Below are 142,762 nucleotides of genomic sequence, written 5' to 3' on the forward strand. Positions count from 1 at the left end.
TGACAAATATGTGTAAACCATGTTATTGAAAGATGATCTGATATTTATCATCACATTCATCATAAACTAGTAGTTATAATTAGGGTTGGAAAATATGTAAGACTTACCGACAGGAGTCTATGACCTAGTATAAGTCCGTGCTAGAACAATACAAACTTTTTATTAAATAGACAAGACTAAAACATTTTTAAAATCTATTTAATTTTCTTTCTTTAAAAAAACTTTAATTAAAAATATAAATTTTAAGCCGCAAAAACCTTTTAAGCTTATTAAGACGAGCTACATAAGTTTTTTTTTTTGTACTTTTTTAATAGCAAAATATATATAAATATAAAAATGGAACAATACAAAATATACCAGGAGGTCGCCTGGAGACGGCCTGCTAAAATACCCGTAGGGTAACACCCTACCCCCACAGGTGAGGATAGAGAAACACTCCGAAGGCACCACCAAAAACTACAACAACAAAGAAAAAAGGAAACCACCCACGAAGCACCTCCAAAGGGAGACACCACACACCAAACGAAAACCTGCACGGAAAAAAGAACAAAAAGAGAAACCCAGGACGCCAGGCCGGACAGGTAAAGGCAGCGAACCCCCACTCAACCCCGGGAAAACCACCACCTCAACACCTTACCGTTGGCAACACAAGACGGGCTGCACCTCCCACTCATAGAAAGAGCAGGAACTAGCAAGGTACTTAGCCAGGAACCACTTCCAAGCTAAGAGTTTCACTCTATCCATCACAGGTTCCTCTCGAAGAGCACCACCAAAAAAAATAAGATCACTATGAGAAGTCTAGATGGTTCAAATAACAGCATGCCAAACAAGAAGCAGACTTAACATATCTCTCTTCCCACCACCTAAGCCCGTTGCTGGGCAAGACCTAGGGGGATAACGAACTCCCACCCCAACCACCTAGACACCTGATACCACACAGAAAGGACTGAGGGACACGAAAGGAATAGGTGCACCGACGACTCAGACGGAGCACCACAAAATACACATCCAACCCCCGCGCGTCCGGGAGCGCGACACCGCGGCTAACGAGGTTGGACCTGGTAGGAATCCTATCCAGGATAAGCTGCCAAGAGAAGACAACAACTTTGGAAGGGGTACAAGACTTCCAAACCCGGGAAACTGCCTGCAAGATGGCACCCTCAGGTGCACCTAAACCCGGCAGACCATTTAAAAGTTGAGAATAGGCTGATTTCACCGAGTACCGACCATCAAGACTAACTGTCCAAGACCACCCATCCTCCCTATCTGAACGGGAGTGCCTGGTCACCATCACAAGCATATCATTAAGCAACTATGTCTCCTTAACGAACAGAGGCCTATTCGACCTAAGATCCCAAATCCACTCGCTCCCTACCTAAGCACCTAAATCCCCCACTATATCCCCCGTTTGAATAGAGAGCTGGAAAAGCCGCCTAAACCTGACTTTAAGGAGGACCTTCCCACACCAAAGATCATGCCAGAAAAATGGTCGAAAGACCATTCCTGATCACCCTAGCCACCCCTCCGAGAACCAGTCCACCGTAGCTTCCTTATCTCCCCAAGAGGGAAATATTCGACCACCACGAGGACGCCCCACGAAGCTCGGAGGGCCTACCACCAAGATGAGGAGAAGGATGGCAGCCACATAGCGGATATAAATGATCTTTTTCCAAATACCACCGTCCCCTAAAAGAAACCGCCACCGCCACTTAGCTAAGAGGGCAATATTTGTGTTAAAATATTTATTTAATTTAATAATCATATTCTTTTCAATTAATTTTTTTGCATATTTAAATTTATTTTAAAGTGTAATTAAAATAGATTGCTACATAAAGCCATACACTATAAAAATTATGTTAAATATTATAATAAAATTAATCTCATCCATCTATTAGCTTGTTAGTCTATAAGAAACACATGGGTATGGAATATAGATTATTACTTCTTTTTTTTTTTTTTTTAAATTGTTTTATTTTCTTTCAAACAATGATGCACTGCAAGTATAAACTAACTAGATCTAATAGGGATGGGAATAGACCAGGTCGGCCTACGGCCTAGCTTACGAAATGTCAGGTTAGGCCAGACTTTTTTTTTTTTAAATAGAGAAGGTCTAGGCTTTTTTTAAGCCTATTTAGCTTAAAAGGCCGGGCCACAGGCCTCTCAAAAAGCCTCTTAAACCTATTAGGTCGACCTATTTAAGTAATATGAATAATATTATTTATGATTATATTATATTTTTTACTTTTAATTAAAATATAAATTTGTAAACTTTTTCAATAATTTAAGCTTTATTAGTATACATTAATTTTTTGCATATATAAATGTATTATTATAAACTAGAATAGAAATATGATACAATATATAGTCGAATTCCCTAAAACCTCGTGTTGATCATGTAAAGAGAGTTTAATTTAATTGAACTATTAGTTTGTTAGTCCATTTAAATTTAGATCACATTACTTATTTAAAGATGTTCATAAAATATAAGCTTTTAAACAGGCTAACAGGCTGTATCCGGCTTTCAGAAGGCCAGGCTCAGGCCTAATAAATAGGCTTATGATAGGCCGTAAGCCAAACTTAAGCTTTAAGAAAATATGATAGGTCAGGCTTAGGCCTTGCAAAGCCTAGCTCGGGCTAGCCTATTCTCATCCCTTGATCTCAGTACCCCGATGATTGGTACATATAACTATATGAGTGATGCTTGTACTATTTCGTCGTATCGAATTTCCCATTAGCAATCTTTTTCCTATCCTCTTTTTGACATTCTAACTAGCTACATTACATGGAATTGTTTAAGCAAATAATGTTAGACATTTTTTTTGTATAGTTTATTCTATTCAAGTCATTTTCTTGATCAGGAAAGAAATTGAAGTAAGGAATGAATAGGACAACCATCCTATGATAACAATATAAGGGACCATACCCCATACAAAGCACCCTTTAATTTATTTTATATTGTATATATGCATCAATAAGGGTTCAGTATCATAAGGTGTCAGTGACCCTTTCTTTGGATTACAATGATGTGATACTTGGGACTATATAATATATATGGTTGCTTAAAAATCAACAGAATCCAAATCTACATATATAGGGGACAATAGTACGGATTTTTTTTCAATTTATTGGCTCAATTATAAGTATGTCCATTGTTATGATAAAAACTTTGGGTTAAATATTCAATGACCTGATTATGACTCAAATTAGTAGATTTCATAATCAATAGTTAATTGTTTAATCCAATACTATAATATCATGTCATGCATCTCAATTGTTTCTCTAGCTAGGGATTATCATATGATATCCAAAGTAGTTGAATTCTATGTCACAATCATCATGATGATAACCTCCACCTTATTTTGATTCTTGGATTCTATAATGGTTTTTACTTTTGTGAATCATATGCTTATAGACATGCATTCAATTATGTAGCATAAGTGATTGCTTAATTCAAACGGAGGAATTTCAACCTTCCAAACTTCTTTCCCTATAGCAATTTGTGCTGTAGCACGGGTATCTCGATTAGTGATTCTAAAAAAAAAAATCATATATATAATTCTTGCATTTCTTTTGCCCTTGATTACCCATATTTCATGTTATTTTTTTGTGTCACATGAAAAATTAATGTGAATTCAAATCAAGGACTTTATATATGTAAGAAATTAGAAAATGGGTCAACTTTTTCAAATCTTCTATGTCGACAAAATAAAATAATTCTATACCTTTAGCTTTTTCAATTAAATTAATGAAGAAAAAAGAAAGAAAAGAACCACATGCACATCTTGCTCAGCTCAGTTACTCAATAAAGATTCTTCATCATTTTTGTACATTCAAGTACATATTGAAAACTATATAACCTTCTGACACATGAATATTCATATTCATAAGTAATAACATACTCACCCTTTTGCCCTAGTTTTTACATGTGTCCTTGTGAAATCCAATGTGCATGCTAATACTATAGATAAGTAAAAAAATACCAATTTGTTAATGTATAGTTGTTGAGAATAAGAACAAAAAGTTCTAATAAATTTTTGTGAAATAACCCTAATGAAACATAAACTATGAAATAAATATTATTGACATTGATCTATAGGAGAATGACAGCTTGTGATTACAAAAAGGCCATTCATAGAACTAACTCTATATAGTATATATTAATAGCACCTACCACAGTACCACTGTCTTATTTTTTTTCTTTGTGGATAGTTGAAGCTACATGAATTGAATGTCCCTAACATAAAAAAAATTTAGTCCTATTAACATCATACATGCCTTAAATCTGTCACTGCTCATTCTTACACAATAATAGTCAGTGATTGTGATTGAGAGCTAGCTTTATATGAGATGTTAAAATTACCCTTTGTTTTGTATATTTTAATATAATTAATTAATATGATTATTCCTTTGTCTTTCCATTCAAATGATGGGATTACCTCACTCTATACTTGAAAGGGTTATTACTATTTTTTTTTTCGTTCTTTACATTCTTTGTCCAATATACTTGTTAATAATATTTTAAGAAATTGTTGAATTTACTCTATGGTTATTATTCCATTTTATTTTTGTGCATTTGATTTAATGATCCTTTAGCTGTCATCAAAGATTGTTGAGAAAAAAAATAGAAAATATTTTGAAATAAGGAGACCTCTTTTTTGGTAAGAAAACGTGAGAAACAAATTAATTAAATTATATAATAAAAAATAAATATACACAATAAGCAAAATAATTAGTGGCAAACAATTACTTTTTTATTAGTAGAAAAAAGTAATTACGTCTAGAAGATTTAATTCAACTGACAAATATCAAAATTGAAAAGCCGGACATTGTGACCCAGATTTAAACCCGGGACCTCACAATTGTGTGTGCGTTTAAATTTCAGTGGCAAACCACTCATCTAAAACTAAAAAAAATAAAAATTAGGCTTAAATATGTCTTTCGTCCCTACAAATATAGGCCATTTGAATTTTCTTCTCTGAAGTTACTAATCCTTCCAATCTGCCCCTGCAAATATTAATCATTTGACTTTTGGTCCTAATTAGGTTTTTTTGCTGAGGTGAGTTGTCATTAGCGACGTGGTGCCCATGTGACAAGTGATGATTGGGCGAGGTGATTTGCTTAAATAGGTCTTTCATCCATGCAAATATAGGTCATTTGAATTTTCGTCTCTGAAGTTACTAATCAGATGTAATTAGGACCAAAAGTCAAATGGTTAATATTTGCAGGAACATATTGGAAGGATTAGTAACTTCAGGAACGAAAATTCAAATGACTTATATTTGCAGGGACGAAAAATATATTTAAGCATAAAAATTACAATTTGATATTTTTGAGCAAATTAATTCAATTTTATTATTATATATGTATGATGCATAAAAGCAAAATGGGACCACTTATTTTGAGGGGTCATAATTCACATACCCATCATACATGCACTTGAATGGGACCCATTGCTTTTCTAGTCCTTCCCTTTTCTTTTTAGCTGTTAGTCTTTTTACAATATGCTATAAATTTACAAATTGATAGTAATAATAAGGTAAATTAAATTGAAGACATATATACATGTAAAGTATTTCTAGAAAAATAGTTTGGACAAATATATTTTTGAAAGCATTAAAGTTGGTGTTATGGTAGTTGGTTCTGTTTTCCTTGGCAATTTAATTGCTTTATCTTCAAACTCGGGCATCCAACCACAAAAAATACACAAATAAATTGAAATTAATTAAATTTGGAAATTATGAAAACGACAACAAGATATTTAATGTGTAATGAGCAATAGGATTCCTCCACCCTCTCATTGTTCATCATCATCATCTTTTTTTTCTTTTCTTTAATATTAAACAAACAATTAAATAATTAATTATTAAACTTTGTAGAAGAAGACGTTTCCTCGTTTTTCAGCTGCTTGTGACTTCTTACACACCTCAATTACATTTTATTTTTATTTTAAAACTCGATATACAATCCAAATTCAGACTAATTCGAAGGAACTAATCCTATCGTTCATTTACGGAGGTTCCATTTATAAATTTGACCATCAAAATTGACATCAGAGGAAAGAACCTCGGACCTTGAAAAAGGCATGCTCTAAGATTTCAAACCAACCACTAGACCAATCTCAAACGGGTTACATTTTCATATTTTACATATATAAATATAAATATAAATATGTATAATATATATTTCTTAGCATAGGCTAGTTTTTTCTTCATATCTTTCTCTCTCTTTCTCTTTCTCTTTCTTTTTTTCTTCTCCCTCTCCCCCCCAAAAAAATAGTGTCTTGTTGATCATAAGGGGGTTGCTTGGTTGCATCAAATGATTTGAAAAGAGAGTCAAATCAAATCAAAAGAAGTTTTATCTATCTATCTTTCTATCAATCTATCTCATGTTTTGATCTATTCACAGGTACTTCTCCCCAAAAAAGGCTATAGAAAGATAAGAAGAAGATAATAACATGTACATGAATGTGTTCACTTTCGCAAAATTTCAACACATACCCAGAATTTCAATTATGAAAAAGTTTAATTTTTTGTCCATAAATGATTGGATAATATGAGATGAAGAAAGATAGTCATCAACTTTTTTTAACTCTTTTTATTCAACTTTCAGTTGCAAGTGGAAGGAAGAGAGTGATAGAATTCCAAACATAGATCATATATATATATAAGAGGTTGGTTTAATTAAGTTAATTTAATTTGATGTATATGTATCTTATAGTGATGTTTACTTCTCTTGATGTAATTTAGCTATAACTGTAAAACATATATTGTTTTGGTAGGTGAAAGTTTATGTGCATGTGTGTCTGTGTCTCTGTCCAAAAACAAAATATTTCTATTTCTCATAGGTTTTGTGTCATTGTTATTGAAAATTCTGTGCAGAGATGAGATAAAGAAAGCACGTGTACAACACTTCAATTTACATCACAATCTGCAGGTACTATATCTAGTTATCTACAATATATGTATAATTCATTAATTTCATGAAAAATTCACTAACATAGAAAAAGAAATTTCTTCTTACTCTTTCTTTCAATCTCTTTGTACTTCTCTTCTCTTCCTTTTTCTGTACTAAAAGAAAAAAAAATCCACTATCTTTGTAAAAAGCTTCCATGTGTATCTCATCATTCCTTTCCTTTTTAAGTCCTTATATAATCCACTATGTGATTAAAAGAATTTGCACAAAGAAGTAACTTATTTCATCTATACCTTAATTTGGAAAATTCAAATTAATAAAAAAATTTTGTTAAGAAAACAATTTGATCTTGATCTAGTTTGTAAATTAGCTTCAATTATTGAGATTTTGATTGAAGATTGATCCACAAATAACACACCAACCAGATTCACAAAGCTAAAAGGTACAAGTACAACAACTATGTTGATTAATTAATTTAGATATGTTTTATTTTATGATGTTATTTATTTTTTTTATTTTTTTTTATGTTATCTAAGATGTCAAATTGTGAATTTGAAATTCAATCAAACATTAACAATAACTTGTGCTATGTTTATATATATATTTTTTTTGCTAATGACTAATGCTATTTTTTTTTTCAGAGAGTGAAGTAACAAAAAAAATTTGATGGCAACATATTTTCATAATAATTCAGAAATCCAAGGTGGTTCTGACGGCCTTCAAACACTCATTTTCATGAACCCATCAGGTTACATCAATTACTCCGACGCGCCGCAACCGCCGCCACACGCCGGTAACCTTGTTTTTCTCAATTCAGCCGCCAATCACCCCGGCAACACTTCCCTCCACCACCAACAACAACAGAGTCTATCTCACGCGCCACCACAGTTTGTCGGGGTCCCGCTCTCGGCAGAACAACAATCAGTACATGCCCATCATGACGTTTCCGCTTTGCATGGCTTCCCACCGCGCATGCAGTACAACATGTGGAACCCCGCCGACCCTAATTCAGCGGCGCGTGAAGCCACACGCGCTACTCAGGGACTGTCATTAAGCTTACATGCTCAAGGGTCGGGCGAGGACACGCGTGTTCCCGTTGGTGGGTCGGGTTCCTCTGCTTCGAACGGTGTTTCGGGGATACAGAGTGTGTTATTGAGTTCTAAGTATTTGAAAGCTACACAAGAGTTACTTGATGAAGTTGTTAATGTTAATGGTGGGATTAAGGTTGAAAATGTTAAGAAGAGTTTTGAGAAAAATAAGGTTGTTGGAGAATCTTCAACTGCGGTTAGTGGAGAAGGTGGTTCTGTTGGTGGTGATGGAAATGGAAAACGTAGCACTGAGTTATCAACTACAGAGAGACAAGAAATTCAGATGAAGAAAGCTAAGTTAATTAACATGCTTGATGAGGTAACTTTTGAGTTAATTCAATTTATTTATGGTTAATTTTTGAGTTAATTTAAGTTACTCTGTTTATCTAATATTGTTTTTTTGACAAACTCTGTTCACCAAATTTAGTTTCTATCAAATTTGTTCTTTCAAGTAATTGAGACTGTTGGTAAGTGGTAATTAATAGCATAAACTAGTCTAATTAACAAGTTTTAGTGTGAGAGAGTTAAAAGTGATTTTGAAAATTTGAAATTAATTTTATGATTGAGGTTTCTAACCAGAATTGAATTTTTTTTAGAATGATTTTCATGTGAAAAAGGATTTATAGCATTCGACTTCAAATGCAGTTTTTAACTCAATTTATTTATTTTTTAAGTGAAAGTATTTAAATATGAATTATTTTACATGTAATTTTTTTTTTAATTAAAACAATTTTTGCCACCGTCGAATCAAACCATGAATTAACCTTTACTAAATCCATGAACAATTACCAATCCTAGAATGAATCACAACTCATAACTCAAAACTATTTTTCTCTCTTTCACTTATATAATTTTTCTTAATATGTATGAAATGAGCAAAGACTCCGTTAATATGGTACAAAAGGATCAATAAACAATTAATTGTTAGTGTAAACAATATTAAATTTAATACTAAAAATGAAAAAAGAGGTAGCATATTTAAATATTTTATGTAGTAGCATTAATTACCTATTGGTTTCTAATTAAATAATTAATGTGGTTTTTTTTTGGATTGTTTTGGTTTGAAGGTGGAACAAAGATACAGACAATATCACAACCAAATGCAGATGGTGATTTCCTCATTTGAACAAGTTGCAGGAATTGGTTCAGCAAGAACCTACACTGCCCTAGCACTACAAACAATCTCCAAGCAATTTCGATGTTTAAAAGATGCAATTACCGGCCAAATTAGAGCTGCAAATAAAAGCTTAGGAGAAGATGATAGCTTTGGTGGCAAAATTGAAGGGTCCAGGCTCAAATATGTTGATCATCATTTAAGACAACAAAGAGCTATTCAACAATTGGGAATGATTCATCATAATGCTTGGAGACCTCAAAGAGGATTGCCCGAAAGATCTGTTTCTGTTCTTCGTGCTTGGCTTTTCGAACATTTTCTCCATCCGTAAGTACTCGCTATACTTTTTATGACACTATTAGAAAAGGTTAAACGTAAATTAACATTTTAGTTTCTGAAATTGTAAGAGTCGGTCATTTTAGTCCTACGATTCAATTTATATAGTAATTTTTTAAAATTTAGTACACAGTTTTCAAGATTTTATGTTTATCTCGATGCAAAAAAGAGATCATTGAAGTCAATATATTCAGGTCTTTTATTGGTTTTGTGCTGAAACAATATGAGTTTGATTTCAGTTATCCCAAGGATTCAGACAAACACATGCTTGCAAAGCAAACAGGACTTACTAGGAGCCAGGTAACCTCCTTACTTCTTCATTAAGCGTCGTTTTTCCTTTAATAACGAGTGCGAGCATCACATTCTCTGACTCGCTATTTTCAACACGCTTATTGACCATGCTAACAATATGTACAGGTTTCAAATTGGTTCATAAATGCTCGAGTTCGTCTTTGGAAACCAATGGTGGAAGAAATGTACATGGAAGAGATGAAGGATCAAGAGCTGAATGGTTCCGAGGACAACAAATCAAGCAAAAATACCGATGAAGATCCTTCGATGAAAACACCAACTCCACAAGAAAGAGTTCCAACCTCGGAAACAGAATCCAAAAGTTTCAATTCCAAACAAGACATTCCTATGGTTTCAGTTTCAACACCATCAACTTCACCTATTGGTGTGAATGTTAGAAACAATTCAGGATTCAGCTTCACAGAACTTGATGGAATAACACAAGCAAGTCCGAAGCGAACAAGGAACCACGAAATTCTTCAATCACCAAATCATGTGAAGTCCAATGAAACAACAGCTAATAATGAACAAATTTCAATGAAATTTGGTGATGATAGACAAAGTAGAGATGGTTATTGTTTCATGGGAAACCAAACTAATTTCATTGCTGGTTTCGGTCAATATCCAATGGAGGAAATCGGAAGATTTGATGCGGAACAATTTGCACCAAGGTTTTCAGGTAATAATAATGGTGTTTCACTCACTCTTGGTTTGCCTCATTGTGACACATTATCAGGAACACATCAAAGTTTTATGCCAAACCAAAACATTCAACTAGGAAGAAGATTGGACATTAGTGAAACTAATGAGTTTGGTGACTCTTCAGCTGCATTTGAGAGTATCAACATGCAGAATCCAAAGAGGTTTGCCGCACAATTGTTGCCGGATTTTGTGGCATAAATAAGACATTGAAGGGAAATAGATGATACAATTGGGGAAACGGAGTCTCTGCGATGATTGCGTCTCGCAATTTTTAATCTTGACTGTTCGATCTAAATCAATGACGGAGAGATTATAATCTGAACTGTCTGATCTCAAATCAATAGTCGATATCATTTCCAACATGTAAATGTGCGCTTCTCTTACTGCAGGGAATCTGGATCCATAGCAATGATTGTGTTTCTCTCTTGAGTTCTTGAAATATATGTTTTTACTTTGGGGAGTAGTGAAGTATTGTAGTGTATAAAGAAAGAAGGAATTGGATTATTCTAGTATAGGTGTATACCCTGCATAGAACCATTTGAGTTCTTAGATAGCATAGGGATTTGAAAGTATATGGTTGAGGTTGTATATTATTTTTGTAAGTTTTGAAGATGGGATGGATAGATGGGTTTATATCATAAAGTTTCAATTGGTAAAGATGACAATATATCTTCGATTGAGAATATATGTTTTATGGTTTGTTGTTGCATATACATTGAAGAATGTGAAAACAATTATTACCACTTTCTTTTATTTTTCTTAGGGTCTTGTTAACGAGTGTCATCGGGGAACTAGTTAACATTTCCCTTTTCCTTATTTCATGGTTATGTCTAAAAGAAATTTTTTTAATCAGCAATTTTTTATTAGAGCAAGTCACATTGAGCACAACCCTAGCAAGTAGGTATACAAATACTTAGGAAACTGAATCTAGTGGCAATCTTGAGAACGGAAAGCTATCCTCTTTCATACTAAGGAGGAATGTTGAAGAACATGTTGTCAAATAAGTGTGAACCGATCAGAACTGGCCAAAACCGATAACTCGTTTTTGGAAACTGGTCGATTTAATGCTTAAACTTTGACCACGCTTTAACTAATTTATTAAAAAAACATATGAGAAGTGGTTTGAACAAGTCTTGAACGCGCCCAAGTAGCAACAGGTCAAAGGAGCACAATAGAGACTCGTGCTAGGGTGGGAGAGCTTGATAGGTCTCCTACCGTGGACGAGGGAAAAATATAATTTTAAACAGTTGAATATTGAAGTTTTATGATTCTTAACATACATCCACAACACTTAATATTTTTCTGGACTATCTTTCTTTCTACTCTTCATCTCGAATCTATGAATTATACCTCTGGAAGGTCATAGCACAATACTGTCAACTTCTCTATGTATCTTTCTGCTCTTTTATAGGGTTCAAGTAGCTAACATGGGCATAAAAGATCGATATATAATCACCACAATAGAATCATTAAACCACATTGTCCCCATGAGCTTAACTCATTTGGTAAGGGACAATGCACAATTTGTGTAGGGGCTGGGGTTCAAACCCCAGACACTCCACTTATTCACCTTAAAAGGTGAATTTCTCTAACCACTAAACTACTTAACAAAAAAAAAAAAATCATTAAACCACATTATGTTTTGAGATAATTACTACTTCATCTTTTTTTTGACAAATTTCATATTTATTACTTTTTTTTACAAGAACTTCGTATTAAAACATCCAAGTTTATAAATATTCTGAGTTACTGTCCTATTTGATTAATTATTCCTATTTAAAACATCCAACGTTATTGCTTCCATTATATTTTTCTTTTTCTTTTTAAAATGGATAATTAGCTTTTGTACATAATGACAGTTACTCTTCACGCTTCTTCAATTGCTCAAAATATCAAGTGTCTTAGCTGCAGTTAAGTATAGATTGATATTTCAGCGGTGGTTAAGTGTCGTTTGACACTTTTTTGATCAGTTCAGTTAATTTTTAAGTTGGTTTAGCTGATTTAAAAAATATCTTGAACATGCCGTTGGATAAAGTGATAATTTTGGAATGCTTAAGAGCAATTTGAGAAGCTTAAAGAGCAATTTGCGTACATAAATATTAGTTATTGTTTTAATGACTTACAATTTGATCAGATATTTGTTCTATCGAAATGCTATTGGGCTTAGTAATAGCTAATTAGGCCAGAGCATGGGCTGTTCGCTTCCCATCTCTTCCAAGAAAATTGCTCTTTAGGCACCGATACATTGCTCTCAGACACTCCAAACTGGCCATAATGTCCCCAACGACAATTAATTATCATTCGTTGTTGAACATCAGTTAATTTTTGTTTATTGTGGAATGGTTATTAATTGTCGTTCTAGACCTACTCATATATCATGTCATGCATGTAGAGCTGTCAAAACGGGCAACCCGGCCCTAACGGGCTTCGGGCTTTATCGGGTCGGGCCAAAAAGCCCGGTTGGAAAACGGGCTGGAAATATACTACCCGAGCCCGGCCCTACACGGGCCGGTCCGTATTAAAAATTACATTTTTTTATATAAAAAGTACTATAAAATACTCCTATAGATTTTTTTATAAATAAATTTTTAATATGTTTAAATAATGTCTAGCACAAAAATAAATTGTAAACATTTTCGTACACTAGTCGTAAACTAAAATGATGAGGAAAACAATTTTAAATAATTAGATACGTTATGGTTATAGATAATTACTTCCCTAAAAAAAAGTTATAGATATTTATATATTTGATCTTTAAAATTATAAATAACGAAATGAGTAAATATAATTTTATATTACATTCATATGTGTTAATTCATTGAATTTTCACTTTTATTTTTTACTTTAATAATCAACTAAATAAGGAATTATTTGAAAAATATATATAATTCATAGGATTTTTTTTGTTATGCAGGCTAACGGGCTACCGATGGCCCGTTCGGGCTAGCCCTAACGGGTACCGGGCTTTTTAAGGCCAGGCTAAAAAGCCCTATTAAAATTCGGGCTTAATATTTAAGGCCCAAACTCTATAATTAATCGGGCCCTACTATTCATTCATCACCTTACTTCCTTATTCCATCCAACCTAACATCACGACGAAACGGTAATTAAAAACCGTTCCGCAGAACAATGTTTAATTGCCGTTCTTAACAAAAAAAAAATTCCTTCAGCTGGTAGTTCATCTAAAAAAAGAACATATAGATTCTTTCTTCTTGATTTAGTGAATAACATTTTTCCATAAGATGTATGTATTATTTCGCAGATGTTGGGTTTAAAAATAACTTCTAAGCCAATGTCACATAATTGACTAATACATAATTTGTTATATTTTAGACCTTTAACATATAACATATTGCACATCTTCTATTTTTGCAGAGTAGGCTTACTAATCATACATTTGCCTTTGATATGTGTCTTGTCATTGTTTCTAAAGGTAACAGATACTACAATCCTCTTCTCAAATGATAAGAAGCACATCTTATCACCAGTCATGTGCTTAGAACATCCATTCTCCAAATACTAAGGTTTTTGCCTTACACTTTGAGAAGATATACCTGCAGGTGGAATCAAAGGTTTCTTAGGTACCATGTTTTTTTTTTTTTTTTGTGTCCTTGTTGGTTAGTCTTCTTAACTCTACTTTTGTTAAGAAAGCACTCATTGTGAGGATGACCAACCTTGCTACATTAAGAACATTTTCTGTTTACTTTAGATAGATTTGTTTTCACTTTTTGAATATGCATAGATGGAATAACAACAGTTTTCCTTATCTTATTGTCAAAAAAACAGTTTTCCTTACCTTGCCTCTTCTTTTAAGAAAGCAGACAAATTCAAGATGTCCAAGCTTATTACAGAATGAGCATTTTGATTTGTCATCAACTCTCTTACTTTCTGGTTCAAAAAAGTTTTCATACAATGATCATTGTCGTGCACGATCAAAAATAAGTATTTTAAAACAAGTAGTACAAGGTAGTTAGTTAACCTTGGTCGTCTCTCGAAGATTTTTGATTTAACAATTGCGCGCCAATAACAAGAACATCAGCTACGAATTCAAAAGTATAAATTGGGGGTTTTTGTTTGCTTCACGGAACAATTTGCAATTTAAGAGAGATTCAGTTATAAAAAGCAATCAATCCATTGGTTTTAGGCATACTACGTTTATTCTTTCTATCATGGGTTCTTGCTAAACATTCATTCACATGTCTAAGGCCTGATTGATTATAAGACTAACTAAACAAGCGATAATTAATTTTATATAAATTCCATTCGATTAAGCATCAGAATTTGTTCAACTAACCATCAAAGTGAACAAGCGTCACTTAGAACACAGTTAATATCAAAACAGAATTTAATCAATCTTATATGCTAAGCGTCATAACCTATATCAATTTCTATTCAAAATGATTTATACAAGCGATAAAGCAAATCAAATAATCTCAATGGTGCAAAACCGAAACTAATTAGTAAGCATCAATAGAATCGAATTTGAGTAAGCATCAAATCGAATTAAAGAGATATGAAATTGATATAGAAAACAATTGACATGTAAACGAAATTAGCATTAGCATCCAAACATCAAGAATTCATAAACGGAGCACCCTTACACCAATGGATCAATTTAGGGTTTAGGCTTCCATCACAATAGGTTTGCACAAAAGTTTGATAATACCGCTGAACGGAAAAAGATGAATGTTTTTGCTGTTTTCAGCTTTATTTATAGATATAAACATTAACATAAAGTTTGAAAAGGAGCTACAGCAATAGTTGGGCCAGAAAACTGCTAATCGGCCCATTTAAGGTAAAAACATTTGACCGTAGTCAGCACAACTGCTTCAGAGAATGGCATTTTTTATCAGGAGGACGTCCAAACTAGGCTTCGTGCTCAACATGAAAGTTGTATATATTTTCCTTAGCTTTCCAACATTTATTTGTATGCCTCAAACTGATAACCGAAGCCAAAGTTATGGCCTGCACAGTGAACAGAGATCAAAACACATTAAAAACGGAAATTAACGCTCAAATTTGACCCAAAACACGAAAACATGCTAAAATTATAATGTTATGCATAAACAAACTCAATATCAAAATGCAATGCTATAAAATATGTGCGAAAATGCACTGATCATACATATGAGTAAGTCCCCACCATTTTTACCCTATTTCTATGTTCAGACAAAATTTCGAAGTATGTTACACTCCCTAGAATTCATGAAAGCATCAAGTCTTTTGTATATAAAAATTAAATAAATCTCAAAACATAAATGAGTAAAAAACTTGAATTAATTTTATCAAACAATAAAATAGATGTTCATCTTAGAACCTAATCAATAGGTGTTTAGTTACTCATTGTAACCAAAGACAAATTACAAAAGAAATAAACAAACTCTAAGAACAAAGGTTAAGGAGAGACTCCTTCATTGACGCTCCTAGCGCTTGCCTTCCTCTTGAACCGCCAAGTTCTGAATGAAAATTTGTGAATGTGAAATCTTGTATTAATAAGCAAGTTTTCAATTGGTTTTGGGTTTAAAACTAGGTTTTTCTCCAAACCCGCTGTGAAAAACAACATTTAACTGTAGTTTCCCGGCCTCACACACACCCCTCTCTTAGGGACATGTGCGTCATGCTTCAGTGACAAAAACAATGTTTTTGTACTCTATTTGAACACCAGGGTGCATGGCAGCACACCCGGGCCGCATGACCTCTCACCTTGGGTGCGTGGCTTCAGATTTTAGTGCGCTTTTGCATTTTTTTCGTCCTTTTATGTGTTTTCTTTCTCCAAAATTGTATTAGGAATTGAGATATAATTTTTCCGAGTTGTAATGTCTCATGGGACCTCTTGAATCTTTATTCCATGTCTTCCCAATTCTTCATGAGGTGTCTTGCTTTGCCGAATTACATGCTTTTCAATAGAATACTTACAAAATACCTAAGAATTGCTTGGTTTAGGGAAGAACTATAATTACATGACTTGATATGAAAACATACAAAATGTCCCTTAAACCATGAGCAACTTCTATAAAACTCCTCTTTATTAAGTCAAATCACTACTAAACTGACCGGATAATATGCTGAAAATAATGTAAGATGACATTTTATGGATACTCATTCTTGTAATGTCCCATCTTGTTGCATCCATAGGACATCACTTGACTCTTGTCAGATTAAGCTTTGGATTTCATCTTTCATGAAAGGAAATCTTCCTGAGTTGATATCTCCTTCTTAGCATAATTTAAATCTTCTTTGAAATGAGATATAGCTCATCTTTAGCTTCTTTTTCACAGAGTTGTTGATCTTTTGAAATCTCAATGATTTCATATTTATTAGAGGCCTCTTTTTGAACTTCAGAAGATTTGAAAGCAATCATCTTGCCTTTCCTGATTGGTTTGTCTTCGTTGAGCAAAACTCCATGAGTTCTTAGTGTTCCAATCATTTCATCCATGTCCATGATTTTTAGATCTTTGGATTGAATTATAGCAATCACCAAAGGTCTTCAAGAATTGGGAAGACTTCTGATAATCTCTTTGATTTTCTCATGTGGTGTGTAAGTCTTTCCAAGTGATCTCAACCCATTTGTAATGGTTGTGAATATTACATATACATCATCAATAGTCTCACCTTCTTCCATCAAAAAGATTTCAAACTTTCTCACTACAATGTCAATTCTTGTTTCTCTGACATGTAGAGTTGCTTCCTGATGAGTTTGTAGTGAATCCCACACCTTCATTGTAGTAGAAAATTCTTCCACTCATTCACTTTCTTCAATATTTAGACCAAATGAAAAGATTAGATAAGTTTTTGCATTCAGATCACTCTTTCTTCTGCTCTTGTCCATGTTTCCTCTGGTTTATCAACTTGAGTTCCATCAGTAACTACTCTCCACATCCTTATATCTTGAGATTTGATGTAGAGATGCATCTTTCCTTTCCAAAAGTTGTAGTTTAGCGCATTGTAGAAATGTGGTCTTAATTGAGAATTTCCTTCTTTACTGAAGCCTGTTGATGGAATTTTTTAATCAACCATATTTACTTCTTCCTGAACCTTTCCTCTAATAAAATCTTGCTTTTGAACTATCAAATAAAGGAGTTAAGGGATAGACAAGATGACACGGATAAATTTATCCTATTTCATCCAACTGGGCTAGTCCAGTCTCCACTGACTTTGAGATTTTTCAATCTGGTGCTTGAGATACCTTATCATAGTATGCCCCTTTTCTCTTCTTTTCTGGTCTACCTGACCATACTATTTTTAGACAGTCTCTTCGGACTTTAAGCTACCACACAATCCTCCTTTATAACCAAAGAGGAATAATGAAGCTTTACAATTGATTACATAAATGTTATTGTGATCTTGATTTTTACAAAGAATCAATTAGATCTCACAATTACGTAGTTCTGTCTATAAGTTCAAACCGATCACACTAGGTGAATCTGAACTTTTAATTTTTTGAGTTCAATATGATCACACAAAGATGAATCTAAATTTTTCAAATACATTGAAAAATATGTTCCAAAGATATAATGCAAGATTGAGTGTATCTGTGATTGATATCTAATGCTTGAGAGTGAATCTCAAGTTGAGAAGATATGACTCTGATCTTTTTCAAGCAATCTTGAGTTTCTGCTTATGATCTTTTTGAGATCTTATTCTAATGCAAAAATATGAGAGATGTTGTGGAAAGACATGTCTTGAATGATGGAGTGCTTATAGAGAGCTTTGTCTTGGTGAAAAAGTAAGGAAATTAGCCATTGGAAAACTATCTGTTTTTTTGTCCTTTAATGGCTTGCCTTGGTGACCAAGAAACTTTTAAAAATAGTTGTTATTCCTTGTGCTTGGACTTTAAGCTTCTAATCTTTGATTATGACCTTTTGGTGCATAACTAGGCATGTTCCTCCCATCAATTATTTTGGTGTTTTCTGAATCTTTGCTTCAAGTGTCGTCATGATCTTGCTTCTGATCTTTTGAATTTCAATCATTTGTATCCCTTGATTGTAACTCCGATATTCCTGATCTCCAACCTCAAGTACAGTTGAATTCCATTCTTTTCTTTAACAAGCTTGATCTTTGACTTATCATATGAGAATCAATGTTGAAACAGCAAAACTGAAATTTCTGCTATCACCATTCTGAAGTGCTTATGAATTGCAATTCTGATCTCCTGATCTACATTATGAAGTGCTTCTGATGTCAACTTTGAAGTTTAATTTTATTGAAGAATTTTGTTCCTTATATTGAAATTGATCAACTTCTGATCTCATATTCCCTTCCTTAGAAAGTTTTTCTTCAAGCATTGACGGATTAGAACCCTTAGAAAGTTATTTTACTTTTAATTACACGCGGATTGGTTCTTCAAGCATTAACGTATTGAAATCTTAAGAGTCAAAATGGAAGAAGATAACACAATAATTATGAGTTTAAAATAACAAGATCAAAACATATGTGCGGCTGCTGGCATAATCAAAAGGAAACCCAACTCAACATATTGATCTGTTCTAGCCTGAATGTTGCAGTACAGGACTTCACAAATTAGTGCCTTCAAAACCAAGTCAGAAGGTTAATCACTCACTCTTTGTCAACATATATTACATTTTATAACAGCTGATGTTGCAGGACATCATCTTTTGTAGGTAATGCAGAAATTGCCCCTCTCCTGGTCACCATGATCGCGCCACATACACTGGCGAAATATAACGCCTTCCGGAGACGTTTCTCATCCTGCCACACAAAATAAACACTCACAACTTTTTTCTAAATCAACAACTAGAATGTGTAAAGATATATGAATTACCTTGAAAATACTCGGGTCAGAAGCTATGTAGTAGAGAATCCCACTAACAAATGCATCACCAGCACCAGTTGTGTCAACAGGTTCAACATTTAAACCTCTAACTTTGCCCTTAAAATCCTGCACAAAAATTTAGTAATCACTATTAGCTGAATGCTGGTCACTCACATGACAAGATAGTACTGTGAAATATTAAACCTCGAAGCAAACCTTGCTTATGTTTTACAACTTACCATTCGTCATTGAGTGTCGAAATTGTTAATTTACATTCGACAAGTCACAGCCAACATTTTATTCCACTCATTCGAATAAAGAGCAAAGAAAATAATGAAATGAGGGATTATAAAACCTATTCAGACAATTAAAATATGAGTTAAATGACTTTGGCAAGCTTACGTTGGTGTAATATCTACAACCCTCTGACCCACTGGTAACAATTAGAAGCTTGAGAGTAGGGTGAAAAAGCTTTTTTATTACATCATCATCATCACAAGGATCACCAGCATCAATCAAAAGAGTGATCTCATCTTTGCTGATCTGCAATACATAAGAAATTAACACTTCAGATAGACTCAGGGAAAGAAAATAGAATGACGTGCAATGGCATTTATAAAGTGTATTGCATAAAGTGAAAAACTAGACAAATAAAATTTACCTTTATGACATCGGCTAGATTCCATATGCTCATTATACCTTTTCGAGCAGCCTCGGCTGATGGCCATAGTTCCAATCTGAATTTCGGATCATACGAGAGAATGCAATCACAGGTTTTAGCAAAACTCAAGGCAGCAAGATAAGACGCCTTGCAATGCTCATCAATCAAACCGATGGAACCATAATGGAATATTTTAGCCTGCAATCGGTATTAAATTAAAATTATACAGACTTAAACCATCGGTCTTTATGGCCACATTTTATAAACAGAGATGGAAATTAAAGGCACCTTCTTGATGAGTTTACGATCAACCTCTGAATACAGAAGCATATTAGCACTAGGATTACTGAAAAGCAAGCACTCGCGCTCCCCATCAGCTCTAAGTAAAACATAATGCAATTGGGTGCTGGCATTAGAATCAACCAGCATGCCAGATGTATCAACATTATTTGCCTTTAAAACATCAACCAACGTATACCCAGATTCATCTGGTCCAACCTAAAACACAGATGGTAATGAGTTAAGCTATCATTTTCTCAGCCAACATAGATTCACATCCCTAAAATTCAGAATACTACTGCAAGAAGTATTATTCCTAGGTACAATCTACAAGTAAATACATGATATCTGTAGGAAAATCTTTTAAACTAATTTAATTTAACAATAAGAAAAGGGAAAAAGGTAGAATGTGGTGGAAATGGGAAGTTATGGTTGGTTAGGTTTTAAAAGATATTCCTCAAAATGCATGAACTTTAACCATTACATTCCCAAGCTCACTTTTCAGTGAGTTTATTTGTTTACCTTGAAACACACACACACATGCCATTCAGAAAAGTGTAATCAATTTCAAATAACCCAACACATTACAGATTTCTTAAATATGAAGATTTGAACAAATCAAACATGGAAGTCCTGTAGACATAGATGCACACCTTGCTCATAAATGCAGATGAACCCCCAACTTAGAGATGCCAACTGCCACGTTTGCAATAGCACCACCAAGATCTCTCCAGCAGCAACCAGACGGTTCGTGAATGCAGATGTAATCTACCAACAGTTCATCAAAACAAACAACCAGTCCACCAGTTTTGCTGCAGCCTTCTGTTATGGGAAAATCAGCCTCCTTATTCCGTAAGTTAACAGCAAAACTACCTTTGTTTTCTAGGAAAGTCTGAGTGTGAAAACTATATGTGTAGGGCTTGGACACTTCATCCTTATTACCAGCTTGGACGTCATCATCAACTAATCCTCCTCCCAATACTATAGTATTTTCAGGAAGCATCCGGAAACATCCTTTGGACACGGTTACATTAGAGAATTTGACCTACAAGTAGCAATAGATCCCTGTAAGTCCAATAAGAATATATATATATATATGTATGTATTCAGATGACATGGAAGAAACCTTTAATCCAAGAGGCGCAGAAGAAGGTTGAATGTCTTCAATAGGCCTGAAGTAGTTCTCTACTCCAAAGACTTTATTAACACCATCGGTCATTGACAACGTCAACATCCTACCTTTCCGTGGAGCAATGAGATTCGTAAATTCATCGACCTGCCAATGCATTTGGGTGTGAATAATAAAAGAAGAATACAATCAATTAACTGAATGGAATGGAACGGGATCGAAATTGAAACCTGCAATATGAAGGGACCATCGAGAGTAGTTATCGATGTAGTTGGGAGCATTAAATCATTACGGTTATGGGTAGGAGGAAGTATACCACTACCACAAGAATTGAGATTGGAAAACAGAAACTTCTGGAAACAGATTTCAGCCTTTTCGAGGTCATTCAAGCCATTTATCGAATCCCCTAGTTGGCGAAGACAATCAACAACTTTTTCTCTCTTCAAATAAAACCCTAGTTTGATAAGCTGTTGGTAAATGGGGCAATCGGAGACGTCCGCGACCGTTTTCGAGGGAACTTTTTGATGTTGCGGCAGAGACTGATCTACGACGGCGGCGGCTGTTTTGCTCCTTCTTTTCCCCTTTCCCATGGTTTTGTTTTGCTTTTTTTTTTCTTTTCAGTTGTAAGCTGTGTGTGTGCATATTTCTTCCAATCTTGACGGTTTTGCTTCTTTTCCCCTTTCCCATGGTTTTGCATCTTTTCCCTATCATCGTTTCTTTTTTTTATTTTAAAAATTGACACAGATTATAGATTTACAATCTATCTATTAAAGGAATATCATGCTGCAAGTTTTCCCTAGAATTCACTATGCAAGGAATACCATTTTGTACTGATGGCATTGAAGCGCGGGAAAACCCCAGGTTTTTCAATTTGGTCTGCCAATTACCGTTTTACCCTTTTGGTGGAAAGCATTGGCCTGTGCACACTGCAGAATTGACAAATTTCATTGCTGAATGCTGAAGGTTTGAAATGCGGGGTCATCATTACAAACCCATGTCATCATTAAGTGCTTATGAAATAAGCTAGAAACAGCTTATGGACATGTCATAAGTTGTTTTTATAAGCTTTTCTCAGACAATTTTTCAAGTGTTTATGCAGGTATTTCTGAATGACAGATACCATATGAGAAGTAAGTTCATCCATTTACAGTTCCCAAATTTATTCAAATATTATTTTTTTCCCCTATCATCGTTTTGCATCTTTTCCCTATCGTCGTTTCTTTCTTTTTTTTTTTTAAAATTGACACAGATTATAGATGGTTTAATACATGCGTTGTCCCTTAACTTATTTTTGAATTTCATTTTGATCCCTTAACTTTAAACCGTCTCAATACATGGCTTTGAAGCTTTTGTCGTAGGCAGGCAAGACCATTGTCGCATGCGCAGCTCGCCGAAAGGGCATCAGCTCCAAATTCCTCCTTTTATTTTCAATTAGGTACTTTCTCCCTCTCTCCCTCCCTTTATCTTCCATTTACTTTTGAAAACCTTAACTTCCTCTTTCAATAGTAATCTGGTCCAATTCATCCATCTAGGACTTTAATCAATACAGGTTTCAATCACATGAATCAATGGTTTGATAAAATCAATTTCGACAATATAGTCTGCTGGTAAAATCAAGTGAATCAAGTGATTGTCTGATAAAATTAACAAATGAAATGAATCATTGGTGGTAAAATCAAGTGATTGAACCGGATTACTTTTAAGTGATTGGACCGCAATCAAATGAATCATTGGTGGTATAAGCTGTTCTAATTTTTTTTCCAGAGCATCTTTCTTTTAAGTCCCTTTTTATTCAGTTTTCAATGATTTTCTTAGTCTAATTAATCATTACTTTTAACATTAAAATTGAAAATAAAATGATTTTTGATGTGAAGAGACAAGCATATTCAATTTAGTGTAAAAGAGTAGTATAACAGTGCTAAATTCCTGAAATATATATGCTTGGTTTCTTATTAATTTCATTTGTTTGTTTTTTTTTGGATCAGGGGTTACAAGAACTTGATGAATTATGTAGTATAATGAAGAATGATTTTATGTCAGGTAATTTTATTGTTGTTCTGGTTTACTATGTGGTTTCCTTGCTCTTTTTTTTTAATATCATATTTGCAATATTTGATGATTTTTATTATATACTTTTGAAGTTTTCTATTGCTTTCCTTATGAATTACTTGAAAGAAGATATGTTGTGGCAGAAGCTTGATTGAATGAAGAACATTTGCGCTGCAAAAAATCGTCGTAGAGAATTCGAGGTAATTTATATGCTAATGCAATCTATATTTTGGATTTTCATATTCAGATGTTTGCGCTTAACTATTCGGAGTTGGTTCAAGGTAATTTTTTGCAGAATCGGAGAGAGTTCAAGGTAATTTTCTTCATAATTTGGAGCTGGATTTTGACATGTGGAGTGGACTAATGTTGTGCAACAGAGGTGTTTCAGATTATAGCTGCTACATAGCAGTGTTTCTTCCACCCCAGCATTTTGTGTTTCTTCCACCCCTATTTTTGTTAAATTATGCATTAGCCTTAGTTAACATAACTCCAAAATATATGCTTATAGAATATTTGTTTCTTTATTTTCATATTCAGATATTCGTATAACTATTATATTTTATGTTGTCTATTTATAATGTTCATTTGAAATGTATGTAGTTTCAAAACTATAGGTAATCCTTACAAAAATAAGTTATGAACCATAGTTGTAATCATTGAATAACTGCTTGGGGGATGTCAATTGCATGCTGAATTTTATGTAGTCTCATTCAAGAATATGCAATAAGGGACTGCAATTCAAAATTTAAAATATTGTGTGCAATTGCAATTGTGTTTTGTAGGCTTATCAGTTCAGGATCGCTTCTGCAAGTTACATAGATTTTGCTTCTCAAGGCTCACCGCACTGTTGGTTGTGTTACTTGGTTGGTAACTGTTCTTCGGAATTGGATTGGAGTTATTAAGAAAAGGTTGATTCGTAGACAAGGCGTGGCTGTTGAAAAATGTAAATTGTTGTTTAGAATCATTACTTTGTTTTTGGTGATTTCTTAGACTGTTTTGGATTTTGAGGTTGTTGCTTACACTCAAGGTTGGCATTTTAGGAATACCAATGTGCAATGAGAAAGAGGTATGTCACTAAAATTCTGCGTTTCATTTTTGCTAAGAGATGATGTCTAAGCTACCAGCAAGTTTCCGTGCAACAGTGTCAGTTAATTTGTTTAAGTCGAACGTAGATTTCGCAGATGTCACAAGAGGATACAAATATTTTCCATGTGCTAAAGCTTGAATTAGCATTGTATGGATGTAGATTATAGATATCATTACTTTAGGTTTCTGTTATACACATAGCTTCTTAGTAATTAAAGAAGATAAATATTATTGTAGCATCGGTCTTTATGGCCACATTTTATAAACAGAGATGGAAATTAAAGGCACCTTCTTGATGAGTTTACAATCAACCTCTGAATACAGAAGCATATTAGCACTAGGATTTCTGAAAAGCGAGCACTTGCGCTCCCCATCAGCTCTAAGTAAAACATAATACAATGTGGTGCTGGCATTAGAATCAACCAGCATGCCAGATGTATCAACATTATTTTCCTTTAAAACATCAACCAACGTATACCCAGATTCATCTGGTCCAACCTAAGTGCTTTTTCTGCTGTCATTAATCGGTTAGGTACAACATTCTTTTTCCCTTATCTCATCTTCCCTGTTGCGTTAAAATTTCTTTAAGATATGTGCACATGTGGATGAAGTTACACTCTGTAGAAAAGAGTTTAAGACTGTTTCAGTTGTTTGCGGTTTAGTTCTCATATACACTAATAAATCTCAGAAAAAGAAAAGAAGATATTACAAACTATTAAGAGGTTGTTTGTGAGATAACTGTACTGTCGTTTTCTTTATATACTGTCTTCCTAAAATTTCCCTTTCTATATATGCATGAGTCGTTACGTGCTGACATAATCAAATTCCTAGGAGACAAGATTGCATCGTAAAATTTTTTGTATCAAGTGTTTGATAGTTGGCCCAAATGTTACTAATTAGTTAGAACAGACGTAGTAAGTTAGAAAAGTAGATGCTCTATCCAATTGAAATTATTACTAGGTTAAGGTTTTTTCACAAGGATTAAGAAAAATAATACTCCGTCCATTATTTATATGACCCACTTGAAAAATTAACGGATACTAAGAAAAGTAGTTGTGTAGCCTTAATTTGTCAAAAATATGTTACTTTTACATAATTACCCTTACAATTATTGAAATCATAAGAGAGAAATAGAATTTATGTTTCCCAATGGTAAAATTAAATTGAGGCATTTTTGTAAAAGAAATCATTAACACATGTAAAATTTTGAAAAGGTCTTTCATTAAGGGGCAAGGAAATCTCAAAAGTTTTATAAAAAAAATAAATAAATAGGAAATTACATCATGAGTAGAACAATTTTACTAAATTGTATTTGCGTATTAGCCATTGTCATAATGCTAATGGAATATAGGGACTTGGAAGTGATGTACATAATATTTATTTGAGGGAAAATTTGGGAGAAGAAGATTAATACTACATTGAAACAATAAAATGCAAGTTATTCTGAAATTTTTTATCTCCTTAAATATTCAATTAATTTGAAATGGAGGGAGTAGTGTATATAAAGAATAGGAGAGAAATGATGAAGGGTCGGATTTAACATAAAATAAGAATTCGGGGAGGAAGAGAACTAGATATTTTGAAATGTATATCTGAGAATTTGAGACTTGAAAGAGTTCCATTGTATCATTGGTGGCCTCTTGTACTGTATCACATTCATACTGATCAGGGGTGTTTTTTCAATGAAAATCCATCTGTTCATCCTATTTTTAGTCCATTTCTATAAGATTGGTAATATATTTTTAATATATATGCAGGTGAGTTTGATGATATTTTGGATAGAAGCAACTCTAAATCTCTCTCGGATTCTTTGGAAGACATAGATATTATGTACAGAGACTATACAAGTTCATCTGCATTGGAATCTAATGAATTGACTCCACAAAAGAAACATGAAACGTTACTGGAGATAGATAATTTGATTCTGAAGACACCAAGTGATTCTACACTTATTACAGACTTGTCATTGACAATCAAGGCAAAGGATAATTTACTGGTAAGCAATCAACTTCCCCCTAACTGTAAACATATATAAAAACTGTAGGACTGTACTTATGCATTTTCATATATAAACAATTCAACAGATAACAGGACCAAGTGGAAGTGGCAAAACATCTTTATTAAGAGTTATGGTTGGTCTATGGAGAACCGGAACCGGAAAGATCATATACTATGTAAAAGGTGGGGAAGATGCTGAGAAATCCATTAGTTCAGATGTGAATACTCCTCGTGATATATCTGAAGATCGTGGAAAATCCATCAGCAGAAAATCTGGAATCTTTTTCCTACCTCAAAAGCCGTACATGGTTTTGGGTACTCTTCGTCAACAATTACTTTATCCAACTTGGGGTGATGATCTCGTTCCAACATTGGATAGTGATAAACAAAAAAGTATGTGATTTCTAGTTCCTTTTCCCCTTGTAACTAAATATATTATTTTTAATTCTGTTGTAGACTCCATACCCTTTTTTTATGATTTGCTCTGCCATGTATGTCGACATCTCATTTGCTTAAATACGATTGTTGAGACTACAGCAATAGAGAAATTTTAGGTCTGACATAGGAGATGAGATGCTCAATGACAAGGAAGCGATGGAAGTTCCGCCTTACTGTGGCATTTGGGTTACCTTCATTGCAGCCTCAAACACCATCATTCTGTTGGGTGCGTGGGGCTAGTTTAGCCTTACAAGTCACACAGCATAGAGATATGGACTAACTAGTGTTTCTAAAGTTTGAGCAGTCCTTACCTTACAAATCAGTTTTGTTGGATTGAGTTAGCTCAAATTAAAAGATTGTATCAGAGCGTATCTTAGATCCGTTGTTGGGTTGCCTGCATTGTCCACGCTCCAGCTCCATTGGATCTGAGTGTGTTGGAAGTTCCGCCTTAATGGTGGTCCGCCATTGCGGCATTTGAGTTGTGTTCACTGCAGCACCCAATGCCACCAGTATGCTGGTTATGAGGGGCTAAGTAGTGCCTATAACGCTTGGACTATTCTCACCTTACTAGTCAGTTTTGTAGGGTTGAGTTAAGCTCAACATAAATTTTAAGAGGAAGTATTTTTTCTTGTAAGAATACCAGAAATTATATCGTAATTTTTGTGGGAGTTTTGACAATTATCAGACATTAGGGGGAAAATAATCTGATAAAAAAGTAGATATGATTATGATAGAAATCAACTGATATAGAAGAAAAAAATAGGGAAAATCCCTTTGATTACAGAATAATATTGCAGAACTTATAGGGTCTGCACCTCCCTATTGCCAAAATGGCCCCTTCCCAGTCAAATCCTCAGATGCCCCTCAATCTTCCCATCCCTCCCCTATTTATTCTTAAAACTTAACCTCCCACTACTGACTTAATTAATTATTAATCATAATATAATAATAAACCATAACTGCATAATTAACTACTATAATTATAATAAAACTGACACAATTCTAATAAGATATCCAACAGATTATTATTGAAGAGGTATTATTGGCTGGGTTCTTTTGAAGATGTAACTAGAATGAGCATTGAAGCAAAGAAAACTATTGATGTATTTTTGGTAAACTCTCTTCCTACACAAAGTTAATCTAATAGTTAACTAAGCCGAAAATCTTCATCAAAGAAAAACACACCTTTTTGAATAACTGTAATTGAGATAAATGAAATGGAGATATATCCATACAGAATCTTGCAAAGATATTCTCTTCTAATTCAGTGTACTGTGTTTATCAGACCTGGGTTAATAAGTTTCAGTTAAGTAACTTAAGTTTAGATAAATCAGGATTACTGTATTTGATTCCTGACAGGAACAAATAAAATCAAGATAATTCTCAGGAGCATTAACCTCAAGGTTGCAACATGTTCTTATCAAGTATTATCCATCATTCCTAAAAATATTGTCTTGCCAAATTATCATTGAAGTTCTGAATTAATCACATAAATAAGTCAAAGAAAAACTATTATGTTATCCGATTAAATAGAAAGTTCATTTACCTGACTGATACCACCGTTGATATTATTAGTATGTTAGCAGGAATGGTGTGTATAATTTCCTGATTGACTGAAAATTGTTGTGCAGATGTGCTTCCTTTCTTGTCGAATTCAGATGATATGAATAGTGAACTTATGAAGCCAAAAACAGACGAGCTGATAAAGATCTTCGAGGATGTCCGTCTTGGCTACATATTACCTCGATTTGGGTTGGATTCAACACATGAATGGTCTAGTGTTCTCTCTCTGGGAGAACAGCAACGTCTTGCATTTGCTCGTCTTTTGCTTTTAAAACCTCAACTAGCTCTACTGGATGAATCGACAAGCGCACTTGATGAACCCAATGAGGTATTCTTGAACTCCAAGTTAATTTGACAGATTTGTAAATGTGATATGAATATGGAAGTTCTTGTTTAGTAATTTTATCATTCATTTACATTCCTTCTATTATAGACACCATAAGGCTATAAAAAAGTTTTACACTGACAATACATATGCACTTAAATTCTTGATTTAATTAAAATGATTTAGAGAGAACTTTTGAGCGTTCTTGTAAAAGGATCCATAAGAGTAAAAACGATTAATTAATATCATAATTATATATCGCTTCATGTGGTAATGATTCGTTTTCTTATGTTTTTTGTGTTACAGGTTTATTTGTACAAAAAGATTGCAGCAGCAGGCATAACATACATTAGTGTTGGCCATCGGTCAACCTTATCCAACTTCCACGACAGAATCCTATGCATATCTACAACCGATTCAAACAATGAACAACCAAATTGGCACATCGAACCCACTAGACGTGAATCCTCTTTAAAAGTTTAGAAATGTATGATTGTTGCAGGGTTTTGGTATTGACATCTATGCTCCAAATTCATTGAACCATAATTTCCCGGAGTACGGATGTCATCATATAGATTTTCCCAGGAAACTTGTTATTGTTATAACCTTTAATTTTTATATACAGATCCATAGAAACACTCATAGAATGCTTTTTATAAATTTAGGCTTGCTGTTCTTTTCACAACAAAATTGAACCGATGTATCTAAAGAGAGATTCGTGTGTTAATTTTGTGCATCCAATTTAAATGCACTAAGCTGTAAATTATTGTCATATTTATTGATAATATGCATTATAGGAGAAATTCTAATATGCACCACATTCATGAGTGGTTTATCGTGGAATAGTACTTGAACAATGTTTAAAACTTCAAACATCACACACTGTCATCTCTTGATAGTAGATGTTAGTGACTTAATTGATACCGGTTTGATTAAGACAACAAAAAACATGTTGCTCATATTTAACCGACTTCAATCAAGTTTAACCGTAAATATGAAAAATAAAAAGACTCCAAGAGTCTGATGTGGTTGTGTCTCCTCCTGCTCTATCTCTACCTGTTGGAATTGGCTTCAAATTTGTGGTCTGGAAGAACAGAGCAATCGTGACACGATTTGGTAATCGTGACACGATTTGAGATGCCGTGAGCCAAGTTTGCAGGATGCAAAATCGTGGCACGATCTTGGGAAATCGTGACACGATCCAGAAACTTGCTGGTTAAGTATCTCTGATAAGGACTGGTCAACCTGGGGACTGTTGCAGATCGTGACACGATCTAGGGAAATCGTGGCACGATTTCTTCAGGGGAGGACTAGTATTTATTGTGTTCTTGTGCTTTTTGAAGACAACCTTAAGAGAGCTTAAGAGAGAAATCTTGGAGATCAAAGAGGGGATCCTATGGGGTGTGTGCCTTTGATGAGAGAGTTTCTTAGGTTGGGAAAAACATTGTAATCACCTTGGGATTTAGGGTTCATAGTGTGAGAGTGGGAAAATACCAAAGGGTAGCTCTAGGGTTTGTTCATGTGTAAAGCTTGATAAGCTAAAGTCTTGTAACCTTTTGTAACACTTTCTCATATTGGATTGGAGAGCTGCTCTCTCCCCCAGATTAGGCCATATTGGCTGAACTGGGTCAACAATCTTGCTCGGTGTTTTGTTCTTTCCTTTTACCGTTTATCTTGTTTATGCTTGTTAGCTCTTTGTGTGGTTTTGCTATACACTAGCTTAGGGCTGTTTGTTGTTGTTTGCTTGGAAGCCATTTGTTCTCATTGATTATCACTATCACTTGCTCCACACATCATTGGTTTATTTCATTGGTGTGAAGGTTCGTTTGTAGAACCGGATTCACAACAATTGGCGCCCACCGTGGGGCATAGGCGTGATTGTTAGTTGGTATCATGGGGTCAAAGTGGGACATCGAGAAGTTCACCGGAAGTAATGATTTCGGGTTGTGGAAGGTTAAGATGCAAGCGGTTTTGACACAACAAAAGTGTGTAGAAGCATTGAAAGGTGAAGCGGCGATGCCGGCAACCTTGACACAAGAGGAGAAGCGTGAGATGGTAGACAAGGCAAAGAGTGTCATTGTCTTATGTCTCGGAGATAAGGTCTTAAGGGATGTCGCGAGGGAAGCTACTGCGGCATCGATGTGGGCAAAGTTGGAGTCATTGTATATGACGAAATCTTTGGCTCATAGGCAACTCTTGAAGCAACAACTCTATTCATTCAAGATGGTGGAGTCTAAATCGATCTCGGAGCAACTAACGGAGTTTAACAAGATTCTTGATGATTTGGCCAACATTGAAGTTAACATGGAAGATGAGGATAAGGCTTTGTTGTTACTTTGTTCATTACCAAAGTCCTTTGAGCATTTCAAGGATACCATCCTTTATGGTAAGGAGGGCACTACTACTTTGGAGGAGGTCCAAGCGGCTTTGAGAACCAAAGAATTGACCAAGTTCAAGGACATGAGGGTTGATGAAGGTAGTGAAGGCTTGAATGTTACAAGAGGGAGGAATGAGCATAGAGGAAAAGGCAAAGGGAAATCAAGATCCAAGTCTAGGTCCAAGGGCTTTGACAAATCAAAGTATAAATGCTTTCTTTGTCACAAGCAAGGTCATTTCAAGAAAGATTGTCCGGATAAGGGGGCGATGGTAGTCCTTCGGTTCAAGTTGCGGAGGCTTCAAATGAAGAAGGTTATGAGAGTGCGGGTGCACTAGTGGTAACAAGTTGGGAACCGGAGAAGAGTTGGGTTTTGGACTCGGGATGCTCTTATCACATGTGTCATAGAAAGGAATATTTTGAGACTTTGATTCTAAAAGAAGGAGGAGTTGTTCGACTCGGAAATAACAAAGCTTGCAAAGTCCAAGGCATGGGCAACGTTCGTCTAAAGATGTTTGATGGTCGTGAATTCCTTTTAAGGGATGTGAGGTTTGTTCCCGAACTTAAGCGTAATTTAATTTCCCTAAGCATGTTTGATAATCTAGGTTATTGCACTAGAATAGAGCATGGGGTTTGTAAAATTTCGCATGGTGCATTAATTACGGTAAAAGGGTCTAGAATGAATGGTTTATACATTTTAGATGGTTCCATAGTAATTGGTAATGCATCGGTAGCTAGTGTTGCATCTCATAATAATTCTGAATTGTGGCATTTGAGATTGGGGCATGTTAGTGAGAGGGGTTTAGTTGAACTAGCTAAACAAGGTTTGCTAGGGAAAGATAAATTGGACAAGCTAGAATTTTGTGAACATTGCATACTAGGCAAACAACATAGGGTGAAGTTTGGAAGTGGCATGCATCATTCTAGTAGACCTTTTGAGTATGTGCATTCGGATCTTTGGGGTCCTTCTAAGACTCCTACTCATGGGGGAGGTTCCTATTTTCTTTCTATCATTGATGATTATTCTAGGAGAGTGTGGGTCTTTGTTTTGAAAAACAAAAGTGATACCTTTGAAAAGTTCAAAGAATGGCACACTCTCATAGAAAATCAAATGGGAACTAAACTAAAAGGTTTAAGAACTGACAATGGCCTGGAGTTTGTTTCAGAGCAGTTTAATGAGTTTTGCAGGTTGAAAGGAATCAAGAGGCATAGAACCGTACCAAGAACACCGCAACAAAATGGTCTTGCGGAACGCATGAATAGGACTCTTTTGGAGCGTGTGAGGTGTATGATCCTAAGAGCTGGGTTACCTAAGAGTTTCTGGGGTGAAGCCGTGACAACGGCTGCTTATGTGATCAATAGATGTCCATCAACGGGAATAGACTTCAAGACACCTATGGAGGTATGGAGTGGGAAACCGGCGGATTACTCCTCTTTGAAGGTTTTCGGAGCTTTGGCATATGCGCATATCAAGCAAGACAAGCTTGAGCCTAGAGCTTTGAAATGTGTCTTCATTGGTTATCCGGAAGGTGTGAAGGGGTACAAGTTGTGGAAATTGAAATCTAGTGGAGGATCAAGAGTCTTGATAAGTAGGGATGTTACCTTTGATGAGACCCGGATGGGGATGAAGTGTAAAGACCTAGAGACTCAAGTACCGGAAACTATGGTGGAGAAAACTCAGTTTGAGGTGGAGCTTCCAAATGAAGAAGAAGAAGATGTAGAAGATGAAGCTTCAACTTCGGATACAAGTGGAACTCAACCGGTAGTGGATCCTGAGTATCTATTGGCAAGAGATAGAGAAAGAAGGACCATTACGGCTCCTAAGAGATTCGCTTATGCGGACTTGGTGTGTTTTGCTCTAAATGCGGCGGAAGATGTGCAAGACTCGGAGCCTAGAAACTTCAAGGAGGCATTTGAGAGCAAAGAGAGCAAGTATTGGTTGAAGGCGGTGAATGAAGAAATGGATTCATTGGAAAGGAACCAAACTTGGAAACTTGTGAAGCTACCTAATCACCAAAGGGTAGTTGGATGCAAGTGGATCTTCAAGAAAAAGGATGGCATTCCGGGTGTTGAAGGTCCAAGGTATAAAGCAAGACTTGTGGCAAAGGGTTTCACTCAAGTGGAGGGGATCGACTACAACGAGATCTTTTCACCGGTGGTGAAGCATTGTTCCATAAGGATACTTATGGCTATTGTGAATCAATTCAATCTTGAGTTGGAACAAATGGATGTGAAGACCGCTTTCTTACATGGTGACCTTGAAGAGACAATCTACATGGAGCAACCGGAAGGTTTTGTGGAGGACAAGTCTAAGGTGTGTCTTTTAAAGAAATCTTTGTATGGGTTGAAGCAAAGCCCTAGGCAATGGTATCGTCGGTTTGATGAGTTTCTTTTGAAGACCGGTTTTGTGAGAAGAGGATATGATTCTTGTGTGTACATGTTGAACAAGAGTGAGAAAGTCATTCTCTATCTTCTTTTATATGTGGATGATATCTTGATGGCGAGCTCTAGCAAGGATGAGATTATGAAGCTCAAGGAGAGGTTAAATGGTGAATTTGAGATGAAAGATCTTGGTCCGGCAAAGAGAGTTCTTGGGATTGATATCGTGAGGAATCGTGACAAAGGCGAACTTTTCTTATCTCAACTTGGTTATTTGAAGAAGGTGGTGGAGCGTTTTAGAATGTCAAACTCTAAAACCGTGAGCACTCCCTTGGGTCACCACACAAAGTTGTCCATACAACAATGTCCTCAATCCGAGGATGAGAAGCAATTGATGGAAGGTACTCCCTATGCAAGTGGGGTTGGAAGCATCATGTATGGAATGGTTTGTAGTAGGCCGGACTTGGCTTATGCGGTTAGCATTGTGAGTCGGTTTATGGCAAATCCGGAAATTGTGCACTGGCAAGCTTTGAAGTGGGTTTTGAGGTATTTGAATGGGTCGTTGAAGGGCGGTTTGAAGTACACAAGGGCAGCTCAAGATGAAGACGCTTTGGAGGGGTATGTTGATGCGGATTATGCGGGCAACGTGGACACTAGAAAATCCTTGTCGGGATTTGTGTTTACTCTTTATGGCACGGCGATTAGTTGGAAGGCAAATCAACAATCCGTGGTGGCATTATCTACAACTCAAGCGGAGTACATCGCACTTGTTGAAGGTGTGAAGGAGGCCATATGGTTGAAAGGGATGATTGGTGAGTTAGGAATTACTCAAGAATGTGTGAAGATACATTGTGATAGTCAAAGTGCCATTCACTTGGCAAATCATCAAGTGTATCATGAAAGGACAAAGCACATTGACATTCGCCTGCACTTTGTCAGAGACATGATTGAAACAAAAGAGATTGTGGTTGAGAAGGTGGCATCGGAGGAGAATCCGGCGGATGTGTTCACCAAGTCATTGCCTCGATCAAGATTCAAGCATTGCTTGGACTTGATCAAGTTTGTCGAAGAGTAATTCCCTTTTGGAGAGAGCAGCATGGTGGTTGATGGTTAAACTGACATCACCACCAAATTAGAAGTCAAGGTGGAGAAATGTTGGAATTGGCTTCAAATTTGTGGTCTGGAAGAACAGAGCAATCGTGACACGATTTGGTAATCGTGACACGATTTGAGATGCCGTGAGCCAAGTTTGTAGGATGCAAAATCGTGGCACGATCTTGGGAAATCGTGACACGATCCAGAAACTTGTTGGTTAAGTATCTCTGATAAGGACTGGTCAACCTAGGGACCGTTGCAGATCGTGACACGATCTAGGGAAATCGTGGCACGATTTCTTCAGGGGAGGACTAGTATTTATTGTGTTCTTGTGCTTTTTGAAGACAACCTTAAGAGAGCTTAAGAGAGAAATCTTGGAGATCAAAGAGGGGATCCTATGGGGTGTGTGCCTTTGATGAGAGAGTTTCTTAGGTTGGGAAAAACATTGTAATCACCTTGGGATTTAGGGTTCATAGTGTGAGAGTGGGAAAATACCAAAGGGTAGCTCTAGGGTTTGTTCATGTGTAAAGCTTGATAAGCTAGAGTCTTGTAACCTTTTGTAACACTTTCTCATATTGGATTGGAGAGCTGCTCTCTCCCCCAGATTAGGCCATATTGGCTGAACTGGGTCAACAATCTTGCTCGGTGTTTTGTTCTTTCCTTTTACCGTTTATCTTGTTTATGTTTGTTAGCTCTTTGTGTGGTTTTGCTATACACTAGCTTAGGGCTGTTTGTTGTTGTTTGCTTGGAAGCCATTTGTTCTCATTGATTATCACTATCGCTTGCTCCACACATCATTGGTTTATTTCATTGGTGTGAAGGTTCGTTTGTAGAACCGGATTCACAACACTACCCAATGCACTTCTTGATGTGGCACAAATGGTTCCTCTCTCTCGGCTCTGAGCTGCATCTGACGCTCCTGCCTAGCAGAGGCAGCCGTCAACACCCTGTTCCCCCTAATGCAGTTGACGTGTCTGTCCATCTCTGAAACATGGATAAAGTCATACAAAAAATAAGCATTTTCCTAACTCTCAACACATTTCGGATTTTAGAATTCAAAATAATGAAGAACATTGTTTTGGATTTTAAACTTGTTCTTAACTTACGTAGAAACACAAACTATTTTTCTACTACCAAAATTCAAGTATAAAGAAGTTGAAAAAGAGCAAAGATTTATTTTGGTCCCAAGAAAATTCTCGAGCCCCAATTTAGTTTCTGAGAAAAAATAAAAATAACTTTAAGTCGCAAAGAAAAATAAATCGAGACAACTTAGTCTCAATCTTCTTTACTCTTTGATTGGTTGATGAAGAAAAGATAAAGAAAATGCATGGAAAATAAAGCTTCGTTGTCATACTATAACATGATAACTCTCATCACGTACTTGTGGTTTATGTCAAAGATTCTCTATAAAATTTGTGATGGTCGTGACTTATTAATGTTCCTTTTTATATAATTTGATTTGATAGGATGATGATGTCAAAAAAAAAAATTATTTCATTGAGTAATATAATGTTTGTCAAATTAATTCACTTTCATTTTATTTCTCACGTTGCTGTTTCGATATGAATGTAGTCATGTACCGTCCAATTACAATTATAATTTTATGAAATTAACTTAAACTATGGTAAGATGATAGAAGAATCAAGATACATAAGGGAGAAAGAAGAATAGAGCGTATTATTACATTATGCTCTTCAATCTTATTTACAAATTACAATGATATATAACTCATTTATATCCAACTCATCAGAAAATTTAGGAGAGGTAGATCCTCTTTAAGGTTAGAGCATACAACAAGCCTCAAGTAGAAAAACCACCAAAGATTTAATTTTCCTGTCAACTTTGTTCAGTTATGCATGTTCAACCAACCCCAATTTGATGAATCATAAGTATCAAACTACAAGTTTATGAGGTAAAAACCTATTTGGATAAATAACTAAATTAAACAATTATAGTATAACCACTTATCTTATGATAAGTGATTATGTATATTCCTTTTAAAACATCTAGTTTCTGCTTTGTTGTGAATGTTGTCATATGTAATTCATATATAATAGAATAATCAAGATACATAAGGTCAGGGGTGGCCCTGAGTATGGGCCAAGGAGATGGCAACCCAGGGCACCATACTTTTAGAGGCAACAAAAATTTATCTGGTCAAATTTTCATTTGACATTATGCAAAAAATCACTTATCATATGAGTTAAAAATGAAAATTTGTCAAATGAAAATTTGAAATTATATATATTTATTATATATATTATTCAAGGCCACAAATTTGATCAAACTTGAGAGTCACAAATTCCCACTTGATTGCTTAATTTCATCACATCGATTAAAGGTTCACCATTACAATTTTTGTTATGATAACGGCAGAAAAAGTAAATCCCAACAGAGTCATCACAAAGTTTGGGAAGCCCTATGAATTGGTTTAATTAGCCGTAAGAGAAAAGAACAAAGAGGAAATTGTATGTGTCTCACTTTAGATGTTTTTTAATTTGATAAATAGGAGCCATTAGATTAATTTAATTTAGTGGTTGAGATTTGGTGTAAGTCTACATCTGATGTCAACGGATTCTAACTCTCTTTTTATATATATTTGGATTAGTTAAGTCTAAGTTTTTTTTTTTTGAAAAGGCTAAACAAATATGTTAAAAATCAACAACCGCTCCTTTAGTACAAGGCGTACCAAAAGAAACTAAAAGATCCAGATATTTACAAGGAAAGACTCAAGCTACCACAAGGTAGCCATGAAATACCAAAATTATGTCACAACCAAAAAACATAACAAAGTTTTTAACCTTCAAGTCGTGCAATCAAAATCGAAGAGAACATAATACAATTTTAACCATCAATAAGCTTGGAGTTTTACCTTTTTCAATAAAGAGATAAGTTGTTCCGTCTTATTATGAAAAAGTCTCCTGTTGACAATTCTTCCAAATAATAGAAAGAACCGATATCCACATTATATTAAAAGCCTAATGAAACTTGTTAAAGAAGCCCCCAAGACTATCAAACTGAAAAAAGTGATCAACTAACGAACCATGAAAAGTCGTCGAAATGCCTAACCAACCAGATGTCAAGAGCCAGAGTTGGCCATAAGTAGCACAAGAAAAGATCAAATGATCCCGATCCTCCACTAAGTTGCACGCAACCAAGTACAAGGTGTCAGGATAATCTAAAATATTTCTCCTAAACAAATTCATCTTTGTTGCTAATCTGTTCAAGAACAAATGCCAGGTAAAAATATTGATCTTAAGCGGCACTTGCTTAAGCCACAACACATGATTAAACCCTTCATTAACAACAACTTCAGTAGTAGTCAAAGTTATAAGCGCTTTTGACCGTGTATCGTTGTGAAGAATGACGCTTCTAAATCCACCTATCAACCACACCAACCTGCAAACAACAAGTTGTTGGAACAAAATATGTTTAACATTAACCTTTGAGAGTTTTGATGATAACAAGGTATTAAAAATTGTCAATTGGATATGCTAATATTTGTTCAAGTGTACAGGACCATTGACAAAAATTGACATCTTAAAAAGGTCTTGGAAGAACAATAGAAAGCAAAGGATGTTGGAACAAAATGTGTTTAACATTAACCCTTAAGAGTTTTGATGATAACAAAGTATTAAAAATTGTTCATTGGATATGCTAATATTTGTTCAAGTGTACAGGACTATAGACAAAATTTGATATCTTAAAAAGGTCTTGGAAGAACAATAGAGAGCAAAGGAATCAACAAAAAGGGAAGCTTAAAGCGTCTGAAGAAAACTGCTCCTGAAGATAAAGCGCTCCTGAAGACAAAGTACTCCTGAAGTGATGACGTCATCAGAAGCAAGTTCATTAGAAGCCAGTTCATCAAAAGCAAGTTTATCAGAAGCTGAGAATCACTAGAAGCTGCGCAGTTCATCAGAAGATGCAACTTAAAGCTTCAAAAGCTGTTTAACGGATTCAAACTCGTCTAAAGATTGCAGAAGACTGGAAAAGTGAAGCAGCGACTATTTTGAAAGGATTTGAAGGCATTGGATGCTTATTCTTCAAAGAGCGTTGACAAAGTACGTTTGTACGAAGTGTACAACCACTACCTCCACTACTCTGTTTTTGTCTCTGCTACAAGACAAGAAAAACAGCTTTGCCTGCAACGATGTTCCTTCACAATGGGAATGCATTTGAAATTGATCCTTCATAGGACAACAACCATATCAGGCAAAGAATCATTGATGATTGATCAAAAGCTTCAAACGACTCTATTTTGAATGTGCTGGCAATTCAACGTCTCTCTCACACCTCTATATAAAGGAGTGAAGACTCAGAGTTTCAAGAGAACAATACCAAGAATTAAAAGTGTCAAAACTCTGCTGAAATTGTTCTGCATTCAAAGTTCTCTTAGAATTTCTTATCCAAACTCATACCTTAGAAATTCTAGAGTCTTTATCTGATTTGTATTGTGAACACCACTGATTGTATATCAAGTGTTCAACTTCAAACAATTTTCTTTGTAATTCTGTTTGAATTCAGAAATCTCTTGCATTTGTGCTTGAGCAATAGAAGTCTCTTGATTGTGTTCAGGAGCATAAGAAGTCTATTGCAGTTGTGCTTGAGCATTTGAAGTCTCTTACTAAGTTTAGTAGTGAGCAATTGTAATCAGATATTACTTTATAGTGAACGCTCCTTGGAAGTGCAAGGGGGACAGGACTGACTTCCGGTTTGTGGAAGGAACCTGTATAAATTGCTTTGTCTCTCTCTCTCTCTCTCTCTCTCTCTCTCTCTCTCTCTCTCTCTGTGTGTGTGTGTTTATCCGCTGCAATTAGTTCTGAACATCACTTCAGAAGTATAACTCTATCTGCTTCTGATCAGTGTTTTCAGTTAGGAGAAAAAGAAAAAATAGCCAACACAATTCAACCCCCTTCTTGTGTTTTTCTCACCTTCAATTGGTATCAGAGCTTGTTCTGTTGTCAAAACACTTAATAGTGTAACAGTAAAAGATCTGAGAAAAACATGTCTGGTGCAGAACCTGAATCAAGCTCGAGCAATGTTGTTCCATATGATTATGGTAGCAACAAGAAGTCTGACTATGAAGGTAGCAAGAAAGTCAGAGAAGCAAAAGCTCTTATGCTTGTTCATCAGTATGAGTTGTTCAAAATGAAAGATGATGAAAGTATTGAGCAAATGTACTCAAGATTTCAAACTCTAGTTTCTGGACTTCAAATACTGAAGAAAAGCTATGTAGCCTCTGATCATGTGAGCAAGATACTCAGAAGCTTACCTGCAAGATGGAGATTAAAAGTGACTGCCATTGAGGAAGCTAAAGATTTAAACACTTTCAGTGTTGAAGATCTTATCAGCTCTCTCAAAGTTCATGAGATAAGTCTTAATGAGCATGAACCTTCCAAAAAGAGTAAATCCATTGCTCTACCATCAAAAGGGAAGTCATCAAAAGTTCTAAAAGTTGCCGAGTCTGAAGAAAAATCACCTGATGGAGATTCTGACGAAGATCCCACTGAGAAGATGGTTATGCTCTCCAACAAGCTTGAGTATCTAGCAAAGAAGAATAGAAACTTTCTGATGAAGAAAGGTGGCTATAAGAACTCCAAGAAAGAAGATCAGAAGGGATGCTTCAACTGTAAGAAGTCTGGACATTTCATTGCTGATTACCCTGATCTTTAGAAGGAGAAATCAAAGGACAAGTCAAAGAAATCAAGCTTCAATACAAGGAAATTCAGAAAGCAGATCAAAAAGAGTTTGATGGCAACCTGAGAAGATTTAGACAATGATTTAGACTCTGAAAAGGAAGATTCTGAAGAAGATGCTAAAGTAGTTGTTGGGTTAGTGGTTACAGTGACTTCAGAAGCAGATTCTGATTCAGAGATTCTGATTCAGACTCTGAAGATGAAAATGAGGTATATTCTAAATTTTCCATAGAAGAATTGATTGAGTCTCTTAAAGAACTTCTTACACATTTTGAATACAGAACCAATGAGTTGAAAGATTTAAAAGAAAAATATGTTGTTTTGATGAAACAACAAGAATCAACTCTATTGGATCTGAAAGCTTCTGAAGAATGACTTAAAGGGTTTGACTTTCATTTGTAGAACTTACGAAGAAAAACTAAAGCATTTTTGTCAAAGCTGCAAAAAAAAGTGTAATGGAAAGTCTTTAAGTGAAGAGGAAATTGCTCAGAGTACATTATATCTGGTATTGACGTAGGCCATTTCGGATAGTATATTTAAGAATACTTTTTTAAAAGAATATTTGAAAGAAAGAAAGAAAAAAAAAAAAAAAAAAACTCTCAGATTGATCCCTTCCACGGATTTCTCAATAGGAATTTCCTTACCCGAAGTACCAAGCTTTTCTGCCGCCGCAACAGGGTTATTGTTAACGAGATTTTGAGGCATTAGTTCCGGTGTCTCCGCCGTAACAGGGTTCGGGTCAGTTTCCAACCCTTTCCATTGTTAGTTAAGGTGCTTTCACCATATTCAAACTTTTTTTTTAGATGTGTAATAATAGTTGCTCAATGTATACATATTTCAAAATAATCTCTTATTATGCACTTAGTTAAAATATTTGGGACATGTGTTTTTTTAATATTAAATTAATTTTTTTTTCTCTGGATCCAGTTTTGTTTCTTTCTTCTCTTGTGCTCAAAAAACATGGGAAATGCATATAACAGAAGACAACGGATCTGAAGCGATTATTCACTTTGCCACTGTCACATTCTCTCCTTCTGCCATGACAATTTGTTCCTCCTCAGATTCATCATCGTCCTCTTCTTCTTCCTCGATTGATTCTTCTTCTTCTTCCAACAACAACTTGAAGACATGGATCATCCATGGCATTTTGTTTGGAGTTTCAATTGCAGCTGTAGCTGGTGCTCGCGCATATTTCAATCGATTCAACAAATTCCGTAGCCGAGTTGTAGGCATTATACCTGCCAGATTTGCTTCATCGAGATTCGAAGGAAAGCCTCTTGTTCATATTCTTGGCAAACCTATGATCCAGGTCCGTCAAAATCATGTTCTGTGATTTCAATTTTTTGTTTTTTTTTGTGATATACTGTATACAGAACGCGGTTTTTGGATTCGTGTGCCTATGAGTCATTCATGATTGAGATAGCATTCCATCATCCTTAATCATACATTATGATACACAGTTATTAGACGTCATTTTTGTCTCTTTCCTAATCCTAGCCACTCTCTAATCAAAATTGTTATAGTCGGTGACACGGCTTTTTCCTTCCGTTCATTGCTACTCACTTGTTTGATTAGGAAACAAAATTGAATGATACAAAGTGACATAAACATTTGGGATCTTAGTTCAATTTCGAATTAGTAAATATACAACCTAGCAACATCAACATTTATCAGTTATGCTATATTTTTAAAATAAAATAAAAAATTGTGGTCCTCACCTCATAAACCGGGTTTTGTAATGGGAAAAACTGGACTCTTGACAAGAGTGTTTTTAATAAAGAGTGACACCACCCCTCACCTTACAAGCCGGTTCTCTGGGGTAGTATTAGGGTCAACCACAAATTCTAAGAATCTTTAAGTTTTTTAGTTGGGTCTAATGAAGCACGGACACTGCTCGAATTAGGCGTGTTCCGGTGTCTGACACCGACACATAATTACACTGAATTATGAGATTTTCTCAAATTATTAGCAGTGTTGGCATGTCGGTGTCTTTGTCATGTCCAATGTCTGTGTCTATATCCGTGCTTCGTAGGGCCTAAATCATCTATACAAAACCAGCTTGTAAGGTGAGGTGAGGGTGTCTCTCTTTATAAACTCATCAAGAGTCCATCTTTGTGGAACTTGAGTTTTTCCCAATAAAAGCAACAATGCCCAACATATTCAATGACAATGATCAAAATGATTGTTTACTAATTTAATTTTGAGTTCATCTTCATAAACAAATGCTTAAGACTCCTAAGTTGATTTTCAAAGATGAGACCATGTTTTGTCATCACATTTGCTTCTTGGTTGCTTTCTAATATTTGAATCCAATATTTGTTACCCTTCCATTGAAAACATGTCATTAATTATTACCAGAAAAAACTCCTCATTAATGACTTAGACAAATTTTTTATTTTTTTTTGTAATCAGCTATACTGTCATCTTGGAGTTAGAGAGAACCGTTACATTATGGAAACCCCTATCCGAAGCAATTTTGATCCCGTGAATGATGGTCCATAAATACTTAACTGGCTAACTGTGAAGCAAACCCGACAACAAAATAACCTTTGACATCTCTAATCATGCCCCTATATGCTGCATGGTGTCCATGATTTGAGGCTGCACCATCACAATTGAAAAGTCACTTCCCTAGGATTTGATGGTTCTCAACGAACCGTCATCTCCCCTTTACTAGTCGTATTATGAATCTTCCATATGCAAAGGTGCTCCCACTTATAATAATAGACTCTACCATCACATTACTCTCTTCTCACAAAAATCTAGCATCTGGTTGCTTCATTGAAGAGTGATTCATTGTGCATTCTCCACACTTGATTCACCATCATCCTAAACACAAAGGAAATGGTAGAAATTGTTGCTTACATCAAAATCAATTTTGCTGCACACAATTTTGTATCCAAACAATATGTTACTGTAGCAACAGATTTTCATGAAATCCATTGAATTGAAATGAAATGATTGTTGGGGGCTTCCGGAATCTCAATCAAACATACACTACTAAATACTTGGTTTTTACATATTTTATAGTTGATTAGAAATAGAAACTTTCAGTATGACTTGTTGACATATTAAACTATTCCCAACACTTTTTCTTGTCAAAAGTTGGTTGTCTCTTATGATAAAACAATGTTGTGTTTTACCTACAATGAGCTGAATTTTGCAGAGAACGTGGGAAAGCGCAAAGCTGGCAGCTTCATTGGATCATCTAGGTAGGTCTATCAGTATGATCTTCCTTCAATCTGGCTTAAATAACTTTAATATATATAAACTTGACTTGGAATAATCTCTGAGCATGACATAGGGATATGTGCCTCTAAATATGAATCTAGGACCACGCACTATTTAATGCACTTGGCTGTAAAATCCTAAATATGATATATGGAGAGTTTTGCTTCAAGAGTAAACCACAGTTTAATATCTGTTTTCAAATTCATGTCCAACATGTGTTGCTTCTGAGGGGCATATTTGAACAGAGCGAAAAAAATTATACACATGCCCGTTAATAACTATAACTGGATGAGTAAACTGCTTGCGTTTCATTTCACTTTATTTGGTTTGGACTGTGGTTCTGTGTGCACGCCGATTGATGTATCATATTTGTTGGAATATTTGCCTATTTACTATTTACCTTTAATTGTTACAGCTACTAGGATTCTACTGTTTTTTCAAGAACAAAATATACAGTTTCACATTTTAGTATTTGCTTAATGGGCGTGTGTATATCTGGCTTGCTTCTTTGAGCTCTAATTGGTAATTTTCTTTGGTTCTAGTTGTGGCAACTGATGATGAAAAGATTGCTGACTGCTGTCGGAAATTCGGTGCAGATGTCATAATGACATCAGAGTCTTGTCGAAATGGTAAGCGTATCAGTAGCATTTTAGCTATTCACTACTTTTCTCCAGCATGTTTTAACACACTATGTTTTGTATATTAGGTACTGAGCGCTGCAATGAAGCCCTACAGAAGCTTGAGAGAAAATATGATATAGTTGTAAACATACAGGGTGACGAGCCACTTCTTGAACCTGAAGTAATTGACGGTGTTGTCAAAGCTTTGCAGGTAAGATTTGATAAAAAAAAAAAAATAATCATTCTTTTCATACCACAAAAAAAAAGTTTACGAGCAAAACATTAATGATTATTTGCTTTAAGTTGTAATTATTATGTGCACTTTCACTCTTAAGTAACAGGTGAATCAACTTTTCTAAATTGCTCATTTGAAATAGCATCAGGTTATGTTAAGAATCTTTTCATCTAAGTGACATAATGTTATGGCCAAAAGGAGTTATTCTCATTCATATCTCAATGTTGTATATTATTCTACTAATACTAATTTATCTTGCTCCTCACAGGCAGCTCCAGATGCAGTGTTCAGCACTGCAGTTACGGCTTTAAAGCCTGAAGATGCACATGATCCAAACAGAGTGAAATGTGTGGTTGATAATCGTGGTTATGCAATCTATTTTTCACGAGGATTAATCCCATTCAATAAGTAAGCTAGAAATAATTAAATCTTCTGAATTTTAGTCTTTGGGTATGTTTGAATGGATGATTTTGGAGGGGAGGGCTTACTTTTCTTTTTTAAATTGAAGACACAAATGTTTTTAAAAATGAATTAAGTCTGATTTAATTATTATATGATCATTTATCACGCTCTTTCAAATTTAAGACATCCAAAATACAGCTCCCATACATAACCTTAATTATTCTGTCAATCACCAGACATCTTGTGAAATTGTTTTCAGTATTTTATTTAAAGTATACATTTGAAAAAGCTGGATAAGTGTCTGCATACTTGCAACAGGTCAGGGAAGGTCAATCAGCAGTTCCCTTATTTGCTTCATCTTGGGATTCAGGTACAAATGTCAAATTCCTTTAATTGGTCGTGATAACAATCATTGCTCGAAGTTTATCTGTTGCTTTGTGTTTTAATAGTTCTTTGTTTACTGATCTGTCAGAGCTATGATACGAAGTTTCTAAAGATATACCCAGATCTTCAACCTACTCCATTGCAACTTGAGGAGGATTTGGAGCAGCTTAAAGTCCTTGAGAATGGCTATAAGATGAAGGTACTCTGAGTTTTTTATACCTCATCAAATCTTTCAGTTTTTTACTTGATTACTTTCAGTTGACCTTATATAATCTCCTTTTCATAGTCAAATCAATATCATTCAAATCCTAGGTTTATCCAAAGCCAATTCATCTTCTGGTTCATTGATAATCAATTAAATGCTTTATAGCTTTTAGCAACTAATGATACCAACCAAAAAATTTATCTTCCTATAGAACTGAACATGTAGTGCCAACTCTGGTGGGTTAGATTTTTTATTATCACTATCATGTTCTGCCGCAGTAATCTTGAAATCCTTCTCAAGTGGAATACTTGTCTAATTATAAAACTTCCAAAAATATTGTTTTGAGGTGTTCTACACAACTGTAATAATAGAGTTATAAATTTTCTTTGAGTGATAGGAATCTGCATGAAAATGTGGGGCGGAAAATCGCAGAAGTTCCCCTTAAATTTGTTTTTATGAATGTCTTAGGATTCCTAAGGCATCTTTGAAGCACGTATACCTCTCCAAAGTGTAGTTGTTGACATGTCTGGCACATTTCAAACACCGACACTTCTTGGGCACATCTTATATTTGTGTCATACATCTCTTAAGGTTGTTCAATTAAAAAAGAAGTTTTGGCTCAGACATCTGCTCTTGGCCGGACATTTCTAACTCCTAACTAGTTGTTTGTAAGGCTCATTATCATTTGACTAATTAGTTGTTATAAAATACATATTTTTTTTGAAGGATTGTTATAAAATACATGATTCTTCTTATATTAGGATTATTTAATATGTATGTCAGTATTGCATTGTAACTGATTCTTCTTAGTATTCTACTCGTTTTTGTCAGGGTCATTTTTTTGAAGAAATTTTTGTCAGGGTCATTATTCTAACCATAACTTTTGTTTTTAGAATGTTAGTAAATTAATCCTAATAGATTTAAAACATTAACTGCGCCGCGGTGTTCATGTTGGATTATGTGTTTCATAGCATAGGATACATTTCATAAAATAGTCTTGTATTGACATTTACACCAAGCTTATTGCTACTATAGACTCATATAGCTGATAACCGAGTTTAAGTAACCTTCTGATGTAGCATGGCCATTCATATCAATGTTGTCTACTTTTGATTTTAACTTGTAAAGACGTGGTGTTGCAGGTAATAAAGGTTGACCATGAGGCCCATGGTGTCGACACCCCGGAAGATGTTGAAAAGATAGAAGCTCTAATGCGTCAGAGGAACTTGTCTTGAACATGTTGTAGCATTGAAACAGTCTAAAAATTAGCAACTATTAACACGAGAAGTCATCGACACGGATGCACCGGATCGAATACGAGTGTTATAATTTGATTTGTAGTGTTACTTTTTTGGGACGGGGAATATAACAAGAATTTCATATACACTAGTATATGCAAGAATGGAAATTTTATTTATACGTATATTGCACATGAATCATTATCATCATTAGAAAAAAATGTAGTGGTCCTTGGATGATATTATGAATCTTGATTATAAGCATGTAGAAAATTCATTTATATTATTTGTACTTTCCTTCTTTAGTCATTTAAAATAAGGACAAAACTTAGCTATGGTACCATAATAACTGTGTTTTGAAATGCAAAGCATGTTTAGTTTTACTTTTTGGTTTGTAACCTTTTAATTTCAATCCCTTCAACATTGTTGTTGGATTGATTTCATAAATTGGGTTCTTTTTGTGTGATATACAGTACATGAAAAAAGTTTACATGATCGGTGTTTATTTCTATACTTAGAATTTCTACTAGTCATAGATCCATTGTTATAGGCGACAAAAGTTTGTAAACAACCAACTTTTGAGATTGCTTATAAAAAATGACATTACATAATTTTAAACTCTTGTTACCACTCCCGACTCGTCGTAATAATATATCCAAAGATAACTCATTTTCTTAAAATCAAATATTTTCAACTTACCCATCATTTATAAATATGTCAACTAACATGTCACGGTTGCTATTACATAATGAAATTTAAATTGTCGTATTTGATTCTTTGCAATTGTAGCGTGGAATTTATCTATCACTCACCTATTTCAAGAGTGTAGTTTTGTTGCAAGTTTATGGACTTTGGTCAGTAGCATCATTCAATTTGCACATTGATACTACTTCCATTTATCACATTTTACAAACAAACTGTGAACAGAAGATGGTCTTTGCAAAGGAAAGGATGTTATTCTTGTTAATATTGTTGATACTATTTGGTTTTGCATGCATCTAGAATTAGAGTTATTTTCTGATGTTTAATCTATTTTTTTGCAATAACCTAGTTTCAATGATTAAGTCATTTGGTACAGCTGCATGTGGAGGAATTTTGTAGTAGTATTGTCGTTGTTTGGCACATGCTTTGGATTGAATCTGATCCTCAAATTGTTGTTACTTCTTTCTGTGGAAATTAAGAACTAGATGGTTTAATTGCTTGCAGAATTTTACTATTACTACTATCCCACATATTTACAAAGAAGAAAAATATTGTGCTGATAAAATAGTTTCTTAGGAAATTCACATAAGTGGTATGCATATGCAATGGTGTCATTCTATTCCTTCCAAGTTCACTAGGGATTCAACCAAATAAAAGGATCTCTATGGATTTTTATTAGTCTTCCTGAATATAGATTTCATTAATCTATGTATGGACTTTCTTGTCGCTATGGTTGTTTTGCAATATACTCTTTTCTCTTTCACCATAAATCTTTTAATAAGGTTTTTAACGAGACAGTTTTAAAAAAAAAAGTTTTTAATGAGGCAGTTAGTGCTCATGCATTCTTTTGTAACATTGGCTCCTAGTTTAGTTTATACATGATTATGAGAGAACTTTACTAAAAATCATAGAAGTTGGTATTTTTGACATGGTAATTTGCATATATGAACGTTACTTTAAATCAAATTGTTCCCAAATTATTTATTCTTTTTCCAGCATGAACGACATGTTGTGAACTCAGATACGCAAACATGACACAAATGTTGTAGTGCACGAACAACTTGTGAACTATACGGCAACATGACACAAATGTTCATGTATTATGCGCAATACACACTTTTAAACATTCACTTTTATTGATTAAAATTTCATATAGGCCCTACCAAATTTATACGGGGCTGACATGATTTGGTGGGATCTGGTAAATTTTAACCAATAAAAGAGTTAAAGAGTGTGTTGCTAGGACATCATGTTGAATTATAAAGTAGCAACTAAATGACTCCATTGGCAGAAGAAATAAGCACAGGAGTTACCCTCGTGGTGAATATATTCATTCAATTTATTTTATATTTGTTTAAATTCAAAGTAATTTATAAAAATGGAGGGTATAAAAACAAATGCGTATTGGAGAAAAATTAAAAAAGTAAGATACAAGTTCTACAATTTACACAGATAAACCACAACGGAAGTTATTTTAGGTTGGAACCAAAGTTCAATTAGTCTACTTCACAGCAAAATATCTTTTTCGACAAAAACAAAACTCAATATCTTCATAAGCTATCCTCTCAACTAAATTTGATAAATCAATATGAAACATCAAATGTTAGCAAAACCTATACTCCTTCAACTAGAGTACGACAAACAATGAACAACGGTGGCACTGAGAAATTATCTCACGTGACTTAGGTTGCCGCATTATAATTATGAAAACGCTTCCTCCAAACACATGCCAAGTAGGATGCTACAAACACTGGGACTTATGGGTTTAACCGTTTCCGAAGTTCCTCAACAAAATTTTCTCTTGGGATGTTTATGTTTACATCATTACCTGACTCGAGGCTTTTCAATTGCACTGTGCCTTCTTTTATTTCCTGCTCACCAACAAGTATCATCCAAGGGATTCTTGATTCTTTTGCATAGTCAAAGTGCTTTGGTCTTCTTTTGTTGACCAAGAATTCTGCTTTAACTCCAGCATCCCACAGTTCACCAGCTAGCTCTCCAGCTAGTGTTACATCATTCCCTAATATGCTCACTAGGACTTCTGTCTTGGTTGGTCGAGCCATCTGACAAAAACAACAGATTATAAAAAGGAAAACTGTTAGTTCATCTGTCTAGGCAATAATATAACAAGGACATTCCCAATTTAATAAGGAAACAACTAAGATCAGTTTTATCATCACTTCAACACCACAACAAAAAGAAGAAAAAAAGAAAATAGGCAAAAGTCAACTGCAAACACCCCTAGTGATTAGATACATCCCCATGGTGATGAATCAAGTCATCAACCAGACAGTATAAGAAACAGCAGGAGTATCTGTCTGATGGAGGATATGGTTTAGGAAATAATTAGTGACACAATTATGTAATGGCAGTTAGGATTGGAAAATAACTTGTGTTAAAATGGGATTCAATGCCCCGAATAATCAAGGAATATTTCTTTGTTTTGACATAAAAAACTACAAAAGTTAGATATCAAGCATTATGATCACCTGGTTCTGATCCTTCTGTTGTTGCTCCATTATGGCAAATACTCTCTCGATTCCCAGACTTACACCAACTGCTGGAACTTGCTTCGAACCAAACATCCCTATCAGGTTATCATATCGACCACCAGCAGCAATTGAACCAACCTGTGTAAAAACCATAAATCAATCACTAAAATATAAGCAGAAGATTTCAATGAAAACTATGTAAATGAAACTGACAGAGGAGGGTATATGCAATGCAAAAACTTGACTGCCATAAGCCAGCCACTCACAAGAATCAAGGATTTCAATTCACTTCATCATACATAATCATATGCTTTCTGAATAAGAAATAATTGCAGAAAAATGATCAGAAAATCGTGTTGAGACCATCCCAATCTACAACAACAACAACTATGTCTTATCGCATTATGAGGGGCCGGTTATATGGATCAAACAACACCGTGATGTTCTATTATATACCATATTTCTATCAAACTCATTAATCTCTAATTTTTATTAATAGTTATCCTAGGCCTTCCTCTACCTCTAGTGATTTGACTACCCTCCATCTACTATTTCAAGTTAATATAAGTGCTGATCACTGAACTTTTTCTACAATATATAGCATGCATTGAACATGCACTGCTTCAACCATACAAAAAGAAATTCTTAGCATCATGTTTCTCGTTTACTGCTCAGATAGAGGAAAGGTGCTAAAGTAGTTTAACCACTATCCTGCATAACATGTTTTGCTACATTAGAAGTTAAAATTTATATGCCACACAACAGAGAAAGGAAAGGCTTTTAGGAATGCAGGTAGGTTATTAAACTTGGACCTCTTCTTTGAACAACCAGTTTGCCAAAGTTTGACTATATCCCATTGAAGTACAAGTCGAGCTATCAAAGAATTGGTAAAAATTGGGCTAAAATATATTTTTCGTCCTTTCTCTTTCACTTAATATCTGTTTGGTTCCTTTTTTAAGATTTCTTAGAATTTCGGATGAGCCTAACTCAACCGGCTTGTAAGGTGAGGATTGCCCCCACTTATAAAGTCATGCTCAGACCTTATGCAATTTGGGACTCTTTAACAAAAAAATACGACAGACTAACTTTACCATCTCTAAATGAACAAGAATGCATAACCAGATTTGTCCGAAAGAGGAAATTAAAGTTTGACTCAAAGATGGTGCAACAAAAGTCTCAACTAAATCCAAATGAAGACCAGTCTTTCATAATAATCTAAAAGTCCCTATAGCATCTGCTGCAACTTTATTGCCATTGCCCACATAGGTGAATCATTCAACATCACTTGGCAGACAACTCCAAGGGAACCCATTCTTTAACACCATGAGGTGTATTTGGAACAATTGTTCTTTCATGTGTTCTTGCAAAAGAAACATGTGGATTCCATTGCTTGTTCCTTTGCCTTCTTGTTTTGCTTAGAGTTTTCCGCAGTCCTTTTCCTTGTATTCTGAGAGCTAGTAGTCGGGTGAGCACTTTCAGACTTTTCCCTCTTCAGCATCTCTTCCTCTTGCAAAGTGAGATATAAGCTCATCAAGGGACCATTGGTTCTTCTGAGTATTGTAACTCACGTTGAATTGCTCAAAGTGTGCAGGGAGAGAGGTCAAAACCAAATGCACAATCAAGACAACACATTTTCACCAGCACATGCAACCCCTTCTTTCACGACTCCATTGGATCCATGGCATCGAGAGTACCGGTTGAGGAAGAACTACAAGCCAACAAGTGCTCGTTACTCATCCCTATATCTTTGTGTTTCAGATTATTGCTAAAGAGACTTTTCGCCATGGATCCAGTTGTTGCAGCTACCGCTCCCAATTTCGCTGACCAAATTAACAATAACCTCGTGCCGAATGGCATGAAATTCAAGTCTTGGAAGTAATTTGTGGAGACAGTTATTGGATGCATGGATATGAATTTATCCGAGGAAAAAACGCTCCACTGCCACTGCTGAGAACCGAAATGAAACAAAATTGGAAAAATGAAACCGATACAATCGTATGTGCCTCATGATTATCAAAATATCCATACCTGAAATGATTAGGGGCTCAATTACAAAGTGAAAGTGCCAAGAAATTCCTTGAAACTGTGGAGTAATTCTTCGCCTTGAGTTTTGAGGTGAGATTGGCCATTTCCATAATATACTCCCTTATGTTCCCTTTACCTTTATAATTCATTGCGCTATGGTTTCAAGGAATTTCTTGGCACTTGTACTCTCAGTAATTGAGACCCTAATCATTTCAGGTATGAACCTTTTGATAATCAGTAATTGAATCGGTCCCATTTTTTCAATTTTGCTTCATTTGGGTTCTAAGCAGTGGCAGTGAGGCATTCTTTGCTCAAGGGATAAATCCAAGTCCATGCATCCAAGAACAATATTAACAGATTCCTTCATAAACTTGAATAGCATCCTAATCAGCATAGGATATTGTTAATCTGAGCAGCAGAGTTGGGAGTGGTAGTATAACAACTGGATCCATGGCTAAAAGTCTTTTGGCAGTAATCTGAAACACAAAGATATAGAGACGAGTAACGAGCACTCGTGGCTTGTGATTCTTCATCAACCGGTACTCCTAATGCTTCGAATACTCTTCAGATGAATATAAGAGACAATATGCTTGTGATTCAGATTATTGCCGAGAGGCATTTTGCCATAGATCCGATGGAGTCGTGAAAAGGAGGGGTTGCATGTGCCGGTGAAAATAAGGAGATGTGTTGATTGTGCACTTGGATTTGACTTCTCTCCCACACTTTGGGCAATTCAAAGTGAGTTACAATACTCAGAAGGACATATGCCCCTCAATGAGCTTATATCTCACTGTGCGCAAGAGGAAGAGAGGCTGAAGAGGGAAAAGACTGAAAGTGTTCACTTGACTACTAGCTCACAAAATGAAAAGGAAAAGGACTGCAGGAAATTCTTCTCAAAACGAGAAGGCAGAGGAACAACCAAAGGAGTCAACATGTTTCATCTGTAAGAAAACAGGACACATGAAGGACTGTTCTAAATACACCCCATGGCATGAAAAGAAAGGGTTGCATGTGAAGTCGTCTACCAAGTGAAGCTGAAAGATTCATCTATGTGGGCAATGGCAATAAAGTTGCAGCAGAGGCTGTAGGGACTTTTAGATTATGATTATTAAAGACTGGTGTTCAATTGGATTTAGACGAGAATTTTGTTGCACCGTCTATTAGATGGAATTTAATTTCTACTAGATTTATTTTGGTCCTTCATCTTTTTTAAATAGGTAAATGTTAGTCATTTTGGCACATGTTCAATATGAAAAGGAAAAAAAATGTTGACTTTCAATGGTTAAATAGGCGGCATAATTATTGTCTCAATTGGCATCCAATATCTCAATTGACATCCAACATGTCACAATTACTGTCTTATAAGACAACTAATCACCCTAAGCCTAATTTTCAATTTGTTGGTTTTGTTGAAGTAGACAACAATATTAAGGCAACTGATAGTTCAAGTATACAAAACCTCAAATAAGCATTGTTAAGTCAGCATTTTTTATATTTCATATTTAACCTGCTGTGAGAAAAAGGCTATGCTTACCCACTTAAAAAAGTTAAATGACCAATATGTAACTTAAAAAAGATAAAGGAAGGACTAAAACAAACATTAGGTATTGTAAAAAAAAAAAACAGATATTAGGAGAACCTATTCCTGAGTGCAAAAATTCTAGGCCAAGCGTTACTCACCGGCCGAACTCTGGATTACCACGGGCCTCCCCTTGGGAACCGAAGGGTTAACACAAAAAAACAATATTCGGTAAAAGATAAAGGACAAAATATATTTTAGCCTTAAAATATTATCGCAGCAACCTTGATCTATCTTGATTATGTGTTTCTCTTGTGGAGGAAGTGATAATCTAATTAATTACTCAATTTTGTTTTTTTTATCAAAGGAATAGATCATTGAGGGTAAGAAGAGCAATGCTATATATCAAGAAAGATTTTATGAAGAAAATTTTAAGAATGACATGGCAGAATAATCACCCTTAGATTTTATCAAGAAATAGTCTTGAAATTAATGTTAGCCAATAAAATCTCAGCCTGGCCGGAAATCATGGGGTGGTGGGTGTTATGTATTTTTTTTTTATGAAAGATTAATAAATGAGACTTAAATCTAAAGGTGATTATTGTGCCATGTCATTCTTGGATCTTTCTTATAAAATCATTCTTGATATCTAGCATTTTCCGGGTAAGAAATACCCCATAGGCTACAGCAGCAAAAGATAAAACACATGCGAGAATTAACAGAACCATCATTTCAAAAACACTCTAATTTCTCTGATTATCCAAACGCAATATACCCATCTACAAAAAGCAAGGGTAAAAACATAGAAACCAACAAAATAATTTTCTAACAAAAGATTAAAAACAATCTTGGTCTGCGCAGATTTAAATATTGCAGCATAAAAACCAAATCATCAAAAAGCAAGTCAGCTCTTACTTAAATTCAACGCAAAATCCATTAAAAATTAAATCCTAATTTAGGAGGTAATCTGTACAGAAAACACATATAACCAAGGATTGGACCTTAAATCACATTTTCTTACCTCCTATTTATCTTGACCGCTCAAACCATTAACAATGTTTAAATTCACAATCTTTCATTCAAGAACTTTCCCAATTAAAGTTAATATCTCCACCTAAAAAATCTAAAGTTTCTGTTGTCTGATATGACTTGAGATTTAAATAGGTCTTTCCATTAATTTAATTAATCTCTTTTCAACCTTATTTTGAGTGTGAAAGCTCCTTTGGTTTAATCCAGCAAAGAACTGTTAATCCTTCATTATATCTTGTATTAGACTAGCATGTTTTAAACCAACTCGTGAAAATGGGTCTAGCTTGTTGCATCTAGAGTTTAACAAGACAGTGAACATCCACTATATTCGGGCAGATATAATGAATTTTTCCTCTCAAAGAATGAAGGAACTTAACAAGAAACATTTCAGAATGAAAAGAACATAAAAGACGCGAGAATTACCTGAGCACCCCCTTTAAAAACAGCTTCAAAAATAACTCCAGTATAATAATCAAGACCCCTGGCAAGACTCAAGTCAAATACAACCTTATCAAGGCGTTTTGATTTATCCAGAGCTCTGAACAAAATTTCCAGGTCATTCAATGCATCAACAGATCCAGCATTTTCTAAGAAAGCACTGCCTTCTTGTTTAAGTTTCGATAACAATGTTAAAGGATGTCCTTTCTCTTTAACAAAAGTTCCAATTCTGTCAGCTGTCTCAGCAGTTAATCCTTTCTCTTCCACCTACAGCATGAAAGTCAGTAAAAACCACATTATTAAAGATAAGAAATCACGGTGTTGCAAAATATAACTTCCAAATATTAACAGTTTAGAGTTAATTTATTGTAATAATGTTACAATGAATTGTGTCGGACATATTCTAAAGGGTTTGTTATGTGCAATATTGCACATGTTAAAGTCACTAAAAGTAGCAACTTTTATTGAGAAACAACAATTATTTATCAAAAAGTTAAATATTTTCCATTAAATGCACAAGTTCCAATGCAAATTTACTATTTTGAACTTCTTAACATGTGCAAATTTGCACATGATAGAAAAACCCTATTCTAAAAGGCAACAACTTTCGTATGTCTCAAAATCATAAGCCAGTGTAATGCAATATACTTGAAAGATTAACACTCAGTCTGATGCATTCAATGAATCCTTTTTCATTTAATCAAGTCCAACATTTGAAAACATACAGGTTATTAGCAAAGTAATGCAATCCAGATTCCAGATATTTGCTCAAAAATGAAGACACGGCAATAGAAAATGTAAATGTGAAGTACGTAACCAGTTACAAGGTGTTTTTGCATCTTCAATAAATCATGCAACTATATTTACCAAAAGAATGCTAAAGCACCAACTTAAATTTCATCCCTAAACCAAACTATTTACCATTGATAAAGGATAAACTATGAGTATTTAGAACATGAGAATAAAAATAAAAGCCTACATCTTCCAAATGTAAAACACAATGAACAGCTTAAGCACAACAAAATTGGTCCGTTCAATTATAATAAAATCAATTACAAAGGGAATAGAAACAAACAACATATGCCCTCACCATTTCTTTTCTTATCTGTTCAAATGATTGTTTGTCTAACTTGTCAATACTTGAGCATATAGTTCTAAACTTCTCAGGAGGTACTCCACATATTTGCATCATGCCATCCAGTAACTTTCTGTGATTCAACTTTACCTGTGAAACAAAAAAGAATTACAACAGAATGATCGAAATGAAACACAAAAATATAATTTGAATACATTATTGGATGTGAAATTTAACCGCTAAATCAGAAAAGTACAGTCAATCACCAGACACATTAAAATGAATGATATTATAAGGTTAAATTATAGCAGATAAGTTTGGATGAGTAAACTAGTCACATTTAACTAGATCATGGGTGCCCGCAAAACTCAATCAGCAGGCACATCCAACTGAATGACATTAAAAGGTTAAATTATAGCAAATAAGCTGGGATGAGTGAACCAGTCACATTTAACAATATCACTGAAAGATCACATCAGCCAGCAGGTAATCTGATAATTGACAAATATGGTATTTCAGGTTCAACTATATTTACCAAAAGAATGCCGACAAATATGGTATTTCAGGTTGAACTTCAAATGTATAATGAAACCTATAAGCCCAGCACATATACTAATACATATTCTGATATTGTGCTATGTTAGAAATCTCTCACTAAAATACATATAGACAGACCATGAAAAATAACGGTTATAGAAATATCAAATCATGAACTCAGTAAAAAGTCTAAATAGTTCTACAAATTCAGAAAACCAATACTTTTTGTAGCAGGGATGTTATAAACATTTACCTCAAAATCCCCAATGTTCAGCTCATCAAGCAATTCAGTCAAAATTCTAACAACCTCAAAATCTGGAGCCATTTTTTCAGCTGGACCAGCAATATCAAAGTCACATTGATAAAATTCACGGTATCTTCCCTTAGATGGGTTGTCCCTTCTGTAGACTTTAGCTATTTGGTATCTTTTCAAAGATGTCAGACCATTCATGGCCACAAACCGAGCAAATGGAACTGTCAAGTCATACCTCAAAGAACAGAGCTCTCCACCCTGTCAAACAAGTTGATTACCAATTAGAATGAGCTGAAATTCAACTTTATCAATGGATTTGGTGCGAATCAATCCCTAATGGCGGTCTGGTTTAAAAATAAGAAATCTAGATTCATGAACATGATCAGAAATATCAGAAGGAAAAATTATACAGAGCAAAAATATTCAAATTTTTCACTTATTTGAATGCTGTGAGTTTTTTTTTCTACCAATATTCTTAAAATCAACTCAACTAGTCAAGAAGTGAATAAGCAATAATACCTGATCAGCAAGATCATAAATCAACTTTGAGTCTTCTCCATATTTTCCCATAAGAGTTTCTCGCAATTCAAAGACAGGTGTATCCAAGGCTGTGGCACCATGCCTCTCAAAAACTTCTTCTATTACTGAAAATGCTTTCTTTCTAATAGTCATTTGTTCTTTAGCGAAATCACGTGTTCCCTGAGATATTTTCATATTGTTAGACTCAAGGTAAGACCACAGTAGTTAATAGCAGATAGCGGCGCGTAGCGGCCAACCCCAAAAATGCTATAGCGGGATAGTGCATAGCTCTATGACCGCTATTTCATAAAAATAAAAACAACAAAAATAAGGAAACAGAGAGAGCAGAATAGAATTTTATAAGAACAAAACAGAGGATTGTTTGTACAAACTACAAACAGAAACAGAGAGAGCAGAATGGAGTTTGGAATCAATAATAACAAAGAAAACTAGAATAAAAAAGTAACAGGACAACAGAGTTTTGAGATTGTTAAACAAAAAAATAACAGGATAACAGAGCAAACACGACAAAGTAAAGTAGAGGAAGATTTACAGCAAAGGTTAAGAAGTTTTACAGAACAGCAGAAAAGCAGAGGACGATTTACAGAAATACCCTTGTTTTTTTTTTTAAACCAAGGACAATTTTGTATTTTCTCTTAAAATGAAATAGCGGTTCTAAACCGCAAAACCACTACGAAGCGTTGCGCCGCTATAGCGCCGCTATCTCACACTGCAACGCTATGGCTTGTTGCGTAGCGCTCCGGCACCGCACCGCGTGGCCGCTATTGACTACTATGGGTAAAACTACCAACAATTGCATCCCAACCACGAACAGAAATTGACATATAAAAAAAAAAAAAATTATCAACAGACAACACATTAAATTAAATGCCTTAAAACACAAATTCAAAAAGGAACACCAGTTCCACATTACATGAGGTAAGAGTTAGAATATATATGATTAACAGTAACGCCTTGTACAAGATTCCTTGAAATATGATTTTAACAATGAAAATCATCACTCGTGTCAAACCAGATCAGATTACAACTTCGTCAAGGTTGTCAAACTAAAGAGTCTACGTAATAATTTGGTAGAGCATATGTAGGCTCGACTCATAAGAGACTACTAATAAAAAAGGGTAACCCGGAGCTCCCGCATACGCAGGGTCTGGGAAGAGGTCCAACCATTTGGTGTATTGTACGCAACCTTACCCTGATTTTTACACAAGAGGTTGTTTCCAGGACTTGAACCCATGACCTTTCAATCACATGACAACAACTTTACTCGTAAGAGACTGCTAATACAGTAATATAAAAAACAACCTATCATAACATTGAAATTCAATTACAATATATATATATATATATATGAGTCAGGATCCATTGACACCAGGTGTCAACGGATTCATTGACACCAAATCTCAACCGTCGATTGTTTTTAATCAAAGGGTGTGAGTTTATTTGTTAAATTAATAGCATGATCTTTTTCTCTCAAGACTTATAGGATTGCATACTCCTTTTTCCCATAGCGGTAACAGACAGCACAGAATTCCTTTTCGCTATCACCGATGGCCGTCTTTTCATACCAAAAGGTGTGATCTTTCTAAATTTAATTTAAAGGGATTCCGATATGATTATTCAAGCCATTTTCTCACAAATTCAATGCAGTTACTATACAATCATGTTTATTCAATTAATCCAATTACAAAAACTCAATTAATCATAGTTTGCATCGGTTTCAATGCATATGTGAAATGGTGGAGAACAATTTTCGGTTAGGAAAGACGAATATCATTACGGTGGCGGCGGCGGTCATCAACTTGAGTTTTTTTTTTGTTATCAAACAAATTAATTTTGTTTTAAAACTGATAAATGTGCTAATCAAAAGTAAAGATACGGTGAATCAATTTAAAAAGTTATTATTAGCCTTTGATTAAAAACAATCAACGGTTAAGATTTGGTGTCAACGAATCCGTTGACACCTGGTGTCAACGGATCCTGACTCTATATATATATATATATATATATAGCACTGACATGATTGTTTTCTACATTCTGACTTTATAACGAGATGCACAAATGCATTGAGTAGATATATAATCAATTAAAATGTTCAAACATGGTTTCTATTTGTCTACAAAAAAAAGTGATAAAGTTAAAGAGAACTATAGCATGTGTAAGTAACACATTTAATCTTATCCCTAAAAGAATCAATAAAATCACCTTAGGAATCTTGGGCAATCTTCTGCTTTCATTGCTTTCGACAACATCCTTTACTTTCAACAAAAATTCATTGAATTCAGGCTTAGCTATATCCAAAAATGATAGAAAATCAGCCACCCAACTCTCCAATTTCCGCAAATTCTCTACATCATTCTTTTTTTCACTCGACAACCTTTCCTTAATCAACGCCAAAATCGAACTAGTTCCTTTCCCCAAGACAGCTTTCTTCTTCTTCTTTTCTACTTTGGTATTCTCTCCATTTTCCCGAACAATTCCAATCTTTTCACTCAAATCAGCAGCCTCAAGTACAGCATAAGCCGTCACAAGTTCCCACGCCACAATTTTCCACACAAGCCCAAACAACACATTGATTTCATGTGCAAAATTATCATAAACCCTACCAGAATACAACTTAAAAGACTCATTAAAACTACTAACCAAACTAGCATCAGTTGGACACTCCTTCCCAAAGATTTCACTGAGACTCGATTTCAAATTATCGCTACCAATAGACAACAAATTACTTTTGGCACGAGCAAAACTACACTCACCCAATTCCCTCAACGCCATCGCCAAAGGAAACAACACATCACACACAGTATGCTCACTCCCAAGCTCCAATTTCCCCAACTTATGTCCCGAATTCAACTCAACCCGCATCCTCGAATGCACCGATTTCGCTTTCTCCCTCATAACCCCATGAACTTTAACAATTTTCACAACCTCAGGAACACTTTCCTTTCCAACAAACTTAGATCCATTAAGCAAAATCCTCATATCACCAGCAACACCAACTTCCTCTTTAGAACTATGTCCATCACCAGAATCCATCAAATTGAAAACCGTCACATCAGCCTTCAATGCCTCACACGAAAACGCTGCCGCCACGTCAGCAAACCCTAACAAACCCGCCGATTGATGATCCAAAACCGCGGAAACAGCAAGCAACGCCGCACACTCGTTGTTCATCAACAACGAGTGTTCACCTTCAGTTACATCAAATTCTTGATCGAATCGAAAAGTGGTTTGATTCGAATTGAGAGATTCTGAAATCGCTAATGCAACGTTTTTGGATGAATTGCAGAGGATGAGTTTGTTGAGAAGAACGATGAGGAAAGCGCGAGTTTCATCTAGGGTTAGGAATTCGGGGATGGTGATATTCTGCTTTGAGGATGGTGGTGAGGTTAATCGATCGAGTGCGGAGGAATCGATTTTGATTTGAGATTTTCCGATGGCGGTGGCGTAGACGGCAGAGGAAGAGAGTGATGAACCCTTGCCGCCGAGTGTTACGGCGGAAAGTTCCATTTTGCGAGAAGATGTGGGAATAGGCAAACCAGGGTTTAGGGTTCAGTTCAGAAATGCAGGGTTCTTTCTTTCGATAAACTGTTGAGTGAATAGGCAAATCTATTCTCTTTATTTGAAAAAAATATTTTCTTGTATGTTATTTTTATTTTTTTGACAAAATTTATTATAAAATTATTAACTTTCATTTATAATCTCCCACAAATTTGTCTCCGGTTAAATTGATCTTTTCATTAGTTTTTTTTGGTCAATTATATTGTGTTTAATTTTAATATTGTTTTAAGGACAAGATAAATTTAGGGACAAGGAATTAAACAAATGTGATGAATTGCGTTGTGTAACAATAAGTCATCAACAACAAAACGAGAACAATGGTGATGGAAATCTAGAGGGAACAAAAGAGTCTATCCCTTAGCCACTATTTTGGAACGCCCCCTGTCAAACAATTTCAAGCCACCACCTCTATCACCATTCGACAAGAAGAGTGACCCGCCAAGACACCTTACAATTTTCAACACCCAGATGGACATCATCGCTGGGGTGGTATATGAATCTACCTTGGTGCTCCATAGTAGGTATCAAGACAAGTCCCGAAAGCCAACAACTTTTGGCTAACAAACATCCCAAATATCCACCATCGAATTATTCAATGTATGACAGGGACAAAACAACACACTCCAGGAGAGTAACTCGCCCATTTCAACGATGCCACCATTAAGGTCGTAAATACTAACCAATAAATGTTTGTGGGGGCATTTCAAAATGGTATGAAGGTTGGACAATTCAACGAATCACTTTTTAAAATATGATATTCTCTTTGTACTAGCATGCAGATGCCACTAATGTGGTTGTCTATTGCTTTTTTCAGACTTTTATTCTTCTTTAAAATATGATATTCTCTTCGTAGATAGTGTATATGTACATTTTTAAAATATGATATTCTTTTAGAGGCAATGGTCCCACCCACATTTTAATAATTTTTTTTTATATACTACAACTAAATAATCTTATTAAAATGTTTAATTTACAAAAAAAAATATAAACTTCTTTATTATGGTACTAGATTAATTGGCTACTAATATTATTGGTTTCATACATTGAAAAATGCCAAAGAGTACTCTAATTAGGACATTGGTTAAAGAGATAAAAATAGAAATATTGCATTAAGAAATGGTAAAAAAATAATCTTTTAAAAGTTAATGTATTATTGAATTGAATGTAAACCTACTTCTTTTGGTTTAAGGTTTACTTGTTAGCAAAACCCTTATACTTTATATTATTTTTAATTCTCTTATATGATCCTTTCCATAACGCATTTTGAATGGAACCGCAATTATATAGCTTTGTAAAATAAAAGGCTACTCTTAAAACCAAAAAAAATAAAAGGCTACTCTTAAAACCAAAAAAAATAAAAGGCTATTTTAAAACAAAAAAAGAGCAAATTAAACCCTAAAATTAAAATAGGGGATACAAATATAATTTAGTCTTTAAATGTATTATCCGTTATATTATCTTGTGACAAAAATCTCGTATTTTTCACACTCGTATACAAATTGTTTTATTTAATCAATTGTCATTTTTTTTTGCATTAATCCTCCGGCTCTTAGGGTGATGTGGTCATTGTGATCCAGAGTTCGATCGGGAGTTAAGTAAAATCAAAGCTACATAAATAATAGAGTTAAATATATTTTGTCTCTATAAAATCACAAGTTCTAGCTCACGTGGCAAAAATTACAGAAATTGTTAGGTCGAACGCCATGATCAAGGTTTGAACATCGACACCTCCACTTGTGCGTGTGAAAGTACACAATAACTTTATCATTTCGTCTATCTACAAAAAAATAATATAGTTATAAATTTCTTTAACAAACAAAAAATATATATTAGTTTAGCGTTTCTTATATACCTTTTCTATTTAAAAAATTATTTTTTAATTAAATTATGCTATTTATACTCGGTCCCCCTAATTTTAAATTCCTGACTCCATCCCTGCACCTCACATTATGTTTGTATAGTTAGATGATATGCAAAGTGTTTTCAATGAGACTATATATGAGTTGCTTTTGAAATCCCTGAGTTTCGCTTTGATGTTCTTGCTTTGTAGCTTCCTTCATTTTAAGGACATGTTCGGATTTTGTTGTTTTTATTTCATTTTTTTGTTGTGTATTTGTACATAGACAAAACACATGAAGAAAATGAGATTTATTTGATTTTATATAGATGAATGAATTTTGTAGATGAATGATTGGATTTTATTTTATATAATGAATGAATTCTGGGTATTCTTGTTTCGAGTTGTTTTATACTACTTTAGAGTTTTAATAAACCTACTATCTCTTAATGGATTTTGATTTTGAGGTGTTTCATTAAGCTCTTTACTTTCGTGATCTATTTGTGCCTATAATTCTTGCAATATTTTCAATTCTGATTCGACACATCTCTGCGTAGATACTTATTTTGTAATATCTTTTCAACTTTGCATCATGAACCATTTCATTCAATTTAATGCAGAAGGTTGGTGTTATTGGATTTCATTTAAATTAAATCAGTTTCTTGACATAGCCCTCTTTAGTTTATTTCTTTAGTTGATTCAAGTAATGGAACATGTATCTTGCAGACTCATTGTTGTCAGAGAAGGTGTCGATTATATGCGTGAATGCTCGTTTGGTCCTACTTCTCCTACTAAGGAGTAGAGAAGTCTAAAATAAGCCGGGCCAAACATAGTCTAGTGTCTTTCTAAGTCAAAACCCTACTTGTAAGTTGTAACTATCTAATATCTTTCTAAGTATATGCCCCCTCATTGTGCAGCTATAAAAGATTCAAGCAGCAAAGAAAGATTCACCACACCAAATAAGTGTTCTCACACCGAAGCACTGTGTGTTGAAAATATACATTCAACTTCTTTCAATTATTATTACTTTTTTAAAATTCAAAGTAACTTCTAAAAATGGAATTATAAAATCAAAAGCGTATTGAATGACAATTAACAAAAAGAAACCTAAGGGGTGTTTGTTTCAAGGTTAAGAATGACATTCCCGGGAATACATAGCTAGGGAATGATTATACCCATGTTTGTTATGAGGTTGAGAAAAAAATATTCCTGGGTATAAAGGTTCCTGGGAATGGAGTAACTTCCCATAACTTCCATTATTCCCATGAATATATTCCCATGTAAAAAGTTTCGCAGACAATAAAATAATGGAACTGTTACATAAGTTGTTCTCTCAACTAAATTTAACAAATGAATATGAAACATCAAATGTTAGCAAAACCTATACTCTTTCAACTCTAAAATACATCGAACATTAAAATACAAAGGGTGTGTTTGTTTCAAGTTTATCAAATTTATTCCTAGGAATAACATTCCTTGGAATATAAAGATGAGAATTTTATTCCAAAGAATTTAGGAAAAATATGTTTGGTTAGCTTTATAATATTCCAAGGAAAAGAAGAACGAATGAAAGAAAATAGGTATAAGTCAGCTGCAAACATCCCCAGTGATTAAATGCATAACCTTGGTGATGAATCAGACAGCATAAGAAACAGCAGGAGTATTTGTCTGATGGAGGAGATGGTTTAGGAAATAACTAGTGACTCAACTATGTAATGGCAGTTAGGATTAGAAAATAACTTGTGTTAAAATGGGATTCAATACCCAGAATAATCAAGGAATATTTCTTTGTATTGACATAAAAAACTACGGAAGTTAGATATCAAGCATTATGATCGCCTGGTTCTGATCCTTCTGTTGTTGCTCCATTATGGCAAATACTCTCTCGATTCCCAGACTTACACCAACTGCTGGACCTTGCTTCGAACCAAACATCCCTATCAGGTTATCATATCGACCACCAGCAGCAATTGAACCAACCTGTGTAAAAAAAACCATATATCCATTGCTTAATATAAGCTGAAGAATTTCAATAAAAACTATGCAAATGAAACAGACAGAGGAGAGGCATCATTGAAGGGTAAGAAATACTCCTACAGAAGCAAAAGATAGAACAGAGATTCGAGAATAAACAGAACCGTCATTTCAAAAACTCCAATTTCTCTGAATATCCGAGCGCAATATACCCCTCTTCAAAAAGCAAGTGTTAAAACATAGAAACCAACAAAATTATTTTCTAACAAAAGATGAAAAACAAATCTTAGTCTGCGCAGATTTAAATACTGCAGCATAAGAACCAAATCATTAAAACCAAGTCAGTTCTTACTTAAACTCACCGCATAATCCATTAAAACTAAATCCTAATTTAGAAGGTAGTCTGTACAGACTCCATATAACCAAGAATTGGACCTTAAATCCCATCTCACACCTCCTATTTATCTTATCCACTCAAACCATTAATAATGTTTAAATCCACAATCTTTCATACAAAAACTTCCCCCATTAAAGTTAATATCTCCGCCTAAAAAATCTAAAGCTTCTGTTGTCTGATATGACTTAAGATTTAAAATGACCTTTCAATTAATTTTACTCGCTTCTTTTCAACCTTATTTTGAGTGAGAAAACTCCTTTTGTTTAACCCAGAAAATAACAGTTAATCCTTCATTACATCTTATGTTTAGACTAGCATGCTTTAAAACAATTTATTAAAATGGGATTAGCTTGTTGCATCTAGAGTTGTACAAGAGTCTTAATATTATTTTCTTAAGAGTCTTGTACATGAGTCTTAATCCAACATTTTGTAACAAGACAGTGAACATCCACTATATCTGGGCTGAAATAATGCATTGTGCCTCTCAAAGGATGAAGGGACTAATGAAGAAACATTTCAGAATGGAGAGAAAAGACACGAGAATTACCTCAACACCCCCTTTGAAAACAGCTTCAAATATAACTCCAGTGTAATAATCAAGACCTCTGGCAAGACTCAAGTCAAAAACCACCTTATCAAGGCGTTTTGATTCATCCAGAGCTTTAAATAAAATTTCCAGGTAATTTAATGCATCAACAGATCCAGCATTTTTCTAAGAAAGCACTGCCTTCTTGTTTAAGCTTCTCTAACAACGTTAAAGGATGTCCTTTCTCTCTAACAAAAGTTCCAATTCTGTCAGCTGTCTCAACAGTTAATCCTTTCTCTTCCACCTACAGCATGAAAGTCAGTAAAAACCACATTACTTAACAGTTTAGAGAAAATATTAATGTGGCAAAGAATTGTAACCAGACATATTCTAAATGGCAACAACTTTCGTATGTCTCAAAATCCTAAGCCAATTTACAGCAATATACTTGCAAGGACATTAAAATTTTGAATGCAATTGTTAGAATGCTCTCTTTCAACAATCATGAAGAATATGTTCTTGCTTGTTTGTGTTGCCGATTTCGTTGCTCACGTCGCTATTCTTCAAACCAGAAAAGATAACGGAAAATTAACGGTGTTAATAGATAAGGGAGGTGTTTGTTTATTTCATAAAAACTTGAGGGAGGTTCGTGTAAGTTTTAAAACTAGAGGGAGTGTCAGTGTCATTTTAATAAACCTCAGGGGAGGTGAATGTAATTTCCCCTAAAAATAATTATAAAGGAAATAGAAAGAAACAACATATGTACGCACCATTTCTTTTCTTATCTGTTCGAATGATTGTTTGTCTAACTTATCAATACTTCGAACATATAGTCCTAAACTTTTCAGGAGGTACTCCACATATTTGCATCATGCCATCGAGTAACTTTCTATGGTTCAACTTTACCTGTGAAAGTAAAAAGAATTACGACAGAAAGATCATAAGGAAACACACATAATATAATTTGAAGACATTAATGAGTACAAAATTTAACCACTAAGTTGGAAAATGTCAATCACCAGATACACTCAAATGAATGATACTATAAGGTTAAATTATAGGAAGCAATCTGGGACGAGTAACCTAGTCACTTTTAACAATATCACGGGCTCCCGTAAAATCAATCAACAGGAACATCCAAATGAATGATATTATTATAAGGTTAAATTATAGCAAAAATGAGTAAACCAGTCACATTTAACAAGATTATTGCAAAGATCACATCAGCAAGCAGGCATATCACTTGAGTCGAGTTGATTAAAATCATTCAGATTTAGCACGCAAAAACTCATTAACCAGCAGGTAGTCCGATAGCAACACATATCTATGACCTGATGCCGACAAAGATGGCATTAAAAGTTGTACTTCAAAATAAATAATGAAACTTATAAGCCTATCATTTATAGTAATGTATATTCTGATATTGTACTATGTCAATAACCGCTCACCAAAGTCCAAACTATGTATAGACAGACCATAAAAGATAATGGTTATAGAAATATCAAATGATGAACTTGGTAAACAGTCCAATTAGTTCTACAAATTCAGAAAACCAATATATTTTGCAGCAGGAGAGTTATAAAAATTTACCTCAAAATCCCCAATTTTCAGCTCATCAAGCAATTAAGTCAAAATTCTAACAACCTCAAAATCTGGAGCCATTGTTGCAGATGAACCAGCAATATCAAAGTCACATTGATAAAATTCACGGTATCTTCCTTTAGATGGGTTGTCCCTTCTGATGCACCTATTCAACAACTGTGCGAATAACCAGCCCTTTTGATGAATGGTTTTTTCATGCTCTTAACAGTGCTCAAATGCATTGGATAGGTATATATCATCAATTAAAATATTCAAACAAAGTTTCTATTTGTCTACGAAAAAGTTAATGAAGTTAAGAGAACTATAACATGCCTAACACAAAATTAATCTCATGCATAAAAGAATAAAAAAAATCACCTTAGGAATCTTGAGCGGGGGGTTTGAACCCCAGACCTTGCATATTTTATGGCCAACTGAGCTAAGCGGAAAAATATCAATCATATTTGTAAAAGGGATATGATAATTTAATTAAATTAAAAGGAAATAACGATTTTTGTTCCGCAAATTTGATTGATCTCGTAGGGAAAATCTATATATATTCCCTCCTGAAATCATTATTAGGTCAACAAAGAAATCCCTAAAACTCAGATCTTTACGTTTAGCACCAAAGCAAACACAAACAGTTCATTGTATTCTTCTGATTCACAAAGCATGATCGGAACCCTAACACTCAGCGGTTCTCTTTCATCAAACAACGACAATTCAACCGCTTCTTCGAACGAAACCCTAGCACTCGGTGGTTGTGATTCACTGCCATTGGATCTCATGCAGATTCCCCGTCAAATTTCTCATGCAACTCCGCTGACTTTTGCAAGTCATGGAATTCTCTAATCTCAAATGATCCTGATTTTGCTAAGAAACACCTTCGTAAGTCACCAACCAAACGCCACCTCTTTTTCACAAGCAAATGGGTCCCCATAAATCACTTTACCTTAACGTCTTACCCACTCGACTCTCTTCATCTCGACGCTATTTTCACCTCTAATCCCACACAACTCGATTACTCTCTCATTGATCCTAAACACTACGATGCTCTCATCGCTTCCTGTGATGGTCTCTTTTGTTTCGCTATTAATAACACTCTTGCAGCTCTTTGGAACCCTACGATTAGAAAAGTCAAGGAATTACCCTCTTTAGATATTCCACCTCAACGTGGTAGAACTATATATGCATTTGGTTATGATCCTTTTATCCATCGTTACAAGGCTGTTTCTGTTTTTTGTTATGATTTTGAATATCGTGGCATTCACATGAAGGGTTGCAAAACTCAAGTCAACATTCACACTTTGTTGCAGATTCATGGAGAAGGATTCAGGATTTTCCTTCTATGATGATCCCTTCTGGTAAAGAGGGAATAATAGTCGGTGGCACAGTTAATTGGTTTGCAAATTCTAATGTTAATACTCAATTCTTTCTTTTTAGAATAGAACAGTACACAGATAGGCATGTGCTCCCAAGCGACCTCTGTAGTATGGAGAGCCACTCCACTTGCAGGATCAATATCCGCCTTCTTGTACTGATGCGCTTCTTTTGTGATTAATGGATTAGGCTGTCTCACCAAATGGTATATTAGTTCCGTTAGTTGCAGGAAGTGCAGATGTAGTAGGTGAAATAAATCGCACACAAGCCATTGTTTCTCTTCATTTGGGGAAAGAGTCTTATCAAGAGATTTCACAGCCTGATTATGGAATGCCAAGTAACTTGACGTTGGGTATCATGAAGGATTGTTTGTGTGTATTTTCTTGCTCTGACTCATTGATTGATGTTTGGCTTATGAAGGAATACGGTAATAAAGAATCTTGGATTAAATTGATCCATCTTCCTTTTTCTTCTTCCCTTGGTCTTTATTGTCAGGATCCTAAGATGGTATACATTTCTGAGGATGACAACAATGTGCTGCTCTTGTTTAGAGAGTTTTCTAAATTGAAGTGGGTTGTTTACGATCGCAAATATCACACTACAAGGACTATCAAGATTGAAGACTTCAGTTGGGTAAACTCAAAGCTCTACGTTGAGAGTTTGGTATCACCTTAGTTTTAATACTAGAGTTTAGATGCTGTGCTATGCACCTTGAGATATTGTTGTTTTATTTTCATCACTATTACTTAGAGTTGTTTTTTCTTCACCATGCATTAGATGTTTTATGGTTTGATTGTCTAAGATTGGAAATGGAATTTGGATGGTATGCCTGCCAAGTCACTTGTACGTTTGTCGATGCGTCTGTTAACTACTAAGCATGCACATTTCATAATGTATGCTTCAAATCCGATCCAATGTAAACGTAGTTTGTTATAATACTACTGTGATTTGTTTGTTTTCAGAATTTCAATTTTTGCACATACGTAGCCTTTTGACAAATATATGAAAGATAGCAACTCGTCACCATGTGCCCGTCACCGAATTCATCAAACCAAAGTTTGTTATAAGATCTTTCTATAACCAAAGATAAAATAACGTCAAATTGTCTTCATATAGGCTATAAGTTGTTTTCATAAGCTATCCTAGAGAGCTTATGAAAATAAGCTGAAAACAACTAATGAACATGTCATAATCTATTTTCATAAGCTCACACAAATAGTCTCAGAAGTAATTTAGCTAGTATATAAGCTCAAATAACTCAATTGAATCGAAACAGACCCGTATCCCAATATTTCTATAAGCATGAAAAAATGAAACAACACAGCACATTAGCGAACATAATCTAACTAATTTATGTCATATTCAATTCAATTATTCATTCAATTATGCATAAGCAACAAAAAGAGAATGGCTTCATACCAAGGATTTTGTGCTAGAAAAATAGGGACTTTCCTTCCACAGTTAACTGCAACAATTACTATGTCACTATAGAAATTGCTGAAAGATTAGTGCAAAAGGTTAATTATAACAAAATCAGATGGTTCTTTTGTAAGGAAAATATGAAAGCTTAATTGCTTCATACTTGATGTTATGATCTTGTCTTGAATGTTGAGTGATTTGCTATTTCATTTATACCAGTAAGTACACTGAATATGACCAAAGTTATAAAACTAAGGGGCTCTAATTCTATAAGTAAATCTTTTGTTGATTTGTATTTGCATAGACCCGTGTTTGGCCACAGTCATAAGAAAAGAGATAAAATGGTCCACTTGTAATAAAAAACAACAATAGATGATTCTATCATTTTTACAGTAAAAAAAAAGAAACTCAATTCAATTAGTATACTACTACTGTTTGCAACCAAAGCTTGTTGAGCATTACTTGTGCTAGTTGTCAATGCCTTCAACTAGGTTTAAGTTTTACAATGCTTGAGAAGGTTAAAAGGAAACATGACAAAAAGGAAAATATGTCTGGTGAGTCTCAGATTGTATTTGACCCTATGGAAAGAAGAGGTAGTATGGTTGGTGGCTCACTTTTGCATTGACAATTCACCAAGTAGAAACCTTACCTTGAGAAGAAGATGCAACATTGATGTGATGAAAACTAACAAGATTAATGGAGATAGCATTAACAATGGGAGATAAAAGAATCAAAAGTCCTTGCAATTGTTTTGGAGTGATGCTTATCAGAGGAGCAATGGTGCTGGATTCCGAATTGACAGAAACAGGAGCAGGAATTGCTCATAACTAACATTGTTGTCAGACTTCCTGAACCTGTAACCTAGAGAACAACTATGCTTAAAGAAGAAGGTAACCACACTGTGCAGAATCTACCGGAATTGTTGTTCTTGAGGAAAGGTTTGCCTCCAACATTTCCATTACCATGAGGTTGTTTAAACTACAAGGGCAGAGGGACTATGTAGCAAACTAGCAGCAGGATTAACCTGTCTCTCTTGTAGAACCATCTTGGAGTAAAAATCTTAGCACAATTAACAATAAGCAAAATGTGTATCATTCTTTAGATTGTTTTTTCATGAATGAGGATTAAGATGGATGTCAAATATTATGATGTGTATGTGAATGTGTATTGGTATTAGATATAGTATTTGTAACTTAAAAAATTATTTCCAATGATATAATATCTTTATTGCTGCTAACTTGTCTGATTATGATCAGCCCTTTATAGCTGCAAACTTTATGAATTATGATGCAGATAAGTAATTAGGTGAAATGATTATAAAATAGCACCTTAAGTCATAAACCATCAACTAACCCTGCCAATTTTATTCATCAAAATTCACCAAATAATAATGCTTAAAGTTCAGCAACATGTTTAACAGAATATAATTAAAACTCTTCTCCTCTCGAGACTGAAAGATTTCACCAGTTCTGGTACGAAGCAACAAAACTCATCCTAAAGTCGAAGAATTATAGCATACAATTGTAGAGAATCAAATCAGTATTCCAAATTTGATTCAGATAAAAGTAAGATGTGATTATTGCAATAAGGTTTGCATATTTCAAAGCATAATTAAGTAATAATTTATTTTCAACTCAATGCGGTAATTTCAAAGTTGAGTTTTGGTTCTTCCTCCATTGTAATCTATACTACCTTTAGTTATAACTGATATGACAATAGGAAATAAGAAATAGTAAGAGTTTTGTCAAAAAAATAATAAAACAGAAAGAGTTCATCTGTTACAAACCCAATATTACAAGTGTCTCCAGGGAAATTTTGAAATATAATAATCAAAAGGGATAGATACTTTGAACAAAAATCAACATATACACTTAATTTCTGATCCCATCATCCAAATGGTGCAAAGGGATTGTCCTCTTTGTTGTTTGAAAGGCACCCCTCATTGGCAAATTCTGTTTATTGTTTTGATCAAATAACAAACAAAGGTGAGGATATTTTAATATGTTTTGATAAAAAAAAAGAACAAGGCATGACTCAAACTTACCTTCAGGTAGCTGCTTCACATGATGATGCAGGTTGTGAAACAGGTTTGTCGTCAAAGTATGTCAAAGTATGCTTCTCGGCAATGTTGGTTGTATTACTTTCCTCTTCTTTCTTCTTAGAGCCTTTTGTTCATTGTTTTGATAAAAATAAGAACCCAAACGGTGAGGATATTTTAATATGTTTTTGATCAAAAAGGAATAAGACAAGACTCAAACTTACTTTCCACTTCCTGCTGATAAGCAAGAACGGGAGGCTTCTCAGCAAGAATAGGGTCAGTCGTCAAAAAAGGCTCTCCATCTATGCTATCTTTTTTTAGCATCTTAGCAACTCCTGTTTATTGTTTTGATTAGATACAAAAGCAAAGGATGAATTTTAATATGGTTGACTGTTAAAAAAGAAAAAGACATGGCACAAACTTACTTTCAACTTCTTGTTTATAAGCAAGAAAAAGGTTTAGAAACATGGTCGACACATGATGCTTCTTGGCAACAAGAGGGTCGGTCGTGACTTGAGGCTCTCCCTCTATGCTCTCTATTTTTAGCATCTCAGCAAGTTCTGTTTATTGTTTTGATTAGATGAGAAAGCAAAGGATGAAAATATTTTAATATGTTAGAAAGGTAAAAAAGAAAAGGACAAGGCACAAACTTACTTTCCACTTTTTGCTGATAAGCAAAAAAAATGTTTAGAAACATGTGAGGAGGCCTCTCAGCAAGAAACGGGTCAGACATCACAGGATGCTTCTCAGCAACAAGCGGTTTGGTCCTTACGAACTTACTTTCCTTTTCTTTCTTAGCAGGAAAAGGGTTGCAAACCGGATTGGTCGTCTCAAGAGGCTCTTCCTCTACCCTCTTAGCAACTCCTATTCATTTTTCATCAAATAAGATACCAAAGGGTGACCATTTATTAATATGGGTGAATGTTTTAAAAAAAAAAATAACAAGGCAGAAACTTACTTTCAGCAAGAAATGGGTCAGACATCACAAAAAGCGTGTCGGATGTCACAGGACGCTCCTCAGCAAGAAGCGTGTCAGACGTCACAGGATCAGACGTCACAAGATGCTTCTCAGCAAGAAGCGGGTCGATAAATATGTTAGAAGGCTGACAACAACGTAGTTTACTTTCCATTTCTTTATTTTTAGAAAATAGGTTAGTCGTTGCAAAAGGATCTCCTTCAAAGCTTTCAACTTTTAATCCTGTTCATCATTCAGATCAAATAAGAAAACAAAGGGTGAGGATATTTTAATACTGTTGAAAGTTAAAAAGAAAGAGACAGGACACAAACTTACCTTCATTTGGGTTGGGAAATGGTTTTGTAGTCGTTAAAGTATGATTGTCGGCAATGGTTTTGTAGTCGGCAATGTTGGTCTTCACAGCAGGAGGACGAAGAATTTCAGATAAATACTTTCTGTCCTCTTCTTTCTTCTTAGCAAGATACCGTTCGCAGTTTTCCTTCAGGAATGGAGACCAGTTGGTATATTCCATCTTAGCAACTTTGGTCGTCACAGGAGGAGGAGGCTTCTCCTCAGAAATAAACTTAGTTTCCTCAGCTTCTTGCTTCTTAGCAGGAAATAGGTCGTTGTTTTCCATCTTAGCAACTTTTGTTATTCATCAAAGGCAGCAAGATAATTAATTATATGAAAACAGTGTGAAATTCAAATCAAAGGTTTTAAACCCTAATAAGCATGGATTCACATAACATATTGATCAAGGGCGAGAGAGAGAATTATGAATCCATATGAAAACACACACATTCAATTTCACAAAATCTCTCACAGCCCAATTAAAGGTTTTAAACCCTAATAAGCACGGATTCACATAACATATTGATCAAGGGCGAGAGAATTATGAATCAACCGAAATTCTAACAGAGACCACAACCGAGAGTTATGAAAGAACAAAAATAGTAAAATAAAACCAACAAATTATCGATTTAATGATGTTAATAATAATACTCAATGTGATTGACGGTTTGATTTCATGAAAAAACAGTCAATCTCTCACCTTAAAAAAGCCCTAATTAACGGTTTTAAACCCTAATCCCCCAAGAAGATTTGAATATGGTATGAACAAGATTTGAAAAGGACTAAAATCACCTTGAGCAAAGAAAGAATGATAGAGAAAATACCTGAATGAAAATTCGAACCCCAAAATGGTGAAGAACGAGCGGGAGAAAACGAAAAAAAACGAATGAGTGCAGAAAGAACAGTGAAATCAAGATTCAAATCAAATAGGAAACCCCAAAGAAATACCAATATAACTTCATCTAACTGCCGATGGTTTTTACAGACACCTCTATAAAAATAAGTAGATATGATATGTAAAGTTCTATAACCTTTCTAATAAGTCTCGATTTATTTTGATTTTTCGACCGAAACGAACAAAATAACAATTGATGATTTGCTAGGAACTACACTTAGGTGCAGCTGAGTCAACTGCAATTGGCTCAACGGTAGTTAACTAAAGACGTAACAATAGTTAACTACTGTTAGGGGAAAAACCGTATTTTCCATGTGTTTGTGATATCAGTGAGACACAAACTCACAAAGTAATAACTAAGAGAACAATGGAGAATTTCTTTGAACACACACTAATTTTATTGTCGAAGACTTGATGATACAATATGGTACAAGCATGTGCCTTTTATAGGCTCTTAAACTTAATGTCGGTTACAAGATTTTTCTAGCTATGGATGGTGCTAGATTATTCCTATAGAGGTGGTGTACAATCAGCACTAGATTATTCTTTTGGTTACAAGATTATTCTAGGTGGTGCTACATAATATAGATATTTTTAACTCTTAATGACAAAGAGTAACTCCAAGCTTCTATACTCTTCTAGATATTTCTTGATTTAATTTCTAACAGTTTGTATAAAAAGTTGAAAGTGAGAAAAGTAATTTTCATCAAGTTTTGGGCATAGTCACGCATGAAGTACTATTAAATTGTTAGAAAATTGCTCTTCTGACTTTGAATTTTGTTCATTCCCTTAATTTAGCGTGACTTCGGCATTTTTTCAGTGTGAGTTAATTTACGCTGGCACTTTTAAGATCAATTCAATCACTTTTTAAGCCAATTCAAACGATCTTAAAAGTGGCAGCGTGAGTTAACTCACGCTGGAAAATGTCGAACGTGAGTTAACTCGTGTAGAATTAAAGGAATGAGCATAATTCAAAATGAGAAGAGTAATTTTCTCTTAAGGGTGTATTTGGTTATTGTCTATGAAACACAAACTCTAACACGGATAACTGATACGACACAGACTCAAAGGTGCTCACACTGTTAATCTTGAAAATATAAGACACCGACATCAATACACATATATATTTTTTATATCAATTTATGTATAATTAAATATAATACTAACATAATATATACAGAGGGCTAATAATTTACACCCACCTAAAATCACTAATGAGTAAATTATTCACTTACACCCACTTGATTTTGACTAAAAAAACGCTAACCTTTGTTATTTAAAACCAGTAGCTGAGGGTTAGTTTTGTAAGTTTCCTTAAATTATTAACACCCACTTTGCTATTTACACCTATTTTTCTTTAAATATTTAACACCCATTTTATTAATTTACAACCAGTTTCTTATGTTTGTTTATAAAAAAAAAAAAACTTGTGTGAGCCATTTTGGAATGATGAAAGTGTATGTAAATAACTAGTAAGGTAGGTGTAAATAATTTGATAAAACTTCTAAAAATGAATGTAAATATCAAGTGAGTGTAAGTTGCTAACTTACTCCATAATGGTTTTAGGTAGGTGTCAGTTGCTAATTTACTCCTTAGGGCCCATTTGGATTGAACTTATACAAAAGAGCTTATGCAAATAAATAAATTTTTATTTGTTATTCATGACCTTATTAAGGTAGTTTATGAAAAAACAATTTATGAAGATAAAATTTTCGCTAGTGAAAATTTATAAATTAATATAAAAATTTATTTATTTGCATAAGCTCTTTCTCATAAGTTCAAAATATGCTTAATCCAAACGGAGCTTTAATATTTTTAAATGAATGTAAATTAGCAACCCTTATGTATATCCATATCCACTTTGATTATTGGTGTATACAGGCGCATTAAACAAATTAAACAATGTTATTTTCAATATGTTTTATTGTACATGTTTTTTTGTTATTATGTTTATAAGTGAGAAGTTTCACCGCCGTTTAGCGGTGTTATAGTGCATGTAGATTGAAGCTTACAAAATCATAATTGATAAGTCTCATTTTGCAAATTAAGTTTGGTTAAGATGAGTCTATTCGGTAGTAATTTATAGGCTTAATAATAGCAGTTTTAGTCCCTTAACTTTCTCAAAGTTGTGATTTTGATCCCCCAAGAAAAAAAAACTATAAAATCGCCCTCTAAGTTTTGCATCTGTGGCGTTTTGGCCCCTAAGTTCAATTTTGACTCGGTCTACGCTGACGTGGCACCCTAAATGAGGTGCCACGTGTTATTTTTTTACCAAAAATTGACTTTGGGGGGCCAAAACTGCTATAGTTGTAAAACTTAGGGGACAAATTTATAGTTTATTTTCATAAAGAGCTAAAATCGCAACTTCGTGAAAGTTAGGGGGCAAAAACTGCTATTAAGCCTAATTTATATAGCTGAGATAGCCTAAACCTCAATTTAAAACCACTCTAGGATGTGCTTGGATTTTTCTAGCTAGGTGCTTGAAGGAAGTGGGTTCCAACTTTTTTTTTCTCCTTTTGTATGTATTTTGTTCTCGAAAAATTGAACTATATTAGTGAAAAAGGGGAGTTTTAGTTCAAGATTTTTGTGAAGTAATACTTGCTTGAGTGAATATTGTTCAATTGTTATTGTATTTCTTAAGGTTGTCAATTTCACTCTTGTTTTATGAATATTGTTTAATGAATATTGCAACACCAAACACTTCTTGAAGCTCTTTTAGTACCATTATATATGTTTTAAGTGTCAAAAATTGTGTCCTAAATAACCTTATGCTTTAGTAACATTATTTAAATCCATCATCGAATCTATAATGTATGTGGTTATGAGTATAGATTATCATGAAGGATATGTTGTATGCATAACATGAAAACTACATTCGTTAAAATAATTGTTGACATTCAATAACTGTAATAAAATATTACTCCCTCCGTTTCAAAATTAGCGTCGCTTTAGCCAAAAAAACTATTTTAAAATGAATGTCACTTTCAGTTTTCAATGCAATAATAACTTTTTCTTTTCAATTGTACCCTCCAATTAATACTCTGCACACTACTTCCAAAGTATTAATTTTTAAACTAACTAATAGCTAATATGGATAATTTGGTAAAATAATCATTCTCTTTGAATCATTGCATTTCTTAATATGCGTGTAAAGACCTAAAACGACACTCATTTTGAAACGGAGGGAATACAATGAGGTGGTTAGGGTTCCTTCAGAAATAAAGGAGACTCTCCTCCTAAATAAGGAGCATATGTAAGGGTAGATATAAAAAAAAAATGTTGCTTGTAGTCTAAGGACATACCTTACATATAAAATACAATCTCTCAAATTACCCACGCTTGTGGGTGTCGGAAGAAAAACATTGCATTGTTGCATAATGATACAATTAAGGTCCTTCAATAACGGAAGAAAATCTCCTTCTAGAGAGGGGATTTATGTAAGGGTAGAGATAACAAGATGACGTTTGTAGCCTAAAGACTTACCTTACATATGAAATATAATTTCTTGGGTTACTTGTGTCTGAGTGGAAGAAAATGCTTCATATGATATTAAGTAAGTATAATTTCTTCGGTTACTTTGAAGCATTTGTATGTGGTTATCTATCCCATTCAATCAACATGGGACTGTTTGGACTCGAAAGAGTCGTCAATACTTCCCTATCTTTCGATCAAGTGAAATAACCATACGCGCTGTGCATCCTGTTCTGGTTTCTGCTCTAGACTCCGCCGTCGGTTGACGTCTTTTGTCAACAACTCGCGCACCCTCTTTGAAGCATGTGAATCTTCTCGAAGTCAAAACTCCATCTATTCTGCTTTTATTTCCATATTCTCGACGAATACCAAATCCAATTCTTTTACTGTAATCATTATAAAATTCATATGCCACCGCCTCAGATTCAAACTGCATTCCCAAGTGAGGTCCACTATTGGCAATACTTTCTTTCTCGTGATGAACATTTTGTTCATGGATATTGTTCACCCATTTATCGACACAATCTGGAATTGATGATGAATCCATGTTTTCTGAGAAAGTACGAACAGAGTCTTAGTGTCATAGATTGTGATGAGCAATAGGAAAAGAATAAACATAAAAGAAATGTTGAAAACAACAAACAGTTTAAATTAAAGAAGTGCATACAAGAAATTTCATCATATAAATATAAGGTTGTTGACTTTGAAGCTCAACATAACCACCTTCTGGTTCCACCTGAGTATGTTCATATGATTCGCTCCCATCGACACATATCTGAGGCACAAGCATCACAAATTGTCTTGGGAGATGAATCTGGCTTAAGACCAAGAGAGTTGCATCAATATATATCCAAGCAAGCTGGTGGGGTAGAGACTGTCGGTTTTACAAGCCAAGACCTTAAGAATTTGCTTAAAACCAAAAGGAAGCAATCACTAAAGTACGGTGAAGTGGGTGCCTTGATGACATATTTCAAACAAGAAAGTGAAAATCCATCATTCTTTTATGATTTTCAAATGGATGTTGATGAGCTAATAACAAATATATTTTGGGCGGATGCACAGATGATTAATGATTATGGATACTTTGGTGATATCATCACTTTTGACACCACTTACAAGACAAATAAGGATTATCGACCTTTGGGTGTATTTGTTGGACTTAATAATCACTGGCAAACCGTCATTTTTGGGGCAACATTGTTATATGATGAAACAATTCCTTCTTTTCAGTGGTTATTTGAAACTTTTCTGAAAGCAATGGGTGGAGAAAAGCCTAAAACCATTCTAACAGATCAAGATACAACAATGGCTAAAGCTATTTCTTTAGTTATGCCAAAAACATTTCATGGATTGTGCACTTGGCATATAAGACAGAATGCTCTTAGGCATGTGAACCATCTATATCAAAAGAGTTCGCGATTCCGTTTGGATTTTGAAGCATGCATAGATCTACACGAGGAGGAAAGTGAATTTTTTAAGGAATGGAATTCTTTACTTGTTGATCATAATGTTTTGAAAGATTCGTGGTTGCATTCAATTTTTAAATTGAAGGAAAAATGGGCATGGGCTTATGTTCGGAAAACATTCACGGCAGGTATGCGATCTACTCAATTAAGTGAGAGCTTTAATGCTGATTTGAAAAACCATTTGAAGTCAGATATAAATTTGGTACAATTTTTTACTCACTTTAAAAGGGCTGTCAATGCTAAACGGAACAATGAGTCAGAAGCAGAATATGATTCAAGACATAAGCTTCCTAAATTGAAAATGAAGAAGGCTCGTATGCTCTTACAAGCCGCAAGTGTTTACACTCCAAATTTTTTTGAGGAATTTCAAGAGGAATATGAAGAATATCAAGATACTTGCATAAAGGAGGTGAAAGAAGGTTTGTATGTTGTCACAAATTATGATAATGCAAAGGAGAGGATGGTAATAGGAAATCCTATGGAACAAAAAGTTTCTTGTGATTGTCGTAAATTTGAGACACATGGCATCTTATGTAATCATGCTTTGAAAGTTTTAGATGTCATGAACATTAAGCTAATTCCCGAACACTACATACTAAAACGATGGACAAGAGATGCAAGGCTGGGAAGTAATCAAGGTTGGAGTGGGAGGCATGTTGAATTAGACCAAAAAGCCCATTTCATGAAGCGGTACAATGAGTTATGTCCTCAGTTGCTTAAATTGACCAATAGAGCTTCAGAATCTCATGAAACTTACACATTTTTGTCCAAAGTTTATGAAGAGTCCAGCAAAATAGTTAATGATATGTTGTCCAAAAAATATCTGGATGGAGAATCAAGTGGAATGGTTCATGTATCCATATCAATTGCGAATGATGAAGTCGACAACAACATAGACACCGTTGGCAAGGCAAAAGGCATAAAGACAAAGGATTGTCCACGTAAGAGTAAAAAACGTTATATGTCTTGGCTTGAAAAAGAACGTAAAAAGACAAAGATGCGCTCAGAAAAAAAGAAAAAATCTCAAGAAGGTTTAGTACAATCAAGCCAAGTAAGCAATGAAACTCAACATCAAGATACAATCCAAGCAACACAATCAAGCCAAGTTAACTCATTGTAATTTCACAGTTTTGATGTGTGTGTTAGGAGACTTGTAATGTTCAAGTACTCTAATGTGTTTGTTATGAGACTTGTAATGTTCAAGTACTTTGATGTGTTTGTTAGGAGACTTGTAAGATTTAAGAATTTTGATGTAAAATATCACAAATCTGTCTGTTATAACAGTGACAGTGAGGTACTGGTTTAACAATTTGCTACTGGTTTTTTGAATTATAACAGTGACAGTGAGATTATGCATGTGTTTTGAAATATCACAAATTATGTTCAAGTACTTTTATCTTGTATTATGCATCTTGTCTGTTGCACAAATTTGAGAGAATGCAACATTTTTGTTTTGACAGACTTGTAATGTTTTATCAAGAATCATGTGACAGGTTTTTGTTTTGGCGGATCCTTGTGTGGATTCTGGTGCTGTCGTTATTATTGTACAGTGGCTGCACCTTGTTCTGGTGGAGGAAGCTCTTTCTAAGCTTCTGTTATTGGTGTGTGGTTGCTGGTGTGTGTCACTACAGTTTAGATTACCTAGTATTACACATATTATCTTAAGTTGTTGGTTAGTTAGAAGGCCGTTATTAGTTGATCATGATTAGTTGAGTTCTCAAAAACTGTTAATAGATACTTGTGTATATAAAGGTGCTGATAGAAGAATAATCATAATTTCATGTCATCCACATCATGTAGATTGTAGAGAAACTTTTCAAGTTCTACTTTCATTCCTCCTCCAACTCTAATAAATGGGAGTAGTTACCTGCATACTTGGTCCAGATTAATTGAAAGGCATTAATCATCATGAGATATTATTAAATTATTACAAAATAGAACATCCTCGTAAAAGAAGAGCTATAGCTATCATTACATAACAACTTACAAGTTTAAACAGAAACCATAAAGTATAAATAATTCAGTTCATTATTACACATACAAATGTGCCTTCATTAGTCTTGCATCATATCTTTCCAAAATCGATCAACAAGTGGTGCAATGTCTTATCAATGAATTTACAAATACAATGGTCTACTGAAAGATTTGAAATTCTTTTCCAGTAAAAAAGTTTCTCCATATGCTTCCAGTTGCTTACTCTATGTGCTTGTTCTCTTATACACATATGATTTTGAGAAAAACTAGAAGGCGGTTAATCCCACTGCACTAAGAGCAGCCAGAAGAGCATAGAAATAATCAAGATGTGCACGATTAAGACCACTGTATTGTTTCAAGAGCAGAATTTTATTATGATCATTTCAAAACAATGAACAAATTGTCAAGTTCATCATTCATCTATCAAGGTGTAGGAAAAGAAGAAAGTGTAAAAGCTAAAATCCATCATCTCTGTGAAGTTTCAAAACTACTGCAATATTTCAAAACCATTGCACTATTTATCAAAACTACTGCTATGGAGAAAACTAATTTATCAGAATTCTCAGTGAACGAATTAATGTTGTCATGATTATTTCAGAATTCTCAGTGACCGAATTAATGTTGTCATGAATATTTAGAAATTGACAAGGGTAAATGTGGGTAAGAGTGAATCGACTGGTGTGGAAGAGAAGAGCAGCAAGGTGTTTTAGTATGTGAGGAGGGCGATGAGACGGCGGTGAGACGGGGGAGAGGGGCGGTGATAGGAAGAGGGCGATGATGTGTTTAATAGACGGCGGTTCCTAGAGGCATGACGGCGAGGGCGACGGCATAAGGGAGGCATGGCGGTGAGGGAGATTGAAGAAGATGAACTGTGTGATACGAGAGAAGAGAAGCGCGTGTTTGTAGAGAAGAGAAGCGCGTGTTTGCTCTCTCTCTTTTTTTTTTATTAAAAAAACTGATATTTTTGTTTATTTTTAATCTGAACCATTGAATCCATTTTTGCCACATATCACTCATCCAAGACCCTAAATGGGGTATATGGAGTTGGTGGTAAATGGAGCATACCTGCGCTCTCGAGACATGGCATGGGCCATTATATTAATATTTTGCCGTCAAGTTATTTGAAATGTTATATATACTAATGAATATTGTAAAATTAAATTTTCCTATTTGCGATTTCAATGTCGATTTTTATTTTGATCCACATTCAAATCGTCTGAATCTTATAAAATTTGTTTGGATCTCATTTTCATACTAACATCTCTTTCTCATTTTTTTTATAAACTTTTTAAAAGAAACAATAGAGGAATGCTTTGCAAAAATATTCTTTATTTTTCCTTTATCACATTTATTCAAGGTTGTCTTGGTACTCCAATGTTCTTCGTGTGTTTCTACTAATTTGTGAATTGAATATGATTCTGTGGTAATTATCAAGTGTGTTAGATATATTCACACTCTTCTTGCTCTCCATTGTTTGTCACTGTTTTTTTTTCTTCCTTTTAATGTGTTTTTGTTTATACTATTCAATCACCATTTACTTTCTCTTCTTTTGTTCCAATAATATATGAATTTCATGAATTTAGATAGGATAATGTGATTAAAATATAAGTGGCAGTGTTTGTTTGAGCAGGTAGAAAACTGGAACTTACAAAATTTATTTCGTCTTTTATATCTGATATAATAAATGGATAGTTGAATTGGAACATGGATATTATTTTTTGTCTTCTTTTTTATTGACTAACATGTGAGTAATTTGTAATGAATTAAATTAGAATTGGATCATGACATAGTTGAACAATGTGTTTTTAATGATAGGATGGACCTTAGTGATTTAAGTGACCATAACGAATGTTTGTCCACGTCCATCTTGTCATTATGGTGCACATAAGTATCACGTCCTATTCATAATAATATTTTTTTTTTTTTTGAAGGAACATAATAATTTTTTTGAAATATCAATTATAATTGATTATATTTCACCTTGTATTGAAACTCTAGTTTTGAATGAAATGCAATAAGTTTTCCTTTGTAAAAAAAAAGAGAGATAAAATATGGTTATCTTGTAGTAACAAATTAAATTCAAACATTATTTTGAATTTGGAGTTAATTAAAACAAAAATAGAGATTTTAACTATATTAGATTAAATTTTAAAACATTAAAATGTAGATATGTGGCCTATTAGCTCAGTTGGTTAGAGCGTCGTGCTAATAACGCGAAGGTTGCAGGTGAACCTGCATAGGCCACATTTTTTGATTTTTTTTTCATATCAAAATTTTTTTAATAGAAAAACGAAACGAAAAATAACCATCAAAAGTGAGGGTCCGTGGGTGGTTGACCTAGAGCTTGTAGACTAAAAGCATTTTATTATAACTAGACTCCAACTTGTATGATGCACGAGTTTCTATAGAGTGTCATATATAATATCAAATTGACTATACCATCCTTAAATGCATTATATATAGGCAAATTCTATGGTACATCCAATAAATTTGGGTGTATTGGTACACCAAATCGTAAAATTAATAATAAATGAGTTGTTTTTTTGAAGAAAAATAATTATTTTCTATCATTGACAACTAAGATAATTAAATTTTATTTACCAAAAGTTTCGACGAAATAAAATTTAAAGACGAGTAAATTGTAATTCATTGCGCATAAAAAACTTTTAAATCTTCTTTCATGTACAATAGGAGTACATTTTAATTCATTGCGTCTCTTTTCATTTTCTATTATATTATTCTCATCACTTTGATTTGATTTGTAGAGAAACAGTTAGTATTCGATCTTTTGTGCATTGTATAGCCTTTTCCCTCCATATTGTGTTTTGTCATGCTTCAAAAGTCTTCATCCCCTTATATCCTTATTACCGGAATCTCTTTTATCTCCTTTCCATCCCTCGTATTTTTATCCATCGTGATCCATTTATGGACGAAATTCAACGCAACAAGTAATAAAGTAGTAAGTTTATCGTCGCCACATGGATTTTTTTTTTTTAAGAAGTTAAATTAGCCCATCTAAATTGTCACTAGGGAGAAGCGAACTCGAGACCTCGAGGAGAAGCAAACTCCTAGATCCCAAGCCAATACCACTAGGTCAATTCAAGTGGGTTTCGTCTCCATATGGACTGTCGTTCAACTTAGCAATTAACAAAACTTATTTAAAGAGTGAAATTCAAAGATGAAAAAATAAGCAACGCAAAATTTTTGCACGTAGAAAAGCGCAGAGGCGTATGGCATGTGCGCAAGATGCGCATGAGGCAGTCCCCATGTGCGAATTCTTGTGTTTTCATTCCGTTTTCGTTTGTTCTTTCATCTAGAAATTTGAAATGAATTTTCTTCACTTTGTATTGTCTTCAAAAACCTTCTAAGAACCATTGGTCTTCAATCTTCATATCTTGCTCCTTAATGTGATGTCTTGATTTGTCGATTTACATGATTTCTCACTACAAAACACCTATGTAGTTGCATGATTTAGGATAAAAGTAAATTACAAGGACTCAAGAGAAAACAAGACAATATGTTCCTCAAACCATTGACAACTCCTCTAACTTTCATCCTATTTGGTCGGTTGTTGTTGAGGGTTACCATGAGTAGAGAAAACAAATATGTACTCATTCTCTCTTCTCCTTTGAAACATTTGACTTATAAACTTCTTTTTATCGAGTAAAAAAATTTAAAAAGGAAAATAATAATGCAGTTTCATTTTTTTAGAGGTAATACATTGAATTTATATACATGTAAAATGTTTTTTAAACTATCAATCAATCATCATATCCATTTCTAAAAGCACACATATACATGATTGTATGTGTAAAGTTTTTAAACTGATGGTGCGTGTAAAAATTAAACTCCTTTTAATTTTTTTTCTTTGGGGAGAACTTCTTTTAAAATTATCTGTGACATGAAAATATGGTGAATCTATAATTAGATATCAATGTAAAACTATTTTATGTATAGATGTTAAATTTTATTATATTATCTAAATTTTATTTTATTTTTGATAAAAAGAAATTTAGAGTAAGGAGATAGTGCCCTAGTTTAAGATAGATAATATCTTTAGATTAAAAGAACACTTAAAAAAGTATTTAAATTTACCTCATTTTAAGGACATTAACAAGACTCGAATTTGGCACCTCTCAAATTCAAAATTTATACTTTTTTTTAACTACTAGATCAAATTATTGAGGTTATTATATTTAATTAATTTTGTTATTCTATATTATATATTAACAATTTATTTTTTGGGCTACCATATTATCGGACTTTGTCTTTCACTGTTAATGTTGGAAGTTTTTTTATTTTTATATCTCTTTTTGGGTTCTAATATGAATTTGTAATCTAGTCTATTCAGTTAGACCAAACACTAGTTGGTATTTTTAAAAGTTCTTTTTCTTTCTTTGTTTGGTTTGAGGGACTAATTTTGTAAGTTATTAATATGACAAAAACTTAAAACTTTTATTTTTTGGAAAGAGAAACGAAATTTGTATAATCATTTTAAGTTAGCTCTATCTCATTATTCTCTATCTCTCTATTATTGTTTTTGTCCTAAAACAGGAGGGGAAATTTTTTATTCTAAAGTTGTTATAAAATTACTGTACATATATCATTACTTTTTTTCTCGAAAGGATTATTTTAGAATATCATTCTTTGTATGATGTTCCATCAATTGTACAACGCAACTCTCTCTAAAAAAGGGGTCAAGTACCAAATTCTTTGCTTCCGTGCGTGATTCAAGAATAACACATGTTTCTTATTTTTCTTGGCTCAAACTATATATCATTCTTTTTGTTGTTTGTTATAAAATTCAATGCAAACCAAGTATTATAATGCCAAATTCACAATGTATAAATACTTGAATAAAAAAGTACATGCATCAATGAATGACAATTTTTTGAACATATGAAAGAAAGAGAAACAGAGTCTATTTAATTTCATTTCCCCCATCATTTTGAATTTTTCGGGGAATAAAGTTGACTATATAGTATAGTATGTAGTTATGTACATTTCTACGATTGTCGTCGTTGTGGGGTCTTAGGGGTTCGTGGGTTTTGTGAATCTAACTTTCTGAGCCGTGCACGCGCTCGGTTGATTCTGTCTTTCACGCTTACGCGTTGTCCATCCTTCCCTTCTTCCGCCGTGATAGGTTCGGGTTCCCATTCTTCATCTTCTTCCTCATCCACGTATTCGGTTTTGGCATCAACTACATTAACTTGTCCTGTAGTTGGTGTTGATGGTGGACTTGTTGGCCATTTCTTGCTTTTGGTTAGCGAACTATTTTGCTTCATGAAGGATGATTTCATTGTTGGAGCGTTTTCACCTTGCTCCTCACTTTTCTGCATTTAATTAATGTAGAACTATTTGATTAAACAAATGTAACTAAGTGCATATCAAATGAAACCCTAGAGGCTAATATAAAAAAGAAAATCAAACAAGGTAGTTCCAATTATTATTTTTTTAGAAAATTTGATATCCGATCCAAGTACAGACTAATCAGGGGATCAATCCCACCGTCCACTTGCGGAGCCCCATTTTAAGCCAGTAAGCTCAATATGAACTTGCTCACCGAAATAGGCACTAGAGGGAATCGAACTTGAGACCTTAAGAGGAGCAATCTCCAAGATCCCAAGCCAATCACTAGGCCAACGCCAAATAGGTTAGGTAGTCCTACTTGAAGGAAGAGTTTACCTGAGCAGTGGGCTTGGCAGAAAGTTTTGAAGATTGAGATGCCAATTGTTGAAGAGCTTGTACAAATGCAGTTTGTCCAAATTGTGCCAAATATTGCCAATAAAATATGGTATAATCCCATCCTCTAGCTTTCCACTCTTGTATGGTCCTATCAATATCATTCTCATGCTTTGATACATATGGCCTCAACACTGTCTCATAAATAAAACCAGATCCCTGCAATTACAACAAATAACACTTCTATAATCTAAATGTATATCAAAGTTAAACTATTATATTAAATATCATTAAAAATTAATCACTAAGTGCAAGGAAAAAAGGACTATGTTAAAATGGAAAGGGCTTACTTTAGTTTTAGGATACCACATGTAGATAAAGAGCACCAACTTCATTTCTCCATACATTGGCAGCCTTCATATAAGAAGTTAAATAATCAACACACGTATAGAATTAATAAAAAAAATCTGTGTGTGTGTGTATATATATATATATATATATATATATATATATATATTATTGTTAAAAAGTTCCAAGACTTACCATGAAATAAATATATCCAAAAACTTTTCCAATACCGTGAAGAGAGCCACAATAGTCCTACAAATAGGTGAGAAGCAAATTACACCATAACATGATTCAAATGCAACAAAGCTTATATATACCATTTCATGCAATGTTATGTCTATAAAAATAAAAATTCAACATATTTCGTAATTGGATATTTCAAGGAAGATTAATTTCCTAAAAAAAAATAAAAATGAAAGGATTCATTTTCTTTTTGAGTCATAGTTGCATAACAACTGGGTTAAAATTATGTCTAATCTTGTCATCATTATTCAACATCATCATCCATTTCAGAAGAATTTGATTGCAAAAAATAAATAAATGAGATTATATACCAATATTTGCACCAAAAGCGAAGTTCCTCAATATCAACCCTATTTTTCTCAACTGTTTTATAGCATTCAAATCCAGGGTATGCATACCCTAGGAGAAGACTGCAATTCAAAATAAATTATAAGAATGTAACATAACATAATCACAATGACTCAAAACTTAATAGAAAAATATTCATCCATTGTTTTTCTCAGAATTAAATATTAAATGAACATACATGAGGCATCGATTAATGAAATCCCCCAACATTTTCAACCGCTAATATACACAAATACAAATTGTGGAAACCTGAAAATCAAACCAAACAATTAAGAATAAAACATGTCAAAAAATAAACCAAAATAATGTCACAAAAATAACAATTTGTCGTGTTGCATGTTATTGTAAAAATAAATTGTCATTTACTAAAAAAAATAAACAAGAAGTTGAGAAAAAAGTTGCATGAATATCACATCACCTGTCGTTTTAGAATTAGATTCTGAGTCCCACAATTGAAAAAGAGGCACCCAAATATTATCAAACCTATAGTCTGGTAATTAGGGTGCCCCAAACAAAACTTGAAATGAAAATCAAAGACTCAAGTTATTATTTTTTTATTCTTTAGAAGGTAAAGAAGTTTATTCTTTTGAAAGAATGGCCTCTGATTCTCTCTTTCTCTTGAAACAAAATGAGAAAGAAGACTTTGATCAGAGGCAACAAAAAATATGCTCAACAATGTAACGATATTGGAATGAAAATTTTAATTTGTAATAATTTATAATAATAGGAAAATGAAAATTAGAAGAGAGAGAAAAATAATGAAGGGGTGTGTGTGATTCTCTTTAAATTTAGAATGTAACCGTTTGTGTTGGTTTGTGAATTTGAGACATTTGTGGGTAACTTTTCTTTGAAAACAGATGGATTCACGGTTTGGTCGTTGGACATGAAATGGTGTGAGGGTAATTTGGTCATTTTGAGATTATTTTTATGAACTTTATAGGACGTGGATAAGTGTTTGATTAATATTAATAGAAATACTTAATTTAACTTAATTTTGCTAACAAGAGAAAAGATTAGTGGAAGAGCACGTTGTGATAGTGGCAGATTGACCGGGTAAAGCTTAATTATAGATATGATATAATGATTTTTTTTTTTTTGTAGTGGCGTTTGAACTCCGGACCTTGCATATATTATGCAATATCCTTATCAACTGAACAAAGTCCACGAGAACATATATGACATAATGATCTAATTATAATGGAGAGGTCAAAGCCCACGAGGACAGATATGATATAATGATCTAATTAATATGGAGAGGTCAACAACCTCGTAATTGGGTTAGTAGAGTTTGTCATGCATTGTTATGTATATGCGACTATGATGGAATATTTTATATGTTATGACGTGAATTCGAACATACAATAATTTTATTTTCTATATTTGACATATGTTTGAAACTATTTTGGTTAGGTATAATTGTATCGATAAACAATAGTTTTTGTCATGTGATGCAATTTATAGATTTGGTATCTCATATAAAACAGGTAAAGGTTCTCAAGGGGGGGGGGGGGGGGGGGGGGGGGGGGGGCGAAGGGATCCAAGCAGGGTGCCACAAAGGGGAGGGAGCGGGGGCGATTGGACTGACGTGAGTCCGTGACGGAGGAAAGCTCGGCGACAGGGAGATCGAGGACGGCTTAGGCAGCGAGAGTTCGGTCGGCGCAAGGATGGGGATGACTGCTTCTTCCGACAGTCTAGGTTTAAGGATTCTTGGGAGGTTCTCGGCAATTACGATGGTGTGGGTTTCTATTCTGATAGGTTCCGGGTTAGGGATGGCTCAGATGGCTCGGCGCAGCGCTCAATCTACAGGAAGGGGTTCGCGAAGGTTGGACGGCGGGATGTTGTTTACAGCAACTCTGTTGCAGACCGGCGTAAGGTTGTTCGGAGGGCTGCTATCTGTGTCCGAAGGATTGACAACAATCTAGTTCAACTCTCGCCACCGCAAGGATCTTTCAAGGAGGGCTGCGCGTCTCTTCCTTTTGCAGATTCTGGATTTGTTCAGTCAAGTTCTCAACAACTCGGTACGAATTTAAAACGGTTTGTCACTTTTTATTTCACAAATTTTCCGCCTCTTTTATCATTCTTTTATTTACGGAAGGGGTTTGAGGTATGTGGTATGTTAGAGGATGTCGTTGTTCCTAGTAAACGCAATGTTAATGGGGAAGTCTATGGGTTTGTGAGATTTTCGAATGTGCGTGATGTGAGTAAGTTGCTTAAGGCGGTGAATGCTGTGTGTTTTGGAAACTTACGCGTTCAGGCGAGGGTTGCTAGATTTGATAGATCGGCCAATGTGGAGTCGGTGAGGGTGTGTGAGGGTAAGGCAGGGGAAGATAAAGGTAAGCGAGGTGATGGTGATGGAGAAATTTTGTTGAGATTGGGTGACAAGGGAGCTTGGCCGTGAGTGGGGGATGGTAAGGATCCGAAATCGGTGCTGGTGGTGGATGAGGGTGTTGTAGGGAGCGATGAGGTGACTGCAGGCAAGGTGAGGTTGAAGTTGGATAAGGCGAAGGGGCAGGTGGTTTCAAGGGAACGGAAGTAATGTGGTTAAGGTACACCAGTCTATTCCAGTAGAGCGACAACCTTCAATCCAAAGATTGCTTCGGAAATATAGGTCCACGAAGGGAGATGTGGAGTGGGCAAGGTCTGGATTTACGGCTTCTGTGATCAATGGTGAGACTATCCCTGTGATTCAGAATAGAATTGCAGATGCGGGTTTTGGTGATTTAGATGTGCGTCCGCTGGGGGCTGACAGAGTTCTTATCCGTAGTATCTCTGGTAATGATGTTTTCTCTATTATTGAAAGTGCTCGTGATTTTTTTGCACTTTTATTTTCTAATATTTCGAGGTGGGAGAAGAAAGTTTTACCTTTTCAGAGAGGCGCTTGGTTGAGATTGTTTGGGATTCCGCTCCACGCTTGGAATGAGAATTTTTTTTTAAACTTTGCGTGTTTGACTGTGGAAGATTTTTAAGGACTGATAGTGACACGCTGGATAAACTCAGGTTTGATTATGCTCGTCTTTTGGTTGCGACATCCGTGTTGGAGGCTGTTAATTGTGTTGAGAATATTATTGTTGATGGTGTGAAGGTGGAGATTAAAATTATTGAGGAGTGGGGTTTTAATATGGTTGATGATGTGTGTCTGTTTGAACCTGATGATGGTACACAATCTGCACAATCTGATCGTGCTGATTTTGGTATTGACCCTGAAGTTCATTGTGAAAATGTGAAAAAGCTGATTTTGTTGTGGAAAAAATTGTGAATGACATAGTTGAGGGGAGTAAGTATGTGGCACATTCAGTAGAGCTTGTAAGATTTTTTTCGCCAACAAAGACAGACGTGGAGGCTAGGTTGCCCGAGAAGTGTTGTGATTTGTCTTCTTCTCCGAAAGAAATGTCTAAGGGTTTGTGCGTTGATGATAGTGGATTTGGTGGTGATCAGTTTGTCTCTAGTACTTGCAATAACACGTCTTTGCTTAATCTTGAGAAAGAGGGTCAAGTTTCTTACGATGCTTCTAAGGGTAGGTCTCCAAATGTTTCTGTTGATGTGGTGTCTAAGAAGAAGAGTCGAATTGGCCGAGGATGTTCATGTCCGCCCCAAGGTAATCGTTCTTTAGAATCGGGACCTTGGAGTCTTGAGTGGTTGAGTGACCAACATCATGGGGTTGCAGGAGTTATCTCTTCATCCAGAAAGAAAGTGAAGAAGGTGGTGAGGCCTAATTCTAATATGGTTGACAACTGTGGTTATAAACGTAAGAAGGTGAATGGCGTCCTGCGTCATTCCGTGCATAGTCTGAAAAAAGTGGCCAGGTTACCTTGCAAGGATCGCTCTTCTGTTTTGAAAATTTTGAAGAAAAATGTTAGAAAACGTCAAGGTTCCGATAGGCTTAAGAAAGCGGTGGAGGTGGTATCTCATAGTGTTTCTGATGGAAATTCTTCTTCTGACTCCGTGAATAACGACTGGTCTCATTGGATGGTTTTAAAGGGGAACGAGAAGGTGGCGGTGGAGGATGTTTGGGGAATTGGTAAGGCCATTGGGGTTCAGTTCGATGGGGAGTCTCATAATATGTTTGGGGTGTTAGCTAGAAGTGGCAGGGGAAGGGGTCAATCTAGTAGTGTGGTTTCTGTGGGAGGAGGGGGTGCTGTGGAGAGGGGTTGTTAGTTGGTGGTGGCGGAGGGTGAGTGGTTGGGTGAGGGTGTTAGGTATGAAGTTGATTTCTTGGAATGTGAGGGGGTTGGGAGGCTTAGAAAAACGTAAGGAAGTGCGTTCTCTAGTTTCCGATAAGACTCCGTGGATTTTGTGTTTACAGGAGACTAAGATGCAAGTGTGTGATGTTGGTTTTTGTGCTTCTTTGTGGGGTAGTTCGGCGGTTTCTTTTTCTTATCGTCCTTCTCAAGGGGCGTCCGGAGGGTTGCTTACGTTGTGGGATACTGCAGAGGTGGAAGTGTGGTCTTCTATCAGTTGTTCGCATTTTTTGATTATTTATGGCCGCTTTATTAAAACCAATGAGGAATTTTATCTTTTTAATATTTATGCCCCATGTGACGGTGCTGCTCGAAGAATTTTATGGGATTCTTTATCTGCCCGTTTACATCTTTTGAGGGGGAAGAAAGTTTGTGTTTGTGGGGATTTTAATGTTGTTCGTAGTCAAGAGGAGAAAAGGTCCGCTTCGGTTGGTTCTATCAACTCTGATTTTACCCATTTCAATGCTTTTATAGACTCTAATTTTCTTTGTGATCTTCCTTTGGGAGGAAGAATGTTTACTTGGTTCAAAGGGGATGGTAAATCGATGAGTAGGATTGACCGGTTCTTGTTATCCGAGGAGTGGTGTTTGTTGTGGCCTAGCTGCGTTCAAATAGCGCAGTTGCGAGGCTTATCGGATCATTGTCCGTTGGTTCTGTCTGTGGATGAGGATGATTGGGGACCAAGACCAACGAGAATGTTGCAATGTTGGAAGGATATCCCGGGGTATAATCAATTTGTGAGTAGCAAGTGGAAATCTTTTCAGGTAGATGGTTGGGGGGGTTATGTCTTAAAGGAAAAATTGAAAATGATAAAATTGGCTCTGAAGGAGTGGCATGTATCTCACACTCAAAATTTACCAAGGAAAATCCTCGATCTTAAGGAGCGTTTGGCAACTTTAGATGGGAAAGGTGAAGTGGAGGTTTTGACTGAAGACGAATGTGCTGAGTTACTTGGTGTTTCTTCGGAACTACACTCTTTGTCCCGTCTTAATACTAGTATTTGTTGGCAACAGTCTCGTGTCCAGTGGTTGCGAGACGGGGACGCAAATTCTAAATTTTTCCATTCTGTTTTGTCTAGGAGGAGGCGCCATAACGCTTTGAGTTCTATTTTGGTTGATGATGTGGTGGTGGAGGGAGTGGAACCTATTCGTAATGCCGTTTTCACTCATTTTGCTAATCATTTTCAGGAGGTGTCTGCTAACCGTCCCACGGTGTCTAATTTACCTTTCAGATCGTTATTAGTGGCTAGGGGTGTGAGTTTAATTAAGCCTTTCTCGGTTGATGAAGTTAAGGCAGCTGTGTGGGATTGTGATAGCTTCAAAAGTTCGGGGCCCGATGGTATTAATTTTGGCTTTATAAAGGATTTCTGGATGGACATGAAAGAGGATATCATGCGATTTGTGTATGAGTTTCATCGCAATGGTCAATTATCTAAAGGTATCAACACTACTTTTATTGCCTTAATTCCTAAAGTTGACAGCCCTCAGAAGCTTAATGACTTTCGTCCTATTTCCTTGGTGGGGAGTATGTACAAAATTTTGGCAAAATTGCTTGCTAATAGGCTTCGAGGGGTGATTGACTCTGTTGTTTCCGACTCTCAATCGGCTTTTGTTAAAAATAGGCAGATTTTGGATGGAATTTTGATAGCTAATGAGGTTGTAGATGAGGCTCGTAAAAAGAAAAAAGAACTTATGTTATTTAAAGTTGATTTTGAAAAGGCGTATGACTCGATTGATTGGGGTATTTGGATTCTGTTTTGTCTAAGATGTCTCTCCCAGTTCTCTGGCGAAAATGGATAAGAGAGTGTATTAGTACCGCTACAGCCTCTGTTCTTGTGAATGGCAGTCCCACTGAAGAGTTTCAGTTAAAGAGGGGGTTGAGGCAAGGGGACCCGTTGTCTCCTTTTTTGTTTTTATTGGCGGCGGAAGGTCTCAATGTTTTGATGTGGTCGCTGGTTGAGACTCGTTTGTTTACTGGTTATAGCATTGGGGATGTTAATCCGGTGGTTGTGTCTCACCTCCAATTTGCTGATGATACTTTGTTGTTGGGTACTAAAAGTTGGGCCAACGTTCGGGCTATGAGGGCGGCTCTTTTTATTTTTGAGGCTTTGTCTGGTTTGAAAGTTAATTTTAATAAGAGTTTGCTGGTTGGGGTTAACATTGCATCTTCTTGGTTAGTTGAGGCTGCGTCTGTGCTTAATTGTAAAGTGGAAAAGGTGCCTTTCTTATACTTGGGTATGCCGATTGGTGGTAATCCTCGTCGTTTGTGTTCCTGGGTCCCTGTTGTGAATCGTATAAAATCTAGACTGTCAGGTTGGAATAGTCGTTTCCTCTCTTTTGGTGGCCGTTTGGTTCTTCTCAAATCTGTGTTGACCTCTCTTCCTGTCTATGCTCTTTCTTTCTTCAAAGCTCCGTCAGGTATAATCTCTACCCTTGAATCTTTATTTAATAATTTTTTTTTTGGGGTAGGAGTGAGGATCATAGGAAAATATCTTGGATAGGTTGGAGCTCTGTTTGTCTCCAGAAGGAGTTTGGAGGGTTAGGGGTTAGACAGTTGATGGAGTTTAATATTGCCTTACTAGGGAAATGGTGTTGGAGGATGTTAGTGGATAGGGGTGGTTTTTGGTATAGAGTTTTAGTCGCCCGTTATGGCGAGGTGTGTGGGAGGTTGGAGGTTGGGGGCCAGAGTTGTTCTTCTTGGTGGCGGGAGGTTGGGAAGATTAGGGATGGGGATGGTGGTGTTGGGGGGATTGGTTTAAGGATTGTGTTAGCAAGAAGGTGGGGAATGGAAATGATACTCTTTTTTGGTTTGATACTTGGTTGGGGTCGTTACCTTTGTGTGTTCGTTTCCGTAGGTTGTTTGAGCTTTTTGAAAATAAATATGTTACAGTGTCAGATATGTTTTCTCTTGGTGTTGAGGAGGGAGGTGAGGCGTGGCAGTGGAGGCGGAGATTGTGGGCGTGGGAGGAGGAGATGTTAGTGGAGTGTAGGGCTTTTCTGCTTGATGTTTCGTTGCTTGTTAATGTTTCAGATCAATGGTTGTGGCTCCCGGAACCCTCGCAGGGTTACTCTGTTCGGGGGGCTTATGCCGTGTTGACTTCTAAAGATTTACTGATGGTGGACTCGGTTGCGGAGATGATTTGGCACAGACAGGTTCCTTTGAAGGTATCAGTCTTTGCTTGGCGGCTTCTTCGAGATCGGTTGCCTACCAAATCGAATCTGATCTATAGAGGTGTAATTCCATCAGAAGCTGGTTTGTGTGTCTCTGGATGCGGTGCCTTGGAATCGGCGCAACATTTGTTTCTCTCTTGTTCGTACTTTGCTTTACTTTGGTCGTTGGTTCATGATTGGATTGGTTTTGTTGGAGTGGACACTAATGTTTTGTCTGATCACTTTGTTCAGTTTGTTCACTCAACAGGTGGAAGTAAGGCTTCTCAGTCTTTTCTCCAGCTTATTTGGCTTCTTTGTGCCTGGGTCTTATGAACTGAACATAACAATATGTGTTTCAATGATTCTATTACTCCTTTACCCAGGTTGCTTGATAAAGTAAAATATTTGTCTTTAAGTTGGTTGAAAGCTAGAAACGCTTCTTTTTTGTTTGGCACTTTTAGTTGGTGGTCAAACCCGTTACAATGTTTGGGTATTGGCTAACTTGGTTTTGTTGTTGTACAGAATTCTGAAGTAGTCTTTGTGGCACGTCTTGTGCTAATGAGACTCTTGTTGTTAATATAATTCCATTTTTAATTGTTAAAAAAACAAAAAAAAGGTAAAGAAATGACTTTTTTTTTCGTTTTGGTTAGCATGTTTGTGGTCAATTTGGAACCAACATAATCATGTCATTTTTTATAATTAGAATTCGTCTATTAGGTTCATCTTTTGAAATGGTTAAACTATTTGTATGATCATGGATAAGGCTTATACAATATTTTGCATATCCAAATTCTGGCTTATAGAAATATTCACATTTAATGTCCAGGACACTTTTAATAGTTAGGACTACCTCAATAAATTTTCATGAAAAATTAAATTAAAAGAAAAGATAATTCAAAAAGAAAAAGAATTTTTTTGATATTGGAATAATATTAAATAAGATTGACTAATATCATCAATTATTTTCCCTGATATTCGAGTTCAAATGAAGTGTATTCGGGTTTTTCATTTTTACTAAAAATGAAGTATATTCGGTTGAAGTAGCAAGTATTAATATTTTTTGGTGGTGGTCAGGGTTCGAACTCCGGATATTTTACATATTTTATGTATTGTCCTTGCCAAATATTAATATCTAACATAGAGAATACCATCCTTTCAAGTAAAAAACATAGAAAAAACCACATCCCCAATTAAGGTATATAATATATTTGGAAAATTCAGACTTGACTATATAGTACTTGATAAAGAAAAACCACTGCTTGAAAAGTATCATGTTTAGTCTAAAGAAAAATTCATTACAATAAAATAGTGGAACTTTTCATTATGGAAAAGTATATGCCTATTTTAATAGAGTAATAATTATATATTGTAAATTTTAAAGGGTTAAAATCTGTTTTTTTTAGAGATAAATATGTTTATAGTTCCTATAAAATCACGTTTTGAAGTTTAGTTCCTCAAAATAATTTATTCACTTTCAGTCTCTATTTATATCTTATAGGGCTGTTTTTAGGACTAAAAATCTCCTTTTTTTTTTCAAAAAGTTTTTAAAATATGGACTATTCATACAAACTACAATATTATAAAGGACTACAAATAACATTAAAATTAATAGGAACTAAACTTTAAAATCGTGATTTTGTAGGAACTAAACACATATTTAACCCAATTTTTAAATATATCTAATTTATGTATGAAGACCATTGCAAAGAGACATTTAGCTGTGTCTAAGAGCATGCATGATAATATAAGACAAGTGAAAGGATACAATCAACTTCTAGTTTGTAAGGATGTTCGTAATGCTGTTTGAAAGTTAAAAGTCATCTAAATCGCAAGATGAAAAAACATGCGGTTTGGTTGATGTTTAAAATAAAAACTAAACCAAACCAATACAGTTTGGATTGGTTCGGTTGGTGCAGTTTTTTCAGAGATGAAATTTTTTGTTTTCAAAGTTAAAATCAAGTTAAAAAGCTAAAACAAAACATATTTCCACTAATGTTTTCAACAATGTTTTAAATTTTATCCAACATTACAATTTTATTTTCATCCAACAAAGTTCTAAACAACATAAACTAAATGAAAAAGTGGATAAAAAGTAATCATATTTTGTAAGAAATGCAAAAGATTAATATTTTATCATCGTCTAAAAGTTCAAGTAGCACATAAATATATTTTAGAAATAAAAAACAAAGAAAAAACTTAACAACAACAAAAAATGTCATTTTATAAAAGTTTTCATTGAGTTTCTATGAATATTGGATTATGAGACATATATTTAATTAGTTTTTTTCTTATGTTGTGGTTTGGTTTGGTTGGTAAAATAAAAACCGCAAACCAAACCAAATTGTGCGGTTGAGTAAAAAATGATTTGAATATATCTAAATCAAATACGTTTTTTTTTTTTTTTTTGTGATTTAAATTTAGTTTGGTTTGGTTTACGGTTTTTCTATTGGATGAGTTCAGTTTGAAACACCCCTAGTTAGAATACAACAACTGAATGTCCAAACAAAGAAAGATATACAACGATCTTTGAGGAAACGACAATAGTCATAAAAAACAAGACAATTGGATCAAGATTTTATCAAGCAAGCAAATTCTTCAATCAAAACATTGTCAAGAAATACATCATTTGTGCCAAGTCATTCAAGCCATCGTTTGAACTTGATGATCATCTGGGTGATTGATATATTCAAATATCAAGACAATCTTTTGGATAAAGTATTGAAGATCACATGCCTAGATTTGATTTGACTCAGAAGCTATTAAGATCTTCAAAGTACAAAGAAGTGATTCCATTGGATTTAATAACCATCGATCGAAGGTATAGATGAACCATGTAATATGATATTTAACCATCTTCATGATAGCAATTTTATATCTTTATTTTAGCCATGTTTCCACTGATCCATTTTTGTCCCTCGACAATATCCTATTTCAAAATATTCTCCACATGAAAACTGGAACTTTTAAAGGAATTAAACCATTCCAAACTGCTGCAAGATCCCTTGAATCATCGACTACAAATTCTCCTAGAATCGATGCATAAACTACTTTTACCGAATAACCATTTCTAGACCAATTTCACTTGTCTTACACATATTCGTTAAGCTGCATCTATTGAACCTTATCTATTATCTCTAAATCTAGTCTTTTTTCCTCTTTAGTCAAACTCACCCTCCATCTAAATACATCTCGACCACTCTCTCACCCCATAAATTTTATTTTTAAGAAGAGATTCAAGTTTAGATATTATATCTAAGAGAGCCTTAAAGAAAAAAAGGAAATAGACATGTAAAGGATACAAGACATAATTTAGGAGGACAATTCTACCACCAATTAATAAGTGTCTATTATTCCATTTAGACAACCGATTCATCACTACATCGATAGCTGGTTTCCACAACCCATCTCAACGATGATAACCTCTAATGGAAAAGCCCAAATACTTAAAGGGTAGAGCATCAACTTTACAATATAAAACTCCAGCCTCTTCCTTCATCCAAGAATTGTTGAATGTTAACTCCAACTAAAAGGCTTTTGTGAAAGTTAACCTTCAAACCAGACACCAATTCAAAAAAATGCAAAATTGAATCGGCGCCGATACATTTTTCCAACTCTTCTTACCCGTAATTAAAGTGTCGTCTGCATATTGAAGATACGACACTTTGATTCCTTCATATCCAAACTAATACCCCTCAAAGAGGTTCAACTGCACTGCTTTAGACATCATGACATTGAAACCTTCAGTTGCCAATAAGAATAAGAAAGACGACAAAGGATCACCTTACCTCAAACCCCTTCCTACGTCAAATTCTTTTGTAGGACTATCATTCACTCGAAATGGCATGAGACTTGATTGAAGGCATTCCTATATCCAACTTCTCCATTTGACATTGAACCCCATTCTCTCCATCACCCAATCTATTAAGTCTTATGTCTTTTCAAAATCAACTTTGAACAACAAAGCTTCTTTTTTCCTCCTTTATGTCTCATCAACTAGTTCATATGCAATTAATACAGAGTTTTTTTTATTTGAACAATCATTTTAATGACAACTTATTAGACAATCATTGATATACAAAGAAAATGAGGTATTGACACAAAAACCAAAACAATAGAAAAAGAAAATAAAAACATAATATGAATATGAGAGAAAAAATTATACTACCTCCGTCCCTAATTATAAGACCCTTTTGAGAATTTTTTTGTCCCTTTTTATAAGACCCCTTTGCTATTTCCAATTACATTAATTATTTCTTTACATACATGCCCCTATTAATTATACATCTTTTTCTTCAATCAACAATAAATAGCATGTTGAAAACATAAAACATCTCTCTCTTAAAGGATAAAACTGTAAAAACAATACTAATTACAAACATATTTAATACAAATATCCACTATCTTAATTCCCGTTATTTTTTTAAAAAGACCCTATAATTAGGGACGGAGGTAGTAATAAAATTGTTAAAAAATAATTGCACAAATATCATTTACCATAGTATATCAACCACCAGTTGACTACTTTTTGGATCACCTACTTACTTTAATCAATTTTCAAGGATTTTAGATAACACCTTGTACATAACAACCATGTAAAGAGATTGAGCAAAAATCATTCAATTTAACCGGACTTTCAATCTTTGGAATTAGTACAATGAACACATTGTTCGCACCTCGAAATAAAATTCTGAAATAAATCTTCGAAAATCGCTCTCATTACAACCCAAAATTATTCGAGAAACCCGAAATTAATTTGTTATGACTCACGAGTAAGAAAATATCCTAAAACGTTAAAATCCAATCTCAAAAAAGGCTGATTATTCTTGATGTACACGTGATCCAATGGCCATCATGTTAATACCTTAACAAACATTTATTTATACATCCCATTCCCAATAAAAATTTGCGGTCCAGATCACTTTGTCACACATAAAGTTCAACAAACAAGGTCCCTCATTGGTCACTACCTCACCATGCAAAAATAATCCTAACAGTATTTTGAAACACTCTTTAAAGAATTTTAATAATAAATTTTTAAAAGAATTTATGTTTTTTTTTTAAGATTCGACTTGCATATATTATACACTGTTCTTATCAATTAAATTAATTTCACGAGGACTTATAAAACTTTATCTATTAATTGTATTGAAATTTGTAAAAATATTTAATTTTTTAAAAGAATAATTTTTGTATATAGGATTTTTAAAGAGTGTCGGGAGAATTTGTTAGCAAAACACAAATAAATAAATTGTGAATTTTAAACATTATCTCACTCTCTCATCCCAACCAAAACCCTCTTTCCCAAAATCCCCTCACACTCACTACAAACTTCATTGCATATTTCTTTTCCTTTTCACTCCTCTGTTTCAAATCCTCTGTTTCAAACAGAACACTGAAACCTTAACAAAAACAAAACATGTCTACCTCCAAAAAAAAACTAACCTTAAACACTGTCTCCATAAACCTTGGTTGTGGAACATGTACAAGACCAAAACTTGGTTTCATATTCAACACAAAACCAAAACACAAAAACCCCACTTACCAAAACCACAAAAGACATCACAACTCTTCATCTTCAAATTCAACTTCAACCATTTGGAAACAGAAACACAGAGACACTATTGAAACTTCAACAAGCACAACCAACACAACACCAACAACAAACACATCATTCGGGTCAGAGAAATCATCATTGAAAGGATTTGGAAGAGCTGGAAATGAAGGAGTAGCTGTGGAGAAAGATTCTGATGACCCTTATCTTGATTTTCGACATTCAATGTTGCAGATGATATTGGAGAATGAGATATATTCTAAAGATGATCTTAGAGAGCTTTTGAACTGTTTTCTTCAGCTGAATTCGAAGGAACATCATGGGATTATTATAAGAGCTTTTACTGAGATTTGGAATGGAGTTTTCTCTGTTAAGTCTGGTTTTTCATCTGGGTTTCACCTTAATCGTAACTAACGTGATTTCTAGTTCTAATTCTAGATGGTCACGTGGATATTAACTAGTTGTATAAATAAGTTCTAGTAGTATTTGACTATGTGATGTAATTGGTATTTGGTAAGTATATGTTGGTCCGACGATGAGTATGATAGAATCATGGTGTGTTGTCCAAAGTTCGGCAAAAATAGTATTTTAAAGTCGGTCTAAATATATGCGAAGTTGCTAACTTTGTTGTAGTATTATGTTTAAATTGACGATGAATTTGATAAAATTAGGTTTGTTGTGTCGTAAGTTTGTTAAATACTGTATTTTGAAGCTTCAACACGATTATAGTGTCAATGTGATTTATCGAACTAACTATGAATTTATATGTACTAAGATGTTGACTTTGTTGTACTAAGAATCCAGTTGGATTGACTTAGTGGCATAAGTTTGAGATATTGAAGAACGCTCTTCTCAAAATCTTAGTTTAAACGCTCCTGGGGCAGATTTTTATAAATTAGTTTATAATAAGTTTTTACTCTTAACTTTAAATGACTTATCGCTAATGGACGGTGGGATTAGTGTCCCATTCTCTCCGATTAATCGGCCATTAAACTAGATACCACGTTTTTTAAAACAAAATCACATAAAAACTGTATTTAGCAAGACTTATGTTTATATTTTATCATCTTCACACGTCATATTTCACTGAGCAGACATAACATAGTGAAAAATATTTCAAGTGTTAGTATAACAATAACAAACACACTCACTCACACATATACATTTTCATAACATCCTTTATTTCTCATGATTTCCATCACTTTCTTATAGAGTATCTCTGTAATTTCATCATATGTATGTCAGTTTGGAGCAGTGAATCAATATTTTCTGGCACCCATGGCCATAGGTTTGGATTTGGTCAAAAATAGTTGCCAACTTGCTTATGTTATTACTGAGTGTAAGGCAGTGGTGGGAAAATATAGGCATTGGGATTTGAATCATAATAATAATATGAATGGTCCAACTGATGAGAGACATATCCATAATGATTTTTAATGACACTAGAATACATATTTTTGTTAATATTTTCCCAATATATAATATCATTATACTCCGTACTCTATTTCACTATAATTTCTTGCTAGTTGTAGATAGTACTAGTATTTTGATGGTTGATATTCAAGTACTTGTATTTGATTTTATTTCCATTTATTTATGTGTACTTTCAACACTCATTACTCTATAGTACATGAATTTGGTTCTTGTTTGTATTTACTTGGGCATTAGGCATTGATATCATGACCACATGTAAATTTGAATTTAATCCCTTCAAGAGAGGTAGGTTCCAATATGGGATCAAGGTCAACAAGCATTTATATCCAACACCAAAGATTGAAATCATTCCTTAAACATGAAATCAGTTTAATGAAAATATATTTCAGTCCTAACTTAAAATTAGAGAGCTTCTGTTTTCACTCTTAAGTGGTTTTAGATGTACACTTACGACGAACCCACCGTATGAGTGTGGCTATAGTCACACAAGATTATTATATATATATTTTTTTAAATGTTAACCAGTACCCGTCAAACACTAGTTAAGAAAATTAAATATAGTATAAGTATCTCGAAATTTGGACTTACACCAAGTAGAATGAGTTGTAGTCTTATCAACTAGCATGAACATATTAAATACACCAGAAGAATTGAACAAAATAAAATTGTATTGCGAACATTTTAGGGGTCACTGATTTCCCGCAATCATGCAATTGGAATATCGGTAACGGTCCGATCTCAATCTGATGGTTATAAAAGAGGAAAATTTACTTTTTATTTTAAAATTAAAAATACTGAAATTTATGTGTTCACAGTCTGATCTTAATTGCACGGCTAAGATTGAGTGATTGCGTTAATTTATTGACCGCAATGAATCAAGTCCATTGTTAGGGGAATTGGGTTTCCAGTAGCCACATGTTCGCGCAATTTCATGTATTAATGGATCATTGATTTCAAATTGGATAGTCCAGATTACACAATTAACTTCACTTAGTTAAATAATCACGTCCGTTTATTTAGATCGAACAGTCGAGAGTTGTAACTGCGTCACAAAGTTATTGCAAAGAATCCATTTCAGTTTTTAGGGAGCCATGTTTACTTCCTGACATGTTCTGAGTATACAAAGAATATGATTAACATGGATTGAAAAGAGACAAAGAGCATGATCCATATGAATAAAACGGAAGGGGTGAAAAAAGCAATATAGATGCAGATATTTGTAGGAGCAGTTTCAGAGAGTTGAATCCTAAAATGACAAAAAAAAAAGTGAGTTTGATCCTCTCTGTCACTCTTTGTAGTCAGATTGAGGATCAATTAGATGGATTAAAATGTGGCCTACCAACTTTTAAGGGATGGTCAACTATGCAGCAGGCATATTCATGTTAGTGGAAACATAATGGCCCATATAATTCAAAACAAAATCCAGGCGAATAACACAATTCTTGATAAAGATATGGAACTAAATTTGCAACTTGTCCAACTCAGCTTTGTCAAATACAGTATTCCCTCCTTTTTCAAAACTTTAGATGTTAGATTTTAAGATTTTTTTTTTTCTGACCTCTATGAGTATTATTTACATAAATGACCCACTTTTTTTTAATTTTTTTTTTTTCCAGTTAAGTGTGGATGTATACACGGTTTTTAATGTTTTTTTTTGCAGCTTTTTTGATTTTTTTTTAGGTTTGATTTGACTCGGACTCGAACCGAGATGCTCTAGCACTGCTTCCTAAGAGCAGCGTGTCTACCAATTTCACCATAGCGGCTTACTCGAAATCATAATAACCAACTCTTTAGTCAATCGTCGAGATTGAAAGAATCGCTTAAAGTGCACTATTTATTTAGTACATTTCTTTACTAAACATTTAGTATAAATTGATAATAACAAGTAAATTTAAAATTTGTATCTATTCGAATATCAAAAATATGAAAAAAAATTAGATTCTATATATTTAGAATCTATTATATATATATAGAATCTAATTCTATATATATAATAGATTCTAAATATATGTTCCATATTCTATACTAGTATTAGTATAAAATGAGTATTTAAAGAGTATGGTAGCAGCATGGATAAGAGCGGAAATAGGAGTAGGACCTTCCATAGCATCTGGTAACCATACATGAAGAGGGAATTGGGCAGATTTCGCAACTGCAAGGCCGTAAGCAAAACCATGCAAAAACTGACATGTGTCAACATGCAAGGCGGCCATGTACCGTGAAAATTGAAAAATTGTGGCAAAATAGTTTTTTCCTAAAACGGAAATCAAACTGTACATGTTGACACGTGTCAGCTTATGCTTGGCTATATTTAAAATCAGTTGTAGTTGCTGTCGTGGTATATAGAGTAGAAAAATCAAATTAAATTTAAAAAAAATCAAAAAAGCTGCAAAAAAAACTTCAAAAACTGTGTATACAACCACACTAAGTGGCGGTGAAGCCACTAAACTGAAGATTTTTTTCTTGAAAAAAAGTAGGTCATTTACGTAAATAATACTCGTAGGGGTCGACATCGAATTTATTTTGTATTAGGGTTGAAAAAAAAAAATTCTTCTAGATTTTAACACACAACAAAGTGATGAGTGTGTTAAAAATCTAAGGTGCTTATTCTATGAGAGTGGTTGATGCAACCTAGAGAGTGCATTTTGAGAATTTGGTTGATGCATCTTAAAGAGTGCATTTTAAGAACTTAATTCTTTGTGCATTTTAAGTGGTTTGAGCATGTAGAGAGAAAATTTGTAGTAAGAAAAAGATATTATATTGAGGATAGTAAGATCACTAGAGGTACGGATAGAAAAAAAAAACTCTAAGATAAACTATTAATCAAATCACGTTATTTTACTTTTTGAACTAATTTTTACAAATGCATACTTGATATGATTTAATTGATATATAAAAGTTTTATATTGTCGATATAAATAAATTAATCTCTTTTATTAAAAACCTTAAATTACAAAAGAATTGAAACAGAATATTTGTTTAGCAGAGAAATGTGTTGATTACTTCCGACAGAAGTGTTTATCACACTTGTGAATAATTGCACTTAAATATATTCCAATAAACATGTAGGTTCTATACTACAGGAACTTGATTAAAAGTGTGAACTGAATTGAATAATTTGGAACATGAAGCAATGGGAATAGACATAAAAACAATCTTTATTTGGTAACCTTTTTGCTATATTGGGGAACATCTTTGTACTTGTGTAGGCCATGAGTTAACATGATTTGTTTTCTAAACTGAAATTAAAGTTTGTGTTATGACCTATCACCAACAGAGAGCTGAAAAAAGTTATACATAAAGAAATTGGTCTTGTCTTGACAAATATCTATGTTTGCAATAATATTGTCTTTAGGATTTTGACACAAATAAAAAAAAAAAAATAGTGAAGGCAATGTCATAGAGATGGAACTATAATATAATCTTTATTAATTAATAGTTGGATCAAATGCGTACTATACCATGTATAAATGTAGTTAGATCACGTGTATATATCATGTATCATTTTACATGAGTGAATAAACACTTCTTTATGTTCTATTTTCTTTTATTCTTTTGGTTCACATCTATTTTTATGGTGGCTAGTTAAGTCATATAGTATAGTTAGTTACTGCTGCAAATAGAAGGTAGTAAATTAGTAACTAATTTTCTCATTTGTAATACTACTCATTCTTATCAATACATGAGTTTCATAGTTTTTCTTTCTTTCCTTCCATAGATGTCATGTTTCATAACATGAGACATGATGACACCTATTGGTCTAAATGTGGAAAAAATTTGGAAATAGTACATTATTTTACTTGTGCACCATAGTAATAACATTGGTTTAGGGTGAAATTGTTGCTCTTACCGTTTAGCAACTCTTACCTGGACACAACTTCAAACAAAAAATGTTCCGATAAACACAAATACCAAAATATTTTTAAACAAATTATGGTCACAACATTTAACCTACTACTCTTTTTTTTTTTTTCTTTTCTTCCCATTTGTGTGTTCATCCTTATCAATCTCTAATGCCGAGACCAGGAGAGTTGAAATGAGCTTGCTATCTTGCATTTCAAATTTCTTGAGCAGCTTCAATGCATATTTTGTTTGACTAAAAGTCTCTTCTTTAGCTTGTCTTATTTGTAAACCAAGAAAAAATCGTAAGCTCTCCCATAAGAGACTTTTCAAACTCTCATTACATTAGATTGGAGAATTCTCTACAAAATTTCGTTAATAGACCCAAATAGGATATCATCAACATAAATTTGAACTAACAAAATATGTTTTCCTTTTAGTTTGCTAAACAAAGTATTATCAACCTTACCACAAGCAAAACCCTTTTTCCAACTAAAACTTGCTCAATCTTTCATACCAAATCTAAACTTGTGAAACAATTGTTATCAAAAATAATAAAACTATTTGATATATTATTAATCAATTGAAAAGATGATATAAAAAATGTGAAGTGATTGAAAGATCAAAATTCCACGAACTATATGATGTTTTCTATAGGTCTTTCTCTAAGCATCAGACAAGCTCTTCCTATCAACAATCATTTCCTCATAATCTATTGGGAAACTAATACCATCCTCAATAATGTCACAAACTCATCATCAACATCAATGACGTGACTATACATTTTTCTTTTCCACCAAGAAAATTGTGCAGCATCTCCATACCAAGATAGAGGTCTGGTTGAGTAAGAATTTTTATCAGAAGTGGAAACATTGTAGTATCAAAAGACATGTTTTTCTCAGAATCTTTTAAATGTTGCACAATTGAGTGTTCAAGCAACATAGAAGGCACTATGAGCTCGATTGAGGGTGAGAAAAACACAAGAATGGAGGGTTGAATTGTGTCGGACTTTTCAAAAACTTTTCTAAGTGTTTATAAAAAACAGTTAAGAGTCTGATCAGAAGCAGAGTTCTTATCAGAGTCTGAACAGAGTTATGCAGTGAAAATCAATTAAACACAAACCGAGAGTACTCCAATCCCCTTGCATTTCGAAGAGATTTTCACTATAATCTCACTAAACTACAGTTTTCTTAAACACACAAGTAAAAGACTTTATTTGCTCAATCACACAAGAAGAAGAATTCTACAATAATAATTTAACAAATAAATAAGATTGTCTTTACAGTTGATATACAATCAGATGTGTAAGAAATTTAAGTTCATATGACTTCTAATACTTAAGAAATTCTAAGATATGAAAGTTTGTAAGAATTTCTCTAAGAGTTTGTGCGTTATATTATTCGACAGAGTAAAGACACTTGTAAAATGATAGAAGTCTTGTTATATTTCTTCAACTGCTCAGGTCTATATATAGAAGAGAACGAGAGAGCCGTTATTGAAGAGGTGCCAACACATCAAATTAGTCCTTGAGATGCTTGATCAGAGACGTTTAGATGTTGCCTCAAATGGATGAGTCTGATCGCGATATTCCTTCAAAAGACGACAAATTGGTTCAGAGTCTTCAATGTCTGATGTCACCTTCATATGCTTCATCCTTTAGAGTCTTCATTCCTTCAGATACTTCTGAACAAAAATTCTCTTTTGATCAGAATGTTGACTTTCTGGTTTACCTTTCTTCAAAAATCTTGTTTCAAGTCGTATAAGCTTCTCTTTTGCTTCAGATGTTATCTTATGTGTTCAAAGTCTTGATGTTTCAGAACTAAAACTTGATTTAAGGGTTAGAATTTAATTCTATAGTCCTGCACACTTGAACACACATTATCATATCCAATTGTTCATTCATTTTTTGTTATCATTAAAACTTCTGAGGCATGTTCAAAACCCATTTTGGTTCAACATATAAGTGTGATAAAGTGGAATGATCATACCTGGGGAGGCAAGCCCCCTATTCATAGTGGTTGATTTGATTACATGCTCATTGTTAGTTGCAATCTTCTTTACTTAGATTTAATTTGGTTTGTTATGAGGTTAATCAGGATATCAGAAAAACTAACCCTCCAGATTGGCGAGGATGCCTTTCTGGTTCAAGTGAGTCCTCTTTAAGTAGGAACGACTAAGGTATATCTAATAACATACTCACTGTAACGGAACTCGACTTAATTAGTTGACACATCTAACCAATTCATATGAGATCTTGATACATATGAACAACATATACATATGTTGGTCATGTTTGAGACGGTGGGACACGTAAGCGCTATGTCGGTTTTCGAGGTGAAACCAGGTGATTCCTAGTATCTCATTGAGGTTGTTATAATCGTAACCTATAATATTGTATCATGTATAGTGCCACGTGTATCATCGAGGTGGTGACCCCGATAGTCATTGTCTTGGCATGTCTATTAGGCCTTCTTGTGTTATTTTCGATGGACCTAGGTTGATGGACTCTAATGAATAATTGGATTGAACCTTTTAGTCCCATACCAATACAATATTAATATTAATACTTATTACATAAACATATGTTAATTGGTTGAGGGAGGGAGAGGCCAAGGTCGCTGCCTGCCCACCCCTCCATATGTTCCTTACTTGTGTTAGGGGAAACAATTGACTCTAGGGTTTATGAAGGAGAGAAAGAATGATAAAGTGATTTTGAAAGTATGAACAAGTGAATGCATTAACTATTATTCAATGAGGAATCAAAAGATATACACAAGTGTTCCTCTTATTGCTTGCACATCAAGCAACAGCTGTAGGTGTAACAAACTTAGCTAAAAACAAGGAAATAGTTAGTTACTTATGAAACAAGCAACTAGCCCTAAAACAAACTAAACAAAACAAAGGTTTTTTTTTTTCTAGATTACCTTTGAAAAATGGTGGGTAATTTACCCACCAACCAATGAAAATGAGCAATTTGTTGGTGGGGTCAAGATAGTTCATGGATACCACTTAAAAATATGCTTATGTGGCTAATGTGTATTGGTTGGAGTAAATTACCCACCATTCTTCCATGGGTACCCTAGTTGTCACCAAAGTGGATATAAACCCTCCACCCAAGAAGATTATGAAAGTTTTGTAGATCTTCAATTACAACACTACACATGGAAAACAATTAAAGTTCAAATATAAGCAAAACACTATATAAGTTAATTGCATAAAAAAAAAAAAATACATAATCTACTTTCACACTCACTGACGTGATTTTATGGAATTAAACAAAAAAAGCAATTATGTTGCATCATAGACGAGCATTACAATTGTTAGATGAACTTTTACCTTTTCTTCTGGGTATTGTGACGTAAATGGAGAAAAGAGGATGTAGAAGAAGGTATTAATAGCGTGAATTCATTGCCAAATATTATTATATACCAAAAAGGTAAACGTAGAGAAAAACAAGGAAAATAAAAGGAAAAACAATTGAAAAAAAGTGTGATATACAGATAAAACAACAAAGAAGCAGTTTTCGTAGTTGAGGAAATACGCCAAAGGAGAAATAGTAAAAGTCCAAAAAATGAACAGAACAAAGAATAAAAAAAGGTTCCCTAAAAAAAAGAATAAAAAAAGGTTAAATATGTTTTATTAAAGTTGTGCATAAACTATATGATATTTTTTGTTAAAACAACATTTAAAAATGAATTTTATAATGTAGTTGATGGTTTCTCTATTTTAAAACTACATTAGAGGTGTCATTATGGTTTAACACCATTCATTTTTTAAACATTTTAAATTAATATTTGAGTGGTCAAATGGATTATTAATTAAATATGTTTCAGTCAAAAACTCATTATATTAGTCATCTTTAAATATATCTTAATGGTAAAATCAAATTAACTTTTTGCATTTTCGACACATATAAATTAAATTTTAAACTTCACTAATAAAAATGTTTTGATAAAAATGATTTCTTATTTTTAATAATAATAATAATAATAATAATAATAATAATAATAATAATAATTAATTAATTATTATTATTATTATTATTATTTGCTTAAAGGTAAATAAGTGGAGCGTTAGGGGTTCAAATCCCAACCTCTGCATATGAAGAACCACGTGTTAATCATGCGCTCGTTATATTTGCTTAAAGCTTTCTCTAAAATACAAAATTCATAACAACCTCATCATTTCTTTTTATTTATAAAAACAATACCAAAGTGAAGAAAATATCAAAATTAACAAAACTTGTAAAGTAATATTGTTAGTTATTGGCTTGGAAGCTTAACATTCATAGAAGTAATGACTCTTAGTCGTTTGATGTTAAGATATGACATCAATTATCACATGTTCTTTGAGCTCACTATCTTTTTATTTTTCTGTGCTATTTTCAAGATCTAACAATCCACCTTGTTTCAAAAAAAAATAATCTAACAATCGAGCTTATAAGAGCTCTTGAACCCTAACTCCCTTTTATTCAATCTTATACAAGAAAATTTGAATCTCTCTGTTCTCAATCTGAATAATGGAATTGGATCCAAGTTTTCCAGAAAAAAAAATCCTTATCTATTTGAAATTTTTCCTAAAATTCCTTTAGAAAAACTGGAGATCCCTGCACTAGTTCTCTTGCAACCAAGTTCTACACTTACACCTACACCATCAAATTACACTGGTATTTTATACCATAAATCCAACAAATATAATGAACATCCTCTGAATTGGGTGAACCATCACACTAGTTTTTCTATGGTAGTTCCTTCATCCATCAAACCATTTTCAATGAACCAAACCCCTTCGTACACGACTACAAACACCAATGAATCCCAGAGAGAATTTTTCATCGATCAAAATCCAATGACATTTACACCAAACTATAACGAAATGGAAGCCATGCATGACCTCCTTAACACAGACAAAGGAAGTTTGGATTTATCCAAACAAAATTTCTTTCAATATGGCAAAACTCCACAATCTCGAGTAATTTTCTCTCTACCGCGATCACTAGTTTATGGAAACCAACCAGAAGACCATGACCTTCTTAACTCCATTAAACCATTTTCAATGAACCAAACCCCTTCGTACACGATTGCAAACACCAATGGATCCCAGAGAGAATTTTTCATCGATCAAAATCCAATGACCTTTACACCAAACTATAACGAAATGGAAGCCATGCATGACCTCCTTAACACAGACAAAGGAATTTTGGATTTATCCAAACAAAATTTCTTTCAATATGGCGAAACTCCACAATCTCGAGTAATTTTCTCTCTACCGCCATCACTAGTTTATGGAAACCAACCAGAAGACCATGACCTTCTTAACTCCATTAAACCATTTTCAATGAACCAAACCCCTTCGTACACGATTGCAAACACCAATGGATCCCAGAGAGAATTTTTCATCGATCAAAATCCAATGACCTTTACACCAAACTATAACGAAATGGAAGCCATGCATGACCTCCTTAATACATACAAAGGAATTTTGGATTTATCCAAACAAAATTTCTTTCAATATGGCGAAACTCCACAATCTCGAGTAATTTTCTCTCTACCGCCATCACTAGTTTATGGAAACCAACCAGAAGACCATGAGCTTCTTAACTCCATTAAACCATTTTCAATGAATCAAACCTCTTCGCACACGATTGCAAACACCAATGGATCCCAGAGAGAATTTTTCATCGATCAAAATCAAATGACCTTTACACCAAACTATAACGAAATGGAAGCCATGCATGACCTCCTGAACACAGACAGAGGAATTTTGGATTTGTCCAAACAAAATTTCTTCCAATATGGCGAAACTTCACAATATCGGATAATTTCCTCTATACCACCATCGCTAGTTTATGGAAACCAACTAGAAGACCATGATCAAGATAACATTCTCAGTGACCAGAAGCGACAAAAGAAGGATCACAAAGATAATGAAATTCAACAAAAAGAACCCAATATAAGAAAAGGCCAATGGACTCATGATGAGGATGGGTATATCAAATCATCTACAATTTATACTTTCATTACTATAAAATGTTTTCAGGTTTTTAGGGTGACTTTGTTATATACTCTATTAGTTTAATTTCATGGTTTTGTTTAATATGGTTTTTTATGTCAATTTGATTCATCTTATGTTTGACTATATATGTTGTTTTTATTTGTAAATGATTGTTAACATATGATGAACAATTAATAATTTTTTTTATATTTTTCTAGGATTCTTGTCAAATTGTTGGACTATTCTGGGTTTAATTATTGGTCTCAGGTTGCTAAGTTTATGAATGGCAGAAGCGGAAAACAGTGTAGGGAGAGATGGCATAACCATCTTCGACCGGACATTAAGGTGTCCTTTTTTTTCAATCCTTTTTGGCTTTTATCTCTTACACATACATTTATAATGCTATTGTCTTCTATGCTTTTTCATGTAAATATAGATGCATCAAATAAATCAAAAAAAATAAGAATGCATATAAATTAAATTTCATGTACATATATATAGATGCATCAAATCAAATAAATCACAAAATTAAAAATGCATATAAATTAAGTGCAGTTAAATTATTACATGTATATAATTTCATATATATATGTTCTTTTAATTATGATCTCCTTCATTTGCAAAAACAAATATGATAGCTACTTAGATTCACTCATTACCATATTAGTGAAATTGGAATCTTTCTCAATTTAATTATAATTATTCATATATCTAATCAATATATATATTGTTTGGTATTAATGTAGAAAGAGTCATGGAGTGAAGAGGAAGACAAAATATTGATCGAAGCTCACAAGATAGTTGGGAACAAGTTTGCTGAAATTGCAAAGAGACTTCCTGGACGTACCGAGAACTCCATCAAGAACCGTTGGAACTCCGCTAAGCGCAGCCTGAACACTACAAAGATGTCGAACCGGAGAAATAGTTGGAAACGAACACTACTTCATAAATACATCACTGAAATCACTAATTCTAAGGATGTTCAGAAGGTGCCAAAAAATTCCACCAACATGATGAACATTGAGTATCAGACAAATTTCGACAATACCAATACCAACCATGGTCTTAGTCATGTTCGACATGAAATTTCAGAGTGTGGTGTTAACTTTGAAGGTTTGGTTACTTCAATGGAAGAACTTGGTGGCAATGTGACAATGATGCTGAATGGTGATGATGGCTCTGGCACAATGAGTCATGAGATTGGATCATATCAAATGGAGTTTTTTCCTCATGTTAATGATCTATAGAAACTCCTAATGGTGGTGTCTCCATTTTTCAAATACAAATGAAAAGAAAAAATTATTCCTATGTGATCTTGTTCATGGTTATTATCAGAAATGAGGAGAATGACATGCTTGTGGTTTTACTTTAGATATATAAGAGATAGTGAAATTGTAAATGTTTTTAAGGGAAATCAAATTTTAGCATCAAGCATGAAATTCTAGCATATGTATATCTATGTTGGTTTGTTGGCATGTTAGGTTTAATTGTTAGGAATGTGTTGAAAATCATTTGGTGTGTTTAGGTCATAGAGTTTTCGTGCTTAAACTACAAACATTTATAGATTTTCTCTCATAATCATTCCTCAAAATTAAATTCAAGAAGAAACAAAAACTACAACACATGCATGGCCAGATTGTGGATGAATATATACATCCTCCAAACAAGAAGATGATGAAAATTTTGTGAAACGTTCATATTTACTACTATAAAATATGGAAAAAAAAATAAAAATTTAAATATAAGGAAATTAATATAAAAGTTCGTTGAATAACAAGTAAAAAATTTACTTCTCTTACACACTTGATTTAAAGGAATAAAACAAAAAATTCAATTAGATTGCATCAGATAGGAGCATTAGAATTGTGATCCAACCTTTTACCTTTTCGTATGGGTAGAATAATGTAAAGAAGAAAAAAGAGGATGGAAATGTACTGAAAGCGTGAAGAAAAGAAGACATGAATTTCACAGTTAAATCTAGACTCAAAAGAATGCAGAATATGAGGGGAAAAAGGAGGCGCAAAAATAAAAGCAATTGAAGAAACAGTTTTCGTAGCTGAAGAAAAATACACAAAAGGATGTGCAAGATTTTGTGAAAAAAATAATAGAAGTCGAGAAAATGAACATAACAAAGGATAAAATAGTTACCTCAAAAAAAAAAAAAAAAAGAGGATAAAATAGTTGCTTCAAAAACAAAACAAAACAAAAAAATAATTGTCCATAACAAAGGATGTGCAAGTTTTTGTAAAAAAATAGTCGTGCCCGTAGCGTTACAAGGGCACAAGTTTTTTCGAGAAGTGACCGACACAACTTTTTGACTAGCTACATTGTCCATAAATAAAATTACAGGTTCGAACCCCAAACTTTATATATATTATGCATTGTTAACACCAACTGACTTAAGTTCATGATGACAATATTTTTGTTTTAAAACATCATTTAAAGATATTTTAAAATGCGTAGTTAATGAGTTTTTAAAATTTTAGGAGAGAGGTATTAGCAAAGTGTTCATATTTATATGTTTTTTTAGGAATATATGAATTTTATTAATTTGTATCGGCTATACTATTTGATTCATATAGTCGACTTATTTAAAGTAAAAAAAAAAAACTTGATTGTTGTTGTATTGACTTACAATTAACACTTTATCCTTTCTTGGACAATCTGACGAGAGAGATTGTCTTTCGAAGATACAACAGTGTGAGCATAAAGGATATCCAACTTTTAAAAAAAAATTAAAAAATTATAAAACGTTATGAACTTTTGGTACATATAAATTAAATTTTAAATGTAATTATGATTTTATTATGATAATTTTCACTAAAACCACACACACATAAAAACATCAAATATCACAAATGTTTTTATTATCACAATATCACAAACTGATTTATTATCACTACTAATATTGGAATACAAAAGGGACATCTTATTTATTTTCTAATGAGATAAGTGACCATAAGGCTTTATTTGAAATCACAGTACTGGAATTACAAGCAAGTTGATTAACAAAATTACAAGATTTATTTTATGACTAGTAAGTTCATCAACATAATTAACATAATGAACAATATTAAATTTGTATAGGCCATCCACTTGATTAACCAAAATCTTCATGGAGATTTGGTCCTGCATCAGGCATTTATCAGGTGAGAATTAATATTTAGACGTTCTATACTATAATTGAATATAGGGTTGTTTTTGTATAATAAAAAAAAATAGTAAATTTTATTCTTGTAATAAAATATTCATTTGTTTGTTTTCGAAGAAATTACAATCATATAGTATTCATTTTTGTATAAAAACCCGTTAAGTATGTATTTTGCTCTGCCGTGAATTTGCGATAGAGCATGTGAATGCAATTTAAGCTAACAAGTAATCCTCCTTCAAAAAAAAAAAAAAAAAACTACCAAGTAATCTAGACGGAGCTCTAATAGTATATGGTACCATAAATAACACACGCCGTTGAAGCAAAAGCACGTCCTAAATTCGTACGTGCTACATTTATCAGTTATTACCAATATATAAGCCATCATGTGTCGATCAATGAAAGCAAGTGAGAATTTTTAACATTATCTATCAGTGTTTTAAAACCGAGACCGACCCGACTGGTCAGACCGAGAACTGGAGGGTGCAGCGGTTCGGAAAGGCTACAAGATCAGATATGCAATTAGCCCGCTGAAACCCGGCTGCGTCAGTGGACGGACCGCTAAACTAGTTTAACCCAACCGACCTGACCCGTTTTTTTTAATTAAAAAAAAAATGAAAAGGCAAGGCATATATAAAGACAAAAACCCTAGTAACACATACTCCCAACCCAAACACTATTTCAACCGCCGTTCTCCTCTCCCATCTCAACAACCATCGCATCTTCTCTCCCTCTGTCATCATCTTCTTTGATGGAATCTAAACTAGAACTTATTTGTGAGGTTTTTTATGCAGTATTATTGAAAACTTGCAGCTGTGAATATAAATTTTTTAATGTACGAACTTTAAATAGAAAAAAAAAATGACAGGATTTTTTTATCAAAATTTCTTTCATAATGTAATTTTTGGTCATAAATAGACCGGGTCAATAGTCATGCGATCCGACCAGGGACCCACTGATTCGACCAGTAATCCAGTGACCCAGTGCCTTGAAAGAATCGATCACCTGTCTAGGTTTTAAAACATTGTTATCTATAACTCCAGTAGGATTTAGGAAAACTTTTCAAATTCAATCTCTTTTTAAGGAAACAAATTTTAATGTGGACACTTTTTACGTTGACCCAATATTTGAAAATTGTTTGAAACTTCAACTGCAATCCAAGTTACATTTTAGGAGCATAAACATGTTCTCAAAATTTAACCTAATCGATTTGTTTTTTTTATTTTAATTTTTTTTGTTTAACCAATAGTCAATACAAGACATGAACTCAACCATCTGATACACTTGCTTGATCATAAGCATAAATAAAACTCATTAGACACACTCACATGTAAAAAAATATGAAAGAGAAACGATTTAACTACTATATATTTTCTTTTGTCAAAAAAACTACATGTATTTTTAAAATAGTTCAATAATGTATTTTTTGAATGTGTATATAAATGATGTTGATTGGGTTTGTGATTATACAAGTATTTATCCTCAACCGTAAGAAAGAATTTTTTTTAGAGCTTCAACTTAAAGATTATTAGTACTTCAATTAAATTATTAAGTATCTGCCCATATCTGCCCATTGTGGTACTTCAATTACATTGTTTAGAGAAGGCAACCAATACGTAGATTTTTTTGTCAAGTTTGGACATGCTTCAAAATTAGATGTGGCCTTTTGGATGTGACCTTCATCGAAGTTAAAATCAGTGTTAAGACTTGATTTCCTAGGCCGAGCTTGAGCCCTATTGTTATGATTTTTGTTTCTTCTTCATCATTCTACCAAAATACAACTGTTTACAAATAACTTGTTGAATAAAAACATTTTATTCACTTATTGATTACAATACAATAATTGTGTCAAAATCCTTCAATTTATATAAGCATTTGCAAAAGCCTTATTCTTTTGGTACAATAAAGGACTCATTTTTAAGTAATAAAAACTTAGTGGTTTGGTAAAAAAAAAAATACTCATAGTGGTCAACGGGGCTTCTTTTATATACATAATAATTTTAGTATGATGGAATAATATCATAATGCCTCAATATTTGTTAAAAAAAAAAAAAAAAAGACTTGGCCGACCTTCCTCTTCGGGGCCGCAGCTACACGTGGTATCGGGGGGACGGAAGGTCTATGAGTCGTATTGATCGTTTTTTGTTATCTGAAAGTTGGTGCTCAACTTGGCCTAATTGCTATCAAACGACCTCGTCACGCGTTTGTCGGATCATTGCCCGTTAGAGCTCTCTGTTGATGAGGAAAATTGGGGACATAAACCTTTGTGTATGTTAAAGTGTTGGGAGAATTTTCCAGGTTACAATAACTTTGTTCGTGAGAAGTGGCAGTCTTTTCGTGTGGAGGGCTAGGGAGGCTATATTTTGAAATAAAAATTCAAATTAATTAAATTGGCTTTGAAAGATTGGCACCAACGTCACGCTCAAAATTTACCTGCAAAAATATCATCTTTGAAGGATAGAATTTTAGCAATTGATCTTAAAGGTGAGTCTGATTTGTTACTTGATGAGGAGGTAGAGAAGCTACACGGCTTATTGGAGAATTTGTTCTCTTTGTCTCGAATAAACTCTAGTATCCGTTGGCAACAGTCAAGAATGCAATGGTTACGTGAAGGGGAAGCAAATTCAAAGTTTTTTCATGGGATTATGTCAAGCAGAAGGAAAATAAATGCAATTCTTTGTTGCTTAGTTGATGGGGTACTGGTTAAAGGGGTCGATAATGTGCATAATGCTGTGTTTTTTCATTTTTCTTCCCATAATCCAGGTCATGTTGATCGCCCCGGGTTGGAAGGCATGCATTTTCTATCTCTTTCTGTCAAAGAGGGGGCTGGTTTGGTTAAGATGTTCTCTATGGAAGAAGTGAAGGCAGCGGTGTGGGAGTTTGATAATTTTAAATGTCCAGGTCCGAATGGTGTTACCTTTGGTTTCATAATTTTTTTTTTGGACATTCTTAAGGCTGATGTGCTGCGTTTTTTGGTGGAATTTCATAGGAATGGAAGGTTGACCAAAGGGATTAATAGTACTTTCATTGCTCTTATCCCTAAGGTTGATAGTCCTCAACGGTTGAATGACTTTCTCCCTATTTCTTTGGTTGGAAGTATGTATAAAATTTTGGCGAAGGTTCTTGCTAATAGGTTTCGATTGGTGATTGGTTTTGTTATCTCGAACTCTCAATCTGCTTTCATTAAAGGTCGTCAAATTCTTGATGGCATTCTAGTGGCTAATGAGGTTGTCGACGAAGCTCGTAAATGCAAGAAAGAATTATTACCTTTTAAGGTGGATATTGAGAAAGTCTATGATTCTATAGATTGGGGTTATTTAGATGCGGTGATGTTGAAAATGGGGTTTCCGACTCTTTGGCGGAAGTGGATTAAAGAATGCATTGGGACGACCTCAACTTTGGTTTTGGTTAATGGTTCTCCTACTGAGGAGTTCTACTTGGAGGGGGGTTTGAGACAAGGCGACCCTCTATCTCCCTTCTTATTTTTTCTGGCTGCAGAGGGGTTTCATGTTTTGATGAAATCTTTGTCAGTTAATCATTTTTTATTGGTTATAAGGTCGGTGGTAGTGATATGGTGGTGGTGTCTCATCTTCAATTTGCAGATGATACTTTAATCTTAGGAGAAAAATGTTGGGCTAACATTCGTGCTATGCGAGCTATTCTTGTGTTGTTTGAAGCATTGTCTAGGTTAAAGGTAAAATTTTCTAAAAGTCAGTTGGTAGGCGTCAATGTCTTTGGTTCTTGGTTAGTGCAAGACGCTTTGGTGTTGAATTGTAACGTTGTCTCTCTACCCTTTGTGTATCTCGGCTTGCCTATAGGAGGTAATGTGAGACGTTTAGATTTTTGGGAACCAGTGATTAACCGCATTAAATCTAGATTGTCTTTGTGGAACTGCAAACATTTATCGTTGGGTGGTCGACTGGTTTTGTTGAATTTTGTCATGTCATCTCTGCCTGTTTATGCTCTATCTTTTTTCAAGGCTCCTTCAGGTATCATCTCCTCTATTGAATCTATTTTAATTTTTTTTTTTTTTTTGGGGGGGGGGTGAGGACCACATAAAACTATCTTGGGTTGATTGGAACATTGTATGTAGGAGTATGGAGGTTGGTGGTTTGGGGGTGATGAGAATTAGAGAGTTTAATGTTGCTTTATTGGGGAACTGGTGTTGGAGGTTGTTTCTGGATAGGGAGAGTTTATGGTTTAGGGTGTTGTCTATACGATATGGTTTGGAGGGAGGCCATGTGTTGGACGAAGGGAGAGAGGTTGCTACTTGGTGGTGTGATATAGCTGTTTTGCGTAGAGAAGGTTGGTTTGGTGATATGCTAGCTAGTCGTTCGATTGGAAACGGAAATTGCACTTCTTTTTGGTCGGATGTCTGGGTTGGTGGTGTGTTGTTTAGAAGTAGGTTTAGCAGATTATTTGATTTTTCGGTGTTTAAGAGGGAGACCGTGTCTAAGATGTGTCAGCTTGGGTGGGGGTTTAGGGTGACGCGTGGAGGTGGATGAGGAGGTTGTTTGCATGGGAGGAGGAGTTAGCGGGGGAGCTTACACTTTTACTTCAAAATGTAAATTTGTAGGTTGACAAAGAGGATATGCAGCTTTGATAGTGCTTATCATTTCCTGACGGCACAACCTCACGTTACGGCTACGGTGCCTACGACGTCGCTTTGGCATAAGGATATTCCACTAAAGGTAGTGCTTTTTGCTTGGCTTCTGTTTCGATATAGGTTATTGATAACGCTTCTCGAATGTGTGTTTCTGGGTGCGGTTCATTGGAAACATCATCTCATTTATTATTGCAATGCAGAAGTTTTGGATCAGTTTGGAACTTTATTTATAGGTGGCTCGGAATTTCTATGGTTACACCTTGTTATGTAGCGGATCATTTTAATCAATTTACCTATGCTGGTGGTGGTGCTAAGGCACGACGATCAATTATGCAGGTGCTTTGGTTTGCTACCGTGTGGGAAATTTGGAAAGAAAGAAACAACATGATATTCAATTTAAAAAGAATGCTCCATATTACAATTGGTGGATAAGATTAAGTCACTTTCCATTGTGTGGTTGAAGGCGAAATTTGCCTCTCTTCCATTAAATTTTCATGAGTGGTGGCTTTAGTCCATTTACTTTGTTGGGCATCGGCTAGTAGGTTTTCTTTCTGTGCGTTGGTGCTTTTTTCGGTTTTAGCATGTAAATATTGTTATGACTCTTTTGTTCTTCCTTGGTGCACCTTGTGCTAGGAAGACCATTTTGATTTGGTAATATATTTCATTTTAGCCTCTTCAAAAAAAAAAAATCACAGAAGAATTTATATTTGTTGCTCTATCAAAGACAATCAACATGACTCTATTCTGAAATATTGTTTCAATCGAGGTTTGCGGGTCACTGATTCTCTTAAACGACAGTGTTGTGGCTTTCCGATGGCAACACCGTGTGTCTATGCTCATGGTGATGGTTTTGTTTTGTGTGAGTTTGATTTGTGATTCTTGGTTTCTATGTCGCTCTCTGATTGTCCTTCAATGGCTTTTATAGAGTGTTTAATTTGTAGTGGTTGGTGTTCAGTTCAATATAATTAAGTCAAAAATATAGGAATTTCACCCTCTAAAAAGCTACGGATTGAACACAGTTAAACATATTCAACAACATACAAATTGTACAAGAGACTAAGAGAAAATAAAACAAATAAAACAAAACCATTGGAAGAATGTGTAAGTCTTCACTATTCATAATTTCATATAACTAGTACATCATAAAAAAAAAAAAAGTTGACTTGGCTATTTTTGCACTACTTCTATTTTATTACATATACAATTCACTACTCAAAATGATTTGGAGAGTTTTTTCAACAAAATATAGTCTTCAATCCAAATCTCCTCCTTTTAGTCCTTAACTTAAAAAGGTGAACTATAAGATGAAATACAAGGTGTGCTCCACAATGAATCAAGAGAAGAACAACTATGAATAGATAAAGGAGAACAATTTGGTGAACCATGATCAAATCTAACAAATAAATCAAAAAAAGCATCAATAATAAATCCATGATTTCTTTTCTCATTAACTTCAAAATACCAACTCAAAAGCTTTTCTAGGGTTTCCCAATCGTTAATACCATAAGCCTCCACCATTTCCACAATAGATTCTTTGAAATCTTCGCAAGGATTTCGCGAATCCATTGAAACCTCAAGGGTGTTCTTGAATGGTAATAATAAGTTGTTATTATTGCTGCTAATTATTTCATTGGATGAAATATTAATTATTTCTTTGGTCTTTAATATCGAGCTTGTTTCGTTTGGATCGAAGAAAAGTCTATCCAAACACAAACCGCAAATCATTGTCTCGATCGAATTGCCACTATTACCTCTGAAATACTCATAAGAAAATTCAGTTAATATGGAGTCAGAAGTTTCTAGGATATCTTTGTTGGTGGAACCTACAAAAGTTGGGTTGATGGATTTGAATAAGGTGTCGTTTATGTTGGCTCTAAAAGAAAGTGTTTTTGGTTGGTTACAAGATGGCCAAGACCATGAAGAAGAGGATTTACCATCTTTGTTTTTGAAAAGAGAAAGAAACTTCATTTTTTTCACCATTATGGTGTTAGCTTCTTAAAAAAAAAAACAAGGAAATAAAAGAAAAGCAAGATGAGTTGTTGAGGATTTAGGAAAGTATTAATGAGGACTGCAGAGTGAGTGAAAGTGATTGAGTCAGAAATGGGGTTTGGGAGAAGAAAAACCAGATTAGATTACCACTCTTGGATGTGGTTTACTCCCTCCGTCCCTAAATAAATGACCTAGTTGACTCTGACACACATACCAATGCATATGTTTTATCTTTGATATCTTCAATTCTCTACTAAAAAAAATTATAAAAATTTAATATTTTAAAAATATTCATCGAGACGAATCCAACAACATCTTACATGATATTATTTATCTTTGTGAATTAGTAGAAAAGTATGGTCAAAGTATATCAAGTCAATAATGTATATTGTCAACTAGGTCATTTATTAAGGGACGGAGGGAGTATATTTGTAGGGTCAAATCAATTTAGACTTGCATTAAATTCTTACGGTTTATAGAAATAAATGTAATTCAGTCCTATTTATTATCATTATGAATTACTTGCATTTCACAGTGTTGTCACTCTTTTTATTGTGTTAATGCATGTATAGTTATACTCGTATATAAAGAAAGGGTTTGTCTAACATGTTCAACATCGCACATGTTAAAATAACTAACAGTAATAACTTTTTTTTGGGAAACAACACTAAATTATTTAAAAGTTTTATATTTAATATTAAATGTATAAATTTTAATACAAAATTTCTTTTTTAAACTTTTTAACATGCGCAAATTTGCATATGATAGAAAAACTCATAAAGGAAATAGTCTTTTTTGGCATTTTTGGTTGGGTTTTTTTTTCTCTTTTTCAATTTACCATCAACTTTAAATACAAATAACACATCTAACTCCTTCAAAAAAACACATCCAACAAAAAATAAAAGAGTAAATTTAAATATTAAAGAAAAAAAATGTAACAAACTCAATCTTTATGCTCCATGATATATCAATTTTTCCCTTATCCTCTATCCTTTAAAAAAGATAAAAGATAACTGATGGGAGTGAATTCAAGTATAAAAAAATGTAACAAACACAATATGAATATATGTGCATTTTTTTCTTTCTAGATCGAGTATATGTAGGGGTGTTCGCGATGCGGTTTGATTCAGATTTGAGGCTAAAAGTCATCTGAACTGCAAGATAAAAAACATGTGGTTTGGGTTGTATCAGTTTGTGCGGTTTTTATCGATACAAAAGAATTTTTTTGTTTTAAACACTAAAACAAGTTAATAAACTAAAACACAACATATTTCCAACAATGTTTTAAATTTCATCAAACATTAAAATTTCATTTTCATCTAACCATATCTCGACAACATATAAACCAAATTAGTCCTCGTGAGCTTAGTTCAGTTGGTATGGACAATGCATAATATATGCAAGGTCCGGGGTTCAAACCCCGGCTATCACAAAAAAAAAAAATCAAATTAAAAATGTGTGCAAAAAATAATCTTATTCGATAAGAAATGCAAATACTAAGATTTTATTATTTTCTAAACGTTCAAGTAACACAGATATTTTTGAAATAAAAAGTAAGGAAATTTAACAAGAGAAAAAAAAATGTCATTTTATAAAAGTTTTTATTGAGTTTAGTCTCTATGAATATTGGTCTAGACAACATATATTTAATTAGTGTTTTTTATGTTGCGGTTTAATTTGGTTTAAATTGGTTGTAAAATGAAAACCGCAAACCGAATCAAATCATGCTGTTGAGTAAGAAAAAAATTTGAATACCGTTGAAATTTGTGATATTTAATTTGTTCTTATCCAAAAAAAAAAAAAAAATTGCTAATATGTTCTTATCCAATTTGAATATTGTCATTGAATGCAATAAATAACAATTAAATATATGTTCTTCATCCACCTTTTTTTACTTAACTTTTTTTTATTACCTTTGACTAAACTACTCCCTTCCTTTTCAATCTTTATTAGTTTTGATTTCCATCTCTTAACCCTCTTAAGTTTTTTATTTTTGATGTTAACCTTCCGATTGATAGGGAAATGGAGTTTTAATAATTTAGAATTCGATCGTAAGATAAATATAATTTGATCAAATTATTTCATCTAAAAATTGAATTCGAATTCTCTCGAATGATTCTTTCTTTAATCGAGCTCATTAACTATTTGAGCTAGATCACTTGATTAACCCTCATGGTTTTTAAAGGACGGGAGTTAGGTAATCCGAAATTTTTAATCATAAGATAAGTAAATGTAAATCTAATTAATAAACATGATATCAGTATTTTTTTTGTTTTCAAGTCTTTGCAATGCAATCCAAATATTCATTTTTTTTTTAATAATCTTAATTGGATAGGATTCTAAGATGAACCTCTATTTTATGGTTGAATCTTTTTAATTCAATTCTTTTATTCAGTTATGTTATAATTTCAATTTAAGTTTCTTATGCAAAAGTTTTAATGCTTTCATTGAACTAGGGGTTGTGACATACTTAGGGCTTATGACTGAACATAGAAAGAAAGCAAACACTCTTTTACGAATGTTGCATATGAATCTTATTCTTTCTCCCCTTGGTAAGATAGACAAGATAGGGTTTTACGTTTGTAACTCTACTAAGGTAATAGAGAGTATGTTATGAACTTCTAAGATTCATAGACGAAGTTAGAGCCTTTAGATGACAATTTAGGAATCCCAATTCTTTTATGTTTCAATTATCTCTGAGAGAGTAAGACCCCACTCTAACATTCCATATGTGTACCCATTGACCCCTGTAGGATTGATGACCATACACCCTTTAGTGTTGTGTATAACCTTAGAGTGATCAGCAAGTGAAAATTATAGCTGGAGGGACATATTGCCCTACGAACTCATAACATAAATAGAACCCTTGTTGTATAACTGAATGAAGATCTGCCTTTTAAATCCAACAAGTAAATAGAGCGAACTCGAAGAATCCTAACCGCCGCAAACAATCTGCAATCAAACCAGGTTACTAACTCACTACTACTTTGTGCAATCAAACTTGCAAAACCCCCCTAATTTACTCACTTTGTTTATTTTATTTGTTTTTATTTTATGCTCTAATAAGTAACGCTAGTTGCCGAATTGAAACGATAATCATTGAGCATACGATCTTACTTATCACTTTATTACTTAGTGAATGATTTGGCACACTTTCTGAAATTGGCCATCAAAGATTCTTAACACTATGAATATGTCATTTTGATAAATATGTTTCTTTTCAGCATAAAAGTTAAGATGAAGATTTCAAAAATCGATTCGTTTTTCAAGAGGAAGACCGTTGGCATTGAAAGTTATTAAGAAGTTATAATTTCTGCATCCAAACTTGAACATATTTGTGAGAATCCAAGAATTGAAGAAATAGAGCCTCGCCCTTCAAAGGTTAACATAGTTAACCCGGATGACATTGAGAAATCATTAGAATGTGATCTTGGAAAGCGTATTCCAATTTGTCAATATCCACCGAATCAAAAGGATGCAAAACGAAGAGTGTGTCTAAAATGGGGTCCTTATCAAATGAAATTAGAGAACAATCCCTTGTATGGTATCGAGGATCATCCAAGGCGGTTTTAACACACTTGGCTTAACATGTTTCCTTAATGGCTAGAATATTCATCATTAGAAGATGTTGCATATTGCTTACAATATTATCTTTTTAGCGAGAAAAAAAAAACCAAGTGGATGTCCGCGATCACATGTATTCATTTCTATGGGATTTAGAGGTTGAAAGAAAGTTGGGAATGGAAAACGTTGTTCATTTCTGAAAAACATAAGGAAGGATCCTTGCTCACCCTACAACAATGCAATGAAAGCTTGTCAAGACTTCTTGAATCAATATGAGCGTCTTAGGAATGTTATTCAGTGCAAAGTCTGAGTCAAATTCTATATAATCAACTATGTCTCAAGGCTTCAATTGACATTTTTTGTTAGTTAACACTTCAAGCTTTTGCTTTTATGGGGCACAATGAAGCTAGAAAATCAAGAAATCAAGGTAATTTTCTTGAATTGTTAAAACTTTTAGAATCTTACAATGATGAAGTGGAAATAGTTGTGTTGGAAAATGCTCTAGAAAAATGCAAGTATACTTCACATCAAATTCAAAAACAGCTCTTGCAAATTCTTTCTACTAGGGTCAAAAAACATATTCATGAAGAAATTGGAGATTGTAAAATTCGGTATTGTTGTTGATGAAGCTCGTGATGAGCAAAACAGTAACAAATGGCTCTTGTGTTAAGATTTGTTGATAAAGCTTGTTTAATACAAGAGAAAATTTTGATACGGCACGTGTTAATGACATTTCTTCCTTAACTCTTAAGGAAGTAGTATGTGGTATACTTTCTAGACATAACCTTGATGTTTCTAACAATCGTGGCCAATGGTATGAAGGTGTTAGTAATATGAGAGGAGAATGGAATGGTTTACAAGCACTTTTCTAAAAGATTGTCCTTATGCTTACTATGTCCACTATCTTGTTCATCGATTGCAACTTACCTTAGTTACTGCATCAAGAGAAGTTACATCAATTCATCAATTCTTTGAGAAGTTGGCTTTTGTTGTCAATGTTGTTGGTTCTTCTACTAAGCTTAATGATGAGTTACAACCAGCCCAATCAAAAGAAATTACAATTTTGTTAGAGATTGGGAAGATCGTAACTAATAAAGGTAAAAACCAGGTTGGTACCGTGAAAAGAACTGGAGATACTTGTTGGGAATCACATTTAAACTCTATTTTACATTGATAAGTATGGATGAGGCAACTTGTGCAATTTTAATTTTTTTTTTAAAAAAGAAATAAATAAAAATTCCAAACGTGTGGATGTTGATAGTTCTTACAATTACTTGAAGTCTTTTGATGTAATATTTATCATGCATTTTCAAAAACAATCTCAGGATAATGTTAATGTTATGCATTTGGTCTGTTCAACAAAAGCTCTTGTTCAAGAATTTGAGAGAAAATGGTTGGGATAAGCTATTTTCTAGGGTGATATCGTTTTGTGAAAATCATGGTATTGAGATTCTTGAACTCAATGATTGTCATTCAACAACAAGATTTGGGTGCTCTCACCTATAAGAGAATCAGGTCATAATAGAGTGTTATTTTAAAGTTGATTTTTTTTACTACTATTGATAAACAATTACAAGAGTTGAATAACATATTTAGTGAGCAAGCAATGAATTTGTTGACTCTAAATTTTGCTTTGTCTCTTATGGATAGAAATAAAGCTTTTAACATTGACACTATATGTACTTTTGTTGAAAAAATTATCTCATGAATTTTAGTGATCAAGAGAAGAGTAATTTGCAATTTCAACCTCAACGTTTCCTTTTTTATGTTCTCTAATCATCAACTTTGAAGATTTATCAAATATTATAGAATTATGTTTATGTTTGGCTGCCAATGGACAAACCAAAAATTACTTCTTGATTAACCGATCGATGCGCCTTATTATGACTCTTCCTATTTCCACAGTCACAATTAAAAGATCTTTTTCGGTAATGAAAATTATCAAATTTAAGTTGAGAAATAAGATGGGACCTGAGTTTCTAGCAAATAGCATGACAATTTATATTGAAAAGAAAATTAGTGCATGTATTAATTTTGAGTTAATTATTTTTTTTTTAAGAAGCTAAAATGATATTTATTTAACATGCAAAGAATCCTAGCAAGCACAAAGAATGCTAGGCTAGGAGACTTAAAAAAACAACATACACAGGAAAAGTGTGTCGTATATATGCGGAACACACAAACAAACACCCATGTATCAAATACAAACTTCTACAAACAAACCAAAAACACCTTCCACGGAGGGTCCTCGAAACAATAGAGACTAAACACCAAACCAAGAAATCATCTAAAAAATCAAAGTCTAAACGCCTACGAAATAGCAGAAACAAATCTTGTGTCATACCGTTGAAAAACCTCTCCAATAACCATCAAACCTACCAAAAACTCATGTAACCGCACCTTAAACAAGCCACACCGTCTAACATCATGTATTTGAAAATCCCCTCAACAACAAACTCATAGAAGAAAACACAACAAACATTTAATTATTGATGATTTCAAGTCACTCGGAATGCATAAAGTATCACTTTAAGTATTTGTTATGTTGTTTGATTATTTTTTTGTGATCGACTTTATGTATATATAGTTTAAACTTTTTATGATGCTTTATGTTTATTACAACTTAAATGTTTTATATACAATATAATTTATATATTTTAATTTATTTTGATGACGATCACCCCATGCTATTTTGTTCCATAATTCAGTTTTTGTATCCCAAAAGCTAAAATCGTCCAAAATCCAATATAAAACTTTTAAACAAACAATGCATAGAAATTAAACTATAAAATTGAAGACTTAACTAAAATTAAACTTCATCAAACTTGTACAAACATTATTCGACAAAAGAAATATCACACATGACATATGATATCTTTATTCAAACAAGAAATATAAAACATGAAAAAGACTAAAGATAATGCTCAAACCGACACTGGATATACAAGCAATGCTTCAATGTATGTCTTCATTTCTCCTCCAGAATGTGTGTAGTGTATTTATCTTTATAAATAACATTCATAAAGACAATGTATGTTATCTGCATTTAAGATTTTGAAGGATCAATTCAATATATTTTATCTCTCATAGACCAAATAGTTTATTTTTTCTACGTGATTTCACCAAATAGAATAATGTCTATTATTTAAGAAAAAAAATTAGCTAAATTATTTAAGAAAAAATAGAATAATGTACTCATCTATTGTTGGTGAGTAGTTATGATTGAACCATCTAGCCTTAGTCATATAAGCTTGGACAGTGTTTTGGAACTGCCATTAACATGTGTTATGTAGTAAAATAAAATTACTATTGAGACTCGAGGAGTATATGATTTGAACTGTTTGGTAACACTATTTTTTTTCTATAAGCTAAAATAGGTTAAAACTTTAAAAAAAAAAAAAATGGGTGGACATTGAGTATTTTTTAGTCCATCCATCCTTAGAATGAATAGTATAAAAAAAAAAAAAAATTGAAGGAGAATAGTATAAACTTATGTGCGTTGTAGTTTTTTTTTTCGTTTTTTTTTCTTTTTGGAAAAATAATTAGTACTTCAGCTTTTTTTTGGATAAACCAGAATAGAGGACAGACATCAAGAGGCAGTTTCGACATCCCAACTAGGTTGGCACTCCAGAGAACCTCCATCCTATAAACTCAAACTGTTATTAAAAAAAAGGGGGAAACATATACAAGAGGGGGGACTAAAAAAAGGGGGAAACATATACAAGAGGGGGGACTATGCCAAAACCCTCAAAGAAAAAACGAGAAAGAAAAGAAAAAGGAAACAAGAAGCAACAGACTAAGGGAGTCTATAATTGGGTAGACCTACTCTATCCCTGAAAAAAAATCAGCAGTCACCTCATGTGGTAACGTAGTGAACCAAACAGTGTCGTGAGCTGCATGCATGTCCCATGGCTACCAACTTGTCTGCACAATAATTGCCCTCTCATAAAATATGAGATGAAATGACCTGGATACCCCGGTGACGAGCATTGTCCCACCTATTACGTATCAGAATCTGGACCAAAGAGGTGTTATGAAAAACCATAAGAGCACTTGTGGAATCACTTTCCAACTAGAGATGAGTCCACCCATTAAGAGCCGCAAACTCTAAAGCAATAATAAAACCCATAACTTCCAAGTTAAAAACAGAATCAATGTCGAGGTTACAGGTGAAGGCGCCAAGCAAAGAGCCTAAATGGTCCCTGAATAATCCACCACAGGCAGCATGATTGCCAATAACCGAGCCATCAGTGTTCACCTTTAACCACAGAGGGGAAGGCACTTTCCAAATAACGGGAATGATGTCAGACACCTGTCTGTGGTGCGCTGACACAGAGAAAGAATCAAGCAAAGGCCTATCAAAAGGAATACATTTACCAGACGACAGATTACCACTCATTGCAATGGTTGAATGCAATCGAACCTGAGAGGTGTGAAGGGTCGCTGTATCTTAGAAAAAAAAAGAAGAAAAAAACTATTCAGGATTCTTTTATAATCAAATTTCCCATCTTGTCGATCTCATATTTCAATTGTAAACTTATTTTAAATTGACTATTAGGGTGCGTTTGGTTTGCAAAACGGTAAGTACTGGACATAACAGTACAAGACATAACAATACAACACAAGGCAGAATAGCACAGGACAAATTTTTATGGCTTTGAATAATTTTTTGTTTTATACGATTTTTGGGGGACGAAATGCTATTTTGGTATTTAAAACAACTTGTAGGTGGGACAAAAAGTTGTGTTGTGGTTTGGTGAGGGACAAAAATATCAGTTTTTGTCTTGTCCTTTGCCTTCATTTGGACAACTGGAGTTGTTCTGTCCTATCCTTCATTTTCTAGCAAATCAAACGCACCCAAACATTATTTTTCTACTTCAAATTTAATTTCAAATTCTTTACTAAAATAAAATGATATCCATTTATTCTAATTGAAATTTAAAATTTGAAGAAAAGATACATTTCTGAAAATAGTAATATTGTTATATACTATCGGCTAAATGAGAATAAGGAATTCCATCCAAAACTTGGAATAAGGAAATAGTTTGATAAAAAAAAATTGACAAAGGAAATAGTTTGATAAAATTAACAATGACAAAAAAACATAAACTCATACTTCTTTTATGCCATAGTTCATGACATATTTTCTTACTTCAATCATCATTTCTTGTTCTATTTCTTCATTAACCTTCAAGAGTGATCTAACATACTTTCATGTACTCCGGAAGATCCTCTAAGCAGATATATTAAGTAGAAGGACTAACTAGTATTTGATATCACATTAATATTCTTTTATTTTTCAATACAAAATATTGTGTGATTAACACGCTTACATGCAAATGTTACCAAATTCTTTTTGATGTAGGATTTGGAGCATATTAAAATCTAACTTTGCCAAAGTGAGTAGAATTTCACTATGGGAAGGATCTTGCTGGTAGATCCAACTTTGTCAAAATACAGTTGGATATATATTTGATGGTATATATATAGACTATAACTTTGTTAAACCATTTGTCTTGTGATATAAGTTGATTCAATGGTGGAGATGAAAATTGTGTAATGCAATAAATGCACCAAATCCTCTCCATGATTAAGGGGTTTGTTTGCTTGAGTGCATATTGTTGTGGCAGGACCAACCTAACAAGTTGTTAAGCGTAATGCGAAGACGAAAATAAGAATAACACTTTTTCTATTGATATAAATAGCAATATCTTATTAATGGAGTAATGTTGTATTGTTTTGTCCAATTAGAAAAGTAAAAAGCTTCACTTCTCCACAATTTGTGATGGATATTGCGTTGGTAGGGATATTGCGTTTTATATGTAGGGGTCGGGGTTCGAATCTCGGACACTCCACTTCTCCATAAAACACAAAAACCTACGATCCTAAAAACTAAATCAAAAGGAAATGAGTACTAGTTAGGGATTTGAAGTAGTTGATACGACACAATTTAAGTAGGGATCACACTCTAGAAGAGAGAAAACTAGAGATAAAAAAAAGAAAATTGGTTATTTTTCATCCATGCTTTTATAAGCTTGTGGATCCTCATTATAGGATAACTACAACGGCTATACAATAGCACTTCTTAGTAAACTACCTAATAAAATACATCTAAAAGATCCTTTTAGAAACCAGCTGAGTCATTATCCTTTTGCTATAATAAGATGAGAGTCACCCATGAACCTCTCTTCGAGCTTGTACGCTCTTTGTGACTTCTTATCATCATATAAGTAGTAAATCTTTGTTTGTTTAAAGGCCTAAATTCCTTTAAAAAATATTATTCTTAGTCCTAAATCAAGGTTTTGTCCACCTTATGTAAAAGAATAAAAAATCATTGCTTGAAACAAAAATAAAATGTTAAAACTATCAAAGATTTTAAAGAGTGATAAAAAAAAAAGTCTAAATATGATAATTAAGGTGAGACACGTACTTGATGAAACATGAAATCCTTGCTACCTCAATAACCTAAATAGCACAGATATAGAATGAAGATTGTCTTCACGAGTTAATTCTCTATTTTCAACATAGTTCTCATGAATGTGCTGCAAAACTTCATCAATTTCATGTTGTTGCACGTTAGATTTGGCATCTAGGTTGAAGCTCCAGAAGAATTCATATCGTATAACTTGCTTAAATGGAATTATTTTATCAATATTCCTCTCTCATTTGCCAAGGGTTGATATTTATATTGAAATAATCTTAGTATGATTTAATTTCATTATCATATGTTTCGATGGAGGGTTTCGAAAAGGGGGTTTAGTTTTCTCTTTTAAATTATAGACACTATAAAATATTTTTAAAATCAATTAAGTGTGGTTGGAGTGTTATATATGATCATTTATCATGTTGTTCTTTGAACTTGTTGAAACGTCATGGTCCACCCCATACTTTTATAGAGGAAATTACTAAAATATCTTTAAATTTTAAAACAAAAAAATTACATTGTGGTTCACCCTCTTCTTCATCTCAGTATGTGTTGGTATCGCACTTTTCAAGTCATTTGAAATGTATGAATTTTTAAGATATGTAATTTAACTTTTTTATGGTCATTTTTGTGTTTGATGCTTATTAAAACATAAATTTTGTGTGTGTATATATTACAGTTTCTTTGCCACCAAATAAATTATTTATTTTTTTTTAAAGAAAGAACCAAATAATGTTTCGCGACATTAAGCATTTTCCTTAATGAGAACTACTATATGGTACGGGAATTTTCGATGCGAATTTTGACGAATTCGGATTACACGTGCAAAAGCTGAATTATTTCCCTCTCTCAGTGCAGCTTCGACATTTTATCAAAAATAAATTAAAAAAAAATAAAAAAACACCCTTCATAGAAATGCAAACCAAACAATGTCATCCTCTCAAGCGTTGTTATCTGCTTCGTTTTTTAACATTCTTTTAATTGCTCAAAGATATATGATAGTGGACTCTATAAAACTTATTGTGTTTGATGTATGAAATCCTCACTTCACTCTTATTTTCATTTGTTAACATGAAATACATAAAGAGGAAGTATATTATTAATAGTTGATGCCTAAATTAAATATAGAATCTTCTTCCAAATAATAAGATACAAGCTGAAAATCCACCAGCAGTAGGGGTGGTTATGAAGGCCAGAGATTAAATTTTCTACAAGCTAAAACTAAAAACCGCTTGAAATTATCCCCACTCTGAAACCTCCGCAAGACGGGAACCACGTTGATCTCTGCAAGCACTCATAAACATAACGAACACAAACACAAGAGGAGGTTCCTGGTGGATCAACAGTGGCACTATGGGTCAATACAGTCGAGGCAATTGTAGAGATATTGGTGATTGTCGAGAACATAATGTAGAAAAAGACTAGGCGATGTGGCGGTGTGGATGTTCATATTTGGATTTGGATTTTTGTTGAAATTAATTTAGAAAACATATGCTAGGTCAGTCGTGGAATTTTGTATTCTATTCTTTGCACCACATAACATTTTCCTTATATAAATTAACAATATCATAAATCTGATATATTATTTCTCACATTTTTCTCGCGTTTTGGTCTTAATTTCATCTCTTAACCAAACATGAGTATATTAGATTTAAAAAGTTTGTATAAAGGAAAATAAAAAGTAAAGCGTGTACGAAATAGTTATCCCAATTTTTTGCACGTTTATCTTTGAAAGAGGAATGCTAGCAACACTCACTTTTAAACACTCTCTCTAACACTTACTCTTTTATTTGATGAAATCAATATATGTCCCACCACTTTGTGTAGGTATATTCCCAATGTGCAGCCTCACAATGATTTAAACCAATAAGATAGTGAGTATTAGAGAGAGTGTTCAAAAGAGAGTGTTACTAACACTCCTCCTCTTTGAAATTCCAAAACCACACCATAACGGTATAAGCTCATCTAATAAATTAGTTTAAGGTGGATCCTACCTGATTATTAATTATTAATTATTAATTAATTTACAAATAATATTAGTATACAACATCTTGAAGATATATTTGTTTGCCATATATCTCGCTTATTTTAATAGTGGTATTTTTTTAAAACAATTTAATCAAGTAGTTGTAATTCTACTATATGAAACTAATCTCAAAAATAATTTTTCTATAAGCCACACGATGTGCGTATAATCTACAAAATTAAGAACACTGACCTGACAGTTGTGTATTTACCACCCACAATTTGATTTGGAAAACAGGAGCCAACTCTACTTCTCTTATTTTCCTTAAAGAAAATCTCTACTAATCTTAGTAAAGAATCACCACAATACTAAAGAAGCCATTAGTAAGATTCAACAAGTTTTAATTAAAAAAGGAGAACAATCTCACTCAACATTCTCATTAAGAGAGCAATTCTATTTCATTTCAAAATTTTCCTCAAATAAGTTACAAATGCTTACTTAAAAAAAGTTTATCCTAAATCTAAAGAGGTCATAAACGACACCATTCTTTAGGCTTGTATTAGGTTAGAAACCATTTTTCAAGCAACGGCAAAGCGTTCTCTGTAATGCAAGTCAACAACAAGTGTTTTTTTGTTGGTTTGGTTGTCGGATATCTACGGTGCCTTGTATTGTTTCTTTTTCGCCCTCTTGTCAGCAACAAGTGACAATCTGCATCTACAAGATTCAAGGATCAGAAGCATCATTTATGCATCTCGTGTCAACTGTTGAGTGTAATTCAAATACTCTAGTTAGTTACTATTTTTGTTGGTTAATTTTAGAAGCTGTTGCATCCTAACTTGTAGTACAAGTTTGTTATGATTTATTACTCAAGTTAGCTATTGTATATAAAACACCAGTTCACATAATGAATAAGATATTTTCAGTTTTCATTCACTTTTCATAATCTCTCTATTCTCACTTTCATCTTTGTGATATTTCAACAATAGAGGTTTTGCTCCAATAAATTGGTGTCCAGAGCCTATCTGGTTCGTGTTGCGCAACAATGGGTTCCAATGGAAACTTTCCTACACAGTTACCAAAATTGAAGACAGATAACTGAGACAGATGGAACATTCAGATGAAAGCGTTGTTTGGCTTCCAATAAGTGATGGAAGTAATCACCACCGATGTTCAAGAGATTGGAGTGAATGCAACAGATGCACAACGCGCAACATTTCGAGAGCAGAAGAAGAAAGATTGAAAAGCAACCTTCCTGATCCATCAAAGCATAGATGAGGTGAAATTTGATAGGATCTCTACCTGCACATCGGCAAAGATTGCTTGGGAAACACTAGAGAAGTATCACGCAGGTAATAAGAAAGTGAAGAAGGTAAAACTGCAAGCCTTGAGGAAGCAGTGTGAGCTTCTTGTTATGGAAGAACACGAGAAAGTTGGTGATTTCATCAACAAGATTCGATCTATCACAAAATTTTATGGCACAGAACGGTGACAATGACTGATCAATATTAAGGTCCATGTATGATGCCAGTCACAAAGTTATATTAAGGTCCCCTTGTCCAAAAATAAGACCTTTCAAATCAATATTAACATTGCTGAAGTGAGGTGCCTAAAAGCAATTGAATCTATGAATAAATTTGGATATGGCATGCAAGATTAGGCCATCTGAACTTTAGAAGTTTGAAAGAATTAGAATCTAAGCACATGGTCACAGGATTACTAAGATGTCCCTGGAAAAATTTGTAAAGTATGCATAGTAGGGAAGCAGCCTCGTTATTCATTCAAGTCATATCTGCCTTCCAGAGCAAGTAACTTGTTAGGTGTAGTGCATTCTGATGTTTGTGGTCCATTTGAGGTACCTTCACTTGAAGGTAACAAGTGTTTCATTTATTTTGTTGATGAGACAACTAGAATGATGTGGCTATATTTGATAAAAGCAAAGAATGAAGCATTTGATGTGTTTAAGAGTTTTAAGAAGAAAATTGAAAATGAGAGTGAGAAATCCAACAAGATCCTCAGGACTGATGGTGGACGAGAATACACATCAAAAGAATTTGAGAAATTTTGTGATGAGCATGGCTGAGAGGAGAAACATACTAATTCTCAACATGGTTAGTATGCTGAGAGAAAAAATCACTACCCAAGTTCATGGGGGGAGAAGCAGCTGCTATTTCTGTGTATATTCTCAATAAATGTCCCGCTAAAAGATTATCAAAGATGGTACCTAAAGAAAAATCGATAAGAAGAAAGCCTACGGTGAGTCACCTAAGCGTTTTTTGTGCTTTGTGCGCTACAGTCATATACCTGAGCAAAGAAGAACAAGTTGCAAGACAAAAGCAAACTTATGATCTTAGTTGGTTACCATGCAACTGGAGCATACAAATTGTATGATCAAGTAAATGAGAGGATTGAAATCAATAGAGATGTAGTGATTTCAGAAGCAGAAAGTTGGAGCTAGAAAAAGAAAGGGACTCATTCTAATATCCGAACATTACTTGAAGACTGGACTGAAAATGATAATGTTGAAATTGTAAAACAAAATGTCACAGACATTGAACATGCAGAAGCATATAATGGTGATCCTGAACAATCACAAAGGAAAAATAGAAGACCTCCTGCAAGGCTAAATAAGTGTATAGTTACTCCTGATAATGATGTCAATGATGAAGGAGACTTGGTTCATTTTGCATTATTTGCAAATGTTGAACCACTAAGCCTTGAAGAAGCTTTATCTGAGAAAGTGTTCCATGAAGCAATGATTGAAGAATTAAAGGCTATAGAGAAAAATCAAACCTGGTACTTAACTAAACTACCATTCAAAAAGCATCAAATTGCAGTAAAATGGGTCTGTAAAGTGAAGTTGAATCATGATGGGTCAGTAGCAAAGCATAAACCTAGATTGGTTGCAAAGGGATTCTTGCAAAGACATGGCATAGATTATCAGGAAGTTTATGCACCTGTGGCAAGGATTGAAACTATAAGACTAGTAGTTGCAATTGCAAGTGTAAAGAGGTGGCCTCTATCGCCAAATGGATGTCCAGTCAGCCTTTTTAAATGGACCTCTTGATGAGGAGATTTATGTATCTCAGCCACCAGGATTTATAAAGAAGGGAAATGAAGGAATGGTATACAGACTGAACAAAGCTTTCTATGGCCTAAAGCAAGCACCTAGAGCCTGGAATAGAAGAATATATTCATTCCTGATCAGATATGGCATTGTGAAGTGCACTGTGGAGCATGGAGTTTATGTGAAATCAAAGCAAAGCTCAGAGAATATAATGTTGATCTTCCTATACGTTGATGATTTACTATTCACAAGGAATGATCGAAGTGAAATCGATGCATTCAAGAGAACGATGCACAATGAATTTGAGATATTGACTGATATGGGAAAACTAAGCTACTTCCTTGGTCTGCAGTCTCTCTCATCAAACAAGCTCAGGTATTATATTGCATCAGCAGAAGTACATGAGGGAAATTTTAAAAAGATTGAATATGTTGGGGTGCAATCCTGCAATCACACCCATCGAGGTTAATGCAAATTCCGAGAAAAACATGGAAGAGGAACCATTAGATAGCACATTGTTTAAGAAAGTGGTAGGTTCATTAAGATACCTTTGCCACAGTAGACCATACTTGTGCTTTGTTGTGGGAGTTGTAAGTAGGTTTGTTGATACACCTATCATCTTGTCAGGCTGAATACATTGCTTGTTCATATGTTGCCTGCCAAGCAATCTGGTTAGAATCTCTGCTACTTGAAATGAAAATTGAAGTTGCAAAACCTCTGCAACTAAACATTGACAACAAATCTACATTAAACCTTGCAAGGAATTCAGTCTCTCATTGGGATATCTGTTTCCACTCTTCTTTTGTTTAAAGTCTTTATGTTCTATTGCACATCCTCTAGTCTAGTCACTATTATAATCAAAATTTGACATTTTAGATTCATTTAATAAATGATGTATATGGTCTTTAATATATATCACATACATTATTTATTGAATGAACTTAAAATGTTAAAATTTACTTATAATATTAACCGAATTGTGTACTATTTAATCTTGTCGTTTAAGGTAGTGTAATGTGTGCGGGTAGCTTTTCTTTTCACACATGATTTTAAAACGACATTTTTTGAGGGAAATACTAAGTATTGCAAGGATATAAATTATGTATTGGAAATTGTGTTAATTTATTTTTTTAAATTTTTAAAATTATTTTTTCTCAATAAGTATTTATTGTTATTTCTGGAATCCTTAACCGATAGACTCAAAAATCATGCATTGGAAAGTGTGGCGGTTTATTTCTCAAAATTATAAAGAAAAAAGTTAACTTATGCCCCAATGGCACAAGTTTATAAACTAAATAGAGAAGTTTTTTCTTGAAAATGATGCATTTTCAAGATGAGTTCACGATTTGCCTTTGCCTATAGGTATAAAACAGTGCCTGTAATCATAATCAATGCTTTAGAATAAGTAACAAACACTAACAAGAGACTAGAGAGTAATATGAGTCAACTGATCTTGGTTTGTCTGCAGAGAATCAATCGAAATCCAAAGTTATATCAGAAACAATCACAAAGAAAATGAGCTAGACTCAGCCTCAAGATATTTGCAAATCCTCTCCATAACATCTCTACTCTTAGCACTATTCTGAAGAAACCTATCAGCACACCTCTGCTCAACTTTCTCCGCCATAGAAGCCAAAGCAGACAACGGCTTAATCCGAATCCTCGTCTCCTGCTGACAAACAGTCCATCCATTCGGATTATCCGGATGTGGATCATACCTAGTCTTCTCTTCCACTTCAATAAACTTCTCCATACTAATATTCCTATAACAAATCTGCATCGAACGCGATTTTGCATCCACAACTGTTGATTCAACACAATGACAAATGTCTTCACCGATAATCCTTCGTACCAGCCACGGACAACGAACGGTTATAGCGCGCGTCGCGTACAGCTTCCCGGAGGATGAATCAAGGCTTGTGTTCAATGTATTGCAATCTAGAATGTGTGGTAAAACACGCTTGTTTTCAGCGTCGGTGAATTTTCGCCATGATGCTGAGGTTACTCGTTCCCATGGATGGTTATATACGTGTTCTTGTTTGTATGATTTCACCATTAAGCTGTGAAATCGATTAACCTAATCAAATAATTTCCTCAATTAGTGACAGATTCAAAAAGACGATTAGATCGGATTGTACAGAATGAGATATAATATAATTAGATTAAGGAATAAGAGTGTACCGAAAGTGAGGATTAAGAGAGGCGGTGACAGGAAGGGTAAAATTGGAATTGATCAGATGGCGGAGAGTGTGGAGGTGCTGAGGCAGCTTCGCGTGCTGATTTTGTAAGACAAGAAAAGTGAAAGTCAAAATCTATACCTAGAGCTAGAGGTGTTCATGTGTACGGGTCAACTGTGAACCCAGTTGCACAAACGACCCAAATCGGCATTTGTCTTTGTCGGTTGAAACTCACAAATGCAACCCGTTGACATCTCATGCAGTATTACTTTCGGTATAAAAATAGCTTATGCTTATAAATAAGTGCTTATTATGATAAGCACCTATGCCATAAGCTGCAAATAAGTTTTTTTATCTAGACATGAACTTAATCCAGATCTATAAGCTGCAAATAAGCTGAAAATATCAATCATATAAGCTGCAAATAAGTTTTTTATCAAAATGAATCAGAGTTTATCAAACACAAGAACATATAAAAAGCATTACAAATTTCGAATTCTACCGCAATCTAAAATTTACAAATTAACCTAATATTGAAAATCATAGATCTAAACGCCAATAAACACAAAATCAAGTAAAATATCGCTATATTAGGTGCAAAATTTTGAATCAAAGAACAAAAAGCAAGTTAAAAATGAAAAAATCAAGTTTGAGATGTAACCTGAAAAAACCGCAGAGAAGAAGAAGCGCGGTGGAGAAGAAGAAGCGCGATGTAGATCGGAGAAAAGTCACGGCGGAGATCGGAGAAGAATCTCCATTTTCGCTTCTCTCTGTTCTCGCTGTTCTGCATGAGTGTTCTGAGAGATGATTTTTGATCCAAAAATTTTTTGATAAAAAAAAATGAAAATACCCCTAGACTTTGAACCTATTTACAACTATGCCATTGGAGAAAACAACCACTTCTCCGTGTTTTCTCTAATTTAAAAACTCAAAATTAAAAATAGAAAAGCAAAACCCATTTTAGCTCTTTTCCTTTTTTAGTTCTCAAAACTAAAAAACCCAAAACACTTTTCAAAAATTATATTTTAAAAATAGGTAATCAAACAAATTTTTAATTTTTTAATTTTTAAAAACTAAAAAAGTGTTTTTAAAAAGTGTTTCAAACAGGCCATAAGTATCTCTTTTTTTTTTTAAAGAATGATGTAAGTATTTTAAAAGTTTAATGTTTAATCTTTTTAATACAAAAGTTGACTTTTAATTCATTTTTTAGTTTCTTAACTTGTGTCCTTAAGGCACAAATTATACTCTTAGAACACAAGTTAACATGATTCATCCGACTAGTTTATTCCTTCTGTTTTTTCACCCAAAGCTCATCAGGAAAACCAATATCTCTCACTTTTGTTGAGTCCTTGTAATAGGAAAACCAGTATTATAATAAAAATTACTCATGTAATATGAATTAGAAATTGAATATGTTTTTTTTAATCTTGTATATATTTGTTTTTCATCACTATTATGTACATTATGTGCTCACACACACACACTGTTATGTATATTATCTAATTCTAGCTTCAATCAACTTAAAAGACTGGGAATGTATGACTTAACAATCACCTGCCAGAAAAGTGACTTAACAATTTATAACAGCTTCATAGTTGCTATAAATTTGAAGTAAACTTTTACAAGTTTGCAAGATTGATCCGAGCGGTTTAATTTGTTCGAATGAATATCATCAACAACCATTTTGCAATCTAGTTCAAAGATCACATCATGGTGTCCTAATGAAATAGTCCATTTGAGGCTTTGAAGAAGTCCCCAGGCTTCTCTTTCAGAAGGTGTCATGGCAGCCCTGTACACGCCTGACATTGCACCTAGCAAACATCCATCTCCATCTTGCTAATATGCTCGCGTGTAACTTTTTTGTCGCCATGAAAACAGCAGCATCGACATTGCATTTGAGGAAACTGGCGGGTGGTGGCTGCCAAACTGCATTATGCATTTGTCCTTCGGCGCCGGCAATAGAATCAGATCGGCGAGCATGCTGCCACGCCTCAAGAACTCCACTCACACGTTGGAAGACCTGCTCCGGCGTATCATTTTTATCCTCGCATAGTTTAAGTTCCTCTTCAATATGCTCTAAAGATGTCATAGCAAAGATAACCGATTGAGATTGTTTTAATTTCTGCCACAATTGAACAAAGGCATTACTAAAACCTTCGGCATGCTCTCTAAGATTTTCAAGCAATGGCCGTAAATTCAACTTCCTCCAACAAGTGATGCTATTCGCAAAACAAACGAACAAGTGTGAATTATACAGTATATAATTGGCAAACTACACAGTTTGAATCACAATCCACTCCTTTACTAGTCAAAGTTTGCTTAAACTTCATCCCTATCTTTCGCAAGGCTATAACAATGATAGCTACAAAACAGAAAAGCTTTCGTAGATATTGTCCTACTGTTATGTAAAAGCTTCTCACATGTCATCTATTTTGTTTAATTAATCGAGGCTTTGCATGCTGGTCTCCAAGTATACATAACCAACGTACATAACCAGAAATTCTTTAGCTCGCTTCTAAAAAGGTTGAACAAATAAGATAACTAAATGTTGCAATTGGACTTACCGTATATGCTCTACACAACAAAATGCAGTCTTCTTCGCAGCCCTACGATGAAGTCATCCCAAAGCATAGAAACATGTTACAATTGAATGGAGCTACTACCATGCTATTTTCTTCCATCATTCAGCTTTAGTATCACAAAAACTAGAAGTCATCCAAAATCCAAGGTACGCTGCAATTGAATGACATTATCCATTTGTGCTCTTTCAATAATGCGGCAATTGTTGCAACTTAAAGATAGAAACAATCAAAAATACTGAAATACTACCTTAAATTGGTACATTTGATATACTGTAAAAATAAATTAATGAACCAATGGGCATGCATTGGATACACAACACAGAAGTTTTTGGGTAAAAATAACACCATGTGCAGAACAAGCAAATGGTTTGTCTACTGTTGTTAATTGATGATTACCGGGTTCACAATAGTTTCTGATAGGCCTGCCTTTCTACAAACAATGAAAATAAAAGGCTTCAAACAAAAGAAATTATCGTTTCATTTATACATATATGATATATCTGTTAAGCAAGAAAAGTGATTGACAGTCAGTTATAAAACAAAAAATTGAGCCACAATAAAGATGAAACTGCAAACCTTTCATCCCAGGAAGCGGCAGAACACACTTGTCTTCCTCTCCCAGTGCATACAATTTTCCCACTTCAAAAAACACTTTCATCTTCCTTTTCATTCTTCTTGTTTTCTTATTATGCTTCCTCCTTTCATATTCTGCAATCATCCATATTCGCTGAGTTTGATGTATACTGTATACAGCATTCCCATGCACTCAGTTTCGAACAATGAAGAATGATCCATGCTCTGTCATTGTCTTTCATCTTCTTTTGTTACAAAGAATGATTCCTGAGTTTGTTGGCATGTTCGCTTCAATGTTTTCAGCTTCGGTTGTCCTGGTTGAAAAGATGAGACTCTTCTGAATTATGACAAATGATGCTTTGTCAATTTGTTAAGTTTTGCCACTGCTGAGCTTTGTTCATGCTGGCTTGCTCTATCAAATTTTTTCCTTCCATCTTCAACCGCTGCAAACATTTTTTGCTGCGTTTGCAGTGTTCTTTAGCTATCCTAATTTGCAGCTTTCTGAAAATGAAACAAACTGGTGTGTCACAGTTTTCAAACTTACCGCGAACTTGTACACACTATGAATTTCATCCACAACCTGAATTTGACTACATAGAGACATTCTCACATGTAGTAAGCCTGTAATTATCCGGACAGTTCTCACCGACACCGTAGCACTGATCAGAACTTAAGAAGTAACGGGAAAATCAAAAAGCATTCCCAAACTGAGCCGCAAAAATATCACTTGCCAGAATACTATACTCTAACTTGATAGATCGAAAAATTAATAGATGGTTAGTTCAATCCACATTCTACATTAGGGCA

General features: G+C 34.1%; 15 protein-coding genes, 1 long non-coding RNA gene and 1 other non-coding gene across 23 annotated transcripts in view; 8 read left to right on the forward strand and 9 right to left on the reverse strand.

The window, feature by feature from the left end:
* The first annotated feature begins 6,219 nt into the window (after window positions 1-6,219).
* On the forward strand, window positions 6,220-11,156 carry LOC25483741 (BEL1-like homeodomain protein 1). 2 transcript variants are annotated; one of them, XM_039827169.1, is made up of 7 exons: window positions 6,220-6,405; window positions 6,610-6,670; window positions 6,879-6,933; window positions 7,556-8,319; window positions 9,068-9,441; window positions 9,690-9,750; window positions 9,868-11,156. In XM_039827169.1, exons 4-7 carry the CDS (start codon window positions 7,579-7,581, stop codon window positions 10,639-10,641), a joined length of 1,950 nt encoding a protein of 649 aa, XP_039683103.1. In that variant the 5' UTR covers window positions 6,220-6,405; window positions 6,610-6,670; window positions 6,879-6,933; window positions 7,556-7,578; the 3' UTR covers window positions 10,642-11,156. The 2 variants fall into 2 exon arrangements, with proteins under 2 accessions (XP_039683103.1, XP_024633357.1); XM_024777589.2 differs by lacking the exon at window positions 6,610-6,670 and having other exon boundaries at window positions 7,554-8,319.
* Window positions 11,157-18,843: 7,687 nt separating this feature from the next.
* Window positions 18,844-21,896, reverse strand: LOC25483743 (probable fructokinase-7). Its single transcript, XM_013612447.3, is given in 9 exon segments — window positions 18,844-19,152; window positions 19,226-19,342; window positions 19,619-19,759; window positions 19,878-20,075; window positions 20,166-20,375; window positions 20,810-20,838; window positions 20,841-21,201; window positions 21,283-21,432; window positions 21,516-21,896. Coding segments are annotated over 9 exon segments (1,692 nt in total). The 5' UTR covers window positions 21,876-21,896; the 3' UTR covers window positions 18,844-19,026.
* Window positions 21,897-23,065: 1,169 nt separating this feature from the next.
* LOC25483744 (uncharacterized) lies at window positions 23,066-23,786 on the forward strand. Its single transcript, XR_003013004.2, has 3 exons — window positions 23,066-23,325; window positions 23,478-23,534; window positions 23,616-23,786. It is a non-coding gene; the product is annotated as an uncharacterized lncRNA (long non-coding RNA).
* Window positions 23,787-24,737: 951 nt separating this feature from the next.
* On the forward strand, window positions 24,738-29,471 carry LOC25483745 (ABC transporter D family member 2, chloroplastic). The gene is made up of 5 exons (XM_039827173.1): window positions 24,738-24,952; window positions 26,178-26,416; window positions 26,505-26,811; window positions 28,488-28,747; window positions 29,051-29,471. Exons 2-5 carry the CDS (start codon window positions 26,249-26,251, stop codon window positions 29,225-29,227), a joined length of 912 nt encoding a protein of 303 aa, XP_039683107.1. The 5' UTR covers window positions 24,738-24,952; window positions 26,178-26,248; the 3' UTR covers window positions 29,228-29,471.
* An 11,390-nt stretch (window positions 29,472-40,861) lies between these two features.
* On the forward strand, window positions 40,862-46,895 carry LOC25483746 (3-deoxy-manno-octulosonate cytidylyltransferase, mitochondrial). Of its 2 annotated transcripts, none has more exons than XM_024777592.2 (9): window positions 40,862-41,059; window positions 41,216-41,597; window positions 43,455-43,500; window positions 44,062-44,148; window positions 44,226-44,350; window positions 44,643-44,782; window positions 45,095-45,146; window positions 45,249-45,359; window positions 46,508-46,895. In XM_024777592.2, exons 2-9 carry the CDS (start codon window positions 41,256-41,258, stop codon window positions 46,598-46,600), a joined length of 996 nt encoding a protein of 331 aa, XP_024633360.1. In that variant the 5' UTR covers window positions 40,862-41,059; window positions 41,216-41,255; the 3' UTR covers window positions 46,601-46,895. The 2 variants fall into 2 exon arrangements, with proteins under 2 accessions (XP_024633360.1, XP_024633359.1); XM_024777591.2 differs by having other exon boundaries at window positions 40,862-41,026.
* Window positions 46,896-48,693: 1,798 nt separating this feature from the next.
* LOC25483747 (histidine--tRNA ligase, cytoplasmic) lies at window positions 48,694-60,812 on the reverse strand. Its single transcript, XM_013612451.3, has 7 exons — window positions 59,416-60,812; window positions 57,193-57,372; window positions 56,674-56,931; window positions 55,899-56,033; window positions 54,794-55,075; window positions 49,795-49,935; window positions 48,694-49,368 (listed from the first exon to the last, which is right to left on the reverse strand). The coding sequence occupies exons 1-7, from the start codon at window positions 60,718-60,720 to the stop codon at window positions 49,063-49,065; spliced, it is 2,607 nt and encodes an 868-aa protein (XP_013467905.1). The 5' UTR covers window positions 60,721-60,812; the 3' UTR covers window positions 48,694-49,062.
* Window positions 60,813-64,423: 3,611 nt separating this feature from the next.
* Window positions 64,424-67,167, reverse strand: LOC25483748 (histidine--tRNA ligase, cytoplasmic). Its single transcript, XM_024774998.1, has 4 exons — window positions 67,150-67,167; window positions 65,704-65,809; window positions 65,527-65,639; window positions 64,424-64,588 (listed from the first exon to the last, which is right to left on the reverse strand). The coding sequence occupies exons 1-4, from the start codon at window positions 67,165-67,167 to the stop codon at window positions 64,424-64,426; spliced, it is 402 nt and encodes a 133-aa protein (XP_024630766.1).
* A 6-nt stretch (window positions 67,168-67,173) lies between these two features.
* LOC112418590 (uncharacterized) lies at window positions 67,174-74,227 on the reverse strand. The gene is made up of 8 exons (XM_024775000.2): window positions 74,054-74,227; window positions 73,215-73,523; window positions 72,882-73,121; window positions 72,578-72,787; window positions 72,349-72,483; window positions 72,148-72,258; window positions 71,930-72,050; window positions 67,174-67,263 (listed from the first exon to the last, which is right to left on the reverse strand). Exons 2-7 carry the CDS (start codon window positions 73,513-73,515, stop codon window positions 71,932-71,934), a joined length of 1,116 nt encoding a protein of 371 aa, XP_024630768.2. The 5' UTR covers window positions 73,516-73,523; window positions 74,054-74,227; the 3' UTR covers window positions 67,174-67,263; window positions 71,930-71,931.
* Window positions 67,759-69,141, forward strand: LOC25483749 (F-box/kelch-repeat protein At3g23880). The gene is made up of 3 exons (XM_024774999.1): window positions 67,759-67,783; window positions 67,879-68,321; window positions 68,656-69,141. The coding sequence occupies exons 1-3, from the start codon at window positions 67,759-67,761 to the stop codon at window positions 69,139-69,141; spliced, it is 954 nt and encodes a 317-aa protein (XP_024630767.1).
* A 3,543-nt stretch (window positions 74,228-77,770) lies between the features above and the next one.
* Window positions 77,771-78,142, reverse strand: LOC25483751 (protein FAR1-RELATED SEQUENCE 12). The gene has a single exon (XM_013612455.2). It carries the CDS (start codon window positions 78,140-78,142, stop codon window positions 77,771-77,773), a length of 372 nt encoding a protein of 123 aa, XP_013467909.2.
* Window positions 78,143-78,345: 203 nt separating this feature from the next.
* Window positions 78,346-80,181, forward strand: LOC112418591 (protein FAR1-RELATED SEQUENCE 5-like). Its single transcript, XM_024775001.2, has one exon. It carries the CDS (start codon window positions 78,346-78,348, stop codon window positions 80,179-80,181), a length of 1,836 nt encoding a protein of 611 aa, XP_024630769.2.
* A 3,027-nt stretch (window positions 80,182-83,208) lies between these two features.
* Window positions 83,209-83,279, forward strand: TRNAI-AAU (transfer RNA isoleucine (anticodon AAU)). Its single transcript has one exon. It is a non-coding gene; the product is annotated as a tRNA-Ile (tRNA).
* A 2,577-nt stretch (window positions 83,280-85,856) lies between these two features.
* LOC25483752 (HVA22-like protein j) lies at window positions 85,857-88,351 on the reverse strand. Its single transcript, XM_013612456.3, has 7 exons — window positions 88,075-88,351; window positions 87,835-87,905; window positions 87,620-87,718; window positions 87,261-87,317; window positions 87,068-87,131; window positions 86,721-86,936; window positions 85,857-86,368 (listed from the first exon to the last, which is right to left on the reverse strand). The coding sequence occupies exons 2-7, from the start codon at window positions 87,864-87,866 to the stop codon at window positions 86,042-86,044; spliced, it is 795 nt and encodes a 264-aa protein (XP_013467910.1). The 5' UTR covers window positions 87,867-87,905; window positions 88,075-88,351; the 3' UTR covers window positions 85,857-86,041.
* An 11,925-nt stretch (window positions 88,352-100,276) lies between these two features.
* Window positions 100,277-101,346, forward strand: LOC25481483 (transcription repressor OFP6). The gene has a single exon (XM_013586032.3). The coding sequence runs from the start codon at window positions 100,460-100,462 to the stop codon at window positions 101,006-101,008; it is 549 nt and encodes a 182-aa protein (XP_013441486.1). The 5' UTR covers window positions 100,277-100,459; the 3' UTR covers window positions 101,009-101,346.
* Window positions 101,347-120,788: 19,442 nt separating this feature from the next.
* Window positions 120,789-121,744, reverse strand: LOC25483754 (transcription repressor OFP13). The gene has a single exon (XM_013612458.3). The coding sequence runs from the start codon at window positions 121,594-121,596 to the stop codon at window positions 120,901-120,903; it is 696 nt and encodes a 231-aa protein (XP_013467912.2). The 5' UTR covers window positions 121,597-121,744; the 3' UTR covers window positions 120,789-120,900.
* A 15,055-nt stretch (window positions 121,745-136,799) lies between these two features.
* LOC25483757 (PRELI domain containing protein 3A) lies at window positions 136,800-139,606 on the reverse strand. Of its 4 annotated transcripts, none has more exons than XR_005642264.1 (5): window positions 139,462-139,606; window positions 138,805-138,899; window positions 138,044-138,683; window positions 137,172-137,279; window positions 136,800-137,067 (listed from the first exon to the last, which is right to left on the reverse strand). XR_005642264.1 is itself a non-coding variant. In XM_039827195.1 (3 exons), the coding sequence occupies exons 1-3, from the start codon at window positions 139,588-139,590 to the stop codon at window positions 138,128-138,130; spliced, it is 780 nt and encodes a 259-aa protein (XP_039683129.1). In that variant the 5' UTR covers window positions 139,591-139,606; the 3' UTR covers window positions 137,983-138,127. The 4 variants fall into 4 exon arrangements, 1 of the variants encoding a protein (XP_039683129.1); XR_005642270.1 differs by having other exon boundaries at window positions 138,044-138,700; window positions 139,462-139,593; XR_005642267.1 differs by lacking the exon at window positions 139,462-139,606 and having other exon boundaries at window positions 138,044-138,700; window positions 138,805-139,183.
* A 523-nt stretch (window positions 139,607-140,129) lies between these two features.
* LOC112419659 (probable CCR4-associated factor 1 homolog 11) overlaps window positions 140,130-142,762 on the reverse strand; it is a 4,319-nt gene continuing 1,686 nt past the window's right edge. The window contains exons 1-3 of one of the 2 annotated variants that reach the window (XM_039827200.1): window positions 141,959-142,762; window positions 141,365-141,533; window positions 140,133-140,922 (exon numbers count right to left, since the gene is read on the reverse strand). The exon at window positions 141,959-142,762 is cut by the window's right edge and continues 1,686 nt beyond it. The gene's annotated coding sequence lies outside the window, so the exon portion shown is untranslated. Of the gene's footprint in view, window positions 140,923-141,364 lie in introns of both variants that reach the window. The other variant, XM_039827199.1, reaches the window with a different exon arrangement.

This window comes from Medicago truncatula, chromosome 1 (assembly GCF_003473485.1).
Source record: "Medicago truncatula cultivar Jemalong A17 chromosome 1, MtrunA17r5.0-ANR, whole genome shotgun sequence".
In the NCBI taxonomy this organism is placed as follows: Eukaryota; Viridiplantae; Streptophyta; class Magnoliopsida; order Fabales; family Fabaceae; genus Medicago; species Medicago truncatula.

What these genes read in the sequence shown, in the direction of transcription:
- LOC25483741 (XM_039827169.1), top strand. Translation starts at nt 7,579, where the DNA reads ATGGCAACATATTTTCATAATAATTCAGAAATCCAAGGTGGTTCTGAC. An exon ending in TTCGAACATTTTCTCCATCC is followed by an intron (nt 9,442 to 9,689) that starts GTAAGTACTCGC and finishes GTTTGATTTCAG; the next exon opens with TTATCCCAAGGATTCAGACA. An exon ending in CAGGACTTACTAGGAGCCAG is followed by an intron (nt 9,751 to 9,867) that starts GTAACCTCCTTA and finishes CAATATGTACAG; the next exon opens with GTTTCAAATTGGTTCATAAA.
- LOC25483745 (XM_039827173.1), top strand. Translation starts at nt 26,249, where the DNA reads ATGTACAGAGACTATACAAGTTCATCTGCATTGGAATCTAATGAATTG. An exon ending in AGGCAAAGGATAATTTACTG is followed by an intron (nt 26,417 to 26,504) that starts GTAAGCAATCAA and finishes ACAATTCAACAG; the next exon opens with ATAACAGGACCAAGTGGAAG. An exon ending in CACTTGATGAACCCAATGAG is followed by an intron (nt 28,748 to 29,050) that starts GTATTCTTGAAC and finishes TTTGTGTTACAG; the next exon opens with GTTTATTTGTACAAAAAGAT.
- LOC25483746 (XM_024777592.2), top strand. Translation starts at nt 41,256, where the DNA reads ATGCATATAACAGAAGACAACGGATCTGAAGCGATTATTCACTTTGCC. An exon ending in GTGTTGTCAAAGCTTTGCAG is followed by an intron (nt 44,351 to 44,642) that starts GTAAGATTTGAT and finishes TGCTCCTCACAG; the next exon opens with GCAGCTCCAGATGCAGTGTT. An exon ending in AGAATGGCTATAAGATGAAG is followed by an intron (nt 45,360 to 46,507) that starts GTACTCTGAGTT and finishes GTGGTGTTGCAG; the next exon opens with GTAATAAAGGTTGACCATGA.
- LOC25483747 (XM_013612451.3), bottom strand. Translation starts at nt 60,720, where the DNA reads ATGGAACTTTCCGCCGTAACACTCGGCGGCAAGGGTTCATCACTCTCT. An exon ending in TTTATGATCTTGCTGATCAG is followed by an intron (nt 56,932 to 57,192) that starts GTATTATTGCTT and finishes CTTGTTTGACAG; the next exon opens with GGTGGAGAGCTCTGTTCTTT. An exon ending in TTTTTAAAGGGGGTGCTCAG is followed by an intron (nt 49,936 to 54,793) that starts GTAATTCTCGCG and finishes GTTTTTACACAG; the next exon opens with GTTGGTTCAATTGCTGCTGG.
- LOC25483748 (XM_024774998.1), bottom strand. An exon ending in GAAGCTTAAACAAGAAGGCA is followed by an intron (nt 65,640 to 65,703) that starts GTGCTTTCTTAG and finishes TTTTATTTAAAG; the next exon opens with CTCTGGATGAATCAAAACGC. An exon ending in TTTTCAAAGGGGGTGTTGAG is followed by an intron (nt 64,589 to 65,526) that starts GTAATTCTCGTG and finishes TTTTTTACACAG; the next exon opens with GTTGGTTCAATTGCTGCTGG.
- LOC25483749 (XM_024774999.1), top strand. Translation starts at nt 67,759, where the DNA reads ATGATCGGAACCCTAACACTCAGCG. An exon ending in CGGAACCCTAACACTCAGCG is followed by an intron (nt 67,784 to 67,878) that starts GTTCTCTTTCAT and finishes GATCTCATGCAG; the next exon opens with ATTCCCCGTCAAATTTCTCA. An exon ending in ATCGTTACAAGGCTGTTTCT is followed by an intron (nt 68,322 to 68,655) that starts GTTTTTTGTTAT and finishes TTAATGGATTAG; the next exon opens with GCTGTCTCACCAAATGGTAT.
- LOC112418590 (XM_024775000.2), bottom strand. Translation starts at nt 73,515, where the DNA reads ATGGAAAACAACGACCTATTTCCTGCTAAGAAGCAAGAAGCTGAGGAA. An exon ending in TGACCCATTTCTTGCTGAAA is followed by an intron (nt 72,788 to 72,881) that starts GTAAGTTTCTGC and finishes AAAAATGAATAG; the next exon opens with GAGTTGCTAAGAGGGTAGAG. An exon ending in TTATCAGCAGGAAGTGGAAA is followed by an intron (nt 72,051 to 72,147) that starts GTAAGTTTGAGT and finishes AATGAACAAAAG; the next exon opens with GCTCTAAGAAGAAAGAAGAG.
- LOC25483751 (XM_013612455.2), bottom strand. Translation starts at nt 78,142, where the DNA reads ATGGATTCATCATCAATTCCAGATTGTGTCGATAAATGGGTGAACAAT.
- LOC112418591 (XM_024775001.2), top strand. Translation starts at nt 78,346, where the DNA reads ATGATTCGCTCCCATCGACACATATCTGAGGCACAAGCATCACAAATT.
- LOC25483752 (XM_013612456.3), bottom strand. Translation starts at nt 87,866, where the DNA reads ATGTTGGGGGATTTCATTAATCGATGCCTCAT. An exon ending in CGCTTTTGGTGCAAATATTG is followed by an intron (nt 87,318 to 87,619) that starts GTATATAATCTC and finishes ACCTATTTGTAG; the next exon opens with GACTATTGTGGCTCTCTTCA. An exon ending in CTGCCAAGCCCACTGCTCAG is followed by an intron (nt 86,369 to 86,720) that starts GTAAACTCTTCC and finishes AATTAAATGCAG; the next exon opens with AAAAGTGAGGAGCAAGGTGA.
- LOC25481483 (XM_013586032.3), top strand. Translation starts at nt 100,460, where the DNA reads ATGTCTACCTCCAAAAAAAAACTAACCTTAAACACTGTCTCCATAAAC.
- LOC25483754 (XM_013612458.3), bottom strand. Translation starts at nt 121,596, where the DNA reads ATGGTGAAAAAAATGAAGTTTCTTTCTCTTTTCAAAAACAAAGATGGT.
- LOC25483757 (XM_039827195.1), bottom strand. Translation starts at nt 139,590, where the DNA reads ATGCAGAACAGCGAGAACAGAGAGAAGCGAAAATGGAGATTCTTCTCC. An exon ending in CTTCTCTGCGGTTTTTTCAG is followed by an intron (nt 138,900 to 139,461) that starts GTTACATCTCAA and finishes TTACAAAATCAG; the next exon opens with CACGCGAAGCTGCCTCAGCA. An exon ending in TCTCTTAATCCTCACTTTCG is followed by an intron (nt 138,684 to 138,804) that starts GTACACTCTTAT and finishes TCGATTTCACAG; the next exon opens with CTTAATGGTGAAATCATACA.